The 121896-nt window shown below is 42.7% G+C and overlaps 1 protein-coding gene across 5 annotated transcripts; it reads right to left on the reverse strand.

Annotated features, from left to right (window-relative positions):
- Positions 1-46524: 46524 nt before the first annotated feature.
- Positions 46525-121585, reverse strand: MAP3K21 (mitogen-activated protein kinase kinase kinase 21). Of its 5 annotated transcripts, none has more exons than XM_067025701.1 (12): positions 120464-121585; positions 105481-105661; positions 99414-99562; positions 98413-98588; positions 89335-89575; positions 81383-81505; positions 79190-79340; positions 78732-78829; positions 74984-75769; positions 73284-73459; positions 68703-68797; positions 46525-46577 (listed from the first exon to the last, which is right to left on the reverse strand). In XM_067025701.1, exons 1-11 carry the CDS (start codon positions 121293-121295, stop codon positions 68735-68737), a joined length of 2976 nt encoding a protein of 991 aa, XP_066881802.1. In that variant the 5' UTR covers positions 121296-121585; the 3' UTR covers positions 46525-46577; positions 68703-68734. The 5 variants fall into 5 exon arrangements, with proteins under 5 accessions (XP_066881802.1, XP_066881804.1, XP_066881803.1 ...); XM_067025702.1 differs by lacking the exon at positions 46525-46577 and adding an exon at positions 61055-61071; XM_067025703.1 differs by lacking the exon at positions 68703-68797 and having other exon boundaries at positions 46526-46577.
- Between the last annotated feature and the right edge of the window lie 311 nt (positions 121586-121896).

Here is a 121896-nt window from a genome sequence, read left to right on the forward strand (position 1 = left end):
TGTGTTATTTTGGAAATCCTCTGTTGTATCATTGAGGATGTGCCATGAGATGCATCACAAGAAAGGGCTTCCAGGCTTCCCTGGTGGCGCAGTGGTTGAGAGTCCGCCTGCCGATGCAGGGGACACGGGTTCGTGTCCCGCTCCGAGAAGATCCCACGTGCCGCGGAGCAGCTGGGCCCGTGAGCCATGGCCGCTGAGCCTGCGCGTCCGGAGCCTGTGCTCCGCAACGGGAGAGGCCACAGCAGTGAGAGGTCCGTGTACCGCAAAAAAAAAAAAAAGAAAGGGCTTCTGGTTCTGCTACTCACCAACTAGGGGACTTTGGGAAAAATTATTAATTCACTGATTTATAATCATGGACAAGAAATTATCTTTAATGGGGTTCCAAATAATTTGTTACTGATTATATTAGTCAGAGGTTCTCCAGAGAAATACATAATACATAATATTATATAAAATAGAGTATATATATTATATAATAAGAGTATATATAATATGTTATATGTAACAATATAATATATAATAATGAGTATATATAATTATATATAATGAGAGAGAGAGAGAGAGAGACTTATTTTAGGGAATTTGGTCACGTGATTGCGCCAGTGGGCAAGTCCAAAACCTGCAGGGTAGGCTGGCAGGCTGGAGACCCAGAGAACAGTTGCTGTTGTGACTTGAGTCCAGAGGGAGTCTTCTGGTAGCATTTCCTCTTCTTTGGGAGACCTCAGTCTGTTTTCTCTTAAGTCCTTCAACTGATTGAATGTGGCCCGTCCACATTACAGAGAGAAATCTGCTTTAGCAAAAGTCTACTGATTTAAATGTTAATGTGGTATGTCTACAATGGAATATTACTCAGCCATAAAAAAGAATGAAATAATGCCATTTGCAGCAACATGGATGAACCTAGAGATGATCATACGAAGTGAAGTGAGTCAGAGAGAGAAAGACAAATACCATATGATATTGATTATATGTGGAATCTAAAAAAAAGATAGAAATGAACTTATTTACAAAAGAAAAAGACTCACAGGCATAGAAAACAAACATGGTTACTAAAAGGGAAAAGGGGGGGATAAATTAGGAGTTTGGGATTAACATACACACACCACACACTGTATATAAAATAGATAACCAACAAGGACCTACTGTACAGCACAGGGAACTATACTCAGTATTTTGTAATAACCTATAAGGGAAAAGAATCTGAAAAAGAATATGTGTATATATATGTATACATATATGTGTATATGTGTGTGTATATATATATCCCACCTTTTTTTTTGCGGTACGTGGGCCTCTCAGTGTTGTGGCCTCTCCCGTTGCAGAGCACAGGCTCCAGACGCGCAGGCTCAGCGGCCATGGCTCACGGGCCTACATGTGGGATCTTCCCGGACCGGGCACGAACCCATGTCCCCTGCATTGGCAGGCGGACTCTCAACCACTGCGCCACCAGAGAAGCCCCCACCTTTTTAATATGTATATAAAAACCTGAATCACTTTTCTGTACACCTGAAACTAACACAACATTGTAAATCTATTATACTTCAATTTAAAAAAAGAATCAGAAAAAAATGTTACTCTCATATAAAAGAATGCCTACACAGACATCTAATCCAAAATATTTGGGTACCTTGGTCTAGCCAAGTTGACACAAAAAAATTCACCACCACACCAGTAATAGTTGAACTGTCAGAGTTTGCATGCATATTGCTTTTATCAGTAAATGAGAGGAGCTGTCCATCCGCCTCAGCTTTGCATTTCCAATACAATTGAATGGGACCACAGCTTGTCTGGAATACCCTTGAGTGTATGCTGGAAAAAGTTGGCTCTAGTATTGGGAAGGTTAAACAAGGAATCTTCACCTTGTATTGCCTTCTGTGGAGACCCCTGTGGGCCTCAGCCCCTTTCTGAGGAATTTCTTACACTTTGGTCAAGATTCTGTATACCAAATGCCCTACTACCCTGGAAAAGTGGATTTGTCTGTGCTGGCATCCTTGGATAGGAAAAGAAGCAGCATCCATACATTGCGTTAACTTTCCGAATCAATCAGATCTTTGTTGGGTGGGTGAGGAGGAGGTGGGATGTGATGTAGAGAAAGAAGATAACCATAGTGTGGACAGATGCTGAGTGATACCTGGAAAGACAGTGGAAGGCAAAGAGCATCAGAAACTAGGATAAGTAGAAATCAGCAGGGAAGGACAAGGACGGAGGGGAATATGATTACACATGGTAGCGTGATTGAGTCACTGTAATGATAAAGCATTAAGTTGTGGGTAGAGACTGTCTGTGGCTGGAAAGATAACCACAAGATAACCTGCTCACCAGTTTGCCTCCTAAATGACCTAACGACCCAGTGTCCACTATATTCTCACTCCCCAAGTGTCCTTACCCTGAGGTGACCCACGGACTCCCACCTTGAAGTAACCTAAGTACCTCACCACCCCCTTGCATCCTAAAGAAAAGGCAAATTCAGAAATAAATGCTGACTTAGTCTCTCTGGCTCACTTATCTCAGCTGCAACATTTGGGATTGTGCCAGGCCATCGTCAAAGGTCTCTTCTGCTGCAACTTTTATTTTGACATGAGATAGCATTGGGACAAAGTGGATGGTTTGGCACAGCAATGCTCTAAGAATATGAAAGGAAGACAGGTCACCAGTCTGGAGTTGTTATTCCTGGCTGCCCAGACCTCCACCTGATCTTACATTTAACAGAAGCTCAGCTGGAACGTACTGTGGGTGTCAGCTAGTTCAGTCCTTTTGTGTTGCTGTCTCTGCATAAACAATTTTTTCTAAAAACGTGGGTGTTTTTCAACCATAAATACATATTTATTGCAAGGAGATGTAAGATGAGAAAAATAACATCGTAATCACTCCTACTATCTAGAGACAGCAATTGTTAATAAATTCAAGTATCTCTCTCCTCTTCATGCTCTTTTCATCATGAACATTTTTGCCGTGAAATGTTTTATGGAAATTAGATGTTCATAGCTACACAGCATTATGTCATGTGGATATACCAAAATGGAATTAATTCTTATTGAAGTTGCCTCATTTCTCAATAATTTAAATAATGCCCCAAAGAATATACTTATATGTAAATCTTTTTTGTAAAGAAAAATATCTATTTCAGAGAGTTATAATTCTTTAGTATGCTAAATATTACACAATAAAGTGTAATAAAATGGAAAGATAATATAAGCAATAGTGAGCCTCTTCGAAATTTTTTTCTATAGTAGATTCTCTTTTGTGTGTGTGTATGGTTTTACAATTTTATTTCTAAAGGTCATTTTCAAAAGACAGAATTTTGTGAGTTTTAATACTAAGTGTAGGGACTTCCCTGGTAGCGCAGTGGATAAGACTCCAAGCTCCCAATGCAGGGGTCTGGGGTTCGATACCTAGTAGGGGAGCTAAGGTCCCCCCACGTGCCACAACTAAGGAGCCCGCCTGCCGCAATTAAGACCTGGTGCAACCAAAATAAATAAATAAAAGATGGGTGGTAATTATTAAAAAAAAATACTAAGTGTACAGGATGTGTTAGTTTACCATATCTTTATGTACATCTCTGATACTTCTTTGGTGTGAGCCACCAAAAGCTGAAGTTTGAACATTCATGGGTTTGACACCCACTGCTAAACTGCTACTCCCCAAAAAAGTTGTGTTTACCAGAAGAGACTATAAAGGCACCCCGTTTCCTTATACCTAAGTCAACACTGAGTATTATCTTTAAAAAAAAAATTTATCTATTTATTTTGGCTGCACTGTGTCTTTGTTGCAGCATACGGACATCTTAGTTGCAGCATGTGGGATCTTAATTCCCAGACCAGGGATCGAACCTGGACCCCCTGCATTGGGAGTGCAGAGCCTTATGCACTGGACCACCAGGGAAGTCCCAAGTATTATCTTTTTTTCTCTGTGCTTTTGTCAAACTGACATGTGACTGTGACATCTCACCTGAATTTGCATTTCTTTAATAATTAGTGAAATACCCCTCCCTTCATATATTTACTGACCATTTACATTTCTCCTTTCATGAATCATCTCTTCAAATCATTTGCCTATTTTTTTCTATTGGTGTGCTTATCTTTTTTCTGATTGATTTTAAGAGTTCTTTATATATGAAGGAAGTTATTTGTCTGTATAAGGTAAAAAACAAACAAACAAACAAACAAAACCCCTGAATTTTCTCTGTTGCTAATAGGGAAAAAGACTTCCCCCACCTCTTTTCAAGAAACATTTCCTTGTAAATAACTACTATTTTTAAAACCTTCCTCTATGAATTTGACATGTATGTAAATCTTTTCAGAGGCTAAATAAGCCTCTTGCCAGCCTTACAACTCTGCAATGTTTCTCCTTAGAGCCTGGGGTTCTCTTTTTGAAGTGCAAACATTAATGAAGAGAGTGCCTCTAACTCCTGGTCACTGTGGGAGGTTGACCTGGGCTCCTTGCTCTAAATCTCCTGATTGTCATGGAGATACAAGGAGATGTTTTATTTTTCCTTCAAATAAAGGCAAGTAACTATCAGAGATGGCTACCTCAATTACCGTGGGTATATTTAACAAATGGTGTGGTCAAGTCCTCTTACAAGAGGGAAAATTACTGTGAATCCTGAAAACCCATGTGTGATGGGTTGCATCCTCTAGGTTATACACAAAGGTGGGATTTCTTTCTGTCTTTTAAATCTCATTAGCATATTACCTGTGATGTGCCTGGCACTCTGTTTTAATGTGAATTCAGTAATAAAACTGTTTTCTTTATTTTGTACATCTGTGGAGATTTCCAGAATAGACTGGAGATTTTACTCTTAATTTTTTTCCCATTAATTACATGTTCCAAGCTGGTTTTGCATTTTGTTTATTTCTGTTTCTCATGTGTTAATTGATGGGCAGATGTTCTGTGTTTGCTCTTCCACCACCAGGTGAATTGCCTTCCTCCCCTTTGAAGTCCCAAACCTCTTTTGTGTTTAGCTGAAGATGGTATTTAGGGGGAGGGCTTGGGCCATTTTGGCAAGTTACTCAGTTTTCCTGGGTCTCTCCCATCTATACATGTTATTAAACTTTGTTTGATTTCCTTCTGTTAACCTGTCTCATGTCAAATTAATTCTTAGGCCAGCTAGAAAAACTTGGAAAGGTAGAGGAACATTTTTTCCTTCCTGACAACATTAAAGCACATGGTGCATTAGTTTGCTAGGACTGCCACAGCAAAGTACCACAAACTGGGGGGCTTAAACCACAGAAATTTGTTGTTTCACAGTTCCAGAGGTCAGAAGTCTGAAACCAAGGTGTTGGCAGGGCTAATTCCCTTTGAGGGCTGTGAAGGAAGGGTGTGTTCCAGAAGGATCTCTCTCCTTGGCATGTAGATCTTGATGTCCACAAGGCACCCAGTCCTGTATGACTGTCTGTGTCCAAATTTCCCTCAGTAGCGTTGGATTAGGGTCCACCCTAATGACCTCACTTTAACTTGATTATCTCTGTAAAGACCCTGTCTCCAAATAAGGTCATATTCTGAGGTCCTGGCAGGTAGGACTTCAACATATGGATTTGGGGGGAACACAGTTCAATCTATAACACAGGGTAAAGTCCTTTATTTGTTATGTCAACAACTGGAGGTGACCATTGCCAGCAGCACCGAGGTGGAACCTCTCCACAAGCCATTTCCACAGCAGACAGTCCTGATGACCAAAGGAAAAAGGTATTTGCAAGCGGAAGACTCAGTGCCATCCTATCTCATTTTTAAAGAGGCTTCATTTTCACTTGAGGGAATGGCCTTTACTACAGAAACAATCACTTAAATTGTTTCCTTCTTCACCTTGTCTTTCCATATCTGTTAATTAAGAATAAAATCTCACATATGTGGACTCTACATAAAATTTAGAGGAAATTAGAAACCCCTTAGTAAACCTTTATGGATCCAGAAAAACTGTCACGTTCTAACATGATTAATGTGTAACCTACATGACTGGGTAGATTTTTCTCATTTTGCCAACAGACTGTGCTTGAATCGATTTACCAACATCAGACCAAGGATGAATGGGAAAACAATGGCACTGAGAGTTTTTTCTTCTAAGGGCAGCTGTAAATCCCATAAAGATCTTCCTAGAAATGATAGCTTATGCCAATCGGACTCAACAAAGATGTCATCAATTCTACAGCACTTTGGTGTCTGCCCCATGGCTTAACACGTGAATTATTAGAGAACTTGTGTGGAGAATTAGTCATGAACATGGACAAAAAAAGAAAAAGCTGTAGGATGGCAAGCGATCTGAGGGACATTTTGTCTATTTGTAAGAAGGAGGGCCTTGGTGGAACTGCCCACAACCCTCCTTCTTATCCAACTCTTTCTCTTCCACCTGGCCATCCTCCCAGGGCTAATTTGGGACATCTGCTTGAAACTGTGCAACTCAGATTGGGACTTGAACCCAAGCGCTGGGACTCAAACCTGGCCAAAACCCAGATTTGGACTTGAACCCACGGTCTTTTAATTGAGATCACACACCTGGTCTCAGGACTCAGGTTCTTGATGTCTCATGGTAGAAAGAATTCAGTGAGAGACAAAGTGATAGGTGAGAAATGGATTCATTTACAGAGAAACACTCCACAGGCAGTGTGTGGGCCATCTCAGAAGGCGAAAGTGGAACCAGGGTTTGGGGTTGTCCATTTTTATAGGGGTGGGTAATTTCACAGGCTAATGAGTGGTCAGAGTATTCCAGCTGTTTTGGGGAAGGGGCGGGGATTTCCAGGAATTGGGGCACAGCCCACTTTTTGACCTTTGATGGTTGGTCTCAGAACTGTCATGGCCCTGGTGGGTGTGTTATTTAGCATATGCTAATGTATTACAGTGAGTGTATAAGAGGCTCAGGTTCTCTTGGAAGTCAAATCTTCTGCCATCTTGGACTTAGCTGGTTCTAACCAGTTTTTGTCGTGTCCTCAGGCTATGCCATTCTTTTAAAGGTTGTGCCCTGCCCCCCTTCCCTCCCGTTTCATACTGACAGCGTGAGAAGATGAAGAAAATGGAAGTTCCCAGAATGGGGGTTGGGGGAAAGGGGAGGGAAAGTAGCTGAGGAATGTAATAGGATGCAATCAAAGGTCTGTGTGACAGAGGAAATTGTGGGCTTATCTTTCTCCAGTGTAAAGGATCAGCATGCAAGGTGGTACAGCTATTTCATCTGAAGTCAGACCTGGGTTGTGTTGACTGAAAAAAAAAGGTAAGGGAGGACCCAGGATATAGAGGAGTTTTTGCAGCAAAGACCAGGTAGTTGGAACATCAAAAGGTTACTGTTAATGAAATAAAACCAGATATCTCAAGCTAAGGAATTTAGCGCTTTTCTATGTAGGGAAGATGCAAGAGTCTGGGCCCATTAAAATCATTCCTTTGATATGTACCTAAACTATCTAGGACCAGTATCTTCTTTTCTCCATCCTGAATACCCTCAGGGTGCATCGTTGTGTGTGGGCAGGGAGGATCTTCAGTGGCTGATGGCTTGATGGACCCACATTCTTTGTTTACTGATCTGGCAGGTGACATTCTTTGTCCACAGTTGGAATCCTACTCCTTCCACTTACAGGTTCTGAATAGTCACTCAATTTCCCTGAACCGAGGGGTGAACAGTGCCCACCGTGCAGAATTCCTGTGTCGATTCGCACATCCCAGCACATATGGGAGCAACCAACAAATGCCCGATGTGAACCAACGGTTCATTCCCAGGAAAGTAAGGAAGTAAATTAAATGATTAAACAATTCCCTAAGCTGTGGCAACATGCCCTCTTGTGCTCTTTTTGGTTGAGTAGACAAAGGGTTTAGTTTCCCTCGGGGGTAATATCATGGGAGTGAATGTCACAGCCCAGAGAAGAAAGGAGAGTTTAAAGTGATCCAAGGTTGGGCTTCCCTGGTGGCGCAGTGGATGAGAGTCCGCCTGCCGACGCAGAGGACACGGGTTCGTGCCCCGATCCGGAAAGATCCCACATGCCGCGGAGCGGCTGGGCCCGTGAGCCATGGCCGCTGGGCCTGTGCGTCCGGAGCCTGTGCCCCGCAACGGGAGAGGTCCTAACAGTGAGAGGCCCGCGTACCACAAAAAACAAAAAATGTAAGTTTTTAGTACAGAATATGGCACAACATAGCTAATGCTATATATCTCTCCATGTAGTCTGGGATGTATATGCCTGTCTCCCCAGACATGCTAGCATGACTGGTAGAGACAGAGACACACTTCACCCACTCTCCATCTGCCACTGCGCTCACCCCCCCATGGGTACCACTTCCCAGGAGCCATCTTCCCTCCCACAGGATGGAGCATGCCTTTACTGTGGTCAAGCCACCAAATTCTCATGGTCGTTTCTACATCTCATCCTTATTAAGCATCAAATCACACAGGGTACTAAGGTAGGCATTGTCTGGCAATGATTAGACACACCTCATCTTGGTACGTCACAGCAAAAGTGAGGAAAATATTATCTACCATGATAGGATTTTACCCATCTCTGTATTTCCCACACTATTTCCACATTATCTGACAAATCACTGTCTATAGGAGAGAATAAGATAGAGTAGAATATGTAAATAAAGATGTTAACCTGCCACAGTCTGCAAAAGTACAGGATTTCCAAACACATCTCTCACATTTCATCTTTATGAAGGGATCAGGAGGTGGTGTGAGCATTACCTTTACAGCCATTTTCCTTTGACGCCATTACTCTTGTCCCTTAGAAGAAATTCCTTCCTCAGAGGCTCCTATTGTGCAGCTAATTCAATTTAAGAATCAGGTTGAGTGCTAAAGGAATATTTCAGTCACAGCTCTACATAGGACTCCGGCTGGCATCCACTGTTACTAGGGACCAAACACATCTAGTAAGACTCTTGGCTTGGGTTACTTTCAATGCTTGCTCCATGGTACTTACGATGTCTATTTGTGAAAATGGGTACGTTAATGCTCAGACGGGAAAAAACCAGAATATAAAATTGTACTTACCTATAATAAGATGTGAAAACAAGGTAACCACATAGATAAAGACCATTAAAGAACATGGAGAAATGGAAAATGTTCACTACTATAAGGTGTATCTATCTCTGCAAAAAATAAGGAGAAAACTGAATGATTATAAATCTCTGGGAAAGGGTATGTATCTAAATATTCTGTAACAGTGGAGTTTTCCCTGAGGCCCACTCCTCTCAAATCCAGCGCTCTATGTTCCCACAACTCCTTATGCACACGACTGTAGAAATATTGTATTCTATTTAAACTGATTTGCACAAGTTGAACTTAGTTCCATTTTTAGAGGAAAAAAATACTGTATTACAATTTTGTATCATAATGTATCATTTACGTGCCAATCTATGAACTCTGAGAGCAGGTCCCATCTCTTATTTATATTGAAACCTGTAGGGTGCGCACATACAGCTGAATGGGTGCTTAAGAGGCATTTGTGACTTAATGATTTAACTAGCTGCTCACATCACTTCACCTGCTGGCCTTAGCCTTGAAGTTCAGGAGCTGCTTTTAAGAGTTCCATCCATAGCTTGATTTATGAGATAAACTTGAAAACTTAGTCATACGGTGACAGTTTTGTGACAATAGATTTAAGAAAGGAATGGTGTCAATGACGCTGGTAGTCGTCCTTTCCTATAATCTTTATTTATTTATTTATTTATTTATTTTTGGTATGCGGGCCTCACTGTTGTGGCCTCTCCCGTTGCGGAGCACAGGCTCCGGACGCGCAAGCTCAGTGGCCATGGCTCACGGGCCCAGCCGCTCCGCGGCATGTGGGATCCTCCCAGACCGGGGCACGAACCCGTGTCCCCTGCATCGGCAGACGGATTCTCAACCACTGCGCCACCAGGGAAGCCCTCCTATAATCTTTAAACATTTTTGCCCACCTGTCTCCTAAAATTTTTTGGAAAAACAAGTATTTTTAAATTGACATCAGAAAATTTTTATTTTAAATTTAAATAGTTGCAAAGTATATTAGTTTAGAGTTTTAAACATAATTTTAAAATATTTATAGAAATTACAATAAATTACTATATTAGATAGTGTTGTACTGGATATATATAAATTTTAAAAAGTAAAAAATAATTCTTTTAATTATTTCTGAAAGAGTATAAATACCATATATCCACTGAATTCTAATAAATGCCAGAGCAATTTGATATCCTCCAACATACATAAGTATGTATATTTTTAAAAAATTGGTGACCCCAAGATCTGATAAAAATAATTTCTTCTGAATTCAATTATGTTTATAAATATTAATAGGATAGTATCAATCAAAATAAAACAATTATATGTTTTGATAACTACTAAGTGGAAAATACACATTTTTATTAGAAATGCCTTTTTAATAAGTTGGGTAAAGTATTTTTTAGATTAGTTTATGTTTCCAAAAAAAAAGATTAGTTTATATTTCCATGGGTGAATATTATAAATTTCTATTATAAGACAGTGTTCATCATCAGTTTTATTCCTATTTTCATGTTTTATAGACAAAAATTAAGAAACACATATGCAAGTAGATGGGAATAGAAGGAGTTTCGTTATAACAGCATTTTAAAAATGTTTTTCTTCTGCTCTGAATACCTAACAGTGATCAATCTTTTTATTTCTTTTTTGATGATTAGCTGACAACAAAGGCTCTTCGTTGCACCTTTAATATTCTTGAAAACAAAGTATTGGAGACCATCTGCCTTGCAAAAGCGTTTATTTCTAGTCTGTGGTGTCATTTCCTTTCTTAGTCTCTGGGACTATACCAAAAAGGATTAAAGTTAAGTTATTCAATACCTACTAATTACACCTGGCATTCTTCCCCTTACAGACATTTATTTAACCCAGTCTAGTGGAGAGGTTAAGAAAATTGAAATTTTGTTCACTTCAAAACATCATTGTCATTTTTTTAAAAAGAAAAACTCATTATGTGTTTTTAAAAGATTTTCTTCAGAACACTGTTTAAGATTTACCTTATGGAAACTATGGAAAATTTTCACTGTATAACCTACATGCCAAATCCAATCCCTATTATCAAACAAATCAGCAAAACTGGAATAACATGTGCCAGAAGAATTGTCCTTGATTTTCCAATTCAAATAAACTTTACTTATATGTATTTCTATGTCCCCCCTCTTACTTCTGAATCCCAATTTTAAGAGAGAGAGAGAGACAGAGAGATAAAGACACATACCTCAAGAAAAAAAAAAAAATGACTCGTACCTCTGTTGCTGTGAGAGTACAATACCTCTCCCTGCCTTCTTTATTCCTTAGGATGTCCTCTTTGCTTTGCTCTCAAAGACTCTTCTTCAAAAGCAATAAATTCTTCCACAAAGACCAGAGGATGGAAGAGATAAGGGCATGCAGATAAAAATAGTCAAATATGTATATGTAGAGCTGATTCACTTTGTTATAAAGCAGAAACTAACACACCATTGTAAAGCAGTTATACTCCAATAAAGATGTTAAAAATAAATAAATAAATAAAAATAAAGGGAAAACCGCACCTCCAAAACTCTATGGCTCCACTCAACAACATAGCTGTATTCAAAATATTTATGACATTGGCCCAAATCAATCATTTCCAGTACCATGCTTCGCTCTTAAGGTAAATATGCATAATATACGAAAAGACTAGAATCCTCACCAGGATGGTTTTAAATTTTATGTGGGATCCTAGTTCCCCAACCAGGGATCAAACCTGCATCCCCTGAACTGGAAGTGCAGAGTCTTAACCACTGGACCACCATGGAAGTCCCTATTCTAGAGGCTTTTAGATCCCCTGGACAATGCACCATAGCAAATTTCAGGGTTGGCTATTGGCATGTGGTTCTATATTGCAAAGTGGGCTGAGGGCAGTTTTAAAAGCAGGGGTAGTTAAAGAAGACTGGTACTATGCTTTTTAAAGCAGATCACTTTTAGATGGACTATATAAATGGAAGTCACACTGGAAAATGATTTCCAAGACTCCCCTGGAAAGTCTCCATGAGCCCCTGCAATCATACCTCGCTGTGGTTGGAAAGTACTGACCCTCTTAATATCCATTCTTCTCTTCGTTATTACTACCAGAATCCCAGTTTCCCTTGGGGTGGCATTGTACACAGCTAAAATATTTACCTGGCCAAAGTGCTTTGCACTATGACCCATTTTTGCTGATGAAATTTAAGCTCTGGTGGCCGGGTGTTGGCCTTGTCTCTGGAGCAATTGTTTTTCTGCTAAAATGGGACCAGCTGGCATACCCCCTGGTCTTTCAGTTTCCCCCTCCTTTATCTTCTGGAAAGCAGACACACCCTCTGGAGGTGTAGCAGCCATCTTATAACCAGCAGAACAAAGCCACGTGTTCATAAAGGGGAACAGATTAATGGAAGGAGCCTAGATCTGGGTTGACAACCTTGGGAGCTGCTCCAGACCCATGCTGCCTATATCTAGATTTCACTGCATGAGAAAAATAAGCCCTACTTGTCTAAGCCTTTGCTGTCAGGTTTTTTATTTCTTGGCCTCAAATCCTAACTGAAACAAAGGACTATTCTCTTACTCATACCTTGGGGGATACATGATTTAATTTTCTGGCCTCAAAGATTTTTGCTTTAGGGAATTGCTGTAGGGAATGCTAGTACAATCATATTTACACATTATTATAGATATTCATTTTTCTGATCAAAATAAGATAAATTTATAAAATAAATGTTTTGAACACCAATCAAAACGTCACAAGGTTTTTGTAGGCATCACATCTTAGTAACTTTTGTTCCTCGAAATAGTAGGAGGCCAGTAAATATTTCTCCAACAGAAGACGGTCAAGAGTGAAAAGTCCAACTCTAACATTATTTTTTTGCTTAATTACAGGGAATTTTAATGCATGTTTAAGGGTGACTTGTGAAAAGCTAAATTCAATTCTAACTATTCACGAAGTAGTTATAAATCATGATGTCTGGGACACTGGAAATAAAATACAATGAAATATAACATCTGAATAACTAGGGAAACATCACCTGAAATGAGAATGGTGTTTGCGATTGAGGATTTAACACATTTATGAAAATTTATCAGTGGGCTTCATCTAGTGCTATCCCAAATGATAAAACACCTGAAAATTTGAAATGAATCACAATAATTATTCATTGAGGAAATGGCTAAATGCATTGGTAGAAATCTCAAAATGATGCAAAAGTAACACTCTCAGATATACAATCATCATCATAATAACATTCCCAAGCATTTCAGATGTATTTTGTCGTATAATCTTTTTTTTTTTTTTTTTTTTGCAGTACGCGGGCCTCTCACTGTTGTGGCCTCTCCCGTTGCGGAGTACAGGCTCCGGACGCGCAGGCTCAGCGGCCATGGCTCATGGGCCCAGCCGCTCCGTGGCATGTGGGATCTTCCCAGACCGGGGCACGAACCCGTGTCCCCTGCATCGGCAGGCGGACTCTCAACCACTGCACCACCAGGGAAGCCCCGTATAATCTTTTAATAATTCTAAACATGGAATAATATTATTTTCCCTGTTTTACAGACAAGGAAACTAAGACACAGATGAATTAAGTAACTTGCCTACATTTACACACAGATGAATTAAGTAACTTGCCTACATTTACACAGGTAGTAAGTGACAAAGTGAGATTAAAACCAAACCAAAGTCATCAGTTCCACTGATGATACGGCCGAGTCACCCCCAACTCCCAGAGATGAAAACTGTCAACACCGGGTATAACATAAAAACAACCACCTCAATGCTCTAGAGGGTAAACAAAACAGGCAGCTTCCGGAGTAAAGCCAACACTTGGAAGAAGAAAAGGCATGGAGTTAGTTTCCCATTTTTTATGGCTTTTAACCTGATGGCAGGCTACAGGTGCTACACAGGACAACTAAAACCCAGATAAAAAACCAGTCTTCTGTCTACTCAGTATTCTGTGATAACCTATTTGAGAAAGGAATCTGAAAAAGAATGAATATAACTATATGTATAACTGAATCACTTTGCTGTACACCTGAAACTAACACAACATTGTAAATCAACTCTACTCCAGTAAAATATTTAAAAAAATAAGACCATAAATTTTCCTTGAAACATTTTTGCTGCATTCTACAAGCCTTTATATGTAGTCTTTCCATTATCATTCAGTTTCAAGTACTTTTAAACTTAATGCTATACTTTCTTCTTGATTCATGAGACATTTAGAAGGATTTTTTTTTAATATATAGAAAATGTTTTAAATCGTCCTTTTGTTATAAACTTCTAATTGTGAATTGTTTTGTAAACTGAGAGTCTATTATAATGCTTACACTTCAAAGTATGTAGGGAAATTTTATGATTAATTTTTATGAATGTTCCATTTACACTTGGGAAAAAAACATGTTTTCTAATTGTTTGATGCTAAATATTATATAGGTCCATTATAACAAAAAAACAAAAACCAAACAAACAAAAAAAAACCCAGTCTTTCTGGCTTGAAAAGCCAGGAGACAGACTTCAGGACAATGATATGAATTGGAAAGGGAGGAGAAAATCCTGGAAAGTATCAGAGGGGGAGCATCAAAAAGATACCACTTTTCTAAGTCTCTGGTTGACCCATGAATTCACATGCAAGGGATGGGCTTCAAGTCCCTCTATTAAGGACAAAAGAACTGAACTGAAGGTTGGGCTGTCATTTTATTATGACTTGAGTCTAACCAAGTTAATTGCCCATTCAAACAACAGTCACAACACTCAATGGAGCAGTAGAACAGAATACATGCCTCCATGACATAACATTCATAACGTCAAGGACACTTTCAAAAGTCCTCCACACCTGTAGAATCGGGAAAATGTGCCCCATATTCAAGACAAAAGGCCTAACTCAAAACTGGGATATACTCCTGTCTAAAAATAAGATCTTGTCAAGTTATCTACGTGCATACAAGATAAAGACATGGAACCTGGTACACAGGATGAATAGCTTCACTCAACAGCTGCTATTTTTACAGTCTTCCAATTTCCATTCTTATTTTGCCTAATTCAGTACTATGCTGGTGTCTAGGTCAACTGCTTAAGGAGGAACATTGACTCTGCTCCTACAGAATAAATGTTGATATAGTCCAATGTCAAGGGCTTCCTTTGTGCAATAATATCTCTTCTCGTTATTCCACTATTTACCTATTTGTGTTCCATTTAAATGTTCAGCAGAAGGCCTTCAACAAAAGACACTTTTATTGATAATGTAGATAACTAGTGACCCATTTTATGATGGTCAGTATCCCTTCCCACCCTGCCCCAACCTTGTACAAGGGCTTCATGGCTAAAAAGGCTATGGTAGTAGAAACTGAGGACCCGCTGGGCCTCAAAAATAGGGATTTACCATTAACAAGGGTCAGTAGCTATTGCTATTCCTGAATGTCCAGTTTGCCAACCATAACCACCTCTGAGTTCCTGAAATGGCTCCAGGGACCATCCAGTTGTCTATGGCAAGACAATTACACTGGAACCCTTCCATCATTGAGGAGCCAGGGATATTCATCTTCATCAGTTAGCCTTGCACGTTATGACCAACCACCACAACTACAAGGCAAACTGAGAAACCAGGCCAAGGTATGTTTTGGTGCTTCTTGCAAGACGGGCTCTTGGTCAACCAGAAATACATGCTGCCATATCACCAACGGCCAGAAAATGCAGGTCTCAGAACAGAAGGGTAGAAATGGAAGTGCAGTCTATCACCATGTTGCTTGATCACTCTGGAAATTTTTGTTCCAGATTCCCATGTGACTGGACTCTCTTGATACGGAGATACTAGTACTTAAGAAGGACTACTGCTACCACGGATCACAGCTGGAAGCTGAGACTGCTATCTCATCCTAAAAACTTCTTAACATGACTAAGGAAAATAGAACAAAAAAATAGTGCCGCGTGGATGGGATGATAGTCTTTGACTCAGTCATTATAGTCACCACTGGAGATGCAGTCACAGAAGCAGTATGGCTGAAACTGGAAGAAATTCTTACATTTCCGTGGCAGGCAATGGAAAACCACTGTATGCTCACAGGCAAGACCTTCAAGGTCTCAGATCTCTTAGGGATGAAGGTATGAGTTAACCCAACCAGCAAAGAAAGCTGACCAGTAAGGTGTTGACTAAGTCTGAAGTAGACTAATGCTAGAATTGTCCATGCAAAGCCCTTCCATGGACATAAGTGGAAAAACCCCAGGTCCTTGCTCTGGAGCAGGTAAGGGGAGCTTGTCCCAGTGTCATACATCTGTAACACATGATATGTTATCTAATATTCCACTAAAGATCACTTCTGGCTGCTGTTATGTAACTATGACTATAAAAGCAGCAAGTTTATCATCTGACATGGCCGATTCCCTCTCTCTACATTCAATATCTAGATTGCCAAGTTTCCAGATATACCTCCATGAGAAAATTAAAGAAGCAACGGAGAGCCCTGGCTTTCTACCTGATTGTTCATGTCACATATACCCTTGTATTACATTGGCAATGAGTCAACGAAAAAACAGCTGTGAATCTAGCCCAGGCCTTTGTTCTTGTTAATCCGTGATGCTGGGTCAGAGGTAATGGTAGCATGGATGGAACCGCAGAGGAAGGAGATCATCAACATCTGCTGTGACCTCTTGGCCAGCTCAAGAAATGAAGAGTGACAACCTCTACCACTATGCCTTTGCTTGCTAGGAAAGTCTCAGATGAATGAACAATTACCACCTCTATTAAAAAAAAAATTTTATTGAAGCATTGTTGGTTGACAATGTTGTGTTAGTTTCAGGGGTACAGCAAAGTGATTCAGTTATACACATATATTTATATATCTATTCTTTTTCAGATTTTTTTCCATTATAGGTTATTACAAAATATTGAGTATGTTCCTGTGTTATACAGTGGGTCTTTGTTGGTTATCTATTTTATACATAATAGTGTCTCTATATTAATCCCAAACTCCTGATTTATCCCTCCCCACACACCTTTCCCCGTTGGTAACCCTAAGTTTGTTTTTGAAGTCTGGGAGTCTGTTTCTGTTTTGTAAATAATCTCATTTGTGTCCTATTTTTAGATTCCACATATAAGTGATCTCATATGGTATTTGTCTTTCTCCTTCTGACTTACTCACTTAGTATGATCACCTCCAGGTCCATCTATGTTACTGCAAACAGCATTATTTCATTCTTTGTAATGGCTGAGTAATATGCCATCGTATATATGTACCACATCTTCTTTATCCATTCATCTGTCAATGGACATTTAGGTTGCTTCCACCACCTCCATTTTACTAAACAAAAATTATGCTTTTTTTTTTTCCATTTTCATCTCTTTTCCTCTTCTCCACTGTTACGTGGCAGTGGTTAAATGTACCCATTGCTCCTGAGGTTACAGTGATCTGAGACAGAATCACGATGGAACTAGAGGAGGAATTAATATCAAACTGCTATCCTGGCCCGGCAGCAGAAACTCCTGATGACGTTAATGCATCTCATGGCAATAGCTGCATGTGACTTTGTCCCAGGTGGAAGAGGGGATGTGCAAACTTGTGATTTTATGTGCAACAGTTAGATTATGTTAGGTAGAGACATCTTTGGAAATATGAGAATAAAGATATATGTGAGCTAGGCAGCCAACACGTATAATTTCAGAGAAAGATCTTGGGGAGACTCCCTGACTTGCAACAACTCTGCCTTTTGGAAATCGCCCCTGACACCCCCGAGTGAACCTGCAGCAGCCATGCCTTCCTTTGTCACTTGGAATGGAGCTGTTTTCTTTTTAATTTGGCTGTGCCCAGAGGCATGTGGGATCTTAGTTCCCCCACCTGGGATGGAAACCGCGCCCCCTGTGGTGGAAGCGTGGAATCTTAACCGCTGGACCACCAGGGAAGACCCCTTCCTATCTCACTTTGGATCTCTGGCCCCAGTTGAACAGAGTCAATCAAATTCTGTCTCCTGAAACTTTGGAAATTTATGGGAAGCACAAAAAGATCGTGGTCTAACAGCATGCGTTCCAGAAGAAAAGCCCGCAGACTGACGGAGTTCCCTGGAATGTCTCTGGCGTCTGTCTTTTCCAGCAAGGCTCAGCTGTTCACTTCTTCCCTGGATTTGGTGAGAAAGGCCACCATCCTTTCAAAGCACATTGATTTTTGCGCCTTGAACTACCCAGGGTCAGTTTCAGCCACTTGTAAGCAGATGAACCACTGAGAGAACAGAACTGGTGAGGAGTGGCTAGAAGGTCACGACCACTGACATTCATCGCTGTTGCACTGCTGGCTGCCCTTTATTTTCACCATTAGAGTAACTTCTGGGATTAAAGGCACTGTTTCCCAAGTGTCTCTGTTAAAGAATTTATATAAATAGTAATGTGTGGAGTGGAGTTCAGTGAGAAAACACGCCGAGGGCGCTCAGAGCAAGAAGGATCTGAGAGCGCGCTTTCCCAGCCTAAGGACAGCTGTGAAATCACTGCGTTGTCTGAGCTTCACTTCCGCACCTGTCATCTGAGAGAATTAGACTAGGTTATACCTACAATCCCATCCTGTAATAAAACTTTATGCTTATTAGACTAGAACTGTATGTTTAGTCTTTTCTGTGCCCCGTCTTTTTGCAGAGACAATCTCGAACTGTGATCCGCCAGCTGCAGCCCCAAGCGCGCCCCCTGCAGGTGGATGCGTGAAGATCCACCTTCATCACTGGAAAGAAATCTCCCAAGTGTTTGGTTGGCAGGTGGTGGGTGAATGAAGTCGGGTTGACATATGACATTTTCAGATGACAGACTCACCGGGGGAAGCGAACGTGTGAAATATGCCACGCTCAAAAAGAACATCAGACTCGAGTTCCAGAAAGTCTGTCAGACCTGCACAAGCTCCTCAGCTCAGTGACCTAAACCTCTTCAGCTCTTGGAGTTGCGACTTCCTGCCAATAAAAAACAGGCTAATAATAGCTGCCTCCTGCTTTCTTGCCAGCTCGCTGTGAGCAAAATAGTACAAAAGGTGGGCAAACAAGAAGTGCACAAGTTGGTGATTGATAAATATTTGAATTTTTTTCCCTAGAAAACTTACCTGTAGGTCCATCAGACAACTTAAAGTGATATTGGTTTATAATGTATTTCAAAGTTTTGAAGGAAGTTATCTGGAAGAGTTTATGTGTAGGTAATAATACTGATCTTTCCTTCCATCTCAAGCTCTGTGCTGGGTACTTCCCCTACAGGAAGTCATTTTTATTCACAGTGGCCTTTTAGGGGAGTATTACTGTTATCCCTATTTGACAGATAAGACAACCACAGCTCAGAGAAGTTAACTAAGTTACCTGAGATCACACAGCTAGCTAAGTGGTAGAAATGGGATGAGAACCCAGAAATTCACTTAGAGGGTGAGCAAAGAAACCAAGATCCAATCCAGGACTTTCTGACTCTAAAGCCCACCTGTTTAGCTATTAATTTATTCATTCAATAAATACCTATTGAATTCCTAGTGCAAAGAGAGGAAGAATAATGTAGACATTAATTGCTTAGGCTCTGGGGCCAGAGCTTCTGCGTTTGAATCTGGCTCTTCTGATGACAAGCTGTGTGACCTTGTGAAAGTTACTCACCTCTCTGAGCCTCAGTTTCCTCATTTTAAAGTAGGAATAATAACATAACGATTTAATTGTTGTGAGAAAGGCCTTCATTATCATGTAAAGTGCTCTGGGCAGTGCATGGCACGTCATATTTCTGTGATATGAGCAATGAAGAAATCTGGAAAAGTCTTAGTTCTCTGTGCTGGGTTTGGAGGGACAAAGGTGGGGAGGGAGCTATCTATTTAAAGATGACATTGCACAAGGTCCTGACGCTTGTGTAGAAATGAGACGTCCAAAAATCCTGGAGGTGAGAGCTCTGGGGAGAGGGGCTGGCAGGAACAGGTCTTGAGGTGGGAAAAGTGGCATCGGGTCCAGGCAATGACAAAAGGCCAGAGTGGCTGCAGCAGAGGAGCAGGGTGGGGTGGGGTGTGTGTCAGGATGTGAGGTCAGAGAGGGTGCCGGGGCCAGTCATGTAAGGCCGGGAGGGCCTGGGCAAAGAGCTTGGATCTTTTTAAAATATAAGGGAAGCCAACTGAAAGTTGAGAAGAGAAGAGTGACATCATCTGACATAAGTTTTCAAAAGATCAGTCCGGCTCATAGAGAACAGATTTGTGGTTGCCAAGGGGGAGGGGGCTGGGGGAGGGATGGAGTGGGAGTTTGGGATTAGCAGATGCAAACTATGACATAAAGGATGGATAAACAACAAGGTCCTACTGTATAGGACAGGGAACTATATTCAATATCCTGTGATAAGCCATAGTGGAAAAGAATATGAAAAGGAATGTATATACATATGTATAACTGAATCACTTTGCTGTACAGCAGAAATTAACATAACATTGTAAATCAACTATACTTCAACAAAATAAATTTTAAAAAAAGATGAGTCTGGCTGAGGTGTGACATATAGGGGCTGATAATATAGGGGGCAAGGGCAGATTCAGGAGATCAGTTAGGGGGCTGCAACGGTAATCCAGGCAAAAATGAGAGCATTTTAGATGAAAGTGGTAGCAAGGGGGGTGATGAACGGTGATCCCATTCAGGATGTGTTCTGAAGGCAGGACCTGGAGGATCTGCAAACGGAGTGACCACGTGGTGTGAGGGAAAGGGAGAAATCAAAGATGACGCCCTAGGGTTTGGCCTGAGCCAATGGGTGGATGATGATCCTTTTAACCAAGATTGGGAATGTTTCAGTCACGATCCAGTTAGGAGAAAGAAATCAGACCAGCTATTTTAACACAGGTAATTCAATATAAAAATTAGTATAAAAAAAACAAAACCCTAAGGGACTAGGTTGGAATCGTTAACACTGAAAAGCCTGGAAAAGGGATCCCACGGAGCTGAAAGTAGGATGCGAGGACTGTGCTGCTTTTTGCTGTTGTCTCTCAGCTTAGATGAAGAGAGCCCTGAAGAGCTAGGACCCAGGCCCCTGAGAAGGGGATGCCAGGTGATGGCTGCAGTTGGTTTCTCCAATGAGATCTGGAAAAACTTCAAATTGGAATCACTGCAGGTGTTGAATGAACGGCCCCTGCCAGGTAAAAAAACAAAACAACCGTGACGGGAACAGGAAGCCCAGAGAAGAGGAAGCAAACCAGAAATAGGAGGCAAGCAGGAAGAGTCCCTTCTTCCTCCGGGCTTGACGGCTCCCTCTTGCGCCCCCTACTGGCAGAGCCGCACAAGCACAGCTAGCAAAGCCGAAATGGGGTTTGTGGAGTCCCAGCCAGGCATCACAAAATAGGAGATAGAAGGGTGGGGTTCAAGCTGAGAGAGAGTTGAACAGCTGACACAGAGAAGTTGATTTGGGGGTTCCATTTAGGTAGGAAGAATTCTATTTGATGGATCCATTACAATGCCCCATGGAGGTGTGAGGAGACAATGGTTGTATAATCAGGAAAGCAAGGAGAGGTTGAAGCTGAGATAGAAACTTGAGGGTCAACTACCATCACGCTTGATTTGTATCCATAAACAAAAGGAAGCAATGTAAGGCGTTAAAAACTAGGCCCTCAACATCTAATGCTTTCCGTGCTGATCTGTACAAAAGCATGCCATATGTCAGTTCAGATAAGTTTTCTTTTTGCTTAAAAATTTGATAGTGTGGGATATAGCAAAAATAGAACAATCTGGATAAAATGTTTCCATGTGGCAAAATAAGTTTAGGGCTTGGTGCAATGGTGGAAACAACTTCTCAATGTCCTCTATTCCAAGATCCTTCTTTTGGTGAGGGTTATATATAAATGATTCCAGAAACATAGCTGTCCACTCCATTTGTCTTGATTTAGAGGATGAAAATTTCCTTCCATGGCATTTTTGGGTAAAATATAGCATTACACAAAAATTGAAACATTCATAAATTTCTTGAACTGAACTAAAATGATATGGGATATATTAATGAGATATTTTCTACTTACATCATCATCATTTGAAAGGACCTTAAAACACTTTGCAAAGGCTCCAAGTAATTAAGAAACCTAGACATTGATAGAAGCAGATATTATAATTCCCCATGATAATTACAGAAGGAGCAAGACATTATGCATCTTCCAGAGGCCCAAGGGTTACCCATTTTAGGATTTAGTGATCACACTGGTCTGGCGTTGCAGTGGTCCACCATGAGTTTATAGCACAGAAGATTAAAGAGTGTCTTAGAAAGAACTCATCCACAAAAAGAGAGTTGGTACAAGGACTTCCCTGGCGGTCCAGTGGTTAAGACTCCCCGCTCCCAATGTAGGGGGCCCAGGTTCCATCCCTGGTCGGGGAACTAAGATCCGACATACTGCAACTAAGCCCACGCACCGCAACTACTGAGCCCTCGCGCTCTAGAGCCCGTATGCCACAAACAGAGAAGCCCACGTGCCTCAACGGAGACCCAATGCAGCCAAAATAAATAAATTAATTAAGTAATTAATTTTTAAAAAAAAGAGAGAGGGAGAGTTGGCACAGCTCTGCCCAGTAGTACAGCCTCGTTCATAGTAGAGGATGGGAGACTGAAAAGTACAGTCTGCCACTAGGCTGTTCTCCATGGATTCACCTCTGAGTTCTAGAGAGAGGTGTATGACAAATAAAACTTAACACTTCCTCACTCCAAACTCTGTTAAGACATTTGTCTTATCCACTGAGCATTTACTGCATTTTTTTTTTCTGCCCAGCGTTCCTTATTCCCCTATTCTGAGTAATACTTTCTCTTCTTTGTGGAATTGCCTATCTTTTGTGAGAATTGAATGGTGCTCCCAGGACCGGTATCTTGTCCTTCAACTGCAGTGATTGACCCAAGGAAGGGTGCCTGACCCAAACTGAACGATATTGTGTCCTCGGTGAGTTTTTATATATGGCTGTTGAAAGAGAGAAGCAGTGTCTTTCCTGCCAAGCTGGAATGATGTAAGCCTGGGTCAGTTGGAGACCATTTCTCATCAAACCCATCACACTTGCCCAGGAAGGAAATCTCTTCACAGTAGGAGGGAATGAGGCTGACAGAGAGAGAAATGGAAGACTTTGAAATGGTCAGAGATGGAGACTAAGGAAGGAGGGAGAGAGTGAGAGTGAGAGGGAGAGAAGCAGGGGTGGGTGGGTGGAGAGAGATCGATTATAATATTGTAAAGCCTGTGAGCACTCTAAAACCATATTGTAGGTTTTCTGGTTATATACGATCTCATACATTCCCATTTTCTAAAATTCAGAGAGCTGTTTAACAGAGATTAACATAAAAGTAGAGGAAAGGGATTTTCCTGTAACACCAGAAGTATTCGGCCCTATGGGGCCTCTATAGGATATGGCCAAGCTCTAGAACCTCAAGTGCTCCGACACGTCAACAGCATCCTCAGAGGGATGCACCCAGAAGAACTCTACGGGGAGAGACCCATGCTTGAGAATTGGCAACTGTAGAAACAGTGCTAGCAGCATCAAGAAGCAACGTAAGTGGTTAGAAAGGCTGCAGGAAACTTTGGAGGCAGTGAGCGATATCGTGCCTTCAGCACACATGGCGGGACCCCTGACACTGACCAGTCACATTCATCCTCACAAGTCTATAATCACTGATGTACCCAGCTACAGACATGTCACTAAGAGGAGGATGGGCAGGTTTCAAAAGAGAAAAGGAGAAAATGATCAGACCCCATATGAAAGCTTAAGTGAGAAAACTTCTGAGGCCTCAGAGAAACAGATGGGAGCAGGTCATTTAAGGGCAACAGCATTTGTGGTGGTCATAGCTGTAAATGTGACCCTGCTTTTACCCTCAGACTGAAAAGTTCTGGGAAACATGAGTTACCCAAAGCTTCACTTTCCCAACTGGCAAAAATAATAATAATGATGATGATGTCCATGCTAAACATGAGAGCAATGTGCTCATCTTGAATCATGTGGAGATAGAAGACACACTGAGCTACCAAAATTAACATGAGAACAATAAAGCTAGAAACAGGTGCTAAGCTTGTATCCTTGGGAGGCTTGTCAAACACTGAGCTGGGCCCAAGGTCAGGAGAAGAGTCAACATCTAGAGGGAGCAGAACAGTCAGACCGTGAGGAACGATCCGAGGACAGAGCTGGCTGGGGCTGACAGAAGAAGTGAAGTCCCCACTTGTCCACACAAATTTACGGTAGCAGGGTCACATTAGAGTCCCTCACATGGTGCAAGGGCAAGGGCCTCAACCCGGAATCTGAGTCGAAACAGGTTTACTTCCAAGCCAACTTGTAGAGGTAGAATTCTATAATTCTCTGACCTAAGAGTTAGAAGATGTTTTCCTAATCTTGTCTTTCTAGTGCTCTACTGAAGCTATAAAGCAAGACTATTTTTCTATTTTTGATAATGAGGATAAAATGAGAGAGGGTAAAAGCACTTTGAAAAGCTGAATGCTTTTAAAAAATAAGAAATCTTTGTAAGTAAGTCACTAATTAGTATAGTGGGGCAGCACCTTACTACTTGGGTGAACACTATCTCCCTCCCCTTTCTCCATCTCTTTCCTCTCTCCTCCTGGCCAAGGCACTTTCTTTCTTTGTCACATTATATAAGCAACACATATATAGTTGGTGCATTCACACACACAAGCGTAACACACACACACACACCATGGCTGACACTCATCTAATCCAGTCTGCACTGGTCTAGGAGTGGCTGCTTGTGGCTGATGTCTGTTCTGATTGACAATGTCCTTGAAGTGCCAGTGGTCAATTTTTAATGTCATCCTCATTTGTATGTATTGTGAGATATGGATATACATATATGGGGTTTTTTAATTGGAAAAGAGATGGACTATTACTATTAAACTTACTACTCCCCCAACGTATGCCCCACCCTCAACCTGAGACCTTTTGGTTTGGTGTTGAGGAACAGTTTACTGTTCAGTTTGTTCTAGAACATCCTAAACAGAAGAAGTATTCAAATAAATAGTGGGGCTGCACTATTTATTTAAACAGGATTGATATTGCTGGTACTCTTTTACAATTTACTAATTGTTGACAGGCATTTAGGCCATTGACAGGAGATCTTTAAGAGAAGCTAGTGATTCGTGGGTAATCTCTCCTCCCCTGGCTGCCCTGATCTTTAAGTGGAAGTTGAAATTTCTTTAGAAATGTATTCTTTAACACTTGCAGAGATGTGTTAGAATATGAACTTTTGTAAGATGTAAGGATGAGAATGTTGTAACTTTGCCAACATGTAATGCTGATAAAGGATTCGATTTAAGGAGTTTAGTTAATTAAATCATTAACACATGTGAGAAAACTCGTAATGACTCAAATATTTTGGATCAGGGAATTCAACAGCATTTTATGATGCTTTTAATTAGAGCAGACACTGTGAAAGATGTTTCAGTTTACAACTACCACCATAGTCAGTAAAATAAAATAGATCCTGGTAGTAAGAGCAAGTGTCCCCATGTTGTCATGAAAATGATAATGGCTCCAAACATCCAGTTAGTTGTGGAAGTGCTCTTCTTTTTTTTTTTTTTTTTCCGATATGCGGGCCTCTCACTGTTGTGGCCTCTCCCGTTGCGGAGCACAGGCTCCAGACACACAAGCTCAGTGACCATGGCTCACAGGCCCAGCCGCTCCACGGCATGTGGGATCTTCCCGGACCGGGGCACGAACCCGTGTCCCCTGCCTCGGCAGGCAGACTCTCAACCACTGCGCCACCAGGGAAGCCCTGGAAGTGCTCTTTAAATAACTACCAGTTGTTATTTTCCTTCTGAAACCTTGTTACTCTGAAATGTAAATGAGTAATTAATGATCCAATGAAAGAGAGATTCTTGTCATTACAGAAATTCTCCTTGTAAATGAATTGGGCTTCAGCTAGTCCCAGGGAAGATGTTAAGTTTTTAACAAAAATGTAGGGAACTTGATTTTACTTAGAAGAGAAACAGTTAATTTTGAATATACGCTGGCTTTGAAAAAGATGATAATAATAGAAGGAAAGATATAATACCTTAAAACAGTCTGTCAGGGACTTTCCTGGTGGTGCAGTGGTCAAGAATCCACCTGCCAATGCAGGGGACACGGGTTCGAGCCCTGGTCCAGGAAGATCCCACATGCTGCAGAGCAACTAAGCCCGTGCACCACAACTACTGAGCCTTCGCTCTAGAGCCCACGAGCCACAACTACTGAGCCCGCGTGCCACAACTACCGAAGCCCATGCGCCTAGAGCCCTTGCTCCACAACGAGAAGCCACCACAATGAGAAGCCCGCATACCACAACAAAGAGTAGCCCCCCTCGCCGCAACTAGAGAAAGCCCGCGCACAGAAATGAAGATCCAACGCAGCCTAAAATAAATAAAAAACAAAAAAACCCAGTCTGTCAGCCTGAAAGAAGAAAAAGGAGCCAATCACACAAATTACATAAATTGACTTAAGAAAAAATAAAAAACCTCACAGACCTAAAATGAGAGATGGAATCAGTAATCGAAAACCTCCCAACAAAGAGTAGACCAGAATGAGATGGCTTCACTGGTGAATTCTACCAAACATTTTGAAAAGAATTAATCCAATCCCTCCAAACTCCTCCAAAAAATAGAAGAGGAGAGTTCTTTCCTACCTCATTCTTTGAGGCCAGAGGTATTACAAGAAAAGAAATTATAGACCAATATCCCTTATGAATACAGATGAAAAATTTCTCAAGAAAATACTAGCAAACTGAATCCAATATCATATTAAAAGGATTATACACGGGAACCAAGTTGGATTCACTGCACCATGAATACAATGGTGGTTCAAAATAGAAAATCAATCAATGTCACAGGCCACATGAATAGAATAGAGTAATAAAACATATGATCATCTCAATTAACACAGAAAAAGCATTTGACAGAATCCAACACATTTACATGATAAAAACATTCAGAAAGCTAGAAGTAGAAGGGGACTTCCTCAAGATGATAAAGAGTGTTTATAAAAAACTCACACCTAACATCATAGTAAACGGTGAAAAACTGAAAGCTTTTCCCCTAAGATCAGGAAGAAGACAAGGATGCCTGCACTCATCACTGCTGTTCAACATTGTAGTGGAAGTTCTAGCTAGAGCAATTAGGAAAAAGAAATAACAGGAAAGGAAGAAGGAAACTATCTCTATTCACAGATGATATGATCCTATATTAAAAGATCCCAAATAATCCACAAGGAAGCTACTAGAACAATAACAATAAACAAATTTAGCATAGTTGCAAGGTACAAAATTAACACACCAAAATCAGTTTTGTTTCTATACACCTGCAACTAACAATCTGAAAAGAGAATTCAAAAAGCAATTCCATTCATAATAGCATCTAAAAGAATAATATACTCAGGAATAAATTTGACTGAAATTTATTTCATTTAAATTATTTTATTTAAATTTATTTCATTTAAATTTATTTCAGTTTTCACGTATAACCTGAAAACTCCAAAACACTGCTGAATGTAATTAAAGAAAATCTAAATAAATGGAAAGACATCCCATATTCATGGGTAGGAGGACTTAATATTGTTACAATGTTAATGCTACCCAAAGCAATCTGCTGTTTCAGCTTAATCCCTATCAAAATTCCAACAGAGAAAATAACAAACAAACAAATAAATGTACCTAGTAATTTCTGTTAGTGATAAATGCCATCGAGGTAACAGAACCAGGCAATGTGATGGGACTGACTGGAGAAAAGGGTAATTTAAAGTGGAGGGTCAGGAAGGGCCTCTTGAGGGTGGTATGGAAGTCAGAGTGATCAGAGGGGTAAGCCCCACAAATATAAGTGCAGATTCTCAAAGCTGATTTCATTACAACTCTTAGGAAAAACATGGCTTCCATACTGATACAACATACATAACTGAAAATCACAGTGGATAACAGAAATAAAGATCTAAGACTTTAATTATTAGTTTGCTGAGCTTCTTACATTTTCAGTTAATGGGAGGGAGATTGTATAACTAATTCAAAATAGTAGATAATCTAACAGGCTTTGGAGAGCAGTTAAAATACACACACACACTCATGTATAAAAAGCACCTGCCGTGTTCACATACAAGCACCTTCCCTTTGGCTTGGCCTCCATGGTGAGCTGCCAAAGCACCAGATGAACAAAGGCAATGATTCAATGGTTATGAATATTCTCCAAAATAAAATTCATATAATGGCCACCAGAGTGGTCCAAAATCTGGAAAGCCTGAGGGTCAATCTTAGTCACAGGCAGCTAGTTTTTAATTAATTAATTAATGGCTGCATCGGATCTTCGTTGCTGCGCGCGGGCTTTCTTTAGTTACGGCGAGCTGGGGGGGCTACTCTTGGTTGTGGTGTGCGAGCTTCTCATTGCGGTGGCTTCTCTTGTTGCGGAGCACGGGCTCTAGGTGCGCGGGCTTCAGTAGCTATGGCTCACGGGCTCTAGAGCGCAGGCTCAGTAGTTGTGGCGCACGGGCTTAGCTGCTCCGCGGCATGTGGGATCTTCCCACACCAGGGATCGAAACCCTTTCTCCTGCACTGGCAGGCGGATTCTTAACCACTGTTCCACCAGGGAAGCGCCAGCTATGCCAGTTTTGAGAATATGGTACTGACAGGCAAAAGTGATGTGCATGCCAAGGGGTTGAAATTCATTTATACATCCTTGGTCAAAATGTTATTAGGGAGAATTGATCCATTTTAGCAAACACTGCTTCCAAACTGGACATGTCCCACTTGGAACCTTGGCACTATGTGTTGTTGAAACAGCCTTTGACCTGAAGTGGCACTGAGTGTAGACAGCTCCAGAATACAGAAGTCATGCAAGCCAGAGCTCTGGGAAGCCCCACCTGCACACAGAAAGCCAGGTATTGTGTACCTACTTCATACTTCATCTCCCAGCACTGGTTTCATGGCCCAGGACACAATGCTGTCAGGGACAGAGAACTGCTTTGTGCTTCCTTTGGGGCTCAAGTTACTTAGGAAATGGGCAAAATAATTTATTCACGGACATTCTCTCAAGAAATTAAAAAGGAATAATTTCCAAACAGGATTTAAAAGATGGGAGTTGTGTTAGGACAGAGAACAGTGGGATTTGACGACAAGCTCTGCAGGTTTCTTTGAAGAAAGATGTTTAACATGCTATGTATGGTTCATCACCTTCAAATTACCCCTTGTCACAGGCAGGGAAAACAGTTCACATGCATACCCTACTCCAGTCATGGAGACGAAGTGCCGTTCAGAGAAAGTTTCAGATGAGAATCCATGTGCGCTACTTACATTGAGCTAAATGCTGCTTCCAGAAAGATCTCATATAACAATCTAAGTTTCCAAAATATGTATATTGATGATGATGATTTCTGTAGGACAGGAGTGTGGCTGAGATCAGGAGTGGAAATGAAGACCTGCATATAAGATGCCTAAATACTTGAAAGTTAGAAGTGCTACCTTGATCTATATACCTTCATTAGACCCAGGAGGCCAGGCTCAAATTTAGAATTCTCGAACTCATGGAATTTTGCTCTAGAAAGTGATGGCACAGGAGAGCTGGCCCCTGGCCCTACTCACCTCACTTCTCTTCCATCACCAGTTCTAGAGGTGCCTTTCATCCTTGTGTCACTGCCCAGCTTGTTTATTTTAGGCTCCACTTGTAGATCAATTTCTCTGCCTAAAAGAGAAGCCAAGGATACTTCATATTTACCACCCAGGAAACTCAAGGAAGAGCAAGGCATCCAAGTAATTGAGCTGAAACAGATTTCCAATAAGGCTAACATTTGACTCTGATCTAAGAGGAAATTTTCCTGTGTTCTGTTTTCTTGCCTTCAATTCAAAAAAAGTATCAGATCACTGTTACTGTCAAATTGTTTTATTATTCATCCCAAATGTGAAAAGCCTTAGATTATTGTGAGAGGTAATAAAATATGGCAGGGACAGAAGATAATGATAGTTCTTATTGCTAATTATCTTCTGTGTAACTGAACTTTAAATAAACTTATTGGGATTAAAAACAATTACTTCAGGACTTCCCTGGTGGTGCAGTGGTTAAAAATCTGCCTGCCAATGCAGGGGACACAGGTTCGAACCCTGGTCCGGGAAGATCCCACATGCCGCGGAGCAACTAAGCCTGTGTGCCACAGCTACTGAGCCTGTGCTCTAGAGCCCGTGAGCCACAACTAATGAGCCCGTGAGCCACAACTACTGAATCCTGTGCACCTAGAGCCTGTGCTCCACAACAAGAGAAGCCACCACATGGAGAAGCCCACACACCAGCAAGAAGAGTAGCCCCCTCTTGCCGCAACTAGAGAAAGCCCGTGCGCATCAACAAAGACCCAGCGCAGCCAAAAATAAATAAATAAATACATAAAATTTTAAAAAACCCAATTACTTCCCACCCACATCTTGCTTCATTTTTATCCCAACACTATAAAAACCTCCGTGTGATTCTTTTTTTTTTTTTTTTTTTGCTGTACGCGGGCCTCTCACTGCTGTGGCATCTCCTGTTGCGGAGCACAGGCTCCGGATGTGCAGGCCCAGCAGCCATGGCTCACGGGCCCAGCCGCTCCATGGCATGTGGGATCTTCCCGGACCGGGGCACGAACCCGTGTCCCCTGAATCGGCAGGCGGACACTCAACCACTGCGCCACCAGGGAAGACCCCTCAGTGTGATTTTTAATATTCAAAGCAGTAGCTTGATATTGTCTTCCTGTAGCAAAAATTAAAAGCAAGCTTAAATGAAATATTTTTCTGACATATTTAGAACCAAAACATAATGCATAATTTTGTTTATACAAAGTTTGTGGAAATCACACATAAGATAATGAAAAGAAAAGAACTAGAATTAAGATTGTACAAATAAAGAGAAAAGATAAATATGAGAGACAGAATCTGACAGACAAATGTAATCTGGCTTTCCAAATATGGAGAATTTGGAAAAGATTTCAGATAAGACTTTTGAGGTTGACATTAATCTCTGGGGAAATTTTAGAATAAATTATTAAATTAACAGATTGTGATTCACTAGAAAAGGAAGTGTTGTTTTCTGGACTCTTATATGAATCCACTAAGCAAGGTGCTCTAAAATAACTATTTTTTTTTGCCATTAGAGTCAGGATAGATTAAAGATGTATCAAGGCTATCGTGTGACTTGATATCAAGAAACCATTTGTTAAAAAGTCTTGTGTTTTCCCTGAGGGTAAGAAATTGATAGGTAAGTGGAAGGAAGGAGACTCCCAGAGTTTATCACTTAGATATACCCAGAGTTACAGAAACCTACCAGCAGAGACTTGGTTTAATGGCTCCTTATCAACCTGTAAGAAGTCTCTAGCAAAGCTTCTCCAGACACCTGTCTTGGTCTTATGCCTTTTACCATTTTTATTTTAGACTGAAGACACAGCAAAGTCAATACATTTGCACATGCATTCCTGTCTGAATGAATATCTCCTGGAGTAAGTGCTATATTCCATTCAGAATCATCTTAACAAAGAGATCAAAACCAATAAAAGCATATTCAATAGGAATAAAGATTTAGTCCTGCATTTAATATAAAAAATCAAGGATACAAATACTAAATGAAGGAGATTTGTCTTGGCAGCGATACATTTTAAGACATCTGGGGACTTCCCTGGTGGTACAGTGGTTAAGAATCCACCTGCCAATGCAGGGGACACAGGTTCAAGCCCTGATCCAGGAAGATCCCACATGCCGCGGGGCAACTAAGCCCTCGAGCCACAACTACTGAGCCCACGAGCCACAACTACTGAAGCCCACGAGCCTAGAGCCCGTGCTGCACAACAAGAGAAGCCACCGCAATGAGAAGCCCGCGCTCCACAACAAAGGGTAGCCCCCGCTCGCCGCAACTAGAGAAAGCCCCCGTGCAGCAATGAAATCCCAATGCAGCCATAAGTAAATAATAAATTTATTTTAAAAAATTAAAAGAAATCTGACACTTGTTTGTTGACCACAATTTTAAAATGAGTTTAAAATTTATGAGGCAGTTATTCTTCCTCCCTCCCCCCAAAAAGGTAACATTATTTTGGTCTGTGTCCAAGGGACAGAAGTAAGATTATAGATCAGTATAATGTTAAGCACAATATAAACTGTAAGCTCCCTGAGTGCCCCCTGTAAGCACCCAGGGAGCTTACAGTTCAAAAGGGGTGAGGATGGGGTGGAATCCTTTATCCTAAATACAGCTGTGCTTCTTATTGTATAATTTTCGAATTAAAGTCATCGTGACCAGGTAGGACTTCATCAGTGGTTCCCTTAAGAACTCAATGTCAAGGTCTCTTTATTATTATTTTTTTCAGTTTTACTGTCACTGTGTCCTTGTAATTTCCACAATTTTACAATGAACTGCTCTAATGTAGTTCACTGAGCATTATATATAACATCTACTCTAGTCTTAGTCAATATATTTTGGTAAATTCACAATAAAATGCACTTAAAAGCTTGATTGCTATATAATATAAATATATGATATATAAAAATATAATTTAAATATAAAATAATACTAAAAATTCTAGAATTATGTAAGAGAAAATGAAAAAGGATAATCTGTATCAGAAACCAAGATTAAGGATATTTCACTCTCTTCATTTTCTCTGGGTTTCCTAACAACCATGGCAAAAGGAAAATCCATAGATTGTATAGATGCTATTATCATTTTAATGAGCACATTAATTTTTCAGGATAGACAGACATTTTAATTTTTGGCACTGAACTCAAAAGAGGAATAAATCACATTAATTTTATTTAAAAGTTTTAAACAATATAAAGGATCATGTGTTTTTATTAGCATTTAATTGAAATATATATATTAGTTTCAGGTGTACAGCATAATGATTTGGTATCAGTAACTACTGTGGAATGATCATCACAGTAAGTCTAGTTAACATCCACCACCATCCATAGTTACAAACTATTTTTCTTATGTTGAGAACTTTCAAGACCTACTCTCTCAGCAACTTTCAAATACATGATACAGTGTTATTAACTACAGTCACCCTGCTGTACGTTATGTCCCCAGGACTGACTGACTTTGTAGTTGGAAGTGTGTACATTTTGACTCCCTTTACCCATTTCAGCCCACTGGCTACCTCCACCTCTGCAACCCCCAACCTGTTCTTTGTATCTATGAGTTTGTTGTTCTTCGTTTTCTTGGATTACACATAAAAGTGAGATCATACAGTGTGTGTCTCTCTAACTTATTTCACTTGCCATAATGCCTTCAAGGTCTATCCATGTTTTCCCAAATGGTAGGATTTTTTACAAATGGCGATGTCTTTTTGAAATGAAATTCGCTCACTGTAATCAGCTTGGGCCACTTTATTAGCTGTTGGTGCATGAGGAAGCTCTTTACATTTAGCAGTGCTAAATTCTGGATACAGTTCCCTTTGCTGCTTTGTATTCTCTCCCCGAAGAGCATTTATCCTCTTTACCATCATTTTTGGTCTAACGATCCATTTTAATTTGGGGATCTTCTTGGAAATTTTATTTTAGAAGGCTGAAGAGGTATTGCATTTAAAAGTCTTACTGTTTTTGTGGTGTGCCTAAAGAATAAGAAATATATCAGGGAAAATAAACCTCTCTTTTTTGCTCCTTTACTTCTGGACACTTTGGGATTTAAAGGCCACTTTGATCTTCCTGCCATCACCATCATTTTTATGTTCAGCTCAGTGTTTCCCTCTCTGTTTAGGCAGGCATGTTGCCTGGGTATAAGAACTTAATCTTTTTGCTTTTATCCTGAAACCTTCCCTTTTTCATCCAGATTCATTTTCCTAACTGGCTGGGGAAAGCCACAGGCTCTGTCCTTGAGAAACACAGGGCCATATGCTGTTCATCTGCTCACAGGAAGGGGGAGTGAGCGCCACCCTCGGGACTGGGATTCTGGCACCAAGCAGTAGCCAAGAGAAGGCCACCTGCTATGCCGGGAAAAGCTCTGTCTCCATTAAGACTTCAGGGGAAGATCCTGGTAACTGCCTAGTTGGGAGTTATCCTTGGAGTGAAGGTCATCGGAAATTCTCACTTGCATCTTTAACTGATCAGTATTCTTTCTGCAGTGTCACCTCTCACCATCAAACGAGGCCACAAGTTCACGCATGACCCTGTTTTCTGAAATGTAATCACTACCGATCTGTAAGTGATGCTTTTGCAACCGTGAAAAAGAGCCATGAAATACACAAATGATTGCTTATTCATTTCACATGCTCTTCGCGCCCTAAATATTGAAACCTTGTTTATTGCATGCCTAGCATAGACTGGTTTCCTGCCACACGGTTGTTTCCAGGGACACATTATCCCCACAGCTGTTGGCAATATATCAAGTAAGGCCAACCTGACATGGTCTGAGCAACTTTTCTCATTTCCCTCTCTGGAATATCAGAGTCCTGGCAGTTGGAAGCAACAGAAAGAAGCTAAGCAACTTCGAGTACAAAATACCTCCCAAGGATGGCTTCATTTAAATTTTCCCCTAAGAAAGTCCATTTTGATGGCTGGTAATATTATAATATGTTACAGTTGAAAAGAATCAACAAAGTGTCCTTTTCCTTCTGGAGTCTAAAGTATATTGAGATTTTTCAAGTCAGAGCACACTATGGGATCTTAAAAGTAAGTCATTACTTTTGCATTGGCTCACTTAATCAGACTGCCTACTCCTAGATTGTAGTCTTCAATTGAGTGGGAAATGAAACTTAGCACCTTCAACAAAAAGAACACCATCAATATACTCATTTGTGTGTCAGGCACTGAAACCAATATTTGCTTGCTAGATTCTTTCAGTCCACTGAAAATTATACCTATTTATCCTCTGTTTTCTTATTTCTCCTTCAATTTGATATAAGCTTTTGGAAGAATTAAAATAGCTAGCTTTCTTGCTAGCTATTTCTACTGTGTCATCACTAAAGAGAAGCTGAACCACGTGCACAGAGCAGAGCCACAGCGTGGTAGGTCAATCCAAACAGCATGTCAGTCCTGAATCTCCGATAAAGGCATATGTACTTGCTTTGGTTACAATGTCGTCTTCTTGACCCTTCCGGGAAAATTTTAGTTAAGCAATGAAAGGTTTATCTAGGATACATACCATACTATCCAATCTCTAAGAGGATTGCTCAAAAGGAAGGACAAAAGTAAGTCTTCATCTGTTTAATCCCCCAGTTCCAAGCATATAGTGACTTGAAAAGAAACATTTGTGCTTATGCAGGCATGCTCCTGCACACACCCCCACAGAGACATTCTTCAAGGCTTTGTGGCTGGCTGATTGGAGGCTTAGCTCTGCTGCTGTAAACAACCTCCTTGCTAATCACTGTCTCCATGGTATCCATGTGCGAAAGGTTTTGTTTGCAACTGGGAAAAAGGAAGAGTTTAGGGAACAGCAAATCTCAGGGAGGGGGAGAGGAAAGAGGAGATGCAGGAGCCAAGATCCACCGGCACCTGCTGGCCTCTCCCTTTGCACTGAGCTTCAGAAACTATCATCAGGAAGGATGAGCCACAAAGGTAAGCCAACTGTTTTCATGGGAGATTTTTGGAAATTTTCAGAAAACAGTAACAGAGATCGAAGGAGCTGTTTTTTATATAGTTTATTGAAGGCTGTGGGCATACACAGAGATGCTTGGGGGTCTGTGTAACATAAAGTATGACACTGAGATGGCATTTCTCCCTACACAGAGCCAGAAGAGGTCTGGCACCCCACGGACTGGCCATTTGGCAGGCACCGTGAGATCATTTTCTTGGCCTCTTACAATTGAAACCATGCAGAGGGGCTGTGGTGAGTGGAGACAGAGAGAGAGAAAGAGAGAGAAGGGATCGATTTTGTATAAGGAACTGGCTCACACAGTTATGGAGGCTGACAAGTCCCAAGACCTGCAGTTGGCAAGCTGGAGGCCCAGGAGAGCCGATGGCATAAGTTCCATTCTGAACGTTGGCAGGCTTGAGACCCAGGAAAGGCCAGTGTTTCAGTTCTAGTTGGAAGGCAGGAAAAAAAACCACCCTGATGTGCAGATGTCCCAGCTTGAAGGCAGTCAGGCAGGAGAACTTCACTCTTACTCATGGAGGGTCAGCCCTTTTGTTCTCTTCAGGCCTTCAACTGATTGGATGAGGCCCATCCACATCTGCTTTACTGTCAACCCATTCAAATGTTAATCTTATCAAACAAACAGGATCACAGACTCACCCAGAATAATGTTTGATCAAACGTCTGAATGCCTCGCGGCCCAGTCAAGCTGACACATAAAATTAACCATCATACTGCATATAGAAAGTTGGGGGTCAAGAGGTCTTTTTATGTCCTTAACAGTGTCAGTCTCTTTTCCTCTAGGCTGGCAGGGTTTTTGCCAATACAGATCTCTCAAAATGTGGGTTCTCTATGAAAGTAATTTCAGTAAACTTGCATGTGGCAAAAGGCACAGCCATATACCTTTCAAGATATGCCTCTTTCTAGCCTTAATTATGGGTATGTTTGAGAAATCAGGCTTCTGTGGAACCATGTCCATAATCTTTCTAAGAGCCCTTCTGTCCAGCTGAAGGGACCTATAGATGCCATCTTAATCCTTTCAGATGTTTTAACCAAGAGTGTTTCAGGCAGACCCTTGATGTCTTTTTACTCCAAGTCTGTGCCGTATTAGTAGGAAGAACTAGTAGATTTTGTCTTTGCCCTGAGGCTCTGTTATAATGATCCCAAGCCTTGACTTTGTGATACATTGCTCATTTTGTAACTCTGCCCCACAATTTCTGGACTCCCTAAAATTCTCCATTCTATTTGCAACTAACCAGTTCTTCCCTGAACATTTTCCTCTGACCTATGGTACTTTACCATGTGCGCCTAGGAGCAACCAAGTCCTGTTCCAATATTCTTCCTTCAGACGTCCTCACCCAAGACTAAAAGTTCCATAGGTACGTTTTCTTTTTTCCAAATTTCCACCAAGTACAGTTTTATCAAATGCTTTCCCACAATGTAATGGGCATTACCATTTTTTCAGGCTCCTGGAACCATTTCCTCAATTTCTGCCCCTCACTACCAAAACTCATTCCACAAAATTTTAGGTTCATGTCAGGGCAACACCCCAATTTTCGTATGAGTTGGCAATTACCACAATAAGGATGCATTAAAAAAAAAATCTCAAAACTCACTGGCTGAAAAAACAATAATTTGTTTTTATACTTCCAGGTGTGAGAGTTGGCTGCAACTCCGCTGATCTTGGCGGGACTCCAGGCTCCAGGTTCCAAGGGTTCATGTCGGCTCCATGTGGCTCTCATCACTCTCAGACTAACGGCTACCCAGGGCGTGTGGTCTGTTTTATTGTCTCATTCTCAGACCCAGGCTGAGGGCAGGTGTGTACCTGGGGCATAATCTGCTCATGGTGGGTCAACCAGAGTGCAGGAATGCCAGCCCAAAGACACAACCATATTTTAACCCTCTGTTTGAGCCATGTTCACTAACATCTCATTGACCAAAGCAAGTCATATGGCAAAACTCAAAGTTAAGGAACAGAGAAGTACACTCTGCTAACCTGGAAGCCAGGGTGAGTTTGCCAATGGATAATATTACTACAGGTAACTGGAAAGTTGGGACTAATAATTCAATCTACCTTAGTGCTAAAGAGATTTTCTCTGTGTGTGTGAGTCTCTCTCTTTGTGTCTGCCTGTCTTTCTCTGTCTCTCTCTGCCTTTGGAAATATTAGGAGCTTACAGGTCCTAGACTAGTGAATTTCAGCTTCCAGGGCTCCTGAGACATCCCTGTCATTTTGCTTTGTTTAAAGTGTGATTATTCTAGACCAACTTAACTTTCATCAATGCATCACCTGTGGTTTCTCTTCTGCCATATCTGTACCTTTTGCGATATATGTGAACCAAAGCCAACGAGTTTAATTCTATAATATTAGAAAATAACTTTTCTTTCTTTTTTAATGATTTTTTTTTTTTTTTTTTGGCCACACCATGCAGCATGTGGAATCTTAGTTCCCTGACCAGGGTTTGAACCCGTGCCTCCTGCATTGGGAATGTGGAGTCTTAACCACTGGACCACCAGGGAAGTCCCAATTTTTCTTTTTTATTGAAGTAGAGTTGATTTACAATGTTGTGCTAGTTTCTGGTGTACAGCAAAGTGATTCAGTTATATATATATTCTTTTCCATTATGGTTTATTACAGGAGAGTGAATATGGCTCCCTGTGCTATACAGTAGGACCTTGTTGTTTAACTATTTTATGTGTAATACTTTGTATCTGTTAATCCCAAACTCCTAATTTATCTTTTCCCACCTTCCCCCATTGGTAACCATAAGTTTGTCTTCTGTGTTTGAGTCTATTTCTGTTTTGTTCATTCGTATCTTATTTAGATTCCACATATAAGTGATATCATATGATATTTGTCTTTCTCTTTCTGACTTACTTCATTTAATATGATAATCTCTAGGTTCATCCATGTCGCTGCAAATGGCATTATTCTTTTTTATGGCTAATAGTCCATGGTATATATGTACCACATCTCCTTTACCCATTCGTGTGTCAGTGGACATTTAGGTTGCTTTCATGACTTGGCTAGTGTAAATAGTGCTGCAATGAACATTGGGGTGCATGTATCTTTTCAAATTATAGTTTTCTCCTGATACACGCCCAGGAGTGGGATTGATGGGTCATACGGTAATTCTATTTTTAGTTTTTTAAGGAACCTCCATACTGTTTCCCATAGTGGCTGCACCAATATATATTCCCACCAACAGAGTAGGAGGGCTCCCTTTTTTCCATACCCTCTCTAGCATTCATTATTTGTAGACTTTTTGTTGCTGGCCATTCTGACCGGTGTGAGGTGATATCTCACTGTAGTTTTTTTTTTTTTTTTAGATGTTGGGAGTAGGAGTTTATTAATTAATTTATTTATTTTTGCTGTGTTGGATCTTCGTTTCTGTGCGAGGACTTTCTCTAGTTGTAGCAAGCGGGGGCCACTCTTCATCGCGGTGCGCGGGCCTCTCACTATCGCAGCCTCTCTTGTTGCGGAGCACAGGCTCCAGACGCTCAGGCTCAGTAGTTGTGGCTCACGGGCCTAGTTGCTGCGTGGCTTGTGGGATCCTCCCAGACCAGGGCTCGAACCCGTGTCCCCTGCATTAGCAGGCAGATTCTCAACCACTGCGCCACCAGGGAAGCCCCTCACTGTAGTTCTGAGTTGCATTTCTCTAATAATTAGCGATACTGAGCACTTTTCATGTGCCTATTTTAGCCACCAAAATTCTAAACAAGTTATAAGTCACCTTTTTCACCCTGCCAGCACTCATGTTCGTTCCTCAGCCATCGTGTTCCACAGCCTTTCCCAGATGGATCCACAAGTTTCTCTCCAAGAGTCTCAGACCCTCCTAACTTCTGAGTCATCTAGGCCATCCCGTGGGATTTGGAATGGTGTCATTCTCACAGACTGGGAACACTGGGGCTCCATTCCACCTGCTAGGATCCTCCTGAGAACCAGACTTCTGTGTCCCCAGCAATTGATTCCTCTTAGTCACAGCTCTGCCTGATTCTGCTTCTCTCCATCCAGGATGGCCTGGGCTGGGGGGACTGGGACAGAGGGTACTAACTGAAAGGGACACAAGGGAACCTTCTAGGGTGACAGATATGTCCTGGCATCACAGGCATATCCTATGTAAAAGTCATTAAGCTGGACACTTAAGATACGTTTTACTACATGTAATTTATTCCTTAATAAAGCACTGGAAAAAAAAAAAAGAAAATGAAACAAACCAAAAATCTGCATTATTAATTTCATGAAAAGTAAAAACTTATATTAAAAAAGAAAATGTAATCATAGGACACTCCCTGTAATCTGGACCTAGCTTGGTTGTGAACAATAATTACACAGTTGTAATAATGGATATATACACGATATATGGATTCAACCAAAAATCTATATTGGCAGGATGGGCAGAAAGTCAGGGTTTGTGTGTAGCAGAGGATTGGGGGGTGAGCAAAGAGAGCTAAATCCTAATATTTTGTAGTAGGAAGTCAATAGATAATGTCTGGGCTTCCCTGGTGGCGCAGTGGTTGAGAGTCCGCCTGCCGATGCAGGGGACGCGGGTTCGTGCCCCGGTCTGGGAAGATCCCACATGCCGCGGAGCGGCTGGGCCCATGAGCCATGGCCGCTGAGCCTGCGTGCCCGGAGCCTGTGCTCGGCAACGGGAGAGGCCACAACAGTGAGGCCCGCATACCACAAAAAAAAAAAAAAAAAAAAAAAAGATAATGTCTAAAATCAAATAAACAAATAAACAAGAAAAAACAAAACAGAACAAAATGGCCAGGACTTGGAGGATCCCTTACCCACCTGCTCACATTCTAGTTGGTTCTATGCAGGTGCCCTTCTAGGCATCCTTTTCCTCCTTGGCTGGGTTAGGACCTCATCTTGATATATGAATTTTTTGACTGGGGCACCGCTGGCCAGGCTCATTTCCCACCACTTTTCCTCACCAGAGCGGAGGTGCTCTGACCAGCTGCCCGGGATATTTTGCCACAAGCAGACAGACCTAAAAGGATCAAAACTGATATTTATCTGTATCTCAAATATTGGACCCAACAGGTTTCCTGACTGTTCTTGAAATTCCAAAACCCACTTCACCCCTGCCCTCTGGGTGGCCAGCCTTCCAGCCCGGCCAGTTTCTCTTTGAAAGATCTTGTTTTTCAAGTCCATTAGGTCCCAAATGGTTGACTCATTGCTTAACAAAGTCATTATGTACCCTGTGAAGGCCATAGTTCTGCTTTCAGCACTTCCTGTCATTTTTTAGAAATGTATTGAATGTCTTAGGTTGTTCTAGCAAAGGATTTTGGATATTCTAAACATACGGGGTTTGAAGTCCCTTCTCCCTGGAAAATAGCTAACTGTGGCCCTAGAGCACTCAGGAATAATCTTATAAACATAGCCTGTGTTACTGGGGTAAATAGTGCTAAGTAACATCACTGTGGGAATGAAGACAGGTGCAGTGGGAAGTGTGGAACACCCCCCGCCCCCCCCTCCCACCCCGTGGAGGGGAATGATGACAGGAAGGGGAGAAAAACAGGGTATTCCTTGGGTGCCATTCAAATGTTATTTTGTGTCCAGAGGGCAAGTGTAGCAGGTGGAATGTTAATAAAGCTCAGAACTCCTGTGGTTTCCAGTCTTTGATGAGAGGGATGAGAACAAAAACATTAGCCAGTTATATTTTCCCTACTGAGTTCAGCACAGCAATGAATCTAGGTAGTGTGGGCCTGCGGTTGTATCATTTGGGACATCTCTTTAAGAAAACACTCACCAAATTAATGGGTCTTCCCTGGTGGCACAGTGGTTAAGAATCCACCTGCCAATGCAGGGGACACGGGTTTGAGCCCTGGTCCAGGAAGATCCCACATGCCGCGGAGCAACTAAGCCCCTGTGCCACAACTACTGAGCCCACAAGCCACAACTACTGAAGCCCATGCACCTAGAGCCTGCGCTCCGCAGCAAGAGAAGCCACTGCAATAAGAAGCCTGCACACCACAACAAAGAGTAGCCCCTGCTCGCCCCAACTAAAGAAAGCCCAGCAACAAAGATCCAATGCAGCCTAAATAAATAAATAAATAAAATTTAAACAACAAAATTAGTTTGAAAGCAGACAAATTCACTGAATTGTCACAAAATCACTCAGAGACCACATGAGTTATCAGTGCTTGAACTAGTGGTTGGAAACATGCATTTTCAACCAATTTATTTTGGGCCCATTTACCTTGCTCCAAAGATAAAATTAAAATTCATAAAAACATTACCAGAGGCACACCAAGTCACATCTGAAACAAGACAATGCCGAAAAAAGCAAGATACTCCATGATGAATCTCCCCCAAATTAGCAATAAGCCCCTAGAAAATTTCAAAATTTGAACAAAGCTTCTAAAGCATAAATTATTTGAGGAAAACAGCATAAAAGTTATGAAGGAGTAAAAAATGAATGACTGAAAATATTTCTTTTTACCAATTAATCATTTGGGGTTTTATTATTTATTTTGGTTTTTTTTTTCCCTTTAAGTAAATTCTGTTCTCTGTCCAGTGCTCATTGAGGAGAAAAGGAAGAAATGGCAGAAGCAGAGTGGAGAGTTCGAGAGAGGGACAGAGATAGGGGTTTGGGGAGAGACAGAGAGAGAAGAGGAAATGCAAAAGGCCGAAGAAAGATGTATACAATTTGGAAAGTGAAGCAAAATTTATGAGAAATTCCACACACATACCAACATGCACACACAAACTTATTTGATAATAGAAGCCAGGTCTCATGGGGTTACAGATGGATTTTAATTTTTTTAATAAATGTATTTCTTTTTGGCTGCTTTGGGTCTTCTTTGCTGCACACGGGCTTCAGTAGTTGTGGCTTGCGGGCTCTAGAGCGCAGGCTCAGTAGTTGTGCGCTCAGGCTGAGCTGCTCTGGGGCATGTACGATCTTCCCAGACCAGGGCTTGAACCCGTGTCCCCTGCATTGGCAGGCGGATTCTTAACCACTGCGCCACCAGGGAAGTCCCACAGATGGATTTTTCTTTCCATTTTTCACCTGGCATTTAATGGAAACAGCTGTCTGGCCTGCTGGCAGATGCCCTCCTGGCACCTGTCCCACGAAGTTCCTGAGCATGAATTGTTCTCACACAACACAGGCCCAGGGCAGTCGCGGGGGGGGGGGGGGGGGGAGCTGCTGACCCCAGCGAGTCCGGCCACGAAATTGAACAACCAGGAAACTGAACAACCAGCAGCTTGCTGCTGCCCCAGGAGAGCTAGGATTTCCTCCTGAAGGTGTCTTCTTGTCCCGCTTTACACACAGCAAGTTCCACTGTTAAAAGGACGCTTGCAGAACACAAATGACAGTGGCAGGACCATGTTTCTATCTCCTAGTATTTTACAAATAGACCCAGAACCAGCAGAGGGGACTCTGTAAAACATGTGGGGGGGCTGTCCGGATCCCTCTTATCACTGCTGGCCTGGAGGGGGTTCTGCCCTGCAATTTGGAGCTGGAAGGCCTGTTGTGAGCCTGTTGCAGTGATGCAGGTGGGAGACCAGGAAAGCCTCAGCTGTGGCAGTGGCTCTGGGGAGATTTAAAACACATGAAGGGTGAAAAACTAGCAGAGCTTGTGACAGCAACCAGGTGACAAATTGAAAAAGCTGTTTAAATATTTAGCTTCTCAGATAGGTATTGCTGGATGACAAGCCACAGAGAACAGTTTGAAGATGAAGGAACTTGCTGACTTGATACAGATGCTATAAAGAAAGCCCATTTTACAGAAACAGGCTCACAGACATAGAAAACAGACTTATGGTTACCAAAGGGGAAAGGCGGGGAGGGATAAATTAGGAGTTTGCAATTAGCAGGTACAAACCACTATATATAAGATAGATAAACAACAAGGTCCTATTGTATAGTACAAGGACTATATTCAATATCCTGTAATAAACCATAATGAAGAAGAATATGAAAGAGAGTACATACATATATGTATAACTGAATCACTTTTTCTATGCCAGAAATGGACACAACATTGTAAATCAAGTATACTTCAAAAAAAAAAAGAAAAGAAAGCCTGTTTTTTGTTTTTGTTCTTTTAATAAATTTATTTATTTATTTATTTTTGGCTGCATTGGGTCTTTGTTGCTGCACGCGGGATTTCTCTAGTTGGGGAGAGCAGGGGCTACTCTTGGTTGCAGTGCACGGGCGTCTCATCGTGGTGGCTTCTCTTGTTGCGCAGCGTGGGCTCTAGGCGCGGGGGCTTCAGTAGTTGTGGCTTGCGGGCTCTAGAGCGCAGGCTCAGTAGTTGTGGTGCGCGGGCTTAGTTGCTCCACAGCATGTGGGATCTTAGTTCCCCGACCAGGGCTCGAACCCGTGTCCCCTGCATTGGCAGGCAGATTCTTAACCACTGCGTCACAAGGGAAGTCCAAGAAAACCTGTTTTAAAACATCCACTAAATAATGAGCCATTCCATACATCAAGAGTCCTTATAGTCTTTAAGATTTTGTTGTTACAATTTTTAAAAAAATGACACCACCCTTTTCTGAGGATGAAGTTTAAAGGGACATAGGGAGATTTTGAAAGTTTTGTACAGTTAAAAGACCAAAAAATTCAAAATATGACGAGTTCAAAGCAAAGGCATTTAGATTAGAGTCAAGAAATAAGGGAATTCTCCCCTGCATTTATTTAGCAACACAGGAAATAAGCTGGTTAAGTGAAATTTGCAGTTAATGGAAATATAACCCTTTAAGTCCTTATTAAAACATTTCTAATCACTTCAGGCAAAATATTTTTAAAACCTAGCCTTTGAATTGTTAGATGAGGTATAGTAATCCTAATTATTATTTATTATAATAATTAATGCTATTAATTAATTAATTTTGATTACTACTGAGTCAGGACCATGGGCGTGGTAATCAACTGGTCCTGTGGCTGTGACACTGGGATGCCCCAGGGCCAGCAAAGAGCGGGCAGTGGTTTACTGCTTAGGTATATGTGCCTAATTGTGCAGTTTTATTTACCTTTTCTTATGTGGTCTTGTAGAAACCACAATAGCAAAAACTAAGTACTATCTTCACTTTGAGTCAAATAATATGATCATGAAATAGTCTATGCGCCAGCAAACTAGCTAATTAAATTGAAGGAAACTTGTAGATTAGGTAAAAGGGCAAATAGGGACTCAATTCAATAAAAACATGGCGGTCTCTTCCGTTGAGGAAAATGCGTGGGCCTTTCAAAAAAATTCTTGGGGGTGATTATTTTATTGCTCGGAAGTCTCCCCCACCTCCTTCCCTTTATTTATAGTAAATAAAGAATATTTATTTATTTCATTTTTTTCTTTTGGGCTTCAGAGAGAACAGGTCTCCTGAAGACTGAAGCCTAGACCCTACGTGGTGCTCCTCCATCCTCTCTCTGAAATTAAGGTAAATTACAGTATAAGCCACTTTTCTTTCTATGTCGCTCACTTGAGCCACAAGAAGGGGCCAAACAGTGCATGAGTCTCATCCCGAGATGGAGGAAGTAAGGCGTCACCACCTGAGGGGCTTAGCCATGGACGCGGTATTTGCTGGCAAAATCGGGAACAGAATTCAGTCAGATATTTGAAAGAACATTTGCAAAAGGTTATAAAGACAATTTCTCAGTGTGTCTTGTAGAAATGATTTTTAAAAAAATTACATTGGCCATCTGTATTTAGATGAATTGGTCTGAGTGTAATAGTTATATTATAAATGGCAATACTTAGTATGCTAATATTATATGGATCATGAAAAAAAAAGTTCTCTGAGATAATAAATAAATAAATAAATATAAAAACAGTTTCTCTTTTTCCACCAAGAGCTCTATCCCCTGGGTCTGTATTCCTCTGGGACACCAACAGGAGCAGAACCCAATGCCCTAGTTCCACTGGGCATGAGTTCCTCATCCTCCCGTTGGCCAGACCTTGTCTTCCCCGGCAGGAGGTGGATTCTCGGCCTGTCTCACTGGGAGTCACGGAATCTTGGCTTCCTCAGATGCTCCTGTTCTGACTTCACCCACGTCATCAGCCTCCTCACTGCAGTTCCTCGACAGTTGGAAAGTCCACTGGTCACACAAATGTGAGTGTTCTGGTTCCTTCATAATCACTTCTCAAATGAATTAATAAATTGGCTTTCCGCCTTTCGGATCAATCTTTTGAGCTTAGTTAATATATACCTGCTTCTAAGAGACAAGTGGCGAAATTAAATATCCAAGCCTGCGGGTGGAAGGCAGGGCCTGGCAGAGCTGCTGAGGTGTGAAGGGCCTCCGTGTGAGGTCTGTCTTCGAGACCATGCTTCAAGGACAGATGCAGGAGGGCAGTTTAAATTTTTCTGCATGCTTATGCTTTCTGCTTACAAGTGCACGTTGTTCCATCCGGCAGTGCAAATTCCCCACAGGCAGTAATCAGCCTTAATGGATCTTGTAGATCTTTGCACAATGCTGAGTGCAAAAGATGAGCTTAAATTCTCACTGAGGGGGAATGAGTGTTCATTGGAGACCAAATTTTGTGCTTCTAGTTGTTCTGACCCAAGAAATGCAATGTTCATGTGGCCTGGTAGAGGCAGACAACAATAAAGAGGAGCTTCGGTCTGTGGCTTTGGTGGCTTTGGTCCTCCATCAACACCAGCCTTTATGGAGCACTTCCTGTGTACTCAGCTCAGCTCAGCTCAGTAACCACTGCTCAGTTCTGTAGCATCCAGATAGAAGCAGCACGCGGTCGAGTGTAATACAGGAAGAAAGATACCCACGGCTTTTTGTTGTTGTTCTCTCAGTTTGGGAACTCCACTTATGTGTGTATTTTTATTTTTATTTTTTGCGGTACGCGGGCCTCTCACTGTTGTGGCCTCTCCCGTTGCAGAGCACAGGCTCCGGACGCGCAGGCTCAGAGGCCACGGCTCACGGGCCCAGCCGCTCCGCGGCATGTGGGATCTTCCCGGGCCGGGGCACGAACCCGTGTCCCCTGCATCGGCAGGCGGACTCTCAACCACTGCACCACCAGCGAAGCCCTATGTGTGTATTTTTTTAAAGTTGAATAACGTGATTACCACTCACACATTAAGCAAAGGAAACGTCTAACCACAGTCGCTGTGCTCACCTGTCTCCTGTGAATATCCTCCCTTGTCAGGACAAAGATACCTGGTCATTCTTCTAATGGCAGCGTGGCATTCAGGGGGGTTGGGGTCCTTGGCTGTCCAGAGCACTGCTTCCCCTTCCTTTATCATTGATCATGCTGCCTGAATGTAGGAATATGACAGGGTTAGAGGCCCACGTGGGCTGATAGGCATCCGAGGCTTTGGCTGTAGGTTCTGTTACCCCCAAACCTGGGTTTGCCTCTTGGTGGGTGTCAAGCCAAAACACACAACCAAGCCAAAGATCGGGAGAATGAAGGATTGATTACTTGCAGCAAGGAATGAGAACACGGGGTATCTTATCTAAGGTAGTGTCTCCCCTCAACAGCAAAATTGGAGAAGTTTTAAGCTAAGGGTCCATGAATATTCATGAAGGGGCTGAGGCCTAGACGGAGTCCAAGCTTTAGCTGATTGAAGTCACCGGGGGTCAGAAAAGGTCAAGATCATCACCCCTTAGGTTCCAGCTGATCGGGTGGTTGAGCTTCAGGCTAATCTTTACCATTGAAATAGGACTGGGTACCTTTACACCTGCTATATTATCTTTGCTATTGTTACTGTTCTTGCCTGGTAATAGTCTTTTGTTCCGACATTCTTTTGTTCCCTTAAGATCATTAATGACCGAGACCTCTTCAAGGGCAAACATTGTGGCCAGGCTTAGATCACAAAATGGCTTAGGCCCAAAATGGCTTCTCTTATGTCAAGAAAGCCATGTCGGGTTCCTTTTCTCCAGGGACCCCCTACCCTGTCTGCTCACAGCTCTGAGTTCAAGGGTGGCCTGCCGGCCCAGAAGCCTGGGTCATGGTGTGCTGTTTCCAGCTGACAGGGGCAACCGTCTGCCCTCGGTGACTGCAGATCAATGAATTCATGGTTCAGGGACCTTGTTATCCTCACTTTCTACTTGCTTCCTACTTCCAGTTGTTTTTGTTTCTTAGTTTGGCCCCTGCTCCCCACAGGCACTGCGAACTCCTTCCCAAATCCTAAGGCTCAATGGGCAACGGAGGAGAGTTTTATTTTTTGATCTGGCCTCCACCTAAAACTGATTTTGAAGTCGTCCCAGGGTTGTGGGTCTGAGTAATCTAAACACAAAGTGAGACAAAAGGTTTTATCTTAATCCATTTTCAGTAAGTGCATTATTAAATATTCAGCTTTTCAGACACAAATCGGCAGAGCCCAGGCAAGCACAATGATAAGAAATTTTCAGATGTTAATTATGTTTCCTTTTCACTGAAACTCTCACAAGCAAATTCTGTGAGATCAAATGGAATTTTCAGTAGACTTTTCCAGCCAATTTTTTCATGCTGAAAAGCATAATGTTTTTCAGCTTGCGTTAAAGCTCCAGTGAGATAATTACCTCTCACTGACAAGGTCAATGGACAGCTCAGGATCTGTTCATTTAATTCTAAGACAATTTCAACTGCTAATACTGAGCTCCAAAGGAAATGATAACAAAGGGATATCGCTTGTAAATGGAAGTACAGGTTTTATTCAGTGTGATGAAGTCTCCATGGCCACAACCCTCATCCTCACCCAAACCCTTCAACTCACCTTTTACCCTGGAGGGCAAAGGACTGTTGGAAGAAACTGATTTCATTCCCTTGCATGTTGGAGGGAAAGGAAGGACAGATAGAACTGCCACGGACTTGGCCTTACCTAGTCCATGTTTCTCAGAGTGATGCTGAAAACTCGGCCTCTGTGCACCAGTGCTGAATTAAATCTCGGAGACACAGTTTTGGGTGAAGTAGAAAAGAACAGCCTTACTGCTCTGCTAGGCAAAGCGGGATACAGTGGGCTCGAGCCCCTCAATACCTCTGTGTCCCAAACTGGGCGGATTTGGTGAGGAGTTTTATAGCGATACTTCAAAGGCGGAGTTGCTAATAAGAATCCGGATGTGTGCAGGGCCTGCATTTTAAAAATCTGGCCTAGGGGGGCGGGTCTCCTGATGAGCTTCTCTGGTTCTTAAAGAATGCTTCATCAAGTAGTTAACATCTTCCATTTGTTGGGGGTTTTAGTTCTGCAGAAGAGTGCAAAGATATTCTTATGTGTATCCCTTGAGGTGGAACCAGGACCCTGCCCCAAGACTGCACTATTGTTTCTTGACTACTCCTCCCTTGTCTCTGTATCCCCTCCCTTGATTAGCAACTGTTTGAATCTGCCCTTTGGGACTCAGGGAAGGTCATGGAGGCTGGAGTCTGTTCCCTACAAACAAGAAACGGGGGACAGGGAAAGGCTTCCATGTCCAGGAGCCCCACAGGGTCCTGCTCAGTTTCAAGACCTACACCCAGAGAGCTGATTAGGCCCTGGGAGGAGCAGGCATGTTGAAGGCCAGTGGGCATCCACTGGCCCCCCACTGGCATCCACCAACACCGCCCCAGTGTGATGTAACAGCTGCTGCCCTCGCAGAGTTTCTCTCAATCCAACCTGACTGACTGGGGAAAAACAAAAAGAGTGGTGATAATGTCATGAATATGTATTTGCTACTCCTCAGCCCACAGAAGGCAGGGAGGAAGATGCCAGAACAAGGGTCAGAATATGGGGTTTGGCGTCCAGGTTTGCCATTTACTCTCTGTGTGATTTGGGGCAAAATAACTAAAATCTCTGAGTCTCAAATGCTTCATCCTTTTTTTTTTTTGGCTGCTTTGGGTCTTTGTTGCTGCGCAAGGGCTTTCTCTAGTTGCGGCGAGTGGGAGCTACTCTTCGTTGCGGTGCGCAGGCTTCTCATTGCGGTGGCTTCTCTTGTTGCGGAGCACGGGCTCTAAGCACACGGGCTTCAGTAGTTGTGGCACACGGGGTCAGTAGTTGTGGCTCGTGGGCTCTAGAGAGCAGGCTCAGTAGTTGTGGTGCACGGGCTTAGTTGCCCCATGGCATGTGAGATCTTCCCGGACCAGGGCTCGAACTCGTGTCCCCTGCATTGGCAGGTGGATTCTTATCTACTGTGCCACCAAGGAAGTCCCCAAATGCTTCATCCTTAAAATGACTAAAGTGTGTATAGTTGTGAAGGATCCAAAGGGATAATGAAAATGAAAGTACTTTATACATTTTAAAAATACTCTGTGCATGTCAGATTTGTATAATTGTTGCTAAGGAAAACAACCTTTGCCAACAGTTCAAAGGCTGCCAACAGCCAAGTAATAACCTGGCTCGAAGGCCGATTCCAAAGGAAAGCTAGTTTCCTCCCTGAAACAGGTTGTAGAAATTTAAGTTTATCGAATTAGTCTTATAATATGGAGTCAAATACCACCCAGGCAGCCCCTGTCTCATTAGGGTGCTCAGCTCAAGATTTCTTCTGGGTGTTTTAGTCTCAAATGCATAGGTGTCAGTCAGGGTTAGGGGTTGGGGGGAGTTAAGTTAAAAAAAAGTCTAGGGCTTCCCTGGTGGCGCAGTGGTTGAGAATCCGCCTGCCGATGCAGGAGACACGGGTTCGTGCCCTGGTCCGGGAAGATCCCACATGCCGCGGAGCAACTAAGCCCGTGAGCCATGGCCGCTAGGCCTGCGCGTCCGGAGCCTGTGCTCCGCAACGGGAGAGGCCACAACAGTGAGAGGCCCGCATACAGCAAAAAAAAAAAAAAAAAAAAAAAAAAAAGTCTATAAATGCACCTAGAATATTTACTTAAAACATGTGCGTGCACACACACACACGCACACACACACACACACCCCATACACACATGGGATGAATGTGCACCGCATGGAGAAAGACATGAGCAAATAGCTTTGTGTTGAAAGGGAGAGGCTCTTCCTCACATCCATTTTATTTTTCTCTTGGGGAGTTTTCTATTTCTGTCAACCACTATATTTTTGGTGGAGAGGCACCGTGGGTTAAGTGTATGTTATTCTCAAACTTAGGGGTCTAGGTGACCTATTGTTTATCAGAGGGAAGGCTTTTCATGAGCAAAGGAAGCAAAGCATGAGACAAAACAAACACACTATTTAAATGGCAGCTTCATCCAAGTTGCAGCTGTGTCTCACAGCGCCCAAAGCTCCAGATGTTTGTTTAAGGAAACCGAGGCTTCAGCAGGAAACAAGGAGTGTCCTGGGAGCACTAAGACAGGATAAATCTTTGCGTCACTGTCGCTCCTCTACGGCCCGAGCAAGGAACCACTGAGTGGAGAGATGGCATAACCAAGACCCCAAGCAGATTCCAGAGTGGAGACGGGCAGAGACAGAGCCAGGAACCTGGTGTGAGAGCTAAACGTCCTGCCTTCCACGCTACCATATTTACAACTTCAGCTGACAGTAATCAAAGGGGGTTCAAGTGAACATAATTTAACCCATTTCTGGTTCCTGTGTGATATTTGTGGAAAGGGTAATTTATTTGAAAGGCTAAATCTATTATGTCTTTGAAATCCTAGTTAAGGCTTAAAATATTAGGAAGACAGAAAGTACAATGCCCCAAACTGCATAAAAAGTTCATGAAAAATTCTCACCAAGGAATTCCCTGGTGGTCCAGTGGTTAGGACTCTGCACTTTCACTGCTGAGGGCCCGAGTTCGATCCCTGGTCAGGGAAATAAAATCCCACAAGCCACGTGATGTGTTAAAAAAAAAAAAAATTCTCATCCAGGTCGTTAACCGTACAAAAGGAATGCTCAGTATTGAAAACACTGAAAAGTCATGTATTGACTCATTCAACAGGTATTTCCTAAGCATCCATTAGGTGTCAAGCCCCAGATATTTTTTAAATGCTTATAAACAACTTGGGGAAAACATGATTACAATAGAGTTTGCTAGGTGTTTTGACACTGGTGGGGTGAGGTGGGGGTCAGGAAGGAAGAAATTTTCTTCTGCCCTTCTAGGTTCTTCTGGTTGGCCTAAGACTTAACTGGCACGAGACAGATGAACAGGAGAAAATCAAGCAGAAGTTTAATAAGATGTATGCATGGCAGAGACCCAGGAGAACTGAGTAACTCACCAAAACGCTCCAAGCCCTCACCTTAAACACACCTTCAGCTAAAGACAAAACACCGGGGATTTGGGACTTGAAAGGGGAGGAAGGCAATTGACATGGAGATGGAAAAGCAAATGTTTGGTGAACAAATGTTTGCTGGGCCGGGCAGAGACAATGGGACACCGAGTGGACTCTGATCTCTAAGCCCTGCTGCATTTCCCCACCACACCTAGGCCATGTTCTTTGCAGATACCTCTGGAGATAGCTCTGTTCTGGGAACTGACCCTTTATCCAAATTCTTTAGTCAGCTAAGCGGGAGGGGAAAAAGAGAGACTTCCCGAGTCTTCTGTCTCTTAAAAATATTCAGCCTAGGGACATCTCTGGTGGCACAGTGGTTAAGAATCCACTTGCCAATGCAGGGGACACGGTTTCGAGCCCTGGTCCGGGAGGATCCCACATGCCGCGGAGCAACTAAGCCCGTGTGCCACAGCTACTGAGCCTGTGCTCTAGAGCCCGCAAGCCACAACTACTGAGCCCACATGCCACAACTACTGAAGCCCGTGCGTGTAGAGCCTGTGCCCTGCGACAAGAGAAGCCACCGCAAGGAGAAGCCTGCGCACCACAACGAAGACCCAATGCAGCCACAAATAAATAAGTACATAATTAATTAATTAAAAAAATAATCAGCCTAAATTAATGCTTATGCCAAAGAGACACATTTTGGGGTGGCAAATTCTGCTCCCCTATAAGGGAGAGATGAGGTGGGCATGGAGGGGCTGCTGGGGGTTTCCCAGAGGAGAACAGATCAATCCTGGACTCAGGCAGGCCAACCTGTGACCAGAAAGGGAGCTTGTGTCAAAAGATAAATTCACACGCTGCTTCCTTCATTGAGAAAGAGAAAGAACTGAACTAAATAGTGTGCTCTGTGAGTCAGTCTTTTAACATTCTTATCTCGTCACAAACCACTAACAGATTGTCCTAGACCAGCAGCTGGTGTGTGGCACACTTTTTTTTTTTTTATTGGGGTGCATGGGCTCTGTAGTTTGTGGCACGCAGGCTCCAGGTGAGGCACGTGAGCTCAGTAGTTGTGGAATGCAGGCTCAGTTACCCCTGATCAGGTATCGAACTCATGTCCCCTACGTTGGAAGGCGGATTCTTTACCACTGGACCAACAGGGAAGTCCCTGTGTGGCACATATTTCGAGCACTGTAGCAAAGGACAATTAGGACTTATTCAGGGGAGAGGGAGGAGGGCATCCCACAGAGAGAAGTCTGGGCAGTCAGAAGGGCCTCCACAGTAGAACAACTGCACAGGGTTCGGGGGATGTGAGGGTGAGAGGCCAGAAAGTCCAGCAATTCAGGGGCCAAGCTTGTTTTAAATGAAGGGAGCAGAGACAGAAATCTTGGTCCTACCTTCAACACGGGCTCACACCAGACTCCTGTGAAGTCTTCCTGGAGAAAACATTCTGCAGCAACTCTGAGAAAAAGGAAGTGTCCACAGGAAAAAACTGCACAACCTAAAAGTTGAGAATTATGTTTTGTTTGGTGGACTTTCTGAGAACTTAGGCCTGGGAGACACCTTCTCAGATAGCTAGAGGGATAGCTCCAAGGAGGTCAGGACAGGTCCAGGATACATAGGGGTTTTTGCAACAAAGACCAGGTAGTCAGAACGTCTGTTAATTACAGTTAATTAAAGAAAACCAGACATCTCAAGTTAATGAATGTAGTGCTTTTCTCTGTATGGGCAGATGCAAGAGTCTGGGCTCATTGAAATAATTTCTTTGATATGTACCTCAGCTGCCCAGGAGGATGCTATCCTGTTCTTTCCCATCCTGAGTGCCCTGGGGCAGGGGGGTGGGCACCTGCTGGGGCTGGCTGCAGTAGCTGAGGGCTTGATAGCAGCATCCTTTGTTTGCTAAAGATTTCTTCCTTAGCTAGCCTTGGAGGCCAAAGGCCCCCTTCCTTCAAGGGAAATCTTGCATTTAAGAAGAGAAACAAGATCTAACCCAACAGGGACACCTATGGGTCAGGTTTTGGTCTTCAAAAAATGCAGTTTCTATCTTCTTTGTCTGTTGAGTAATCAGAGTTCTGAGGAAGTTTAGCTACTTTACAAAGAAAGAGAGGAGGAGAGAGGGGGAGATCTGCCTTTGTGCACAGCCCTGGTCTCTGAGGCTGGACATCCAGCAACCGTGTGTGCGGAAAGGATGGGGTTACTGGGGGGTGCTGCCACACACCTTCCTGACTGTGGCTGGAAGTGCCACCTTTATGAGTCCTTCCCTTTGAATTATGCGTGTTCTCACTAATAATTATTTTTTTAAAAAAATAAATTTATTTTATTTATTTTTGGCTGCGCTGGGTCTTCGTTGCTGTGCACGGGCTTTCTCTAGTTGCGGCGAGCGGGGGGTACTCTTTCGTTGCGGTGTGTGGGCTTCTCACTGCAGTGGCTTCTCTTGTTGTGGAGCTCGGGCTCTAGGCGCACGGGCTTTAGTAGTTGTGGCTCGCGGGCTCTAGAGCGCAGGCTCAGCAGTTGTGGCACACGGGCTTAGGTGCTCCGCGGCATGTGGGATCTTCCCGGACCAGGTCTGGAACCCGTGTCCCCTGTATTGGCAGGCAGATTCTTATCCACTGCGCCACCAGGGAAGTCCTCTAAAAATTACTTTTTAAAATCCAGAATCTCCCTGGAAAATGACAAAGCTAAGCTTGATTTCATTTTATTTTTTATTTATTTATTTATTTATTTTTTCGGTATGCGGGCCTCTCACTGTTGTGGCCTCTCCCGTTGTGGAGCACAGGCTCCGGACGCGCAGGCCTAGCGGCCATGGCTCACGGGCTTAGTTGCTCCGCGGCATGTGGGATCTTCCCGGACCAGGGCACGAACCCGTGTCTCCTGCATCGGCAGGCGGATTCTCAACCACTGCACCACCAGGGAAGCCCCTTGATTTCATTTTAAATCAAGAGACTGAGTTAAGACTCATTTATTAACTGCTTTCCTCCAGGAATGAAGAGATTTGCTAGGTGGTTTCACAGGCTCTCTGGGACAGAGGTGGAAAGTTAGTAAGTAAAACACACACACGCAACAAACTTCACAGACTCTACTGTGTGCCCAGAGCCAATATTGAGAGTGTCCCTGTGACACACCCCCATGACGACTTTGATATTTGTTTCCCACTGCCCTCTGAAGCACCTGTGCCTTCTTGGGGTTCACAGAAGTGTTATTCTCCGGATGCTACAAATATGACTCATGTAGGCCCTTTCCAAGAATATTTAGCTCTCAGCTGGTTTCACAGGATATCTTTCTGTTGTTCAGACTTCTAAGAAATAGGACACCAAGTGACTTCCCTTTTTACTCCTGTGTCTCGGGAACCGGCGCTCAGGAGGGACAGGCAGGGCTCTGTGATGTTCTGGGGGCACGTGAACTGGAGAATGGGCCTGTCTCCATCGGGGAGGCCGTTTGCTTCCCACCAGGCCTGGCATGCAAGAGAGAGAATACAGGTGTTTAAAAAAGAGATGTTATCTATTATAAAATGGACCGTTTTGATATCAGGTGGCCTCACAGAATGAATTTGAGAGCCTTCCCAGCTCTTCAGTTTTGGGGAATAGTTTGAGAAGGGAAGGATAGCTATTAGTTTTTTTCTTCATATGTTTGGCAGAATTCCCCTATGAAACCACCAGGTTCTGGACTTTTGCTTGCTGGGACTTTTTTTTTTTAATTACAAATTCAATTTCACTACTCGTGATAGGTCCATTCAGATTGTCTATTTCTTCCTGATTCAGTCTTGGAAGGTTGTAATGTTTCTAGAAATTTGTCCATTTCTTCTAGGTTGTCCAATTTGTTGGCAAATAACTGTTTGTAGTAGTCTCTTATTACTTTTTGCTTTTATGTGATATCAGTTGTTATTTCTCTTCTTTTATTTCTTATTTTGTTTATTTGGGTCCTCTCTCTTTTTTCCTTGATGAGCCTGGCTAGATGTTTATCAGTCTTGTTTACTTTTTCAAAAAAGCCAGCTCTTGGTTTCACTGATCTTTTCTATTATATTTTTTGGTCTCTATTTTATTTATTTCCTCTCTGATATTTATTATTTCCTTCCTTCTGTTGATGTTGGGCTTTATTTATTTATTCGAATTCCTTTGTTAGAAAGGAATTACATTAAGTTGTTTTTTTGAAATTTTTCTTGTTTCTTGAGGTAGGTCTCTATTGCTATAAACTTCCCTTTTAGAACTGCTTTTGCTGCATCTTATAGATTTTGGAAAGTTGTGTTTCCATTTTCATCTGTCTTGAGGTATTTTCTTATTTCCTCTTTGATTTCTTCATTGACCCATTGTTTATTCAGCAGCATGTTGTTTAGTGTCCATGTGTTTGTTTCCTATTTTTATTTCTATAATTGATTTCCAGTTTCATACCATTGTGGCTGGGGAAAAATGCTTGATATATTTTCTATCCTCTTAAATTTGTCAAGAGTTATTTTGTGGCCCAGCATGTGATCTACCCTGGAGAATGTTCCATGTGCACTTGAAAAAATGTGTATTCTGCTGTTGCTTTTGGATGGAATGTCTCTCTCTATATATATATATATGTAAACACACACACATTTGGTCTAATGTGTTACGTAAGACCAAATTTTCCTTCTGGATTTTCTGTCTGGATGATCTGTCCATTGTAAATGGAAATTTCTAAGTACCTAGAGGTACCCAGTAATATAGAAATTTGTTTTAGTAGCAACAGTTTTGTGGATTATTGCTCTTATTAGCCTCTGCTAACTCTTTAAATTGCCTATGTTAAAGACCATAGGCAATACAGACAAGAGTATAGAGACAGGGGTTATTAGTGACTTTGCACACTTGAAGGCTTTCAGGAGTTCTTACATCTTCTTTGAGGAAAAGAAGTCTTTTCCCATTTAAAAGTATTATGTTCTCTCTCTCTCTCTTCCTTTCTGTATTTAAATTGGAATAAATCTTCATTCTAAAACTATTTTGTGAATTTTATCCCATCACTTGAGCCAGTTGGAGCCTAGGGAATGATAAATCCCAACTTGACATTTCTTTGTGTGAATGTTCTTCTTGTATCTTTCAACCTTGCATATGATTATCTTCCCCAGCCTCCTCAATAGGCTCTTCACTGCCAGCAAAGACACAACCAGATTCTCTAACATTATGGGTAATAGCCTGATAAACACCCAGAGATGGTTCTTCCACAAATGACAGCACCTCATGAGGCTCTGGCAAGAGATATTTTTGGTGATGCTGTTTTTAGGAAAATGCCTCCTGTGGTAACTTACTAGTATGAAGAAAATCAACAGAAAGCCTTCATACGTCATGGCAATTTTCAGATGACTAATTAGATTTTGAAATTTAAAGAAAAATAACCACTTTTGTTCATGCCTTTAACTACATGCTTAAAGCAATTTCAAAACGCCTTCAACTAAAGATCTAATTGTAGTTGTGCACAATTAGTCATCACTAGAGAACCTTTCCATTATTATTCTTTTCTCCAGGTAATTGATTTGAACTACTTGAGTTCATATGCTTGAATAGTGTCGTGAATGGATAGAAGCTTGGGAAAATTTTTGGCCCAAGAGTCAAGGAGCAGGAAAGACTGGGAAATATACTGTTTGAGCAATTTAGTAAACAAAACAGTTGAGAAAGAATTCTGTGTTGGATATTATGTGTTGCAGCCAGCAGCATTCCGACTCCTTCCTATAGTCTCTCCTGTCTTACAGCAGCTAGATGCCTGGGAATTGTATTCTCTAGGCTTCTTGATAGGAAGGTTTTAAATATAATTTTACCAATGAGGTTGACTCACGCTAGCTTTAGGAATTAGAAGGGAGTTAGAACCCATTCCACTTTGTCCATCAGAAGCTGTGGAAATACGGGTTCTGAATAAGATCAGTGTCTTTGAGATACCTGATCAACTCTGTCTCTTGGACATGGGCAGAGGCTTTCTGCAGATTTCTGACTGAAAGGTGACAGAAGTTATGCCCTGGCTGTAACCAAGCCTGCAATGGTGGACCTGAAAGATTGTGTAGATCCCCAACTTTTAATTCTCCTGTCCTTCCAACAGTTTTGTAAGCACCTAATTCCCTATATTAAATCCCTTTCTACTCGAAACACTTACAGTCGTTTATGTTCCTCCCTCATCCCGACAGAGATCTTATTTAAATTATTTTCAAGGGTCAAACGTTAGCACCTCTTTTAAAGATTATTTATCATACATTATTGGGACTTCCCTAGTGGAGCAGTTGTTAAGAATCCGCCTGTCAATGCAGGGGACATGGCTTCGAGCCCTGGTCCGGGAAGATCCCACATGCTGCAGAGCAATTAAGCCCGCATGCCACAACTACTGAGCCCACATGCCACAACTACTGAAGCCCACATGCATACAGTCCATGCTCCACAAGAGAAACCACCGCAATGAGAAGCCCACGCACCACAACGAAGAGTAGCCCCCGCTCACCACAGCTAGAGAAAGCCCATGCGCTGCAACGAAGACCCAACGCAGCCAATAATAAATAAATTTATTTTAAAAAAAAATAAAGAATATTCGTCATACATTATTAGAAGACAATCTAAACTGTTTGGAAATAATTTCATGCTGTTTGCTCTTATAAACCAGATGTCTTACTTACAAAAATTAAGCCCTTTTCTATCATTTAACTTGGTGGTTCATCACAGAATTAACTTCTCCAAGAATTCCTTCCTGACTGGTTGGATCCCTATTTGCTAAGGATGATTAAGTTTAAAGCAGTGATTCCCAAAAGGGGAAGGGAGATTTTGCCACACACCCCCCCCGCCCTGCCCCACCAGAAGATACCTGGAGACATTTTTGGTTGTCAAATTGTGGGAGAGTGTGCTATTGGCTTTAATGGTACTGCTAAACATCCTACAATGAACAGGATGACCCCCAGCAAAGACTTATCAGACCCAGAATGTCAATTGTACTGAAGCTGAAAAATCCTAGTTTAAACAAAGGATAACTTCCTGCAATTATACTCCTATTGATTCTAAGCTAGGACTCTCCCATTGATTTTTTACTATACCCTCCAAATGATTCATTTCCTTCTTGCTTTGCATCTGATAAAACTCAGTACTTTGGCTCCCTCTGATTCCCACAAAGTCTGTTCCTTATCCATTTAGCCTTTCCTCTTGTGGAGACCTAGTTCCCACCAGGTATTCCATGGCCCATGACTGCATGTTTCCTTGAGACTTGCTAATTGGGTGTGGGCAGCTGTCGTGGTAATCCACATGGACAAGACAGAAGGAGAACTTCTTCATTAATTTCTGTGTACAGGATCATGGAATTACAGGAGGGAATCTTAGAGAATGTCTAAACATACATTCTCCCTAGGTATGAGGAAACTGAAGCTCAGAGAGGGAAATGTACTCCTCCAGAGCTATATATTTCAAGATTGCTAAAATTCTATTTGATAGCATTCACAGGACTTATAAAAGCTCTCATCTTATTCCAAGACAGAATGTTCCTCAATAGAAGACTTAACCAAAGATGGAAGAAATAGTCTACTCAATGCCAAGTCTACTTGGGACCTCCCAAGATCATTTATGCTCCCAACACATTTTAACTCAGGATTAATCCAGCTTTGAGAGGGAGGTTTTCCATACTCTTTGGGTTAAATACAACTATCACCTCAGGACAGAATGACAGAGAGCGTGCGTTAGCTCTGAAAGCTCACCATGCCCAATTCAGACTGTGCTGTTCCTTCTCCAAGGACATCTGTAAGAACTCATTAGTTAACATTGCTCCTGCTTGAGTTTCAGTCTTGTTGACTATATATATATATAATGGAAACAACTTAAACACCTAAGAGGGGGAAAGAGATAAAAATAAGTTTTAATATATCAATATGATGATCAGATTCGCTGGCATGAAAAATATTTTTGCAGAAGAATATTTATTGGCATGGAAAAATATCCATAATATATTCAATGTAAAAGGAAAACAGATGTTCAAAGGACATGTAGTATGATCCCAATTTTGATCTAAAACAGTATGTATACTATGGGAAAAAAATATAGGAAGAAGATGAACCCAAAACATCAACAAGTAGTTATCTCTGAGTATTGTGATTACAGGTGAGGTTTTTCCTCCTCTGCACTTTTCAGAACTTTGCAAATTTCCTGAAAGGAAACTTGTAATTTTAAAGGAACCTTTTATTGGCCATGTTGGCACAGAAGAGGCCAAAAGAATAAGGACTGAAAAGGGATACAGACCTTTGCAATCCAGAGGTCACTGATTTCCTTCAAGGCTGCAGTTTCTGTGGGGAGGGGAGAAGCCAGATTTGTAAGGGATCCAAAAGCCAGCAATTAAGAAGTGGGAGAGCGACCGCAGACCACAGATACCTAAGAGAGAAGTTGAAATAGGGAAAAGGAAGATGACTGCCAGAGATGGCGTTAGGGTCCAATAAGATGACAAATTTTATTTTATTTTATTTTAATTTATTTTTTATTTTATTTTATCTTTCTAAGAGGCAACACAAGATTCACTCATTTTTTTCTTTCTTATTTTTAAGATAGAAAAGGATCCTGTATTAGTCAAGATTCTTCAGAGAAACAGAGCCAGTAGAATATATATGTATATATTCTATCTACCTACCTATATCTATCTATCTATCTATCATCATCTATCTATTGAGAGAAACAACCAGGATAATGTTTGACCAAATATCTGGGCACTTTGTGACCCAATCAGGCTGATGCATATAACATTAACCATTGCAGACTCAACAGATAGAAAGAAACTGAATGTGAAAAGGAAGGACCTGACTGATTGCGCAAAGTCCTGAGAGGGAAGGGGAATCACAGGGTGAGAAGTGAGGGTGAGACTGTTCAGAGGAAGTCTTCACAGAGATAAACAGAGCACAGAGAGGCAAGCTAGGGCACCTTCAAGGAAAATAAGTAGTTTTCAAGCTTCAGAATGAAAAATGTCATTATTATTTTTAAAAATAAATTTATTTTGGCCACGTTGGGTCTTCGTTGCACATGGGCTTTCTCTAGTTGAGGCAAGTGGGGGCTACTCTTCGTTGCGGTGCGTGGGCTTCTCATTGCGGTGGCTTCTCTTGCTGCAGAGCACAGGCTCTAGGCACATGGGCTTCAGCAGTTGCAGTGTGCAGGCTCAGTAGTTGTGGCTCATGGGCTCTAGAGAGCAGGCTCAGTAGTTGTGGTGCATGGGCTTAGTTGCTCTGCGGCATGTGGGATCTTCCCAGACCAGGGCTCGAACCCGTGTCTCCTGCATTGGCAGGTGGATTCTTAACCACTGCACCACCAGGGCAGTCCCAAAAAGTGTCCTTATTTTTAGAGATGTGAACTCACTAAATTCATTTCTATTAAGTATGAAAGAAATGATTTTTTTAACAATTCATTTGCAAATCGGCTATCACAACCACAAATTAACTGTTACATTTCTTAACTGTATTCAGTCTCTGAAAATGCTAAAGAAGAAGAAATGAATTATCCGTTTCCTTGAGGCTGTCTTAGATTGTCATTTTCTTTAAATTTTATTTTACTTCAATGTATTTATTTAATGAAATATCATTTAAAGGAGAAGCCTGAGTGTTCTGTTGAAATTCATCCCTAGAGCAGACCCAGAGTTCACAAATTATGACTCCAGCTTCGTGACTATTGTTACCACGGGGAAAGTTAATACGTACAAAGGATCTTCAAAGATGAGAAAATCCTTTATTTGGGTGGAGCAACTCTGAAGCATTCCTATGCAAGAGAGAAGTTCATCAGCAAGATGATCTTATAGAATCCTATCAAATTATACACATAGAATATAGCTGAACATTTTGTGCCAAACCTGCAGAATCTCTTTAGCAATTTACCTTACTATCTACTAGCCTATAAATATCTAGAATCACTTTAAGACTCCTGCTGCAGCTAATGGGATATCCTGAACATCTATTTTTCTGAAGAGAATAATTTTGTCACATTTGAACACTTGACCCAAGTTATAAACGTAAGTATAACTCACTCCTGCATGTGTATGTTGTCCAGATTTTTCTCTGGTCATCCCAGTTCATCAGATATAGCCTTGCAAATGTGCTTGCATTTGCCAGAGTAAAACACACTCAAGCTGGCTTAAGTGAAAAGGGAATACATTGGATCACACAACTGAAAATTCTTGCTGTAGGGCTAACTTCAGACGTGGTTAGATTCAGACCTCCAACGACATAGTCAGGACTGTGTTATGTTTATACCTTGGCTCTGCTTACACTGAGTGTAGAATTCTGTGTTCAGTGTCTAATGATGGTGGGACACCTAGTACTCGAGACATTTGATTCAATCCTGCCTATGCTGGAGATACACATTTGGAGATTTGACCTAGCTTACAGCTCTGAAGCCCCTTGCTTGTCTCCCTCTTTGGAACAGATGTATAAAAAAAATCACTTTAGGGCTCCCCTGGTGGCGCAGTGGTTGAGAGTCCACCTGCCGATGCAGGGGACACGGGTTCGTGCCCCGGTCCGGGAAGATCCCACAAGCCGCGGAGCAGCTGGGCCCGTGAGCCATGGCCGCTGAGCCTGAGCGTCCAGAGCCTGTGCTCTCCAACGGGAGAGGCCACAACAGTGAGAGGCCCATGTACCGCAAAAAAAAAAAAAAGAAAAAAAGAAAAAATGATCACTTTATAAAGATCATCCTTGTATAGCACAGGGAGCTATAGTCAATGTCCTGTGACAAACCATAATGGAAAAGAATATGAAAAAATATACATATAATAATATATGTATAACTGGCTCACTTTGCTCTACAGAAGAAATTAACATAACATTGTAAATCAACTGCACTTCAATAAAATATAAAAAAAGTGAAGATCATCTTCTTGTTCCTCTGTAACTGTTGCTGGAAAATCATTTTCCTTCTCTCTCCTCATTTTTCTAATACTTTCTCAAATCACATCCATTATTTTTCCTTTTTTTCCTAAGGGTATAAATTTGACTGTAATTCTTCAAGTAACCAAGCTAGGTTGGTGGTCCTTGTCTTGTGAAATAATATGTATATAGTACCATCTAGTGTCCAGAAAGCAGAAAACCCAAAGCAAGCAAGGCAAACAGGATGCTTCAATTTTTGAAACAGCTGAGTTTGGGCAATATACAGATTGGAGGAAAAATTATGACCAACTCCATTGATTTGACTCATATTTACACCTCTAGAAATAATGACCTGTTCCAGAGAAAAAGGCCTGGTTTATTGAAAAATTCAATACTTATTAAACCAGAAAACGTAGAGATTTTTCTAGTTTTAGAGCTGTCCCGCAACCAAGTCACATGATCAAACTTACTTTAAAAAAATGTATTCTTGTAGGGGAATCTGTTTTTCTTTTTTCTTTCCTTTATTTTTGGGTGCATTGGGTCTTTGTTGCTGCACGCAGGCTTTCTCTAGTCGCGGTGAGCAGGGGGGGCTACTCTTCTTTGCGGTTCCTGGGCTTCTCATCGCGGTGACTTCTCTTGTTGCGGAGCACAGGCTCCAGGTGTGAGGGCTTCCATAGTTGTGGCACACGGGCTCGGTAGTTGTGGCTCACAGGCTTAGTTGCTCTGTGGCACGTGGGATCTTCCTGGACCAGGGCTCGAACCCACGTCCCCTGCATTGGCAGGTGGATTCTTAACCACTGCGCCACCAGGGAAGCCCTCTTTTTCAAATAACATGTTTTCCTACAGACTTATGTAATAACATTGGGTATGTATTTCCTGTGGAAAACATTCCTTAATAGACTAAGTTAAAACTTCCTGGAGAGACAATGCTCCAGAAGGAGAAAACTACCTCCTAGGTACATGTCCTCGTCAGCAGTCTGTTTCTGGCTATCTCTACAGATGTGCTCTGGGGCTTTCTCCTGCTACTAAACAAACAGTGCCAGGATGCCCTGACACCAGGAGGGAAATGACATCGCAGACACAGGTCCACACGCCACTGGTAAGGGAGTGGCAAGACGCTAGATGGCCACTGAGGTTAGAAAATTAACCAGTATGTCTAAGATCAGATAATGGCAAAATATAATATTAGTTCCCTGTCCTCTGGTTTTAGGCATGCAGAACCATGTCTGGTTTGTGCCTTTATGCTGTATCTTCCTTCACACTGTAGCAAAGCACAGAAAGGAGGAAGAGTAATGAGTAGGGGCGTGCTCTAGGCCATGGTCATGCTCATTCCTTTGACTCCTTTGGCCCCCTTGGGATTTCCCAGGGTGGCGGAACTCTATAGGGCTGCTCCTTTGAATAAAATTGATGAGCATCCGCTTCCAGTTAGGAGGGAAATAAGCGCTGATAGCTCTAGGGAATGGAGTAATTCTGAGACAATATTAGCCCAAAAAGTTTAGCTTTATGTTCTTAAAAAAAGTTTTTAGTATTTAGTTCTTTAAAAGTTGTTATTGGGCTTCCCTGGTGGTGCAGTGGTTAAGAATCCACATGCCAACGCAGGGGACATGGGATCGAGCCCTGGTCCGGGAAGATCCCACATGCCGCGGAGCAACTAAGCCCGTGCACCACAACTACTGAGCCCACGTGCCACAACTACTGAAGCCCGCGCACCTAAAGCCCATGCTCCGCAACAAGAGAAGCCACCACAATGAGAAGCCCGTGCACCACAAAGAAGTGTAGTCTCTGCTTGCTGCAACTAGAGAAAGCCCACGCACAGCAATGAAGACCCAACATAGCCAAAAATAAATAAATTAAATAAATAAATTTAAAAAAATTGTTATGGATTAAGGGAAGATAATTTGGGGAGTTGATGTGATCTTCTACTGCCTTGTACTCTTCTGGGTGCTTCTTACCTAGGTGAGCCATCCGTCCTCTTTCCATCACCTTCTGCATTTCTCACTCTTTCCCAGAGAGCCTTCTTCAGGTTTCTTCTCTTTGCATTCCTCATCTGACCCATCCAGCATCTTTAACTATCACCAGAATTCGAATGACCACAGAATCTCTGTCCAACTCCAACCTCTGCCTCAAATTTCACCTCCACCTGACCGCTGAATGTCTCTAGAATTTCCCATCACTCAGAACTGCAAACTTTGCCTCCCCCCGCCACCAAACCCTCATTTTATCTAAGCACCAATTTTCCTCTCAGTGTTTTATTTCTGATTGACCCACAGCTTCCCAATCGGGTAACTCTTCTGTCCTAACTGACCTCTAGCTCTTTTTTGCCAGTTGTCCCTGATTTGGAGATTGTAATCTTCATTTCTTGGGCTTCCTTTCCTCATTATTCTTGCTGTAAGATCTGGTAACATCAGTGTCTCTAGTCCCCTCTCGGTTTTACACATCACCATCATATTCAATATTTGGAAGCATTTTCTAGTCTGTTATGGAACAAATTGCGTTGCCTCCATCCCCCGCCTAGATTTGTATGTTGGAAGCTGTATGATCAGGCCCCCAAGATGGCTGTACTCTTGCTGTCTGTCCATCTCGTACGCGACCAGTCCCTACCTTGCCCACACCTACTCACCGGACTGACCTTACCTCTTCATCATAGAGCCTAATCGGTGAATGCCTATACACCTGCCCGCTGCTCCAGCTAGTATCATTCTGATCATTAGATAATGATAGTTTATCAAAGGGAAGTCATCTGCCCCTGTTACTGGCAATCTCCCCCTCCCCCCCCGGGGGGGCGCAAGACTGCTGCAGTGTCCTGCCCGCCAGCTGCTGCATATGGTGTGGCATCGCTCCAGGACCTTCCTTCAGACGTGTAAGATGCCCCACATCCATTAAGCCATGGATGTCTCCGTCTCTCACTTCCGGGCTCTTTCTTCAGTCTTGAGGCTGGGCAAGTACAGGCTTGCAGGCCAACGGGTGCAGAAGCCTAATACCCGGTATCTCAGAATGTGACTGTGTTTGGAGATAGTCTTTGCAGAGGTAATCCAGTTAACATGAGTCATTGGAGTGGGCTCTAATCCAATATGATTGTGTCCTTACTAGAGGAGGAAATTGGGAAAAAAGACATGTACACAGGGAAGGCTACAGGAAGACACAGGAAGAAGATCTACAAGCCAAGGGGTGAGGCCTCAGAAGAGACCGACCCTGCCAACACCTGGGTCTCAGGATTCTGCCTCTAGACAGCCTTCAGCTGCAGCATCAACTCTTCCCTGGGTCTCCAGCCTGCCAGCCCACCCTGCAGAATTAGAACTTGCCAGCCCCTATGGTCGTGTGAAACAATTCCTTAAAATCAACCCCCCTCTCTCTCAAATACATGTATGCACATCCTATTTGTTTTGGTTCCCTGGAGAACACTGACTAGTATACACTACAAATTAAAACCTGTAATTGTTTTTTTTAATGCCAGTTTCAGTGCCAGATCTTTAGACTAGTAATCCAAGTTCTTCACAATAATATCCCCAAAGTCCCATTCCAACTATAGTTTATATTACTTTCTTTCAATTATCCTTTGATCAACATGTTAACAATAACATTTGTTGAAGAAACAACTATTTAACATTTAAGAAACATTATTTCCTGTGGTCTAAATGCATAGACTGGACTCAGACTGGATTCAAATCCAGAAATTGACTTGATTTCTCTAAGTTTCAGTTTCTTCATCTGTAAAATGGGAATAATTCATCCGATTATTCTATAACTAGTTATTGAACAACTATGTGTGACACAAATGAATTCATGATGTTTTTTTAAAAGCTTTCTATTTTTAAAAATTATTTATTTTTTAAAAAAAATTTATTTTTTTTTGGTTGCGTTGGGTCTTTGTTGCTGCATAGGGGTTTTTCTCTAGTTGTGATGAGCGGGGGCTACTCTTTGTTGCAGTGCACAGGCTTCTCTCATTGCGGTGGTTTCTCTTGTTGTAGAGCACAGGCTCTAGGCGCATGGGCTTCAGTAGTTGTGGCGCACAGGCTCAGTAGTTGTGGCACACGGGCTCAGTTGCTCTGTGGCATGTGGAATCTTCCCGGACCAGGGCTTGAACCCGTGTCCCCTGCATTGGCAGGTGGATTCTTAACCACTGCACCACCAGGGAATCCTCCATGATGTTGCTACTTTAAAGCCTAGTCAGTGGAGGCCTCCACCTCCCAGGTGCTGGTGCTGTTTACTAAGAAGAGGACTAGAGAAGAGCAAATTTAGGGAAGGAGGTGAATCACGAGTTTTATTTGGACTGTGTTCAGGATGAAATCCCTCTTAAATATCCAAGAGGAGATGATAAGTAAGCAGCAGGATATGTACAAATGGAGCTCTAAGATTAGGACGGGGCTAGAGATAGAAAATTGAGAGTGATTTGCCTTGAAATGCATTTAGAGCCATGAGGTAAACAACATGAATTTAGATGTGTGGTGTTACATAAGCCGATAGGAGAGAATGCTTCAGGAGTTAGTAAGCAGCTTTGCAAAATATTAAAGAGGTTCCATTATGGGATGGCTGCATGAGGAGCTCTGAGGACCCACTCCTCAAGGAAATAAGCACAACTGCTGAAAGCTATCTTAAAATTTTTTTTCTTTTTAAGTCTCTGGAAATTGTCTTAAGGGCATACAGCAAATAACAAAATATTTATTCAAAAAGAATATACTAAATCTTGCTAAGAACAGTTGAACCTGGCATTTGAGCTATGACCTGCTCCCTCCTGCCAACTCTTCCACCCTGACCGAGCTCAGCTTGACAGAAGCTCCATTCCGATCAGGTTTGGCCAAAAACATAGGACTCCCCCCACTTCCCCCTGTCCCCAATCAGCTCCCAATCAAGGGAAAAGCTATTTCACTGGCAGGCACAGGACAGCAGCGTTTCTCATCCCCTCCAACTCTATATTTAAGAGGCTAAGTTCCTGGGAGTGTGCCTGAGAGGTCAAGGGCTCCTTACTCCATCCAGCCGCCCCACACAGGGTGGAGGCTCTCCACCAGTGAGAATGCTGGCTTCTTACACGCCCTCACACCAGTGCACTTGGAGGGCAGAGGTTCTATCTACTCCGCGAGAAGCAAGCCAGGGAGACTACAAGTTACCACGCCACCCAGGGCCCAGAGTATGGCCCAGATATACTGCCCAGAGCAAGACGCATTACACAAGAACAGAACTACAAAGCTTTCATCAAAGGAACTGACTTTATCTGAAACAGAGTGTGGGGAAGTTCAAGCCTAGGGGAACTCTCAAAAAAACCCACACCTCTTTTTTTTTTTTGGCGGTATGCGGGCCTCTCACTGCTGTGGCCTCTCCCGTTGCGGAGCACAGGCTCCAGACGCGCAGGCTCAGCGGCCATGGCTCACGGGCCCAGCCGCTCCGCGGCATGTGGGATCTTCCCAGACCGGGGCACAAACCCGCGTCCCCTGCATCGGCAGGCGGACTCTCAACCACTGCACCACCAGGGAAGCCCCCACACCTCTTAATTAAGAGCAACAAGCTGAACCACAGTCCAGCTAGTTCACCAGATAGAATCAGGCAAAGAGCCAGCTATAAAGAGCCCACCTGGGGTCAGAACAAGCCTTAAAGACCGGCCCCCAAACTGCCCCTGCTTGAAATTAATTGGAATAGGCTGTGGAGGAATTTGTGTCCCAGGGAATAATAAAAAAAAAATAGAGTAATCAGCCAGCAATTATGGAAGCCTAACAGCTTGCTGTAATACCAAGTGAAGCACACAGCTTAACAGAGATCACAGGAAGAGACAGTCCAAGAGAGCTGTGCTAAAATTGTGTCATCCCAAGGTAGCTGTGTGCACATCAAGGCTGAATCTTCTGAGGAGTGACACCAAAGACTTCATACTGTGGGGGAAGAGATTTCACTGAAATAGTCTAGCCAAATCACTAAACAAACAAGCAAACAACAACAAAAACAAGACCTGGAGAGAAGGTGAGGGGAATCATTATCCACAGTTGCCACAATGTATTACCTAAAATGTCCACTTTTCAACAAAAAGTGAGACACACAAAGAAACAGGAAAGTGTGACCCATACACTGGGAAAAACGGAGGCAACAGAGATGGCCTGTGAAAGGGTACGGTTCTCAGATTTAATAACTTGAAAGCTGTCATTGTACCTTAGTTCAATGAACTAGAGAAAAATATGCTTGAAGAAGGAAGGTATGATGACAATGTTTTGTCAAAAAGAAAATATCAATGAAGAGATAAAAATTTTAAAAAAGAATGAAATGGAAATTATGGTGTTGAAAATACAATAACTAAAATGAAAAATGTCACTAGGGGGGCTTGACAGTAGATTGGAACTGAAGAAAGATAAGGCAACTTGAAGAGAAATCAATATAGCATATGTAATCTGAAAAAAAAAAAGAGAGAGAAAAGAATGAATAAAAATGAACAGAGCCTCAGAGAAATGTGGGGTACTACTGAGTATACCAATATATGTGTAATGAAGAGTCCCAGGAGAGAGGAAAAGAAGCAGAAAAAATACTTGAAGAAGTAATGGCTGAAAACCCTACCTTTGCTGGAAAAAATCTACACATCCAAGAAATTAAACAAACTCCAAGTACGATATATGCAGAGATCCACGCCAACAAAGACCATGGTAAAAATGCTGAAAGGCAAAGAGGAAATCTGGTAAGTTCCAAGAGAAACATGACTCCTAGTGACTCTGCAGGGAGCACTTCTCACCCAGCAGAGGTCCTGACTTCCTCAGCTGCCTCCTCTGAACCCCCCAGGTTAGACCTGCTGTGCCAGTGCTACCAGAACAGCAACTACTTCACTTTTATTTTTTTTTATTTTTTATTTTTTTGTGGTACGCGGGCCTCTCACTGTTATGGCCTCTCCCATTGTGGAGCACAGGCTCCAGACGCGCAGGCTCAGCTGCAATGGCTCACAAGCCCAGCCGCTCCGCGGCACGTGGGATCTTCCCGGACTGGGGCATGAACCCGCGTCCCCTGCATCAGCAGGCAGACTCTCAACCACTGCGCCACTAGGGAAGCCCTACTTCACCTTTTATAACCCTCATTTCACTTGCAGTCAGGCTTGGCCACATAATTTGTAGGGCCCAGTGCAAAATAAAAATGAGGGGTCCCGGTCCAAAATTTCTTAAGGATTTCAAGACAGTGTTAGCAAAGCATTAAAATCTAGCTCAGGGATGTCCTGAGTGTGAAGCCCAAGCCGAACCTATGAAGCTGGCCTCCCTTAGCTTCTCAATGTCTTTCTTACTAGATCTTAAGAACCATGCAGCAAAGTACCCAGGTGGTATCTCTCTTGCTCATCACTGAATTCCTTTAGTCTTTCCCAGTGGCTATCACAGTAGGCACGTAATGAGTTTGCAGCATATTCAACTTACTTGTTTCTTGCCAAACAACAAGAACAACTAGTTTTTGCTCCACTGTATGTGGTACTTATTACCTTGTTTCATTCATAAAAGCCTCATCTTTCACTGTGTTTTAGCATGTTGACCTTTTCAGAAGTAAAGAGTACATACAGCTTAAGCCCAATTATTTTATATTTATATTGCAGTTCTTAAATAATTTCATCATATTTATAAACCCATTGAACAGAACACTGCTTTTTTCTGAGTTGATCTGTTGGATATGCAGGTTTTAGTACCTTCTATTTCATTTCACAATTACTTAGGAAGTATCCCACCGTATTAACCACTGTTAGCTTTGTTTTTATGTAAGTACTCAGCCATTCTAGAATTTTGAACTTTTTGATGTGTGAAACACTACCTTAGCTTTGGATTCCACTAGAAGCCTCCATCTTCTATACTATATGTATGGTTACAACAGGTGTGAACAGGTAAATGGTGGTGAGTCTTTGGAACTTTATCAAAATTCTCTGTGCCCGTTTCACATCTAATGAAATAGGGATACTACTACCTACCTCACAAACTTCACTAAAGAGAATTATAGGAAGTGTCTTATATGGGCACCTAGGAGAGTCCTTAACACTTAGCAGATATACAACAGACATTAAATTTTTCTCCCTCTTATACGACAGGGTGTTGCCTGGATCTGCACGAAATGCTACCATCTACTTTTCTAATTCACCCAAGTTTTTATTGCTTACCAAGAATCACCAGATGTTAGGTGGGTTTTGAAATTCTTCTGATTTAAACATGCTAATAATCAACATGTCTCATTAATCACAGTGCTCTAGCATCAACTGAGATTTACTTCATACAGTAATTCACTCTGCCAAAATGTGCGTTCTGAAAAGCTGGAGTTGCAAAATTCTCACAATGAAATGCAACGTTTCAACGCACATGTAAACCAAACAACATTTTAAATAAAGTATTTCATTTAATCCCATGACTCATATCGTGATCCTTCAGTTTAATTAATTTAGCAGGTTAATACCTGACTTATTAATAATCTTTATGAACATATTTTCCTTATTGAATACAAAATGAACCATTACAAACTACAGCCACAATCATCAGATCAAAGCCACTGAGCAAGTAGACAAGCTATAAAAAAAGTTTATTAAAAAAAATAGACAACGTATGTAAACATCTTTTTCAGTCACAAAGCTTCATAATACAGCATATCAGGCCCAGGCCTCAAATCTCTGCAGTGGGAGCACCTTAACTGTTGACTAATAGTAATCAGCTTAATTTATCTTTCAGTGAGCTATTAAGTCTATGTGAAAATAAATAACCAGATTCTGCTAAGTATACCTATACACATAGAAAATCGGAAATGTACAATAGATCTCAGCAAAAAATAACTATCTGCAGTAACATGTGAGATGGAGTCCTTATATGACAATTATCTTTTTAATGTAACTTCGTTTCTAAATTCATCATAATGTAAGTTGACTAAAATAAAGCTAAACAGGAACAGAGTAGAGGGACCACACAGACGGACACCCATCACTCCCCTACCCTCACACAAAGTGCCACACACACACACACACACGATGTTTTGGTAGAAGCAAAACTGAAAACACAGTTTCTATATTTCGTGTTTCATGTATTACCATAGGCATGTATTTCGTTTACTTTTAGCTGGAAGTTACATGCCCTCATATGACTGAGTATGAAGTAGCCAACCCACAGTTTCAAATGTGATACAATTTTGAGGAAACCAAATCTCTGTTATGTAATTCAACAACCACCCAAAAGTGAAGCTAAATCACAGAATGGACGATAACACCACAAAATGTAATTAAGGACCTGAGATTGTGCTTCAAGAATTTCCTTAAGGCAAAATGCACTTATATTAAAATAATCCTTTCATGCCCTGTTCATCATTTGCAGTGGCATACTTGTTAGATGACTAAGAGGTTCTAAAATGGCCAAATAATATAGTTTTCCTCCTTTTTTTTTTCCTACTATAGGTAGATACTTTATCACACCTGATTAAATCACTGACCTTCCAGTTATTCAGTAAACCTTAACCAAGGTAAAATTTTAAATGAAATATCAAGTAATGTTTGCAATTAAAGTTTTTCACTGTAGGGAAAATTTTAAATACTTATTGTGTGTCATCTGAATAACCATATTCTAGGGAGAGAAGCATAATAGATTTAACAAAAGACCCAGGCAAGTTTACCAAGCTCCTGGATAGCCATTTCAGTAGCTTAATAACTCAGTAGTTTATTTGTATCATAACTCTATGATTTATAAAAGTGACTCATAAAATAATTTAAAATCACTTAAAAACCTGATCTGCTATCCAAAGATTTGTTTTATAAACCCACATCTGAAAATAACTTATATTTCTCCATTCTATCACATCAGCTTGTCCCACCCAACCGATATCTAACATGTATCTACAATTAAGTGAATAACTACTATTTTAAAACACTTAAATTCTAACCGTACTGCTGTTTCTTGACTTTGCAGTGTTTCTAACTGTATTTGAAATTATTAGGATGATTATGCATTTAAATAGAGAAAAATAATATTAAATGACATGAATTTTCTTCGGCACATAACGCATGCGTTGATTAATTTTTAAAAACTCTACGACAAAAGGAAAAGCTTTACACTTCTGGATACCAAATCAATGGCTACTGATGAAGGAAGAAGGAAGGGCCTTTCTACAGGGAGAACACACAGGTTAGCGCCTCTCAACTGTATACAGTATGGTCTGAGTCAAATGTCAATGACTGGCTTTTTGAAAAATCTACTTTGGAGTTCTAATGGATAAAATTTTTAGAAGTTACATTCATTAAAACTTTTACAAGTTACATTCAGTAAAATTTTCTCAAAGAGAGAAATAGTGCATATTTTAGGTAAGATTTGGACATACTTATGCATTATAAGCCTACTGCTGAGTTTAGGTAGTTCAAATAGGACCCTCCATCTATTCTAGTCATCAAATTTTTTTTACATAGACATCTTTACTTGCTAACATCACATTACTCTTGGCTTCTTGTTGCACAAATAACAAAAAAAAAAGGAAAGAAATGGAAAAAGGTAAAGGAAAATAGAAAACAAAAGGAAGGAAACAGGAAGAAAGGAAACAAAAAGGGCGCACTCATTACAATTTCTGTATGTACTAATAGATAAGGATATAAATGGGAACAAACAAAGCATTTAAAATTGTGCTTAAACATAGATTTACATTGTTGCACACTTGTTTTACACGTGTGTAGTATTTCAAGTTGCTAGGTAAGAATCCAGTGGAATAACAATACAGTCAGCCAACAGCAATCACATATATTTTTGGAGACGTTAGACATCCATTACTATTTTAGTAACACGGCCACAGCTTTGAAGACACAGCAGCATAAAACAATTCAAAGGTAGACACACTGTTTTCATTTGTTCACCTTAAAAAAAAAAAAAAGAAAAGAAAAAAAAGAAATGCTTGAACAATGTAAGGCACTTAAGACAGAAATTCTCTCTCCAGTTCATACAGAGATGGTCGGCTCGTTCGGTTCTTCATCCTGCACAGAGGCACTGTGCAGTCCCTGCTCTGGCCTTCCACGTCGGCATCCAGTAAGGAAGGCACGTGGGGCTTAGTTCTCTCCTTGGCACCGAGGGGACAGTCAGGGGCTGGTCCTGGACCGCCCACCACAGGGCAGGCCTGTGCGGGCTGAGACTCTGTTCTCTGCGGGAAGGGCTTCAGGGCACCTACCTGGCTTCTTAGGTGGGGAGGGCGAGGCGGAGGCACCATATGGACAGCTCTCTGTTTTTCGGGCGGGACCTCACTTGGCAGGTCACTATGAGGTCCAGACGGCGAGGGGGGCCTCCCCCAAACCCACTCAGGGGGCAGCTCAGTGGCTCCGGGGGCTGAGATGATAGTTGCACCAGCTGGTTGAGGAGGCAAAGACGGTGTGTGATTAAAAAGACAGTGACGTCGAAATCAATGGATAGCAAGGAAAATAACCAGGATGACCTCCCTTAGGTTACCACCTTACAGTGAGCTTTCACAAAAGAACCGGAACACAAAACTTACCTTTAAAATTGTTAGGACAGAATGTTTGTTTTTATGGAAAAGTACTACAAGGTTGGAAAGACTGCTTGAACCTATGGAGACGACACCCGTAAAGAGCTAAGTCATCATCATACGCTTAGGACAATGATCATTCATTAGAACTGTTTTATTAACAGGATAGATTTCACAATGGGGTAGACTGGACTAAAGTTAAGACTTAAAAATGATGGTGAATATGACTGAATTCACTCTCAGATGATGATTTGAAAATATTAATAAAAATAAGAAAGCAGATACGTTTTTACATGTTACACCCTCCCTTTTTTGTTCTGAAGAACTGACTGACTACCACTGTAGCAAATAATCATTGGCTTCAAACTAAGAAAAAAAGAATGGTTTTTTTAATGGGACTCTTGTGCTAGGATTTCACCATGTGCAATTATACATTACTAATACTTTATTGCATCATAAAAGAGCAATAAACCAATTTATCTAAAGACAACAATAATATGAAAAAAAATCTTGTCTAGGTGTAGCACTTAAAGAGATAAATGAAAAGATAAAGCAAATGAAAGCAGTTTCAGTTTTAATATACTTTATAACCGATCCTAGCATAACATTTTACAATCTAAAAAGCATTTTTCGGGGCTTCCCTGGTGGCGCAGTGGTTGAGAATCCGCCTGCCGATGCAGGAGACACGGGTTCGTGCCCCGGTCCGGGAAGATCCCACATGCCGCGGAGCAGCTGGGCCCGTGAGCCATGGCCGCTGAGCCTGCGCGTCCGGAGCCTGTGCTCCGCAACGGGAGAGGCCACAGCAGTGAGAGGCCCGCATACCGCAAAAAAAAAAAAAAATAAAAAAAATAAAAAGCATTTTTCATATACATTATCTCACTTAATCCTCATGATCTATACCTGAGGTAGTTGTAATTATCTTTATATACAAAAGGAATAATAGTCATTCCCCACACAGCACCTACTGTCCATTTGACTTTTACACCCCCTAAACTCAATCTCAACATAAACCTGGGCAGCAAAGCCAGGTGACGCTGTGTCAAACGACCAGTTTTACTGCCAACTCTCCCACCAATTATTTGGTTCAGATTTTGGCAAATGACTTCCCTTCCTACTATGAGGGGCTTGGGGCAGCTATTCTCCATGTGCTCTTTCTGTTTTAATACGCTATTATGTCTTTAAGTTACTGAAATTTAATTATACTCTTCCAAGAATCCAAATGATAAAGTCAAACAAAAGAGTAGGGTAAAATTCAAAGATTTATGGGCACAGTGAAAACAAATTTGTAAATGTAATCGCTTGGAAAAGATAAAATCAGAGAGCCATACAGTTTTACAGTCTATCCTCTACAGTGGTGTTTGGTACTTTCGCCCACGAATGCAGCCTACCTGGGGGCTGAGAAGCACTTCCATCAGACACGGTCCGTCGGTGATGTGCTGTTCTTTCTTTCGAAGAAGCAGCATAAGACGCGTCCGCACGTGCTGGAACTGTGAAGGAAGGAGACAGGTTTCCCCACACGCTACGATGGGTCTCCAATCCTGGCACGGGGGTTGGCTCCTGATCCCTCCTTCCAAAGGCAGGGCAAGGATCTGGAATGGGCACCTTGAGGTCACAAGGGACGTGTGTGCTGCTCTCGAAGGAATCTTCGCCGTCAGTTTGCAGCAGACACTTGGTGGAGAGAGAAGGCATGGACAGGAGGTTCGCGGCACTGGACGGAGGGAGTGGGGATGGGCTGCTGGCCCCCTCGCCCGTGGCTGGCAGCCTAGTGGCGGAGCTGGCACTGCTTCGGGACTTAGGCGCCCGCTGGAAGATGCCCTCGCGTTTCTTCCTTTCTTCCTTGGGCAACGGGTCTTCAGCAGCCTGTGCTTTCGCAAGCTCTCTGATGTCCAGGCCCAGAGCCACTGACGCCAGCAGCACAGTGCAGCCGTACAGAGCAGACTCTGTCTTCTTCCTCTGGGGGGATCTGCTCAGACTGTTCGGAGGGGTCCCCTGAGGAATGCTGGTGGCAGGGCTCACTGAGGTTCTCTCCTCCCAGCTTTCGGGTTCCACCAGATTCTCTCTCTGGCTATCTTTCCAAAGAGGGAGATCAACATAGGCTTGACTTGGTGATTTTATCTGCTTTGGTTTTCTGTGTTCCAATCCGTCTGGGGCAAGTTGTGGCTCTTCACATGCACCTACACGGAAGTATAAATACACACACGCTAGGACCATTTTACTGTAAAAACCATGCAAGCTATACTGTAAAACAAGGCTGAAATCTAATAAATACATATTCTAAATCAAAACACATGGAGTCCTTTGCAGTTCAGCAAATGGTTCGTTCAGGAGGACTCTAAGGAAGGGTGCAGGGTGCAATGACTCAGCTGCCTGCACAGGAACAGGTGAGCAAGTCCTCTGCCATTTCCTGTCCTTCAGGAAGTGGCTCTTCACTGGCATAGAAAACAGAAACTTCTATAGAAACAAAGTCATCAAGATACAGAAATGCACATGCACAGACAGCAGCAGGAGGACACGTCAGACAAAAGGTGCCCTTGTGCGTGACCCAGATAACTGGGCCACGACCCGTTGCTACAGGAACCATCCTGTGTAGTAGAGCAGTGAATTCTTGGCACACTTCAGACTATCGTGGTGCCCAGCAGCCTGTTTCAACACGCTGCCATAAAAGTGTAGGAGCCCCGCATCAGGAGAAGATTCTCCAGAGGTCAGAGCCCCAAAGGGTAACATATTCTGCTACTGGAGAGGAAGCTATAATTCTTATCACTTAGGGCTTAACCATGAACAACTGAGACGATGAACTCCCTCATGTGGTGTCCACAGCATCCCCGACAGAGCCACCCATGATTTCTGCAGCCTTGTGTCCACTGTACCAGCCGGATGCCAGCTTTTCTCCCAACAAGCCCAGTATCTTCCTCTGCTATCTTTCTCCCCATGTCCTCCGCCCACTGTCCCATTTCCCTCAGACAATTCTATCTCAAAATCCTGCCTGGCCCTAAGATGGCCTGACACTGCCCTTCTTCCCACATGTGACCTTGGCTTCCACTGAAGCCTCTCTGGTGTTGTTCAGTTTCCTCCTTTTTCTACTTTCAGGCCACAGCCGGCTGTGAGCAACCCTGCAGGTTTTCACTTTGTGAGGGGTCTTCCCCAAATAGTGCCTTCATCAAGTGGGCACGAATTGCACTTTGATGGGTTGAATGCACGGTACATGTAACGAGTAACAAATTATTAAGCCACCATTTTTTTAAAAAAGAGGGTAAACGCTGTTGACAAGTAAAAGCCATAGGTTTCGAAGCATACTGAGCACTTCCTTTCCCCCACTTTCCTCCTGAGCTGTCATGAACCTACGTGGACCCATCACAATCTTTCCCAGCCTTCCTATGACTGACGGCATGCATTCGCAGCCCCCAAACCAAGGTGAATATAATCAATATCTACAGAAGCGTTTTAGGATTCACTTAGGCATTCAGGAGATACTGAAGACTTGCTATGCACCAGGCCCTGGGAGTAGAGTGGTGAACAAACCAGATAAAATCTTTGCCTCCGAGGAGTTGACATTCTAATTTGGGGTGACAAAGAACACACACGTTACCAGTGTCCATGCAGACCAATAAGGATTTCAGGGAAGAGCGATACATAAGTAAAACTGAGTACTGAGATACAGGGATGGGGTGAGACACCACTGCAGCTAAGGCGGTCAGGGGAGGTTTTCAGGAAACACTTGGGCTGAGACAGAAACACTTAGAAGGATGAGGCCCCACAGATGGAAGGTGGGAGGGGGACCTTCAGGCAGGACAGACTGTGTAAACCTTTTGCTCAGTGATCCTTCCAATGAACTACAGGGTTAACTTAATGGAGACCCAGCTGAGTCAGCCAAATACATCCTTTTATTTCCTCCAACTGTCCTGTGGAGGAGTTATTCATAGGATCAAAATATTCTAAGAAAGAATAAAAAAAATTCAGGGGAAAAAAGCAAGAGGACTTTTTTTCAACAGTCACAAATAATGAAACTTGTACTACAGAATTAACAGTTTTATTACTATTAATTGTTCTTCATTAGTCCTCAAACGCCATCTGATGATGAATCGTAGTGTATAATGAGAGACCCTCTTGCCTTTACAGGCGAGAAAGAGTCAGAATACAGTAGTGAATCTGACATCAGAAAGCATCTACCCAGGGATTACACAGCACCTGCCTTGTGTTTACCTGAAAGTATTTATGGAGATATTTATGCTGAAACCACATACCTGTGATGAACACAGAAGAAGAAAACTAAACATGGGCAGTAGGTGATAAGGTGCTTGTAAAACTGAGCATAGCACCGATCATAAATTCAAGAAGTTTACACCGTGTTTTGCTAAAACACCTCTAATTTGACCACAGTACCGAAGGGTGTCTTAAATTGTCAAGGATAAAGACCAATTTGCTTTTCTTCAGAGTTACCCATCATTGAAAATTTCCAGCAACTTCCAAATCTCTTCAACCTTTTAATATCTGAATATTGAATAGGAATACTGAACACTGAAAGCGATGATGATTCATTTAAACTAGAGACTTCCAGTGCAATACTCTCCAGCAGTAGTTGTCCACAACTAACCCGCTTGACAATATTTCATCAGGTCGTGGGGTGGGAATATAATCTCAGCAGAATTTCAGGGCGCCTACATTTTCACATTTACTATTTGCTATACTATAGTAATTTGGTTCTATATAATAAATTATACTAATTTTCCTGGTGAAGAATAAGAGTCACAAATTCCTAATAAACAATGGGGAGCCGAATTACTTTCCGCCACGAAGACTGACAAGACAGAAGATAACTTTTTCTTTTGCGGTACGCGGGCCTCTCACTGCCGTGGCCTCTCCCGTTGCGGAGCACAGGCTCCGGACGCGCAGGCTCAGCGGCCATGGCTCACGGGCCCAGCCGCTCCGCGGCATGTGGGATCCTCCCGGACCGGGGCACGAACCCGCATCCGCTGCATCGGCAGGCAACTCTCAACCCCTGCGCCACCAGGGAAGCCCCCAGAAGATAATTTTTGAGCTTCGTGTAGCCACTGCTACTACTCAGTCAGTATATGCGATGATGCTAACCTTTCCCACGTCACTTCTAGAAACAAATTCTATTTCCTGAAGCGCATTTACCTGACTGGTCCACAAATAATGAAGCCAGCGGCATGGTTTTCTGATTTTTTATTAAGATGGTTGACCAAGGACTGTTGCCATCTGAGAGAGGTCTTATTCTACAAGAGAAAAATGTTTATTTTGATATAATAGAACCATATGACACACAAATTAGGTTTTGGTGGATACACACTAACAGCATTTTTAGTTAGTAAAGAGAACATATTGGTCTCTATGTTTTAAAGAGCTAACAAAGTACAGATAAAACTGTAACGTGAGACAGAGAATCTTTTTAATTGCTTAACTAAATAATAATTGATTTAGTAGGATAAACCTATCCTAGAAATTAAATTATATTCCGGTATCTCTGTATTACTCTAATTGCTTCTTAAAAGTTAGGTCTGGCCAGTGCAATATTTAAAAGGCGCTGCTATTTGTCACAGTACACACTGGAATGCCACCAGATGTCACACAAGTACCTTTCTTTGCAGTCAGTTCTTTCTTTCATTTGAATGGAGTTTGGACCCCAGGTACAACCCTTTTTCTTGAAATTCCTTTTTACATCTTCAAATTCTTCTTGTCGACAGACCGTGTTCCTGCCCCAAGTTTTGTTACTTTCATCTGAGGTCACTAAACAGAGAGCATCATCACTCATTAACCAATTAAAAAATTGTTAAGTTAAAATGAATCAAATCAGTTGTAAAACTATCTTAGTCAAAACGTGTAAACAATTGAGAAACATGAAAACAAAGAAGAAATTATTTCTTTCACCCTACCGCTGGCAAAGTTCTATCACTAATCGTAACAACAAGAAAAGTGAACTGAATTAAAAGATACAAATTTGAGGTAAATTAGCCATAAAGAGTTGATTATTTATTTATCTATCTATGTATTTAACATTATGCAACAGTTAGGATTTCATTTTATTTGGGGGAAAAAAGGTCAAATTGAACAGTTAACTGAAAACAAACTTAGTACTTAATTTTTTAACCAAATCAAAGTTCTGAACCTAAGGAACAAAGATATATTTTAAAATTGTAATTTAAGCCAATTTTTCATTAGTCATCACAACTGTTTGGCTTCAATTACCTTTAAAAATCTGAACGTATGTACGTTTCCCCACGTCTTGCCTTATTTCATCCCCTCTCGGGAGGTTTACACTCACATCTAACACCCACATGTTGCTGACACACATATATGCCACCCCCCCCCAGCCTCTCTGTGCACTGACAGTTGGCTTGGGAATCACTGGGAGAGTGGCTGTTATTCCTACACACTTAGAAAACAACCCCGTGACATACCAGAGGTTCTAACAACACAACTGAAAACATTATGACACAATGACACACCTACACAGGGGGGTAAAAATATCCGCTTTGGGTCTAACTGAAACTCTCACAGTGCGAGGATGCCAAATGAATTCGTGTATTTATTTTTTCCACTAGGTTGAACACTGTAAAACTAAAATACTAAGTGGTATTTTGAAGGACAGATCTTCCCCGACTTATGATGGGGTTACATCCAATAACCCATCATAAGTTAAAAAAATCATAAGCTGAAAACATGTTTGACACACCTCACCTACGAAACATCATGGCTTAGCCCTGCCCACCTTGCATGTGCTCAGAACACTTACACTAGTCTACCGTTGGGCAAAATCATCTAATGCAAAGCCTATTTTATATATAATAAAGTCAAATGTTGCGTGTGACTTACTGAATGCTGTACTCAAAGTGAAAAACAGAGTGCTTATGTGGGTACAGAGTGGTCGTGAGTGTACGGGTTGTTCACGCTTGTGATGGCGGGCTGACCGGGAGCTGTGGCGCGCTGCCCAGCATCACGTGGGAGGATGGCACCCAGTATCACTGCCCAGGAAAAGATCAAAATTCAAAATTCGAAGTACGGTTTCCACTGAATGTGAATCATTTTGTGCCACCACACGGTCAAAAAGCCCTGGGCTTCCCTGGTGGCACGGCAGTTGAGAGTCTGCCTGCCAAGGCAGGAGACACGGGTTCGTGCCCCGGGCCGGGAGGATCCCACGTGCCGCAAAGCGGCTGGGCCCGTGAGCCATGGCCGCTGAGCCCGCACCTCCGGAGCCTGTGCTCCGCAACGGGAGAGGCCACAACAGTGAGAGGCCCGCGTACCACAAAAAAACCCACAAGAAACAAAAAGCAAAAAAACAAACAAAAAAAGCCCTAAGCCGAACCGCCCTAAGTGGAGGGCTGTCTGCATTAGGTTGGTCAACACAGACCAAATTCAAGCTAAATTTCAAAAAGCAAAATACTTTTTTCCTTACAAAACAATGAAACGAATGGAAGTAACCTTGAATTCCTGATTTCGGCTTTCGGAATATCCATAAAGAGGATACTGATATAACTAGGTCATGCAAATGTTGCAGGCAGGCATTTAACAAAATGTCTCACGATACTATTTCACTTTCTACTCTGTGGCCTGGTCACATCAACGATTGCGTGGGATCTAAAAATCATTTACTGTGAGAACAAGAAAATGAGACTAAGGAAGACCAGACCAAAATCTTGCTTTCCAAATAGTTCTGACACCTCCTAAATATCACAGGGTTAGAACCAGCTATGAATGTCTGCTTAAGTTGGATCCAGGTCAGTTAGTGACAGAAAGCCGCCCAGAAGCCCCCCGTGGGGGAGAAAGCTCACGCTGTATTGCCCGGAGTCGGGGGATCACCGTGGGGCTGCTCGGTGTACTGAGGCTGCTGCTATTCAGGCTCCTCCGTTTGTCCAAGGTGGGGGAGGCCTGCACGGTTATTTTGTGCTGGAAATCTGTCAGATATGGGGAAAAAAAAATGAGAACTGAGAGTCCATGGTTTTGGGTTATTTCCGTAGCCCCAGCTTTCGCACATGGCAACAAGAGCAGGAACTGCCAGACAGTAAGAATACGGTGTATCTCAGAGTCTGTTGCTAGTTTCTTACTTATCTTCCATTCAGGGCTCATGTCCGTAAACAATGACTCAGAGTCGTGAAGCATTGGGCACGGTTGAGAGTCACATGCTCACGAGGAAATAAACTATTACCGCGCATGTGTCGCAGAACTCATGGTCTTCCGGAGAGATAGAGTTACCCTTCATTCAGTGTGACACAGTTGAAAACACAATCGAGATGGGAGACACCCTGGGTTTACATGAGCCCTGGTTCTGTCACTAACAGACTACAGACCCCAAACTAGTCAGGAGCCTCTCGGCGCTGGTCCCTGCGGTTGTGGGCTAGAACAGCAGACGCCTCCCAGGGTTGCCGTGGCGATTAGAAGGGAAAGCGGACATCATGTGGGGTTCCGGACATGCTACCGCCGCGTTTACTACTTAGCCTGTCACATGTCCACATGACCCTGTGCTCTTCCTCAACATTCAGGTCTGTTTCTTTGGGTCTTCCTTTCCTGATGCAGGCTCCCATGTCACAGAAACTTCCAGTAAGTACATTTGCATGCTTTTCCCCTGTGGATCTGGCTGTGTCGGTTTGATTCTCAGACCCAGCCAGGGTCAAGAGAAACTCCCCCTTGCCTGCAGCTGAAAGCGTTTTGTGGTCAAGGTACGTACAAATGATGGTTACTATTACCTAACTGTAATATAGGGTAGCTGTCATGCCAGAGACATGCCAAGAGCTATGGGAATATACGGGAGAAAAGTCGTATTACCAGAGGGAAGAGGAGGGTGTCTGGGAAAACTCTGTAAACTGCCAGAAAAATTATCAGAAACTTAGAAGCAGGTAAAAGAAATTCCTGGATGTTCTTTCAGTGCAGTGCCGGAGCTTCACCTCTGACTGATTTTCTAGTGACTGGGCTATTTTTACAATTCAGGAGGAGGAGAGGTTAACTTGTAGATTTTGTCTGGTGATGATGCAAATAACTGCTGTCTGGTGTAAAAGAAAATCCCAAAGGTTATGATTTACTGCTATATTGGGTTTGTACTTAGCCTAGCAATCGAATCCTAACATTTCTTTACTAAATTGACCATGAACACTTCACTCCTCAAATTCTCGTGTGAACCAACTTTAACTGGTCCCCTCATTAATTAATAAGTTGAATAAAATCATTGACACATGTTCATTTCACATATACAAGACAGCTATAATTTGCCTTTTTGAAAATTAAAGAACTTTAAAGAACCACCTGGTATTTGAAACGAGGAGTTCGAACTCGGTAGGCAAGACATCTATCCAATTACTCATGCTAGAAATTTGAAACTTTTCTTGATATTGTGTTCTCCCTGACCCTCCATATCCAGTCAAACACAAAATATCTTGTAAAACTCTTGTTACATATTCTTCTTAGAGTTACAGTTGAGAAATTTATATTCTAGGTTCTGGAATCAGCAAACTCCAGATGTGAATGAATCCCAGCTTATTATCACTTACTAGCCATATGAATTTTGGGAAAGTAACTTAATCTCTTTCAAGTCACAGCACCTTCATTGACAAAAATGGAAAAAATAATTATTCCTATTTCATAGGACAGTTAGGAAAAACTAAATACAAATAAATACAGAAAATACTTAAGTACAGGGCTCAGGACATAATAAATGCTCAACACACATTAGCGATGCTTTCTGTTCTCTCCATTTCCACTGCCACCATCATTTCACGCCGAGGCTGCTACAATCCCTTGATCGATCTTTCAGCATCTGTTTGGACCCTCTGGTCTACCTCACATCAGGCAGATGTCTTTTTAAAAATGCATGGCTGACTATCATTCCTGTGCTTAAAATCCCTCAAAGGCTTTTCATCATTCTTAAAGTTACAGGTCAAAATCATAACATCCTGGGCTTCCCTGGTGGTGCAGTGGTTGAGAGTCCGCCTGCCGATGCATGGGACACGGGTTCATGCCCCGGTCCGGGAAGATCCCACGTGCTGCGGAGTGGCTGGGCCCGTGAGCCATGGCCGCTGAGCCTGCGCGTCCGGAGCCTGTGCTCCGCCACGGGAGAGGCCACAACAGTGAGAGGCCCACGTACCACCAAAAAAAAAAAAAAAATCATAACATCCTCTCCAGTCCCCTGCAGATCAGAGTCTGGGCTCCTGTGCCACCCTAGCCTCATTGTGCCCTGCTTTCCCATCACTCGCCGTGGCCTACACCAGGAGTCAGCAAACTTTTCCTAAGCAGTGCCACACAGTAAATATTCTAGTTTCTATGAGCCATATGGTCTGATGGAGCGAGAAAGCATTCCCACAAACACATAAATGCATGTGTCCCAATGGGACTCTATTATGGGCGCTGCAGTTTACATGTCCTGCAATGTTCATGTGTCAGAAAATCGTTTTTTCTAGTATTTAAATGTTCTTAGCTTGTGAGCTATACAAAACAGGCGGGAGGCTGGATTTGGCCCAGGGGGCAGAGTCAAGCCACACTGGTCTTTTTTCAATTCCTCGAAGAAACCAAGTTTCTTCGCAGATGTTCCCCTCGTGTTTGGTAAACTCCTACTTCGAGTCTCCATTTAAATGTTTCTTTGTGAGGAAGCTGTCTGTGATCTCCGCAGACCAGGAGACATCTCTCTACTAATCACTGTCATATGACTTTTCCTTCACAGTAGTTAATAATTATAGCAAAAAATATAAGCATTTGTTTAACTATTAGCTTAAGGCTGCCCCCAGTACAATGTCGGCTCTCTATGTTGGGGGGAAGGAGCCAGCTGCCATCACTGTGACAACCCCCAAATGTGCACAGGGCCTTTGCACAGGAAAGGTGCTTAGCAAATCTTTGCTGAATGAATGTCTTCTCTGTTTAAGATTACAAGTAATACACATGCGTTAGTATACGATATTTGTTTGTCTCTTTCTGACATACTTCACTCAGTATGACAGACTCTAGGTCCATCCACATCTCTACAAATCTCTGCAAATGACCCAATTTCGTTCCTTTTAATGGCTGAGTAATATCCCATTGTATACACATGTGCCACATCTTCTTTATCCATTCCTCTGTTGAGAGAGGCTTAGGTTGTTTCCATGTCCTGGCTATTGTAAATAGTGCTGCTATGAACGTTGGGGTGCATGTATCTTTTTGAAATACGGTTTTCTCTGGGTGTATGCCCATATATGTGCAATCTAAAAAAATGGTAGAGATGATCCTATTTGCAAAGCAGAAATAGAGACTCAGACATAGAAAACAAATGTATGGATACCAAGGGGGGTGGGGTGGGATTGAATTGAGAGGTGGGGATTGACATATATACACTATTGATACTACATATAAAATAGATACCTAATGAGAACCTAATGTAGAGCACGGGGAAATCTATTCAATGCTCTGCGGTGACCTAAATGGAAGGAAATCCAAAAAAGAGGGGATATATGTATACGTATAGCTGATTCACTTTGCTGTACAGCAGAAACTAACACAACATTGTAAAGCAACTGTACTCCAATTTAAAAAAAAGAGTACAAGTAACACAGGGGCAGAGATCATCAGGCTGTGAAGACAAAGCAAGTGGAAATGTCGTGCCAGATGGGAGGCTCTGTCCATCTACCATCTACGTGAGCAAGAAAGACTCGACTGGGCAGAGCAGTTAAGGAAAGGAAAGAATGGATGCAAGAAAGCAGTTCATCAGGGCAGATGACTAAGTAAACTGGGGGGAGGGGAAGTAGGTCAGAAAAGACAGACATATTCTTATCCAAAGATATGAAACAATTTACACTGAAGTGCGTTATAAAGGTTCAACTAGCCCTGCGGTCTGTCCGCACACTATGGGTGAGCCTCCAGCCCAGAGGAGAAGGCAGGCTGCTCTTGCAGGCCTCAGCACTAGAGCGCAGAATCAGGCCACGGCGTCTGAACGGCAAACCATGGGGACCAAACGCTGGGAGAAGAGATGCCAGGCACGGGTCAGGGAGACAGCATGGAAGGTTTTAAGGCCAAGGGTGAGTCACAGAGGCACAAGACTGGACTTCAACAATCCTTAAGATTTGGAGTGTTTCTGGTCTTCTGAAAAAATCTAAATACTTTCACTCAGGGGGAAAAAAAGGTACTCTGTACTTTAAACATAAATAAAATATTCTTTATGATAAACATCCTTGTCCCTGTGAAATGGGGAAAGGTTGATTCTGTCCCAGTTACACATTTACGAAAACTTGGGCTGAACTGTTAAGGGGCCCTGGCCAATGTCCAGTTTTTCTCTGGACTGCTTGCTAGACGTGTTCTCAAGGTATCTGCTCATGGCAGGTTATCGTGTGGGCCACAGGCTTTTGAGTAAACCTGTACTTGTATCTCCCCTGGCAATATTTATGTTTCATTATGGACACTGACACGGCTCATTGGGAACCATCATTTTTACAGTAGAAGTTGCAGTATTCTTTGAAGAGTCCGGGTGGGGCTTTTGCCTTCTCTCCCTATGGGCGTACACACACTCATTCACACTCACGCATGCCAAGCAGGACTCTGGCACTTCTGAAATGGCCGAAGTGAGAATACCACGGCTTCAGAGACACACCGACTTCTCTGAAAACTTCAAAACCTCTTTGACCTGTTTTATATGTTCTAAAAACACAACTTTGGTTCAGAACAAACATAATACAGCAGGAGTGATACAAAGTGGTAACAATATAAAAATATCTGCCATGATCGTTCTTTTTTGTTCTACAGATTCTAAGAATGCACAAAATATAATTCACAAACTCTTAGATTATGCTGTCTCATTTGATAAGCATTTATCTTCCTTACTTGGTAGCTATGCAGGATTGCCAGCAGGAATAATTACATTTGAGTTTTCTGGCAGTAAGTCACCATAGCTATAAATAGCCGTAAGATTCAAAGCTACCATCAGTGATTCTGAAGGACAAAATTACAATAATTAGATAATTATTCACATTTAATAACAAATTTTTGAAAGATCCACAGGCATAAATATTAAGAACCAGTTTGTAGGAGTCTCAAATATGTTTCTGAGAAATTCTTTAAGCTAGTTACACATGGAAAAAACCCTGCAAAAGGGGTTCAAGTAATTTGGTATGCTGAAAGGAAAGTATCACCACCCTTCAATCTATCACCTATCAGCCGTTTCTTCTTCCTTAAAAATGTACCATTAGACAGTACTAAAATCTGGTACCTCAAAGAATTTTCTAACATGATAATATCCGAATCAGCCAACTCCCATGAACTTAAGGTACAAATAATTGCTTTCTTTACTGAGCAAGATTCCTGAAGGAGAAAAATAATTATTTTAATAGTTATCATTCTTCTCTTTGGATCTTTGGATGTGTGTCCTACTCTGGGATGTTGGGCAAGTAACCCCTGTGTGTGTGTGTGTGTGTGTGTGTGTGTGTGTGTGTGTGTGTGTGCGTATGTGTGTGTGTGGATAGTAGAGTGCAGAGCTGGGGGATTCGAATTAGAAAAATAGTTTCCCTGATGGTACCAGTGTCACAACAATGTAGCACCATCTTGTGGGCAGAAGAGGCAACTGCCATCCTAAATTATAAAAGCTGCATTTCATTCCTTCAAAATGGATCAGGATTAGTAGTTTTTATGGGTTATGTTTTAACTAGAATCTTTTATTAAGCTGCACAAGGTAAAGTAATGTGTAACTAAAAGGACCCCTCTATTCTCAGAAATAGAAAAGGCAAATAGTACAATCCAGGAATAATATAAATCTAGCAAAAATAGTAAAATATATTCAATTTGCGCTGAATAAATGCAAGCTATTAGCCAAGCAACATTTGAGAAGAAGAAGAATCTCGGGAATCCTGAGATATTTTATTTAATCACTCTCCCATGAAGATGAATGAATCACTGGAATGATTTCATTGTTTCCCCCAAGTTTATTTTCCATCCGTTTCTAATTAGCTTCCCCATCCCAAGTTTTGCAAGGAAATCAATAAATATTAATTATGGTAACACAGTCACAATGCAGATAGAAGAATGCTGATACAGCTCAGGACTGGAGAAGAAAACTCACACTGAGTGCCTCTCTGAATTTTTCTATCGTCTATATTAAAAGCAGAAGCCCTGTCATAACGAAAATATTTTAAATTATGTCTGACATATCAGACAGTCCAGCGAATGGCCCTTCAAGTTACACTTCGGCTAAAAGCAAATATTAGAAAAGAACCTGGAAAAGTACCTTTTTTTGTTCCCAGAGAGGGCGAAGGTAAAATGAATTCAGGACCCATTGCCTGTTCTCACCTCATCAAAACACGTAATCAATAATGCATACTGTGTACTCCTGACTGCGCCATTCCAGCAATTTTCTGATCAGTTGAGGACTTCTGCCATAACCTAAAGGATCACAGTATGCTGCAAGGCTTCTAGGATTTTGCAGGAAGTATTTTTACAAGACAATGTAAACATACTTTATATAAAACAAAACTGTTGCTACTGTTATTTAAATCAAATTTCCACACCATTACCAAACATCTCAGGAAAACACTAGAATCCATGAAGGGCACTCTAAGATGGAACACATATAGAGAGAGACACAGAGAGAGAGGCAGAAACAGATATATGGACCTTACTGCAAATTCTATACAGGTGCAGCCAGCTCTTAGTTCTGTCACCGTCCTTCCCTGTTAGAAAGAACTACCAAACACAGGCAGACATCTGGTGTCCCCTTAAGCAAAGTATAACACATAACATCAAAGAACTTAATTCCGTGAACTAACATATGTTTGCTCTTTCGTATCATTTAGTTTCTCCTAACACGTATTCCTTCTATGTAATTGTCACAATGGTTTAGAAATATTTTTAAAAGTTTCCCTAGAATTACTGGTTCGTTCTCATACCTCAACGATTTTGAACCCTCAGATGAAAGTGGGCGTGTAACCGAGACACCAGACACACTTTGCTGAGGGTGTGAATAGCAACCTTAGTGCGCCAGATCACAGCCCCGCGATCCTTGTGGAAGCAATAACTTAGTGACAAAGCCTAAGTATGTTCAGATTTTAAAAGGTAACTGCAGCCAAACAGTTGTGATGACTAATGCAAAGTTGGCTTAAATTACAATTTAAAAATAGACCTCTGTTCTTTAGGTTCAAAACTTTGATCTGGTTAAAAAATTAGGTACTAAGATTGTTTTAAGTTAAATGTTAAATTTGACTTGTTTTCCCCCCAAATAAAATGAAATCCTAACTGTTGTATAATGTTCAATACATAGATAAATAATCAGCTCTTTGCTGCTAATTGACCTTGCAGTTGTACCTTTTAATTTATTCCACTTTTCTTGCTATTACGATTAGAGAAAAGAAGCTTGCCATCGGTAGGGTGGAAGAAATCATTTCTACATTGTTTTCATGTTTCTTAATTGTTTACAGGTTTTGAGTAAGATAGTTCTGTGCTCGATTTTCACCATGCCGAGTGATGCTGGTTCAGTGCAATCAGCTAAAGAGAAATTAATTCCTTTTTGATTTCCAAAGGAGTAAATCAATGTCTCCACTAACAGGAGAGGATGCTTGGGGTGGGAAGTGCAGCGCCCAGTGGCCTGCGGTGCACTCCCTCCCTAGGCTGTTTCACCCGTGAAAACTCATTAGGTCATTACTGTGACCACGAACTGAAGCAAGAGATGAAGATGTCATTCGTTCGACGCTTTAAAATCTCACTCCCCCAGTTCTGATGAAACAGAGAAGCGGGCGGGAGGGACGTGACCACCCGAGTCTTGGGGAACATGGGGACAAGGTCGTACCTGAAGGTAAACTGATCCGACGCCCGTCTTTGAGCTTTAGGCGGCTCCTCTTAAACTTGCCCTTCCTCTTCTTGACGTTGGGCCTCTCCTGGCTCAGCTGGAAAATGAGGATGTTGAGCTCGCGCTCCAGCACGTCGATCTCCCGCGCGGCCAGCTGCTGCTCCCGCCGCCTGAGCAGCTCCTCCTGGGACTTCTGCTGCAGGGCGGCCCGCGTCAGCTCCTCCTCCCGCGACCGCAGCTCCTGCCGCAGGGGACACCGTCACCTCGGGCCGCCGCCGCGTCCCGCGCAGCTCCACCCCCCGCCCGCTGCGGGTCCCCCGGACCGCGCCCCCTGCAGCTAAGGCGGGCCGCGCTGGACCTCAGCGCATCAGGGACTCACACTCACACACGGCTCCCTCTGGCCCTTCTAGGTTTTTTTTTGTTTGTTTCATGGTTCTGGGGATGTTTTTTGGCGGGGGGGGCAGATTGGCTTATTTAATTGATGGCTCCTGTTTTATTAGGGGCCATGAGCATCATTAAGTGGCAGGTTTTGAGCCTTACCATGTGGGTTCTCAGATTTGCCCTTCTTCGTGGAAGGTTCTTTATGAAATTTTTACCCACCTTTTTTCCAAGCCCAACTCAAAGGCGGCAGATAAGCATCCCCTGAGGCTGAGGCACAGCGGGCTCATCCTGTGACCCGGGCAGGCTGCACCTCATCCACAGGGACGCACCTGGCCACAACGTCAGGTGTGAAGAGCGTCAAGCTGTGGGCCCCAGGTCCCATCCCATCTGCCCTTCTGGTTTTATGGCCCGAAAAGAGTCATCACACTTTGTTATCGTCTCTGGCTTGTACAATCACCTGACACATAAGATGTACATCAACACACAGTGACCAAGTACCGATGTGAAAGTCCCATTTAAAATGAAAGCCAGGGCTTCCCTGGTGGCACAGTGGTTGAGAGTCCGCCTGCCGATGCAGAGGACACGGGTTCGTGCCCCGGTCCGGGAGATCCCACATGCCACCGCGGAGCGGCTGGGCCCGTGAGCCATGGCCTCTGAGCCTGCGCATCCGAAGTCTGTGATCCGCAGCGGGAGAGGCCGCAACAGTGAGAGAAAGCTTGACTAATTAAAGGATAGTTGTTCTTGTCACAAAGACTGTGGTGGTTCCGATGTCTTTCCTTAGGGTATTTAAGAATTTGCTTAGGGAATTAACACATCGTGGTGGAGAGGTTAAGGGGAAAAACAAAGCTAACGTGGCAGGGGTCAGGTGAAGGACCATCAGAAATGAACGCACAACATCGCTAAAATGATAAGCTGCTGGAAAATACAGTCAGTACACAGAGAACTTACCAGGATCCCACGGATGGATGGAAACTGTCACTTTATACACAGATATCATGAATTAGCTAACAAAAGTCCCTGTCGTGATACTGACTAAAATGTAACTTCCTCTCGGTTTTGGTTTTAGAATGATTGAACTTGTAAGAAATAGAAAATCTATGAAGAATACTTTTATTCCTATTACAGAAAATTTATTCAGTAGTAAAACTGAGAACTCTATTGTGTTTAACCTACATCTGCATTATTTCATTTCTGTAAAGTGTTCCGTCCTTTAGCAGACATAAATATTCCTTTCTGTGCTGAACTGCTTTCTCTTCCAGACTAGCCTGCCATAAATCAAGCACTCCCATAGAAAGCAAGGCATATGCAAACTTTTAGCTCCACTGCTCCAGACACACTTAATCTTAGGATATCCTAATACCAAAAACTTTGTGAGAAACTCCGCCTTCTCAGGTGGAGCTTTGGGCTGTGAGCTTTGAGAGCTATGAGTATGGTGTGAACATGTCACACGTTATACAAGCAGGCCGCTTTCCAGAGGCCACCTCAAAAGTACTGATGTGTGAAGAAACAGTGCAAGACAGAGGCTCATGGAAGGAACGAGAGCTGGGCCATGGGACTGGAGTCATAAAGGAAAATAAATGCGGAGGGCCATCCTCCCACAGACAAATATGATAATATCAAGAAGAAAAGGAGAGCCCTAAAAATAAAGGTTCTTTATTCAGATCAAACCAATTCTGAACTTACGGCAATTCTACCAAAGTGGACCGAAATTCACCTCTGAAACATTCTTTATTTTTTCTAAACAAACTTCATAAACAAAATGGCAGGAGAAATGATTTTCTTAAGACCAACTGATATTCAAATTACTTCTGCCAATAAATATCAGCTGATTTTTACAGAGGAGAACAGTGTTTCTTTATTACATTGTGCCAGATATAAATGACTATTTATTACTTGGAAAGAAAAAAAAGAAAATGTTACCTGTTAAAAAAAAATTCTGGAATCCATTATTTAACTGGTGTCTTTCTTCAACCAGTTTGTCCAAATTGGAGATTTTACTGTAGTGTATTTGGGGACAGAGGCTCATTTCCAGTCAGCTTCTAATTTCTAACTCATTACCGTCTGCCCTTTTGTTAAGATATTACTTTTCAGTCGTGTAGATAACAATCCAATTAGCTATTGTGAAATGAAATGGCATGAGGAAGAGATAAAGGCAGTAAATTCACTTAGGCTTTTTGTGTTACTGCTACAGTAATTGCATAAGAAACGATTTTAAATTCCAGGTCCCAACCCAAAATGACTTTATAAATTAAAAAAACACACAAACAAAAAAAACCACTTGCCTAAGACTTCATAAGAGAAAAAAAGATCATCAAAGATAAAGCAGCCAAAGTACTCTTCCTTCTGACTGAATTTTAAAACATTCAAAAGTGTGTAAAAAGAAAAAAAAGTCTGGGGTATTAGAAGCCCTTTGGATACTGTGAAATTATGAAGCACACAAAAACATTCTTTTGGTCGCTGAGATCACTCCTTAAGTACTACGTGTTTAATTGCTCGGCACAGGCCACTTAATAATGGAAAATCCAAATTGCTGGCAGTAGGTGTTAATCATTAACGGTGACAGGCCTTCGTACAGTGGTTCAGAGACAGGTGCACGCACCCAATGCACAGAGACAGACACACAGAGATAAGAAGCCAGGAATCTGGGGAGGAACCGGTATCTATGGAGGCTACAGTTTACTGAATAACACAGAGCATAGCCAAGTCACTGACCATTAATTCCAAGTCTGACGCCTCCTACCTTAAGCAATCAGTGAACAAGAAAGGGAGATAGAGCACAGTCTACAGTGCTTTTGACTCCATCAAAAAAGATGCAATTAGAAACCTTGGGAGGGCGGGAGGACTATATATTCTTTAATTGTAAATCACAGGCTCACAAGATACCATAAATGCTGTATTTCAAAAAGCACTGCACACAAATCACGTAAAAAGAAAAAGTAAAGATACCACTAGAACGAAAGTGAATCCAAAGAACAACAAAGAAACTACTTCTAAGACTTCAAAATGGAGAAAGAGGAGTCATCCATTTTTGAAGCATGCTTTTTTTGATTTTTATACCACATATGATAAGAATTAACTCACTGAATGTGCCTCTATCCTACAGTTTCATAAATAATTATCAAGAATTAAAATTAAAATGAGTTTAAAATAATAATAGTTATTAATAACATTGCTTCCACACTTAAAATTCTGTGATTTCAAGTTTTACCCTTCCTCCAAGTCCTCTCCCATTCCCAAATGTTTTTACTTCTGTTATTAAACATCTAATTTTAGAATTCCTGAAAACCATTTGGGGAGGTATGTAAAAACAAAACAAAACAAAACAAAAACCAGACTATTTCCTCTGTCATTTTAAGTCAACGAAATGTATTAAAGTATCTAAAAAACATATGAATAATATCACTGATAGTAATCCTTCAAAGAACTGCAGGATTTAAAAAGTAACAAGGGCTTCCCTGGTGGTGCAGTGGTTGGGAGTCCGCCTGCCAATACAGGGAACACGGGTTCGTGCCCTGGTCCGGGAAGATCCCACGTGCCGCGCAGAGTGGCTGGGCCCGTGGGCCGTGGCCGCTGGGCCTGCGTGTCCGGAGCCTGTGCTCCGCAATGGGAGAGGCCACAGCAGTGAGAGGCCCGCGTACTGCAAAAAATAAAAAATAAAAATAAAAATAAAAAGTAACAGGCTCAGTCCTTTTCCAGTAGGACTATGGCTCAGAGCCCCGTTTCCCAAATGCCCGGGCCGGGGATGGGTGCTGCCGGGAGCCTGCCCGGCTTCCAGCAAAGCCACCGCTTCCTCTGCTGTCAGGCTAGCACTGTTAGCGCCTACGAAGAGGCACGCAGGCTCTGAGCCCCGGGGTGGGGGGGGCTCACTCATGCAAGCCCACACCACCCCAAGGGACTGAGACAGCATCTCTGTGACACTCCACTGTGGGAGGTGCTGGCAGAACGGTCTTGGTCAGCAAGTGGCAGAGCCCCAAGCCCAACGAGATGGCCTGGCTGGGGCCCTCGGTCTGAACCACTTCTCTAGACTGCTGGAGATTCCGGCATTCTGCTAAAGACGTAATATAACGAGGGGGCAGGGCCGGCCATAGGTTTGTAGACGTCCATACAGTCACCCCTGAGGTCTGCCTGAACTCCTGGAGGGCAGGGAGCAGAACAGCTGAAGCAGGGTCCACTGCACTGTGGACCACCGGCTCAGCTCCAAGGGCTGGCAAGTTGTTGACTCAGAGACCAGATGGATCTTCATCCCTGGAGCATTCAGCCGAGAGGTCCTACTACTTCTGGTTGTTCTGCAAACAACCTGAAATACACTGCCTCCCTCACCTGCTGGAAGGTCCTTCCAGCACCGAGGACAGCCCTGCGCTCCCCGCCCCTTTCTGTGTTCACTTCTCTTCTCTGCCGGCTCAGATGTGCAGGCTCCTCTCCCGCCTTCCCGCCGTCCACCTGGGGAAGCTCTTTTAAACATGGTGCCTATAATCAAACGTGATGCTCAGGATATGATCTGAACGGACTCAAACGGGACTGACTATTATTATATGAGCTCTATGTACTTATCAATGGGGTCAGGGTCTAAGGTTGCATTTGCCAGTTTTGAATTTTTAAACCCAGAAAATACTGAAAAATCTAAGGAAGAGAGTGAATTACCTATAAGTCTGCTATTTGAAAAATATGGCTTACCAAAAGAAAAAAAAGAAAGAAAAAAGGAATTTACCAGCTCACAGATTTCTCCCTAACCTTTATTTTTAATTATAACTTAATTAGTTAAAATTATGAAATATTTAAAATATACTACGTTTAGAGAGAATAGCAAATACCCATGCACTTACTATCAATATCTAATAGATGCGAAATTTTTACCATATCTGTTTCAGGTCTGTTAAAGTCCTAGGTGCATCATATCTAATCCTATCCCCTCCCTCTTCAGATCCGCTGTCCTTAAGTTGGTTTGTATCCTTCCTCTGTCTGTACTTTCAGTCTTTTTGTACATTTGAATAGTATTATTGTATTTTTTTTAAGTACTTGATCCATCACTACCATTTTCTTTTTGTTTTTAATTAATTAACTTATTTATTTATTTATTTTGGCTGCGTTGGGTCTTCATTGCTGCGCGCGGGCTTTCTTTAGCTGCGGCGAGCGGGGGCTACTCTTCGTTGCGGTGCACAGGCTTCTCATTGCGGTAGCTTCTCTTGTTGTGGAACACGGGCTCTAGGCACACGGGCTCAGTAGTTGTGACTTGCGGGCTCTAGAGCGCAGGCTCAGTAGTTGTGGCGCACGGGCTTAGCTGGTCCGCGGCATGTGGAATCTTCCCGGACTAGGGCTCGAACTCGTGTCCCCTACGTTGGCAGGCGGATTCTTAACCACTGCACCACCAAGGAAGTCCCTGAATAGTATTCTTTTATGTGGTTTTATAAATTTACACAATGTGATTATCCTTCTGCAACTGCTTTTTCTGCCCGGTATTATGCCTGAGACTTACTCATGTTGAAACATACAGCTGGAGTTTATTCACCTTAAGTACTGTACAGATTTCCACTATATGAATATACAATAGTTTAGGCACCTACTCCCCTATTAATGGATATTGGGGTTGTTTCCAGTTTTTCACTATTACAAATAATACTTCAGAGTGAATAACCTTAATTTCTTTGTGCATACGTATGGGAGTTTCTCAAGATTATATAACCAGAAGTTAAACAGCTGAGTCGTCTACCTCTTTTATAGCATAAGATTCAAAGAAGGACTCATGGCATTTATCCACTTTTAAATTCCCTTTTCACTTAAAAATATGACAATAAAATAATAATTGCTAATATCTCTTACCTATTAAAATACGTATTAGGAACATGTTAAGAAGCTTTACTTAGGTATTTATTGTATTTACTGAATGTCTACCATGGGCCAAGTACTTTGTTCAGTGCTGTGGATGAACACGACCAAGAATGAAACAGTATAGTTCCCCAACTTAACTAGCAGAAAAGGCAGACCAAGGACACACAAAGACGCAGATAATAATAAAGTATGACTCAGCGTGGGCATGATAAGGGAGGCGCAGGACACTGTGACACACTTTACGTGGTACAAGAGGGTAAGGGAAGGGAGCTCTGGGAGCCTCAGAATGAATAAGCAGCACCTGTGAGGAGGGGATAAAAGCCAGGGCGGAGACGGAGGAAAGAATATACGCAAAGGCCAAAAGTCAGGAGGAGCGTGGTGTTAAGGGAACTTGAAGGAATTCAGTCTGGCTGGAGAAAAAGTGAGGTTAAATATGGAAGGACAAGGAAGTTAATGAGGAAAAGGAATTGGCCACTGGAGGTCTCTGTCACAGAGAAGACCCCACATCTTCAAGACCTTTGAGACTGGGTACCTAAGAGAACAGTAATCTCCTTGTTACACAAAGGAAGCAGGAGGAGGGAAGGCAGAGGGGGAGTGAGGAGAGGTTCTGACTTCAGTGGTTGGTTGGAAAGTGTTGCCAAGAGAGTACAACCAACGCCTTTTAAAAACTTGTCAACAAGATCCAGATCCCTAGCCTGGCAGTCAAGGACCACGCAAGGATACTCAGACTGCCATATCCATCTGCGTAGCTCAGCGCTCTAACACTCTTCCCAGCACACAGCAGACGTTTAATATGTTTGCTGGAAGGAAATCCTAACGTTGAAACTCAGAAAAATTTCCCCAAAGACAAGCTCTTAAACTGTATTTTTTTTTCCAGTGAACAATTTGCCCTCTGGGGAATGCCTATGACATACATTTTATTCATTCCCAATTCAGCCTGACAACAGTAGAAGTAAGCTGCTCACGGACAGAATTTGGGCATATGATATCTTGGCTTCATGCACAGAAGTATATACATACACTAGCTCAAGGAATGTTTATGCGTATGTATTCAAACCACATCTTTTCATACCCTCTTTTGCTCTTTCCTCTGCCCTTAGGTCGGCTATAGGCCTTCAGTATTACCATCAACGTGAAAGTCTAGTGACATAAAGGAGAGCCATACTACATAAGTCAAGGTAATTTAACATGGGAGAAGGACTCAGTTATGTCATAATCCCGTGTTTCCATGACATACACTGGAATAAGCAAATGCATTACTGCCTACTGAAAAAGAATTCTATTTTAGAATCACAAATATATGAGGTATAAAAATTCCTTCCTGGACAATTACATGGCTTTGTAAAGGCTATCAATAACCTGCAATGTTGCTTTTTGTTAGTTTGTTTTTTGCGGTACGCAGGCCTCTCACTGCTGTGGTCTCTCCTGTTGCGGAGCACAGGCTCCGGAAGCACAGGCTCAGCGGCCACGGCTCATGAGCCCAGCCGCTACGCGGCAGGTGGGATCTTCCCGGACCAGGGCACGAACCCGCATCCCCTGCATCAGCAGGCGGACTCTCAACCACTGCGCCACCAGGGAAGCCCTGCAATGTTGTATTTTAGCCCAGACATTTGTTGCCAAGTACAAGAGAAGAATTTAACCTACTGAACAATTATACACCTCAGACAACCAGCATAAACCTTGAGTCATCAAAATGCTCAAGTATTACAAAACTATCTTTTAAGAAGTAAGTACTGCCGAATACTTACTATGCGTGAAGCCTAGTACCATGCCCGGAACTTGGGGTCTTCAGTGACTGCTGACAGTTAGCTGTCACCAGGAACTCACTTTATAACTATCTGCCTTTTAATTAAGTGTGTTTCTGCTTCTCCTACTTCACACTTTGTATGTGGTTAATATATATGCAGCTTCAGCACATTTAACATTCAGGTTTATTGTTTTTCTTCTTCTTCTTCTTTTTTTTTTTTTTTTTTGTGGTATGCGGGCCTCTCACTGTTGTGGCCTCTCCCGTTGTGGAGCACAGGCTCCGGACGCACAGGCTCAGCGGCCATGGCTCACGGGCCCAGCCGCTCCGCGGCACAAACCCGTGTCCCCTGCATCGGCAGGCAGATTCTCAACCACTGCGCCACCAGGGAAGCCCTCTTCTTCTTAAAATACATAAACCAATCAGAGCTTCACTCATCATATTAAGAAATTAAAAAATTATAAAACTTCCCAGCTTCTCCAACAAAGCAATGCCTTGGAGAGAAAAGGGCGGGGGGGAAAGGAGGAGGGACTGGCATAAAAGAAGCTTTAAAAGACCTAACTAAAAACATGAAGCCCTCATGTAAATTCTGATTGGCACCAACCAACTAGAAGAAGACATCTTTGAGGCAAACTGTGACACTTGGGTATGGAGTTTCACACGGTATCAAGGAATTACTTATTTTTTTAAGATAATAATGGCAAGAAAGATATTTTAAAAATTCCTACCAGTTAGAGATGCATATTGGAACATTTAAAGGTAAAATGACGAGAGTCTAGGTTTTAAGTTAAAATACTGCAGTTAAAAAAAATTATAATGGGAAAAAGAACAAAATGACAAAATACTGACAATTATTGAAGCTGGTTAATGAATACTAAGCGTTTAGTATGCCACTCTCTCTCCTTTTTAAAAAATTTTTTTACGTTTGAAAATTCCTCTAATTAAGGCTTGTTTGTTTTCCAATTATATGTTCTGAGTACAGTTCTGTTTCATTCTGTTTTGCCTGGAAGGAAAGAATCAACAAGTCTGAAAATATTTTAACATAATTCTTACAGTGGTTCTTGACACAAGTTTTCCACAATCTCCGTAAGTGTGAGCACATTATGCAATTAATATATATCACTCACCTTTTCCTTTGTTCTCAACTCATCAAACATTTGTTGAATTTCCAGCTTCCAGTCATCTTGCATGGAATGAAAAGATTCTTGAGGCATTTCAGTCATAACTGCCTTTTCAATTGCAGTCAGTTGTTCAAGAATTAAGGCAAACGATGGACGAATATGAGGGTCCTGTTGCCAGCATTCTAAAATAAACAAGAATCACAGTAAGTCCATTTCTCAGCGTAGTTCAGATTATCAGCCCATGTTGACTGTGTCTGCTGAAGATTTTAAACATCAATTGATAATGATTTTGCAAGTTTTATTTTATATAGTGTCTGCGTCAGCAGCCTGTGTAACAATTACTATTAGACGAGGCTCTTGTATTCTGCATTATTTGACATGAGTATGTGGATGTGTGTTTTCTCTGCCTTACCATGTACCATGAACTCTGTCCACCTAAGCTGCCCTGGCCACATGACTTACAGATACAGAGTTCTATAACTCAACCCAAGAAAACCAAAGTCTCTAAAATGTTACAGTCACAAGAGAGGTTCTAAGAAACAGTCTAATAAGTAAGGTAACTTGCTGCTTACAAAAAGAGTTACTTAACAATTTTTAAAAGATAAGACCAAAATAGATAAGGTCATGGCAAAACGATGTCAGTTAAGACTGTAAAACATTTTTGATCATTAGGTAGAATTAAAAATAGCACTTATGGAGCCAATTCAATATTGTCTTTGAACTCTGCTAGTGTGTTTGATGAAGAGTTTATTACCATTCAACTGAATTTTGTATAAATGAGTCACTATTAAAGTGGATTGTTTTTAAGTTACTTAGTTCACCAAAACTTTACCTGACATCTTCTTAGATCAAAGACATGGTTTCTAATTCTTAAAACAGTATAATCTGAAATCAACTGAAAATTAGAATCACAGAAAATACCTTTTTGGTTAAAAAAATATACAGATGTTCTAATGAGCAATTCCCCTGACCCCCATAGACACACAAAAACAGAGATGCCCAAATACCTTTCATAAGCTTGGCAAATGGCTCAGGGCAGGTAGAAGGAATGGGCAAAGTGAGCTTATTGACTGCCACCCCGTAGGCCACAGCAAGACCGTCAATACCACGATAGGGGACCTCTCCCGTGAGCAGTTCCCACAGCACCACTCCATAGCTGGAAGACAGAGTTTTCATAAAGTTAAACGGGGTCTTTTCCTCACGACACAGTTGGTGGGAGAAGCATATCAGTGCCTTCATCCAGTTCCTAATGAGAATCTTCTCTTCCAACAAAGCCCGTATGGACCCTTATCCCAACATGAGGGGCGGGATCTTCCAGTTAACGTTCCAAACACATGCAAACACACTCCTTCCTGAAATCGGTTATGCCTTCATTACAGGAAATGACACTACTTAACGGATAGGAAAGCGTAGGAGCAGAACACGATTCAATTAAACAGGGTCCAGAAGCAGGACACACTTGAAGAGCAATGTGGTTTTTCTGACGTTTGTCTTTCTGTCTCATTTTTTCCACACCTATTGAGGATCTTCAGGACACTGAAGATTCCAGCCCCATATTACTCACCACAGGACTGAAATCGAATCATGCTGACTACTATTTTTTTTTTTTTTAAGATTTTTTTGGATGTGGACCATTTTTAAAGTCTTTATTGAGTTTGTTACAGTATTGCTTCTGTTTTACGTTTTGGTGTTTTGGCCTCGAGGCATGTGGGAATCTTAGCTCCATGACCAAGGATCAAACCCGCAACTCCTGCATTGGAAGGCCAAGTCTTAACCACTGGACCGCCAGGGAAGTCCCATGCTAACTGTTTTAAAATAGGTTTTTGAAATTGTTTCTTTCTGCCTCTCCCTTTATATTTAGGAGATGAGTTACTAATGTTTCCACCTAATGCCTAATAGTAATGGACAAAGAAATCCTGTGGGTTTTCCTGAGCCTGCTGGGAGGACATAACAGGTCTTCTTTGTAATGGAGGAAGGTAAAGTGAAAGGAGAATAAACAAAGAACAACTGCAGCTGCCATGCTCTCCAAAGCATCAGCAGAAGTGATGCAGGTTCACTGCTGCTTCAGGTTAAGGGCAAATGCAATTACATACAAGAACGAGAAAACACACAGTAAAAGGATCTCTAAGTGAACTTTTAAAATGAAGCTAAAGGACCAAATTTCAGTATACACCTATACTAGAGAGTCTCAGACACCCCAGTTGAAGGCAGTACAGAGGAGCACAGAAATAAGCCTTGTACATCATATACATTTATTCTCTTCTACAAAACCAGTCAGAACCTTGGCTTTCCTTTATCTTCTTCAAAACACAAAGTGCACTCAAATTATCTTTTGACATAAAACATCAGTCACTCCTGATACTCGACTTTAAATTAAAACACATAAGCACATTAAGGAACAGTCATATTTGCTTTATTTTTAAGTTCTATTAACATAACTAGTATGGTCCTATTTACTTTTCTGATCTTTTAAAACTTCATTCGCTTTAAGTTAAAAAAAGAGTTTGAAATTTAAAGAAGTTCATTCTCATTTCATATGCCTAAGGAAAGGCAAAACAGCTCAGAGTAACACCAAAAAACCCCACATCGTTTAAATTTGCTTTGGAACCGATTTCTGAGTCTCATTTGATTACCTCCTGATCTTAAGAGATGTGGGGATTCACAGCATCACAAATACAATAAGCTCTCCATGAAGAAGACCTGGCCTGCAACAAGCGTCTCTGGCGCCCAGGTAGTCACCCTGGCCATGATCACTTCATTTTCAGACCTCTCCACTACTGCCTAATGGACTCTACACTATATACTGAAAACATTCAGAAAAGGAAGGCAGAAACAACAGAACGTGCCCTGAATTCAAGGGGGCCTCAGGGATCCTCCCACTGATGTCCCACGGCCCTAAAAGCAGGGGCGTTTCCATCCTGAGGCCCTGAGCCCGGGGCTCCCTCTCCAGCAGGGGGCGTAGCAGGGCATCACTGAAAGACAAGTGGACCTAGAAGCAGCACACCTGAGGCAGCACACCTGAGGCTGAGCTGTGGGACCACTACTACCTGTGGCCTATGTCTACACTCACACCACCTTGAAGCTGATCTTGAATCACTGATAAAGTATCAATGACATTTCCTCTGCCAGCTCAAAGCACTGTTTTATGTTTTGTTAAAAAAGGAATACATAATGCAGTACCTATAAATTATATAATACTATAACTATTAGAAATTAAGGTGCAACCAGGATTTTTCCAAGGTTATCTGCTTAGTTTCTTGAAAATTATCTATGGTATGGTGCATTAGCGAGACACATTCTTAATTTCAAGAGTAAGTAAACTGAACTCTTAGATCAACCAACAAAACTCATCTCAGTGCAGGGGACCAAAAATTATTAGAATACCTGAAAACTGAATAAATTCAAAGAAGCTTCCTTGCTATTCTCATTAGCAAATAACAAAATTAAAACCAATAATAACAACATAACTTTGCCTCTTGGAAGTTTCAGAGAATGAATAACTCAGGATAGGTCATTTTTCCAGAGAGGTATTCTGATAAAAACCAATGTGAAAAAAAAGGGAGCTATTTCGATGGGACAATTTTTAAAGTGTAATGCATATTTTTATGCTCTCTGAAACTGGGTGGGATATAGTATAAAAAGCCCTCTCCTGGGGACTTCCCTGGTGGTGCAGTGGTTAAGAATCCTCCTGCCAATGCAGGGCACACGGGTTCGAGCCCTGGTCCGGGAAGATCGCACATGCCGCAGAGCAACTAAGCCCGTGCGCCACAACTACTGAGCCTGCGCTCTGGAGCCCGCAAGCCACAGCTACTGAGCCTGTGTGCCACAACTACTGAGTCTGAGCTCTAGAGCCCACAGGTCATAACTACTGAAGCCCATATGCCTAGAGCCCGTGCTCCCCAACAAGAGAAGCCACCACAATGAGAAGCCTGTGCACCGCAACGAAGAGTAGCCCCCACTTGCTGCAACTAGAGAAAGCCTGTGCGCAGCAACGAAGACCCAACGCAGCCAAAAATAAATAAATAAATTTATATATATATATATATATATACACACACACACACACATATATATATATATATATATATATATATATATATATATATATATACACCAAAAAAAAGCCCTCTTCTGAGAATACAAGTAGCCTAATGATTAAGGGCTGTGGTAGCAGGAACACGGCTCTTAGGCCAGGGACCAGAGTCTGCTACTCACTCACTAGTTTTACAACCCTGAGGAAATTTCTAAACCTCTCAGTGCCCTGGGTACGTACCCTGTGAAACTGGGGTAATCACGGGAGACGCTGTAGAAGTTCAATGACAGCATCTGTCAAAGTTACCTCATAGGGTAGTAACTGGTAAGGAGGAAGTGGGGCAAGAGCAGTCCACAGCACCACAGACCAGAGCCGTGCTTCTTGAATGCAATTATTTCTATGGAATATTACGAAGGAGGTTCTAAAGCAAAGGTATGTGCAGTTCAGAGGGACGGCCTTCCCTGCCTTCTGCATCCTGACGTCTAGGACTGTGCTGTGCTTTAACATATCCATGTGTTCTGGAGATGTGTGTGGACGTGTGGCTCCACAACCAGCTGGTTCTGGAAGCCAGCAGATTCCAGTCCTTTTCACAGCGTTTCATGTTTCGTTTGCTCCTGCCGCCCACTCTGTCCTCAGCTGCCTTTTTTTTTTTTTTTTTTACCAGCTTAGCACCCCTCTCCCCTCTTCTGCTTAGATGCTTCTACTGAAAATCAGATAACTGAGCTCATATAATTGAGAAACAGAAATGAACAGATTTTGAGGGAAGACCTCTCCGTGAGTGTTTGGACTTCAAGACCCAAATTTTGGCTGATTTCAGAAATCTTTTTTTTCCTTACTTTTGAGTCTATGTTTACAGTAGGTGAGGTCGCTCTAAAGCACTTATATAGATGGTACAGCGTTTGTATAGCTTATAATTACATAGTTCATTTTAAAAGGCACACATAGTAAAATGGTTACAGTCTGAAGTAATTATTCCAAATGTAAAATTGATTTATATTTTATTAGTTTTCAGAGTCTTGAAGTATAATTTCTTAAAATAATCACCTATTTCACTAAAGTATTTTGGCATTACATGGTCAGAAAATTACTGTGATTAAGTCAAGGAAAACACATCTAATAATTTATAAAGACACATGTGCTCAGTCTCCACCAGAAGAGTATAAGTCATTAAGTAAGGGGTGAGGCTCAAGCTTCTGTGTTTTTCAAAACGGCCCTAAAACACTATAGAACCCCTGGCACAGGTGATAAATTTCTTAAGTCATAAGTAGAACAATTAAATGAGAAGCTTGTATTTATACACTGCTGGTGGGAATGAGAACTGGTGGAAAACAGTCTGGCAGTTCCTCAAATGATTAACCATATAATTACCATGCGGCCCAGCAATTTCACTCCCAGGTAGAAACCCAAGAGAAATGAAAACTCATGTCCTCACAAAAACTTCTTCATAAATGTTCATAGCAGCATTATTCAGAATTAGCCGAAATGTGGAAACAACCCACATGCCATCGACTGATAAACAAATAAGCAAAATGTGGTATTATCCACTCAATGGAATATCATTCCACAATAAATAAGAATGAAATTCTGATACATTCTATGACATGAACCTTGAAAATATGCTAATTGAAAAGCCAGTCGCAGAGGACCGCATATTATTTGATTCCATTTATATGAAATGTCCAGAATAAGCAAATCTAAAGATACAAAATGTAGATTAGGGACTGCCTTGGCTGGGAGGGATGAAGTGTTGGGGTGATGGCTAAGGGGTATAGGGTTTCTTCTTTGGATTATGAAAATGTTCTGAACTGATTGTGCTGATGCAGGTAAAAGCCATGGAATTGTAGAGTTTAAATGGGTGAACTGTATGATGTGTGAAGTGTATCTCAATAAAGCCGTTAAAAAAACAACAGAAAAATCCTGGAATTTTAATACTAGTCACACAGCATTTTATGAGCATTAAATGAAGGCAAGTAAGCTCCCAGTGCATTGTAACTATAAACGGAGTGACTTTTCTCTGTTGTTCTGGTATGGATGGTGTCTTTACCCCCTAATGAGACACAGCTGAATGGGAAATCCAGCTAACCTGGGATTCCATTTTGGTTCAGCTCTGCATCCTCAAACCAGAAGCTTTAATCTTCAGATAATGCAATCCATAAAATGAAGGAGGTTACCTAAATTTTTTTCTCCAACTCCTTCCATGCTAATATTCTATCTGCGAGTCATGAGGAATCAAAATTTTTGCTTAAAGTGAAACTTACATTTATTTACCAACAGGCCTTACAAAACGGCATTACTCAAGTTATAACCAGTTTCAATCAAACCTCAGATTTAACAAGTTTCTCTTATCAAATGGAAGTCATAGGACAATCAAAATCTCAAGTTACCCATCCTGTTGTGATTACAAAACCTTCTTCAAAAAGGCCCCTACAGGTCTTCCTCAACTTACAATGGGGTTATGTCTGGATAAATCCTTCATAAGTTGAAAATATCATCAACTGAAAATGCATGGGATGCACCTAAATTACTGAAGCTTAGCCTGGTCTTTCTTAGAAGTGCTCAGATCACTTACATTAGGCTGCATTTGGGCAAAATCATCTAACACAAAGCCTATTTTATGATAAAGGGTTGAAGATCTCATGGAATTGATTGCATACGATACCAAAAGTGAAAAACAGAATGGCTGTCTGGGTCCAAAATGGTTGTAAGCGTATCAGTCGTTCCCCCTTGTGATGGCGGGGCTGACCGGGAGCTGCAGCTCACTGCCTCTCTGCCCAGCCTCACAAGAGAGGACTGGACCACGTATCACTAGGCTGGGAAAGGTCCCAGTGCCAAATCCCAAGCACGGTTTCTAGAGAATGCATATTGCTTTTGTGCCATTGTAATGTCAAAGAACCGGTTAAGTCAAACCACTGCCAACCGGGGCCTATCTGTACTACTGGTTATGCTCAGAATTACTGAATATTGGGGGACTCATTGAAAGGACGTGTAGCAACCAGTTTCTGCAGACACCTGCAAAAACAAAACGCGTGGTGCTCACTCACCTCCAGATGTCGCTTCCCTTGGAGAACACAGAGGACTTGATGACTTCCGGGGCCATCCAGGCATAGGTACCTGCAGTGCTCATCCTGGTGGTCCTGTACCACTCCCTCGCTAACCCAAAATCCGTAATCTTCAACGTCTTATTGCAGACGTCATCATGCTCTATCTTCTCCAGCAGCAATACTAAAGAAGAAAATCAAAGGTGGAATACTTTCATATTTTTATCATTTTTCAGTTACAGTTTTTCTTTGGCTTTAAAAAAAACACAAGCTTCACTGCAGCTGGCAGAGTACTGAGAATGAACCTGCACTTTACCATTTTATGTTACTTACATCTTGTTTTTCATAACCTTTAGTGGTTCGTTTGTGCCTCAAGTTACAAGTTTAAAAAAAATCCGCAGACACAGTACAGCTTTAGCACTCTTTATGAGAAAGTAAATGATTTCTAGGGGCAAGAAACATTTACTGAGATATCACAGGTAGAATCAGAAGTCTGTGAAAGTTTACCTGATAGGAAGAAAATATTTACATTGTTTTTCTTCCAAGAAATTAGGTCCTGATCTAAATGCAGAGTCTTTTCTACTGAATGTTTTGGAGAATACTGCAAATAGACAGCATATTACCATAAATCATTATTACTGAAGATTATCTTATATTAAATTTGCAAATTGCTTATAGATACGTTAACTCATGAAGATATTTTATGAAATATGATTGCTTTACCGAAGATTGAAATACAGCAAAAAGTAACAACTTCAGAGAAACATTATCCAGTTGCTGGTTTCCCCAGCCCCCAGCCTCCTGACAAAATACAGAATGCACAAGAGCAGCTTTCGGGAACCAAGCTGATGCCAGGACTGCCCTGAACGCTGTGCAGCAGGAGCTAAAACAACGGAGCTTCCCATCACTGCACACCTGCACCTGCCTGCCCCGCCCTTCCCGGTGCCTTGGGTTCCTCTCTCCCCTGGGTGACTTCTCTGCCTATAACCAAGCAGAAATGTCTCTCCGGTTTTCCATGAGGCTCTAATGCAGCTCCATATCCATGCTACTCCTTACCATTTGCTACAAAAGGAATGGTTTAAACCTACTGTTTTTTCTAACTTATCTCCTCACTCCATCCTTAAAACCCAGCCTTCCAACCTGCAGCGCAGTTGTTCTAGTTCAATCAAATGCCCCACAGATGGCCCGTCTCCACTTCCCTGCCACCATGTGACTTCTGGCTTCACTGTCCCAAATCTGAATTACAATCTTTCTCACTGGACTGGGTGCTGTCCCCCTCTCCTCTCTCACCCACATGCCACCCCGAGCAGATTCATCTTCCTCTAGTGTCGTGGCATCCTTTTCTTTTTTTAAACCTCTCGTGAATAAACTACCGATACATGTCACAACAGGGATGAATCTGAAAACCATTCCACTAAGAGAAAGAAGCCACACGTGAAAGGTTATGTACTATGATCCTGTATGACATCCTGGAAGAGGGACAGAAATCAGACCAGCGGTTTCTGGAGGCTGAGGGGAAAGGTCGGATGGCAGCGCTACACTGGAGAGTTTTTTCGGGTGATGCAAATCCTCTCTTGGTGGTGGTGGTTACAGGATTATATACATTTGTCAAAGCTCATCAAACTGAACACCCTCGGTGAGGGAGGAGTGCATTTTTATATAAATTATACCTCAGTAAACCTGCATTAAAAAAAAATTCCATGGTTCCCCGTAACTCAGGGAGAAGGTCCACACTCCAAAACTTGGGCAATCACAGTCCCTAGATTCATTCGCACAGCAACCTACACCTCAAACCACGCCCCGTGCCTCTACGGACAAGCTTGCTCAAGGCAGGCCGGCTGCTCATCCAGCCCAAATGATATCTGCTCAGCGACACCTTCCAAATACCCCCAAGCCGGGAACCATCACCTCCTCCACCCTCCCGTGAGCTCTGTGTTTCTGTGACAGTTCTACGAGGCACCAGGTACCAGACTGTGTGCTTTCATCAGACTCCTCCACTGCTGTTAGCTCTGAGACAGTGAGTATGTAAGTGTGAAACAGGGAGTCTATAAGTGAGGGGGAGAGAGAGAGAGAGAGAGAGAGAGAGAGAGAGAGAGAGAGAGAGAGAGAGAGAGAGAGAGAGAGAGTGTGTGTGTGTGTGTGTGTGTGTGTGTGTGTGTGTAGGCGGCAAGATGGCAGGGAGAGGAAGACAATGGTGAGAAACTCGTCCCATTCACGCTCACCCGCGTGCACCCACTCAGTGTCGTGTCTGACTTAGTGTTTGCAGGTGAAATTAACAAAAGGGGCTCATTCTTATGTTTGTCCTTTGCCCATGCCACTTCCCATCTAATAGAAATAAGAACCAAGTCCTAAGAGTCACTAGCCATCGTCAGTATTCACTATATTCCCTGTACTTTACAAGTGCTATTTCATTCAATCCTCACAAAAATCCCAAGAGATAGGTCTTCATTATCAGAGGATAATCAGTACTGAAAAAAATTCAGCAACACTGAATCCAACTGAACAGTAATCCAAACTTCAGAGTTAACAGAATATATGTCTGGGGTGGGGGAGAGTTGTTATTCAGGTTTCACCTTGAAAAATAACATAAAAATCAGTTTATTTTGTTCTTTATTTAACAACACTTTTGTCATCGTTGCAACTATGCACTAACTCTTAGAAGGACAAAAACGAACAAGCATGGGAGGTTTCTTAGACTAAATTATCCAGACAAAATTGGAGACTAGCATAAGACACTTCATGTTTGATCTGTGGAATATGACCTTAAGGGGGACCACTGGCCCAAATGTTATAGGAATAATGAGCGTTGACCGAGCACATTCTGTCTGTCAGGTACACTTACAGGTATTTTAATCAGATAATCCCCACCACAATGCTATAGGTGGATATTATTAATCATCTGTACTTGACAGATAAGGAAACTGAGACACAGAGATGTTGAGCAATCCATCCAAGGTCACACAGCTGAGGAGCAGTGCCACTCAAGCAGTCTGACCCCTGGGTCCACGGTCCTAACTACTGCCTGCATTGCTCACTTGACAGCTTTTGTCATTCTTCCACAAGCGATTTCCTTATCCTTTGGACATCTCTCTGTATGCAGGTGCCCATTCTCCTGCTTTCTGATTTCCTGCCACTGGACAGTTATCATCTGATCTAAGTAGAGGCGCTGTGGCATAGTGATGGAAGCATGCACTCCAGGGCCAGACTGCTTGGTTTGGACTCTGTGCTTCTGCTTCCTTGCCTGTCGTGGGAATTATGACAGTATGTACATCATAACGTTGTAGAGAGGAGGAAACAAATACATGTAAAGTGTTCAGAACAAGGTCTGGGACACAGTAAGCATTTCGAGAGGATGCTTATGCATATACCTACACACACACTTTATTGATGGGTTTGAAAGTGTGTTTAGCAAACCTTCAAAATCACTTTCACGGATGTCAGGAAATCCTATCACTCGGCAAGGCCTGAAATTTCACTTTGCAACAGATTCACATTCGTATCATCAATTTAGACAGTCACAGAAGTCACAGAGTTAATGCAACTGGAGAGAAGCAACACAAGACAGCTGAGTGGGGACTTATATACGTCGCCAGCACTGAATAAATACTGTTGTGTTGTGATATTCCTTTCCCCAAGCGATCTTCTAACTGTAAGATCTGGAGAGCAAGCATCTCCTCCTATCCCCCAATCACCTAATGCCATACACCTCTACATCAAATGGCCAATGGAACAGTTTCTATTAATGATAATTATCACCAGTTCCAATAAGATTATTGCCTACCATTTATTAATCCTCTTCTATGTAGAGTTGTTTCCACTCACATAATATCTCATTGGATCCTCATGCCATTCTATGAAATGGAAATTACAGTCTCCAGTTCACAGTTCAGAAATGTTATCCCAGATCATACGGCTACAATACAGGGCCACGCTTCAGATCCCATCTGCACGACTATCTTTCCAGTCTTCTGTGCTACACATAAAGCTACCAGTTATAAAAAGGGGGCAGAACAACCAGAAATTTCATTTTGTTAATTTTTGAATTTCCCTTCCTTCCATTCAGTTTAAGGAATTCAGTTTAACTTCTCAGCCCTGATGCCTCATGAATATCAAGAAAAATAAATATCTAATCCTTTAAAACCCTATATACTTAGGCCACAGACACACAAAATAACAGATAATTAGCGACTTCATCAGCTGTATTACATTTTCCCCCTTATAATACATACTAATTTCACTTTTAAACAATGATATCCTTACCACCAAAAAAAGACTCCAAATTAATGATCAAGATGGCTTGCAGTTCTATAAAACTCTGTTTTCCAAGACACTTTCCCATACATTATCTCCCCCTTCTGAAAAACATCCAAATTCGGAAGACATGAGGAAGCACTGATTAAAGTGGGCATTTAAACCATGCTATGTCTCCAGGCCCCAAGTAAGGCCTGGCAGCCCTTAAGGAGCAAAAAGCTCAGAAAGGCAACTCTAAAATAAATACAAACGGAACTCCAAGTGAGAACTAAAAGCTAAATATTTTAAATTGATTGCATTTCTCAAGCAGTGCCATGGCAGAATGCAGTATTAGCAGCTTTTGCATTGTGGGCTTTAAAACACCTGCCCTCACCCGGAGTCCAAAGTTTCCACGGGAGCTTTCAACTAACAGAAAACAAGTTAAAATAACACTCTGAACGTCAAAAGTTTAGAGTTCCATGAAAGGCCCATTGTTCTGGATTCTATTTCAGAGGTGTTCAGCAGAATTCCTCAAATTCCTTATCTTTGGGGCAAAGTGACCGAAACCAGAAATAGCCGGTGTCCCGACAGGTCACGTGACCGGGCACCTGGCCAGGTTTCAGCCGAGGACGGGCTGGCGGTGCTTCCGCCTCCTGACCTCACCAGGAAGAGGACCTCCGGGAATGACCATGCACAGAGGGGCACATCCACCCGCTGGGCCACAGAAATGGTCAATTCTCGTTAGCGACCTAGCGACCAGTGTTTCAGCCCCCACCCTTGTGCCACGTCCGTAAAGATTTTTGACCCCCGTCAGCCCCATTCTTTAACAATCAGCCTCTACAACTTGTGTTTTGTCTACTTATTCAACCATGAGGCACTCGATTTTTCCGGCTCCTTTGAAGTTTCACTTTGGAATTTTCCGAATTATAGTATATAATGTATATTTTTAAAAGCAATTACAATGTGTCCATTCTATTTCCTCAACATTTATGGGAGTGCTGGTCCAAATTCCATTTGAGTCAAATAGGTTCACTTTAATTAACCTTTAACTAGGAATACGTTATCAAAAAAAAAAAGGTCATAAGAAAGAAATCAGTTGAGAAAAGCAACAATGGTAAAGGATATACTAACAAAACACCTGAGTCTCAGTCTAAGACAGGAAGGTTACTCTGTGAATTTCAACCCTGAAAACAATCAACCATTCATTTACAGGGGAAAAAATGATAAAACTTTCTAAGTTTACCAAATAGCCTCGGTTTTCCTCACATTTCTTCCGTCTATTCCCGCACCTACACCACTCATTCGCTCACGAGTCTCTGGAGGCCTTCGTCCTGATCTTCAGGTCCCTTCTCAACCTCGGTCTCCATGATCTTTTCAGCTCTTCCTGGACTCTCCGAAAGAAACCCTACACCCTACGAATTCTGTGTATTTAAAGCCACTTCTAAGAAATACGGCATTGCATCAGTGTCTCTGAGCTCCTGGGCCGCCTTCCCCTTGCATCCTCCGCAAAACCATATCTGGCCTCCATTTCCCACGGAAGCAACCCGGCACCAGCCCTGGATTCACTGCACTGCAGCACTAACTGTGAGACTGCCTCCAAGTCCATTGGCCTTTGGAATCTCATTTTCTCCTTCTAATAAAAACAAAACAAAACAAACAACAGAAAACAAAATGTGCAGCTTTGTCACTGTCTCCCTGTTCCCATATTATATGAGCCTGTAAATATCAACACCATGTCCCCCTGGGGGCCTTCCTCATCACCTCACTAGAAGTCCTCTGCATTTCTAACGCACTTAAAGCTGTGCCACTCCCATTACTACACTTAAACACTGCCTTATCTCACTCGTGGGTCTCACCTCTGTTACTAAATTGTAAGCCACTGGAGGAAAGAATCTGCACCCAATTAATATTTGTTCAATATTGGTTTATTTCTACTGCACAGCACCTACCATTTTTATATACTCAATAAACAGTTGTTACATGAGTGAGTGACTACTTTAAGAGAAAGAATGACCAGGAAGACGATGAAGTCCTATAAGCCTTTCCATGTCAAGTCAGCTGCTGAATACAGAAAAGCACCTCACCTGTGCCCTCCTAAACAGTACAGACTGTTTTAGAAGTAATGATATAACAAAGCAGTTATTTGGATATTGATCCATCAGCAGTGATTGACACAGCTGATCATTCTTCCCTGAATCACAACATTCCCCTGTTTTCACTCCTTTTCTAGCAGTTCCTGCTTCTGGCTCCTCCCTGTCTCCAGGGCCTCTAATCGATGGTGACCCTCCAGAACTCAGTCCCTGACCTCTGGTCTTTCCTATGTGCACTCAGTCCCCAGATAATCTCAGCTGGTCTTAGGGCTTCATGCCACAGCCATGCGGCCCACTTCCAGGTGATCGCCTCCAGCCTGGTGCTCCGTCCGTTCTCAAAACTGCAGCCGTGTGATCTGCTACAATGGCACTCAGGGCCTGGGCCTCAGCCCAAACGTCTCCAGTGGCTGACGAGACCCGGTGTGGTCTGACCCCCTTCTCCCTGGTGCCCCGTGATTCCCTTTCATGGTTCTCCTGTCACACCGGCCTCCTGCTCTGGGGAGCAATTTCCGTTCCCTCTACAAAGGTTTGTTTCCGCCCCCCCCAGATGACCCACTCTCCCACTTCTTCAGGTGTTGCTTCCTTTTCTGGAAGGCCTTCCTTAGCCATACAGTCTAAGCCTTCAACCCCTCACCCCAACATTTTCACCCTCCTTTTCAACTTTCAGTTTTTCTGCTGAGCGCTTACCACCCTCCACCCTACTACATCTTTCACCATTTACCCTTTAATGTCCATGTTGCCCACTGGCATGTAAATTCCACAAGGGGAGGAATTTGCTTCTGCTTTGCTCACCACTGACCACCCAGAGCCTGGAGTGTCCCTGGCACGTAGTACACAGTCACCAAATAACTGTGATGTGAATGAATGAGTCAGCTCGCTAAACACAAGGAGAGAGAGACTTCTGCAAAGTCCAGAGAGACGCGGTCAGCTAAAACACAGCTTCACATTGCTCTTAACACCGAAAGCAAACGCCGGCGGTACAAACCTTTTCATGGACACACACAACACACAGTTTTAATGAGAAAACTTCTTACATTTCATTGTGTGAAAATCTAGCTCTCTATTTCTGTCAGCGGAGTATTTTCAATATTTTGTCCAGGTATGGAACAGAGTAAACCAATGAGGGAGGAATCTTCCACCACATGCTACATTAGCGTATTAGTAAACAGAAAGTAATATAGTTGATATTAGAGTCAATATTTGCAGAAAACCTGAAACAAAATAACTCCTCGACATCAATTAAGCCAACAATTACTCAAACATCCTATAGGCAATCAAGATACTTCCCCCAAATGGCAAGTGATTTGCTCTTTTTCAAAGAGCGTAAAAAAATGTCCTAGTAATGAACTCTGGTAGTGAAACAGTTACAACGGGTAACTTAGTACCTCCTGCCTTCTCCCTGACCCTCAACTTATCAACCCAAGTTACAAGTAGACCTGCCAAAGCGTGCAGATGGCAGTACTCCCTAAAGGAACAAAGCTCAGGACTGTTTCCTCGTACCACTGGCTGGCCTGGATCAAGCGAGTCAGCTGAACTAAGAAGACCCTCACACCCAACCAAGAGGAATAAATGTATGACAACATGGCATTATATTTTGCAGAATGAATAATAATAAAGTCCTTGGGTTACAAAGAATTGTAGAAAACTTTTAGTTATCAGGAGTTCACACACAAACTAGGAAACATTTAAAGCCCTCAGAGAGCTTCCAAACCATATGTAAAAATGAGTATAGTCACCAGCTTACATTTAGGTTTCATCTTACAGTTATTAAATACTTTGACAAATACCAGGGGTCAGCAAACTATATTTTATGGGCCAAACGGGAGACTTGAAGATTTGCAAAAGAGACTAGATGGTCTGCAAAGCAAAATCATATTTATCATCTGGACCTGCAGGGGAAAGTGTGCTGACGCCAGGCATATACTTTCTCACTGATCCTCACATCATCCTATTCAGAAAGTCGGGGCCCATGAGCCCATGGCTGGAGAGTAGTAGATTCAGAGCCCCAACCTTAGACGCCACAATAGCACCATTTGTCCCCCCAGGTCAGCGGGACAAATGCTTGGATGATCCTTTCCCCAGAGACATGAGCCCCGGATAAGCCACCCATACCCTCACTTAGCGCCTACTGTGACCCAGCCATGCAATGTCACCAGACAGTTCACTGGATTTGGGATACAGTCTGTGGCCACGGTGGAATTTCTATACCAACCCAGAGAACCCTGAGAAGGGACCCACACATCTGGTCCCTTGGACAGCAGCTTCCAAACTTGGCTCTGCACCTGAATCACCCAAAAGCTTTTTAAAAAAATATCTTGCTGCATCCCAAGCTCAGGATGGATTGATGGATGGATAGGGTGTATTAAAGCAACCTAGTAAAACATTAATGGTAGAAATCAGGTGGTGAGTACACAAGTGTTTACTTAAAAGTTCCTTCAACTGTGTATAATCCAAGATTTTGAAAATAAAATGTTAGAAAAAAATTCATTGCTCGTTCCCAACTAAGGCAACCAAATCAGAATATCCAAAAGTGAGACAGGGAATTTTATTTTTAGAAGTTTATGGGGAGCTTTTGAAGCTACATTAGGTGTGGGAGCAACTACTCTGGAGTGCCATTCTCCATCAGCAGAACTGGCCATCTAGCCTAGGGGTTTTCAAAGTATGGTCCAGGGACCCTGAGCAGCCCTAAGGTGGTGACAGATTAAATTCAGAAGCAGATGTGAATGTTCATCTGCCTTCCTTTATGTCATCAAAGTGAGCTTCAAAAGTGTAAAGCAATGCCACTCTCCTCACTAAATTTGTTTTGGAAAATAAGGGTTTCCCCCTACATTAACATGTAACAGATCTATTGTTACTTTTATATTCAATGTCTTTAGATTTATCATTTTAAATTTCTAATATGGTAAATATCAATAGCTAGAACCCACATCAACAAAAGCTCTTTGGAGTTCTGATAACAAACATCTGAGAACTGGTAACCAAGGTACTCTATGAAGAAGATAAAAGTTCAAGTTCTGGGGCTTCCCTGGTGGCGCAGTGGTTGAGAATCCGCCTGCCGATGCAGGAGACACGGGTTCGTGCCCTGGTCCGGGAAGATCCCACATGCCGCGGAGCAACTAAGCCCGTGAGCCATGGCCGCTGAGCCTGTGCGTCCGGAGCCTGTGCTCCGCAACGGGAGAGGCCACAACAGTGAGAGGCCCGCATACCGCAAAAAAAAAAAAAAAAAAAAAAAAAAAAAAGTTCAAGTTCTGGGATTAGAGGCCCTGGATTCAATTCTCTGACAAGTGGAGTGGCCCTGATCAAGTCAATTAATCCCTGGCTTCAGTTTCTTCATCTGTAAAATGGGGATACTTTAAAGTACCTACCTCAAAAGGTCGCTGTGAGGAATAAATGAGGATAAAGTTTGGACAATACCCAGCATCTAGTAAGCATTAAATAAATGTCAGCTATTGTTTCTGTTACTATTATTATTTACTTAAAGATAAAGCGATATTTGAAGAAGATGAATTGTAAAAAATAACTAAATTCATACTGATTCAGAGTCAGTTGTACAAATTTGTTTCAGGCTCCAAAATAAAACTAGCGTAGTTTGCCCAGCCTCACCAGGAACCCTTCTTCTGCCCCCTAAAATTCCTTCATTCCACCTTTTGGGAGCCCTTCAAGTACCACTGAGGGTTTGGAGACAGTCACACAGAAATTTGGAGTTAAAATCATCAGCCTGACATAGTAAATCTGGCCATTATTTTCTAACTCTGGTGAATCAGAGGAAGAAAGTGCCCTAAATTCGCTCATTAAACAAATAGTGATTATAAAAACTAGGCTCTGGTCATAAATGAGAAATAATTTATGCCAAACCAATGTCCAAGTATTTTATTTTCTATTTCTGCCCTGATAGCCTATGATAGATACAGTCATAAAGCAAATTATCCTAAGCTTATACGTTTTTCTTTGTAGATGTTAGTCTTACAGCAGATCAGAGCACTTTCCTCCTCAGAACTGTCAATGGCTTGCTTTTGCTGTGAGACAGTCCACACCTCTCAGCGTGGCATTCAAATGCCATGTTGTCTGGCCACTTGTTAAACGCCTGTCTCCTTCCCAACAAAAGCCCGTCTTCCTTTCTTTCTAGCCACACCTGACTCCTAACTGTTCCCTAAAAAAGCCACCTACTTTCATGCGGAATTTAGCCAATTGCCTAGGAAGGGATAAAAAAATATTAAACAGATTTTCCCTGCAGTATCAGAAGTCAAGACTTTCAGGCTCAAGGAGGTTATATCACTTGCCCAAGGTCACACAGCTTGTAGAGGAAGACACCAATATTCAAACCCAGGTCGGACTTCAAAGCCAAGGCTCCTTCCGGTGCCGCACTATTCTGGAAAAGTTCAACCCTCACAGGCTAGTGTGGGAAAGCAGGAATTACGGACGGCCTTCTGAAACAATGGAGATTCCCCCTCTCCTCTTTTCATTCCCATACTTTAATACACTTGACAATGGCTACAAAATGATCAGAGATGTACAGTGAAAAGTGAGCATAATCCAGAACTAAATTACTGCCCCTCCTTTCAACTATAAAAAATGAAAGTGGACTATTTATTTTTTAATATGCAAGAATAAAAATGGTAGGGGAAGATGTGGTGACCTGTTCTGATTGCTCTTCTTCCAAGAGTACATCTTTAGCCAATTCTGTTTCACAAGCTGATTAGCTCTCTGTCACCACCGGGCTCTCTGGACTGATCTCCCTGGACCCTTGGAATAGGAAGAGGCTGTGGTATGAAACTGCACAGACAGGAGAAGGGAGAAGACGCATTTCTCTTAACTGATAATAGCGTAATTAATAGCTCCCCCAGATCACTCTTATGAGTTTGTTAAGCGCCTTATCTGGAGATCACGTTGGCTATAATTTTCTCAAATAGTTCCTTTATTAACACTGCATTAATGAGAGAAGCTAAAACAGAATTCAGATTCCTTTTGTAGTTTGTTCTAGCTAAAGCTCTAAACTGCATTTTATAATAAATATAACTATGTCTATTTATAGACTGTAGATATCCCTGTAGATAATTATATACATATTACTCCCTGAGGGCTAAAAAAAGAAAAAAAATCAGGATAAAAAGATGCTTAATCACTGAAATAAAAAGTACACAGATAAGCAGCTACCAAAGTCTCTGGCTCAGTTTGTCATGGAACGTTTATTTTCTGCTTAAAAAAAAAAAAAAAAAAAGGTAGAACACAGTAAACAACATTAGTAAGAAAGGAACCATAAATCATGCCATGCAATTTTCTTTCAGTCCTGAACTACACCAGAATAAACAAAACACTTAAGACTAAATTCTAATAATTCAAACCCTCCTCAGCAATTCACATACTGTACCATTTTCTTTTCTCTCCGTCCTGGTAACTCCCCTGAAAACCACTTCCATTGCTACTGCCCTCAGTCAAGTCAGTGTCTTCTCTGGCCTGGGGCACCTCCCCAGGCTTCACTCTGGCCAATTACTAGTCCATTCTTCAGACCGGCCAGGGTAATCTTGGAGACACAGACAACATCCTCCTCTCCTTCGCTCTCTACCACTCACCATGCTTTCTTTTCTCGACAGCACTTTCTGATATTTGCATGACTGCCAACTATCTTCCCTATCAGACTAAGCCCTGTGTCAGTGGCGACACTGTTTGCCGTCTGCTTTGCCACTGTGCCCCTGGGCCCAGAAATGCCTGGTACAGGGTGGGCCCTCAAAATCTGTTGAATAAATGAGTTCCAGCTCATGATGATTTTTCTCTGCTCTGAGTGCATATAAAACTGGCTCTTTTCACAGTAACTCAGGGTTGCCTTGTCTTGCTCTCTAGTTGTGGTATACAGATTTAGCAAAGCGTTCCCTATTTAGTTTGCATCTGGGAATGACAGGGCCTAGCATATTTAAACAACATAAATGATGCTTAAAACTTGCTAATGTGGCTCAACTTTCAATCTTTTGCTATCTGTTAGAGAAGGGACAAAGTTGTTTGTACCATCACAAGATCAGCTTTTATTTCAACATAAACATTGTCTCAGACTATATGACAGAAAAAAAAGAGACCAATGAGAAAAAAGAAAAGAAAACATATTGAGAACCATATCTTACTTTGATAACTTTAAACATTTGCTTTAAACAATAATTTCTACTAGCTCGGGTCCAAGCAGTCGTATACTGGCTCTTTGTTACATGAGTAGACTAAAGAATAAAACTAAAATTCAATATTGATTTTTAAAACCTTGTTTACATTATCATTAACTCACTACCACCATTAGCAAATAACCAATGAAGTCAAACAAAATACACTGTAATAGAGTCTCTGCTGTACTCAAACAGTCTGAACAAGAAGTTATGGCTTCAGGTCTTCCCTGGTGGCACAGTGGTTAATAATCCACCTGCCAATGCAGGGGACACGGGTTCGAGCCCTGGTCCGGGAAGATCCCACATGCCGCAGGGCATCTAAGCCCGTGTGCCACAACTACTGAGTCTGCTCTCTAGAGCCCGCGAGCCACAACTATTGAGCCTGCTGCGCCACAACTACTGAAGCCCGCAAGCCTAGAGCCTGTGCTCCACAACAAGAGAAGCTACCACAATGAGAAGCCCACGCACCACAACGAAGAGTGGCCCCCGCTCGCTGTAACTAGAGAAAGCCTGCGTGCAGCAACGAAGACCCAAGGCAGCCAAAACTAACTAACTAACTAAATAAATTTAAAAAAATAAAAAAAAAAGAAGTATGGCTTCATATATTATAAGAGGATCCCAAAGTATCTGCATTTATTCATTGAATAAATAATGCCAGAGCCAAGATAAGGCAATGTGCTAGATGCTGTGATCTGCACCTTTTAGGCCCCATTCAAAATGCTATGTTGTAGAAATTAAAAAACTCTAAAAGTGGTTATATCGTAAAAAACATTTGGCTAGGTGAGTAACCTAGCCAATTAAGTCTTTTTAAAAGTACAATACTTCAAGTGCAAAGGCAACCCTGCCTGACAATTACAGAAATTAAAATGCTCCAGGAAGTTTGGCAATTTATTCTGAGGGTGAAAAGTCTTTCGAAAACTGAGTTGCAGCATATAATCACCTTCAGATTACATAATATCTCCCAGAGACACAGTAGTCTACTTGTTCCACCCTACAAGTTTTTCTGGTGTCAATAAAAACTATTTAACCACGTTATTATTCCAGGGTCATATTATTTCTTTTCACTATTTAACAGTATTAGTCCTTTTAAAGTTTTTCATTTATATGTTGGAACATGGGTTAATCTAGCCTCCCATGTTTTTTACAAACACTAGCAAACTTGCTCTTCTTTGTGAACAGGTCACACGGACCTCAAGCATTACTATGAAACAGCCTAAGCATAATGCAAAAGTAATAGTTACAGACCCTTTAATTTTTCCATCTAAGGACGAGTCCAACCCAAATAGTCTGCCTGTGTTGGTGATTTTTTTTTGTTTTTTGTTTTGGCTGTGCCCCAGGTCATGTGGGATCTTAGTTCCTGGACCAGGACCAGGGATTGAACCCGTGCCCCATGCAGTGGAAGCTTGGAGTCTTAACCACTACACAACCAGAGAAGTCCCTGTGTTGGTGATTCGATGTCCTGAAACAGAGTAGGTTTGTAAAAGGCCAGGTTCCATGTCTATCACAGAACTGTGGCAACTGCGAAGAACCAGAGCAAGCAGGATGCTCCTGCTGTCCTTAAAATACCCGGTTCTGCAGGACGCTTCTGACAGACAAAGGCTCACAGGACTTCACTGGGGAGAGGGGCTTATGGGATCCATGGACAGGACACTCAGAATGTGAAGTGATCTGCAATACTGAAGAACAAATTTTAAGCAGCTAATGCTATTATATCTTTTATACGATGAAATTTAATAGAATTTGTGTTTAGTTCATTTGTCAGTTCCTTACTGACATCTGGAAAATGCACCCTGATTTATAAACAAAGTGAATGATATAGGCCAGGTCTTCAGGATTTCAAGTACCTGCACAAGGACAATGAACTTGCTCTGAAATCCACCCCAAAGTGCATGATGGCACAAAATGGTGCTTCTGGGTCTGGGGACTATTCACCAACACTCAAGCCACCGAACCAATAATGAAAACCTACTTCATGGGCAGAGACATCTGAACGAAAACTCTTTGGAAACGTCAAAGGACTCGAAGCCATATTTGAAGTGGTAAAGGAGAGACCTCAACACAGTGCTTGTAAAGCTGAAACAAAGGGCAGTTTGATGTAGGCCACTAGGCAAGACGGGAGGCCATGGGTTCCCGAGGAAGGCCTCAGTTTGCAAAGTTCTATCCAAATGAACCACTTACTGTACCCAAAGGGCAAACAGCACCGTGAGGTTTCCAGAAAGCCCCGATATTTTACAACTGTGTCTTCGGCAAGCAAGTCTGATCTGCCTTTCTAAAAAAGGCACCTGAAAGAAACCCAGCAAGGTAAGTGTATCACCTGCCCCAAAGCAAGTAACCAGGGTCCAGATGGCCCTCTGAGCCCCGGAAGGCCGGCGCAGGAGGGGCTGCCGGCGTCGGGAGGCCGACCCCCGCCTCCCTTCCCCGGGCACCTGGCCCCGCGGAGCCCGCCCAGCGCCCGCACGGAGGTGGGCTGCGCGGGGCGCGGTTGCGTCCTCCCCTCCCCCAGCCCCCGCCCTCACTTACTGTTGCTGGACTTGAGGTCCCGGTGCAGGATGGGCACGACGGCCTCCTCGTGCAGGTAGAGCATGCCCCGCGCGATCTGCACCGCCCAGTTGACCAGCACGTGCGGGGGGATGCGGCGCGCGCGGCGCGGCCCGGGCGCGCGGGGGTCCGGGGCGGCGTTGGCGGCGGCCAGCGCGCGGTTGAGCGCTCCGCCGCGGGCGAACTCGAGCACCAGGCAGAGGTGCGGCTGCCGCAGGCACACGCCGCGCAGCTCGATGATATTGGGGTGCCGCAGCATGGCGAAGAGCCGGGCCTCGCGCCGCACGCTCTCGGCCGCCGCCGCCGCGTCCTGGTCCGGGTCCCGGCGCGCCGCCTTCACCGCCACCTCCTGGCCCTGCCAGGTGGCGCGATACACCTGCCCGAAGCCGCCGGCGCCGATGAGCTCCTGGAGCTCCAGCCTCTCGAAGTCGACGTGCACCGGCGAGCCGGGCCGCGGCGGCGGAGTCCGGGCGGGGGGCGGCGCGGGGCGGGCGGCCGGGCAGCACGGCGCCACGTAGTTGGCGGGGAAGATGCCGAGGCGCCGGTGCACCTGGCCGGCCCACCAGCCCTCGTCGCCCGACACGGCGGCGTCCTGGGACAGCACCTCCACCAGCTGGCCGCGTCGCAGGCTCAGCTCGTCCTCGCCGCGCGCCTCGTAGTCGTACAGCGCGGCCCACAGCCCCGCTCCCGCCGAGGCCGAGGCCGAGGCCGAGCCCCCGGAGGAGGCGGACGACGACGACGCGGAGCCGGCGGGGGCGCCCGGCGCCGGCGATCCCGGCCTGTCAGCCGCGACCTCGGCGCCCGCCAAGGCCATGGGGGGCGAGGGCCGAGCGCGGGGCGGCGGGCTCAGCCTCGGGGGCGGCCGGGGGCGCGCATCGTCCGGCAGGGTCACCGCCTGCGCCCGGGAAGGCAGGGAGGAGGAGTCGGGGCTCGGGGATGGCGGGTGTTCACGGGCCCACTACCTGGAGGCCACGGCTTCAGCCCCCGTTCCTCCTCGGATGCCTCTGCTGCTGCAGTGGTCCCAGCGGCCGCCGGGGCTGTCGCTCCATGGTGGCGCTCTGGGCCTGCGGACTCCCTGGAGCACGCTCGGCCTAGCCGCCGTCTGAGCCCGCCCCCAGGGTCCGCCCAGGCCCCGCCCCCTTGGCCAGACACTGTCTGCGCCCGCCCCCTCCGGGCCCTCCCGCCTCGCCCCTCCCCGTGGGTCCGCCCCGCCCCCTGGGCCAGACACCGCCCGGGCGGGCCCGCCCCTCCTCGCCCCTCCCCCAGGGTCCGCCCCGCCTCCAGGGACAGCCCACCTCACCTGAGCCCACCTCACCTGAGCCCACTCCGCCCCCAGGGTCCGCCCACCGCACCCGGCCCGCCCCCACCCCCAGGGCCCTAGGCCGCCCTCGAGGCTCGTGCTCCGCGGCTTTGGG

Source organism: Kogia breviceps, chromosome 2 (assembly GCF_026419965.1).
Source record: "Kogia breviceps isolate mKogBre1 chromosome 2, mKogBre1 haplotype 1, whole genome shotgun sequence".
Taxonomy (NCBI): domain Eukaryota; kingdom Metazoa; phylum Chordata; class Mammalia; order Artiodactyla; family Physeteridae; genus Kogia; species Kogia breviceps.

Excerpts from the sequence above, each read along its gene's own strand:
- MAP3K21 (XM_059053821.2), bottom strand. The coding sequence starts at position 121,295 with ATGGCCTTGGCGGGCGCCGAGGTCGCGGCTGACAGGCCGGGATCGCCG. Across the intron at positions 105,662-120,463 it reads GGACCTCAAGTCCAGCAACA|TATTGCTGCTGGAGAAGATA; the intron begins GTAAGTGAGGGC and ends TTTCTTCTTTAG. Across the intron at positions 99,563-105,480 it reads AAGGGAAGCGACATCTGGAG|CTATGGAGTGGTGCTGTGGG; the intron begins GTGAGTGAGCAC and ends TCTGTCTTCCAG.